The sequence below is a fragment of the Paroedura picta genome, chromosome 4 (genome assembly GCF_049243985.1).
Source record: "Paroedura picta isolate Pp20150507F chromosome 4, Ppicta_v3.0, whole genome shotgun sequence".
In the NCBI taxonomy this organism is placed as follows: Eukaryota; Metazoa; Chordata; class Lepidosauria; order Squamata; family Gekkonidae; genus Paroedura; species Paroedura picta.
The window spans coordinates 145,191,388-145,327,566 of NC_135372.1; the positions used below are offsets into that span (position 1 = coordinate 145,191,388).

The 136,179-nt window shown below is 56.2% G+C and overlaps 1 protein-coding gene across 1 annotated transcript; it reads right to left on the reverse strand.

Moving 5' to 3' along the window:
• Window positions 1–9,070: 9,070 nt before the first annotated feature.
• CTNNBL1 (catenin beta like 1) lies at window positions 9,071–98,640 on the reverse strand. The gene is made up of 16 exons (XM_077336105.1): window positions 98,518–98,640; window positions 78,832–79,017; window positions 77,510–77,616; window positions 72,458–72,599; window positions 67,964–68,059; window positions 63,862–63,955; window positions 61,121–61,212; window positions 60,046–60,118; window positions 59,698–59,756; window positions 58,897–59,045; window positions 45,280–45,461; window positions 22,901–22,998; window positions 19,461–19,541; window positions 14,508–14,645; window positions 13,743–13,815; window positions 9,071–9,301 (listed from the first exon to the last, which is right to left on the reverse strand). The coding sequence occupies exons 1-16, from the start codon at window positions 98,545–98,547 to the stop codon at window positions 9,213–9,215; spliced, it is 1,689 nt and encodes a 562-aa protein (XP_077192220.1). The 5' UTR covers window positions 98,548–98,640; the 3' UTR covers window positions 9,071–9,212.
• Window positions 98,641–136,179: the final 37,539 nt, after the last annotated feature.

A 136,179-nucleotide genomic window follows, 5' to 3' on the forward strand; every position in this document is an offset into this window, starting at 1 on the left:
GCTGTGCCAAGAATTTACTGCGAGCACAGAGAACGCGGCCCTGTTTACTCAGCGGACGACTCATGGCAGGCTGGAGATGGATTTCCAGAGCGGTGGGATTGGGTGGTTTCCCCAAGGGCGGGAGGGAGGGGGGGGGGAGAGGCTGCCTGACTTGATGTTCACCAAGGCTCGTGAGGGGGGGGGGGGCACTGGGAGAGCACTGCTCAGAAGAAGCTGAGCCAAGCACCCCCTGCAGGGCAGGCCAGCCTGATGGCCTTCATCCCTGGTGACCAGAGGCCCTCTAGCATCCTGCCCCAGTTTTAGGGTGGCCACCCTGTAGGAGGCCCCTGCAGGTCTCGCACTAGGACCGCTGGTCTGCAGGTTGCCAAGATCACTTTCGAGGGAGAAGATGCGAGCTTCGGAACGTGGACTCTGGCACCCAATACCCTGCTGAGGCCCCGCCCTTCTTCAACCCCGCCCTCTCAGGCTCCGCCCCTGACCTCTCCAGCTGGCCATCCTGCCCAGGTTCAGTCTGTGGCATCGCCAAGGATCGACAGGTCGGTGATGTGAAAGGCCAAATCCTGAGACTCTGGAGAGGGGCTGCCAGGCTACATAGACGGTGCTGATGGGCCCTGGGGCTGACTCGGGTGAAGGCAGCATAGTTGCTAGATGGGGAGGCGCTGTGGCATGCAGAAGGCCCCGGTTCAATCCCAGGGGGCATCTCCAGGGAAAAGGATCAGGTGGAAGGTGATGGGAAAGACCTCTGCCTGAGACCCCGGAGAGCCATGGAGAGGAGCCCAGCTCCATGGAAGAGTCTCTGCTTGGCGCACAGAAGGTCCCAGGTTCAATCCCCGGCATTTCCACTTAAAAATACTAGGCAGGAGGGGATGGGAAAGACCTCCTCCTGAGACCCTGGAGAGCAGCTCCCAGTCTGAGTGGACAATACTGACCCGGATGGGCTGAGGGAGGGTCCGATGCAGTCGAAGGCAGCTTCAGGTGTCTGGGGAGGGGGTGTGGCTCAAAGGAAGGGCCTCTGCTTGGTGTGCAGAAGGTCCCAGGTTCACTCCGCGGCATGAAGGGGCAGCAAATTCCACATTTTAATCACTCTTGCTATTCTTCAAGTCCCAAATTCGATTCTCGGGAGCGCCTCAGGTTGAAAGACCAGGGAGTGGGCGATGGGAAAGTCCGCCTGGGACCCTGGAGAGCGGCTGCCGGTCTGAGCAGACAAGACTGCAGCACACCTTCACGCAACATGTGGGTTTCGCCATTCCACACAGCAGAAACCAGCGGCAAAGTGCTTTGGAGGGGGATGGAAAGTGCGTTCTTCAGTGTGTGTGAAAGGGCAGGGGCTCGGAGGGCCCAAGAATCGCAGAAGGGGCTCCAGGGGCCAATTCCCATCGTCTCACGGGCAGGACCCTCCCGGCAGGCAAAGCCCAGGACAGTTCGGATTTTCCTCTCCAGTCCCACAACTTCTGGGGTGCGTCTTCTTTGAGTGGCTGCCTCCCCAGCACCCCCCCCCCTCAAATCCCCTGGGATTTCTCAAGATGGACTCATCAACCCTGCAAGGATCAGTTGTGTGACTTGGCACAGAGACACAAGGAGACGTGGCTGTGACAGCCCAGAGGCAGAATTACGGCCCTCCCCTCTGGGCAAGGCTTTCCCTGCTGCAGCAGCGTAAATCCTGAGAGTGTTCTCTGAGCGGGACAGCTGGATTTGTGTCCACAAGAGATTTGTGAGTCAGAGCTCCCTTCATAAAGTCACAGAATCCTAGAGTTGGAGGGACTGCCAAGGTCCTCTACTCCAACCCCCTGCACTAGGCAGGAACTTCACAACTACCTGCCCACCCGCCATGACCCCAACTTCATGCCCAAGTGATGCCCCCCCCAAACAAAAATCTCCTCTTGTGGAGGGAATTCCCCTCCCATCCCACAGGGGCAATTAGCAATTCCTTGGGTCTGCAAGGAAGGGCCACAAGAGACCAACACTGGCCCATCCCACCCACTCACCATCACTGGCAGTCTTCAAGCCAAGGTTGGAGACACACTTTTCTTGGATGCTTTAGGATGCTTTGGGCTGATCCTGCGTTGAGCAGGGGGTGGGACTAGATGGCCTGTATGGCCCCTTCCAACTCTAGGATTCTGTGATTCTAAGCTCATAAAATTAGCATTTGTCAGATGATCTATCCAGGCTCTGTTTAAAAATTTCCAAAGATGGAGAACCCACCACCTCCCGAGGAAGCCTGTTCCACTGAGAAACCGCTCTGACTGTCAGGAACTTCTTACGGATGTTTAGATGGAATTCCTTTTAAATTAATTTCAAACCACTGGTTCTGGTCCGTCCCTCTGGGGCAAGAGAGAAAAACTCTGCTCCATCTTCTCTATGAGAGCCCCTCATGTATTTGGAGATGGTTATCAGATCCCGTCTCAGTTGCCGCCTCTCCAGGCTAATATACCTGGTGGTTTGCAGTGAATAAAAAGGGAGAAAGAAAATAACCTATCCCAAGGATATTACTAAAATTGTTACAGAATAAATGAAGTAAAGGGTTCCTCATTCTTGTTTGTTTATTATCGTGTAGGATCCACCCAGAACGGTTTCTAGATATGTCCCGTTTTCAAATGGAAATTTTCCTCAATGGTGGTCCTTTGAATGTAAATATCATGAATATCCAAATTGTGAAATTCAGCCTCTATTGAATAATACAGCATATGTATCGGCCTTTGGCTCTTCAATATGGGGATTCGAGTAATACCACCCCCCACCCCGCCCAATCAGAATTCCCAAGGGGCCCACAAGCTCAAGAGGTCCAGGGGCCTCCTGGGCCTCCCCCCCACTCAAGGGCTGGTGTTGCAATGAATGGTTTGCAGTTGCCTGCCTCGTGGCCGAACACAGCCCGGGAAGAGGCCAGGGTCAGTGCCCCCCCAGTGCCTGCCCCCCCCCGGTTTCTGCCACATCAAGGCCTCCTGTGCAAAGTGACCCAGGCTTCAAGGCTGCATTGCCCACCTTGAAGAAGACTCTTCAGCTCCCAGGGGAGAACTGTGAGGAAGAACTGAAGAAGAGTTGGATCTTATATGCCACTTTTCTCTACCCAAAGGAGTCTCAAAGCGGCTTCCAATCACCTTCCCTTTCCTCTCCCCACAACAGACACCCTGTGAGAGAGGGGAGGCTGAGAGAGCCCTGAGATTACTGAAGAAGAAGAAGAGTTGGTTCTTATATGCCGCTTTTCTCTACCCAAAGGAGTCTCAAAGGGGCTTCCAATCACCTTCCCTTTCCTCTCCCCACAACAGACACCCTGTGAGAGAGGGGAGGCTGAGAGAGCCCTGAGATTACTGAAGAAGAAGAAGAGTTGGTTCTTATATGCCACTTTTCTCTACCCAAAGGAGTCTCAAAGCGGCTTCCAATCACCTTCCCTTTCCTCTCCCCACAACAGACACCCTGTGAGGGAGGGGAGGCTGAGAGAGCCCTGAGATTCCTGAAGAAGAAGAAGAGTTGGTTCTTAGATGCCGCTTTTCTCTACCCAAAGGAGTCTCAAAGGGGCTTCCAATCGCCTTCCCTTTCCTCTCCCCACAACAGACACCCTGTGAGGTAGGTGGGGCAGAGAAAGCCCTGATATTACTGCTTGGTCGGAACAGCTTTATCAGGGCTGTGACTAGCCCAAGGTCACCCAGCTGGTTGCAGGTGCAGAGGAAGCGGGGAATCAAACCCAGCTGATTTCTGCTTGGAGGGCCCTGGCAGTGGGGAGGGCTGAGGGCAGCTGCTCCCCTCCTCTCCCTCCCTCCCGTGCCTCATCCATCTCCTTCCCTCTGGAGAAGGACTAATTTACCTCTTTAGTCAAACCTTCTTGCAGTCGGAGACAAGGAAACCTGTCCCACAGCAAAGGCGTAACAAATTGGCACCTGCTCTTTCCCTGGCAGCAGTGCTGCCCCCCACTCAGGCCGGGCCGGGCAGGGCATGGGGTGGTGGTGGGGGGAGCCTCAGTTCTGCCCGGCCTGGCTGGCGGTCCTGCACTGCCCACCAGCGGCCTCCCAGCCCGGGAGGAGTCTCTTCTCAAGGACGGCGGAGGGGGGATCTTGAGCGCAGCCCCCCCCCCATTCATGGAACAGCACGGCCGGAGAAAAATGCCAAGGACAGACAGAACGATGGCTGCTGTCAAGCCGGCCAGATGGGCCTTAATGGCACGTCTATTTTTATTTATGGACAGAATTTACATCCCGCCTCTCTGCCCGGTGATGCCCACTGAGGGGGCCTAGAAAGCATTGCCCAAAAACGCTGGAAAGCCAATGAAATCCAAAATGAAAATCCATACAGAAAACACACACAACTGCAGCTAACACGTGTGCACACACACACGCACACAGAGGCATGTACGCACGCACAATCCTGCCATGCTTCTAGAAAGCACTATGAGCCCCTGGGGCAGGGATGCTCCGTCTTCTGGGTGCTTGGGGGCCACAGTGGGAGGGCTTCTGGAGTTCTGGCCCCACTGGTGGACCTCTTGATGGCCCCTGGGCTTGGACCGGAGGGGCCATTGGCCTGATCCAACAGGACTTTTCCTATTTTGGGGGCAGCGATGCTCTCTCTTCTTGGTGCATGGGGGGGCAACCAAGTGTGTGTGTGTGTGTGTGGGGGGGGGCTTCTGGAGTTCTGGCCCCATGGGTTGTCCTACTGTTGGCAGCTGGGGTTTGGCCCCTGTGTGTCTTGCAGTGCTGGCCCGATCCAAGGTGGCTCCTCTGACATTCTTACCTGAATAGATGAGTTCTCCGGAAAGGAAGCCGTCCCAGGCCAGGGCCTCTTGGGGGTCTCACTTCTTCCCTCCGTCATATCCCTGGCAGCCCTCAGAGATCAGTTGCCTTCTTCCAGGTGGGGTCTGGAGGTCTCCCAGAATTATAAGCCGCCTTCAAACTGCAGAGATCAGATTTCCAGGAGAAAAAACCGGGCAGCTTTCTTGGGGGAGGGAAGAACTCTTGGGCATTCTGTCCCACGGAGATCCCTCGCCTCCTCATCTCCCCAGGAGCCCACCACCCTGGCAGGAGGGTCCCAAGCACCCGCCGTGCCCCTGCAGGAGTGACACACGGCTCTCCAGTTCCCATCTCCACCCTGGAGGGAGTGCAGGTGTGCAGCCCCTGCTCTGGAATTAATTGCGCTAATCCTTTTAAGACCGGGTTTTGCATTCAGCCGGTAATGGGCTTAAGAGGAATTACACACAAGCTTCCTCGAAAGCATCCAAGGAATGGGAAGAGGCCCCAAACCTCTCCAGAAGAGGCAGCTGGTTTGGGAACCACCATTAAGGCGGCCAGCTCCGGCGTGGGAGATTCCAGGAGGTTGGGGGGGGGGGTGGAGCATGGGAAGGGGGGGGGGAGGTGGGTCTGGGCGTCCCAGCCCCGTCGCTGCTAGAAGCCAAGCGTGTGCACGTGTGTTTGCAGGCAAGCTGCTACTGTCTGAAGGTGACCCAATGAACAGACAACCTCCAGAAGGTCCTCTCAGAAGGTCCTCTCAGGGCTCCGCTCCGGCAAAGGGAGGCCCGTGTGGGGGAGGATGTAGCCCGGGCAGGAGGTCTTCTGGGCAGTGGGCCTTGCCACAAGCCCTGGTCCCGGCCAGCTGCCCCCTCCCCCCTCCAGGGGACAGGGGGTTCTCCGACGCCTGGGCCCTGCCTGCAGGGGCTCTTCCGGAGCGGAAGCACCTCTGGAGCTCAATTTATGGGCCTCGTTGCCGGAGTGCTGCCGCTTCCCCTCCTAATGGAATTTTACGGCAGGTGGGGGGGAGGATCCAGCGCTGCAGCCCAGGAAGGGTTCCTATTTATTCATTAGGGTAATGGATGGCCCTGAGCTCCTGGCCAACCTGCCGGCTTGAGAGCAGGCTGGCTTGAGAGAGAGGACGTCAGCGGAGGCAAGCCAGGCCAGAGGGCCCCTGCCCCTGAATCCTCGGCCTCCCTTTCCCGGGCCCCTGCAGACAGGCCGGGCTCGGCCAAAAGCAAAATTAGCTGTTTCAGACAGCCATTTAACGGTCCGAAGCGGATTCTTCTGAACCCAAAGTGGTCTGGATTTTTTGCTAGTGCACATGCCCAGCTGTGACTCCAAGGCGCTTTACGGAGGCACAGAAGCTGGGCCAGCCCCAGTTAATACCTGGACGGGAGTCCCAGGGTCGCTCTGCCCAGGGTCGCTTAGAATGTCCTCTTCACCTTGAACCCCAAGGGGTCCCCACAAGGTGGCTGTGGCTGGACAGCGCTCTCCAGCACCACCTGAGAGCTGATCGGTGCAGGAGCCCTGCTTCTTTGGAGAGGCACAGATGATGGCCACCCATTTAGTGCCAAGCTGGAAGAAGACATCAGAGGTAGTGTCAGGCAGGCCTGAGTCAGGGCCTTGGAGGGCGTGCTGCCCTGCCCCCTTCCAAAGGGAGTCTGCAGTGAAAAAACAAGCCCTGGATGCGGACAAGAGGACAGAGCGGCAAATTCCTCTGTGCAGCTTCAAGACAGCCCTCCTTGGGCAAGATAACAAGAACTCTGAGTTTAATGTCTCCAACATCTGGAGCCTCATTCATCATCCACGAGATACCAAGATTGCTTTGTACTCCGATAAGCTCTGGCATTTCAGATTTTTTATAATCCCCTCCAACATTTCTTTCATTTGGAAGAAAAGAAAGGGGAGAAAGACAACAGGCACCAGCCCTCAGCATTCACGCCCGGGCTTTCCCTGGAATGGCCGGCTAGCTCAGGAGGGGGCGGGAGACCCACCACCTCCCCAGGAGGCAAGACATAGAGAGCGCTTGAGATGCTGGGCGGGGAAATTCCCAGGAGGGGCAGGCGTCCGACTCCCCAGGGCAGCAGGACTCTGACCTCTGGCAGAGAAGGTCTGGCCAAGGTGGCTGGGGGCAGGGGGAAGGGAATTCCCTGCAAATGGACTTAAAAACATAAGAGCCTCTTGTGGCGCAGAGTGGTAAGGCAGCAGACATGCTGTCTGAAGCTGTCTGCCCATGAGGCTGGGAGTTCAATCCCAGCAGCCGGCTCAAGGCTGACTCAGCCTTCCATCCTTCCGAGGTCGGTAAAATGAGGACCCAGCTTGCTTGCTGGGGGGTAAAGGGTAATGACTGGGGAAGGCACTGGCAAACCACCCCGTATTGAGTCTGCCATGGAAACGCTGGAGGGCGTCACCCCAAGGGTCAGACATGACTCAGTGCTTGCACAGGGGCCACCTTGACCTTTGACCAGGGTCTCTGTGCCGAGGCAGGCAACAAACAGCTTGTCTTGAAAGCCTCTTGAAGAGTCACCAGTCAGCTGCAGCTTGAAGTCGCAACCTGAAAGCACGTGAAGGGGAGGGGTAATGCGGACCTCAAGCTGCGTCCGGCTGCTTCCTGAGCGGGGAACCCGTGCAGCTGCCTTTGACGAGGCTGACCGCCCATCCGTCTAAGTCAATCATGCAACCACGCAGGCAGGCAGCCGCTCTCGGGGTCTCCGGCCTTTCGGGTCGCCTCTTAGCAGATCCTTTCGGGGGAGGGGCTTCTGGGGGCCGGGCTGGGGCCCTTCTGGATGGCCTCGCTCCTCTCTTTCCTCCTCCCAATTGCATTGCGCTGCTGCGGAACCGGTTCCCACACTGCGTGGCTCACTCCTGAACTGGGCATATAAAATACTTCCCGGAGCGACCGGTTTGGGGGGTTGTCTGGGCTGCTGAAACGTGGCCTTTTGAGACTGGCCTGGGAGGGCCTGCTCCATCGGGCCAGCATGCAGCAGAAATCTCTCTCTGTTTCCTTGCCAGATATCCCTCCTTTAAAAACACCTCCTTGACAGCCTCGTGGTAGGTGGCCAGGGGAGCTTCGACTCTCCAAAGCTCTTCTTCCTCCTCTCCCCCAAAGCAAAGGTGTGTTGGGGCTCGAATCGAGTCCCCCTGAACAGAAGCCGTTCAGGGGTGGGCCTCTAAGAAGCAGAAGGGAGACCCGCGGTCCCCTCCCTGCGAAAGCCAGCAGACCCCTTTCTCTCCGCTCCCTCCTCGGCCCACCCGCACTGCCCTTCCTGGCTCCATGCTGGGAACCGCTGCCTTCTGCTCTGCTGGGCTCTGCTGGGCTCTGCTGGGGACCTTGCCCAGCCATGTGCTTCTTCTTGCGGAGATGAGGCAGGGAAGCTGCTGGCAGGCAGATCTCCCTCAAGGAGGCCTCCGCTGGCCTAGGGGAGCCCCTGCGCTGTGGCCCCGGCCATCATGAGCCAGCAGAAGGGAGCAGAGGGAAGCCGGGGCAGGGGAGCCTGACTCCCCCCCCCCCCCCCGCGGGACTCCTTGGGGCCACCAGCACAGGAACAGCCCTGCTGCCAGAGAGGAGGGCAGCGTGCCGTGGGAGGAGAGGCGGCATCAGCACTTTCACAGACGGTGCAAGCTCAGAGTCTCCCACCGCCTCAGGGAGCTTGGGCCCGAGAGAGGCAGGCTGGAGACGGCAGCAGCTGCCTGTCCGTCCCCCCCCTCCCCCCCCCGGCTTCACTTGGTTACCCCACCCCGCCCAAGCAGCTCCTCCACTTGCCTTGGCCTGAGGAACAGCCGGCCTCCCCAGGAGGAAAAGCAGAGGCCAAAGGACGTGTGTTTGTGTGGGGGAAGAGGAGGAGGAGGAGAGGAGAAATGGCCAGGGTCACTTGGGGGGCTTCCTCTCTGGACCCCTCGACGGCACGTCTGCAGCCGCCCTCGAGGGGACGGGGGAAAGGGCACCCGGGGATCCCACACTTGGCAGGGAAGCCCCCTCCCCGTTCTGGCTGGGCCAGGGGTCCCCTACAGGGCTCCCCTCAAAGGCCGTGGCGGGTGGGGCGGCCTGTTAAGGACCCCGCTGCAGCCCAAGCCCCCTCCCTGCGCCCCCAGGAGTCAGCCAGGGCAGCCATTGGGAGGACGGCCTCGTTGCCTGCGGGGGCACCCACCCCCGGGGTCAGCAGTCCAACGCTTCCCACGGGCTCCAGGATGCCGGAGACCCCACCCTGAATGGACCACAGGGCAAATCTCCCCCTCCCCCCTCCGCTTTTCAACCAGGGGCCCTCTTGGTTACCAGCCGAGACCCCCAGTAGGTCCTTCTGGCCCAGCAGGCAGGTCTGTCTTTGCACAGCAGGGAATCATCTGCAGACGCTCCTCTCTTGCTTTTGTTAAAAACCGAAGAACTTTAATATCTCAGGAGGCCCAGAGAGTCTCCGTTTCTGCAACAAGTCCCTTCACGGGTCAAGGGGGCCGGCCGTTGCGGCCACGTCCGGAGGCGAGGGTGCCGTCCCTGTGGGCGCCTCAGAAATTCTCCAGCAGCTCTGCGATGCGCTTCTGCTCGCCCTCCCGGAATTCGGGGTTCTTCCCGTCTCCGATGTTCTCGGCGTACTCTGCAGGAGGGAGAGAAGACCCTCAGCGAGGGACACAGCAAGCCCCCTCCGCTGGTGCGACCGTCAGGACAGCCTCATGGGACGCCTAGCAAGAGAGGCCCAGCCCCAGAGATCCCCTCCTTCCCGGACGGCAGGCCTCTCCGTTCCCTGCTTGGCTCCCCCTCAAGGAGTCTCCCGAGGGCCTCCCCTTCCTCTTGAGAGCCACACGGACGTCAGGGGTCAGAGAGGTGGCCTCTAATCTGGACAGCCCGGCCTGATTCTCCACTCCTCTTTCGCAGAGGGGCAACCTCGGGCAAATCGCAGTTCTCTCAGAGCTCTCTCACCCTCACAGGGTGTCTGTTGGGGGGAGAGGATGGGAAGGAGATTGGAAGCTGCTTTGGGCAGGGAAAAGTGGGGTACAATCCCCCCCACACACACACATACCTCTTCTTCCCCCCAACTGGCCCTTTGTGGGGCAGGTGGGGCCAAAAGAGTTCTGAGAGAACTGAAACTGGCCAAGGTCACCCTGCAGGCTTCGAGTCCAGGAGGAATGGGGAGTCACACCCAGTTTGCTAGATCAGTGGCTGCCCCTCTTCACCCCCACCACATCCGGGCAGCAACCTGATTGAGGGTCCAACTCTTGGGGAGACCCACTCCATTTGGGCTGCCCACCTCCATGGGAACCACCTGTGTTTTGCAAGTAGCAGAACCATAGAACCCTAGAGTTGGAAGGGACCTCCAGGGCCATCTAGTCCAACCCCCCAACCATGCAGGAACTCACAACTACCTGCCCACCCACCGTGACCCCAATTTCATGCCCAAGTGGTCCCTCCCACAGAATCCAGCCTGGCCTGGAGGGAATCCACCTCCCATCCCACAGCGGCAATCAGCAGTTCTCTGGGCATGCAAGGAAGGGCCGCAAGAGGCAAACGCTGGCACAGCCCTTCCTGCCCACACACCATGGGCCCAGGCTCATAAGATCACCAAAGAGGCAGCAGGGCGGGAGGGGGGTCTGATTTTTAGTTCTTGCTCGAGGCAAAAACGTCTCTAATTGTCATTGCAAGCAGCCTAGAACCCGGGCAGCTGCCTTTCCACTTCATGGGGCCCTCGTAGTCAATGGGGAATGCAGCACCCCCCCCTCCCGAAACTAAAAGCAGACTCACCAGCACCAACCTGCTAGGCGCTGTGTCCCTGTGCCAACCCCCCAGGCCCCAGAGCACCCGAGGCAGCCCCCACGCCAGAGAAAGGGTCCAGGTGGCCCCGCTCCACTCCCATCAGGTGATTCAGGGGGGGGGGGATGCCTATACATCCACCAGGGTGGGACAATTGAGCAGGGGCTTCTCTGGGCACTGCCAGCCCAGGGCAGAGTGGCTGCTTCTGCCTCTCACCAGGCCCACAAGATGGCAGAAAAATCTGCTCCTCCCCCCGCTCCCCCCCCCCCCCGGCATCAGGGGAAAGAATCAGAAGCCAAGGCTCCCCCCCCCTCCAAAAACCCTGTCAAAACGTCATTTGCAGCAAGGAGGCCCTGCAGGAACCGTCAGGCGGGCAAACGGCTTCCTATGAGCAGCAGAGAGGTCGGCCTTCTGGGGGCAAGAATTCGGCTTCCGAAAGTCTTGCTGATGCAACCCCCCCCCCCCCCGCATCCCCTGGCAAGGTGGGAGCCAGGCTGATAGCAGCAGCAGAGCCCCCTCCTTTCCCCTGGCCTGGTCCTCTCTTCCTGCAGTCACCTGGCCGAGGCTGGACCCCCTTTGGGTACCTGGGGTCTCCTGCCAGAGGGAGCTGCAAAGACCCCAAGAGGCCCCCCCCCACATCCCTCAGCAATCTGTTCAAACCCGGGGCTCTGAGGCCGGATTCAGAATGCGTGTTCCCCTACCCCTTAACGGGATGGCACAGTACCACGAGCAGAGGGCAAGAGAACAGAGCACGCGAAATCCTGCAGATGGCCCGGGAAAGTGAGCCAAGCCACGGCAGGAACAACAGAAACAGGGCCCAGTAACTCTCACTTGGAAACCAGAGACAGTCACGTAACACCCCTGCAAGGCAGAAAAGGCTCTGCAGTGCTGGGAAGAGCCCTGTGTGGAGTGCAGAGGAACATACTCTACCCCCCCCACCCCCCCCCTGTAGCAAGGTCTCCACTCGCCACTGGCAGATCCAGGTAGGGAAATCCCCAGGGATTCGGGGGGGGGGGGGAGGGAGCCTGGGGAGGGCAGGGCTCCCCCTGGTGCACAAGGCCCCCGAGTCCCCCCTCCCAAGCCGCCTCCTCCTCCTCCTCCAGGGGAACTGGTCTCTGTCGTCTGGACGGGGCTGCAATTCCAGGAAATCCCCAGGTCCCACCTGGAGGCTGGCATCCCTCCTCTGCTCCACCCCGCATCCGCTTCCCCTCCCCCAGCCCTCCGGAAGCTCCGGCTTCGTCAGCAGGCTGCAGAAGAGCTACTCTAATGAGGCTCCCCCTCCTCCCCCGTCCCCAAAACAAGCCAGCGGCCGGCCCTGTCTTCTCCCCAGCATCAGAAGCAATCCACGGCCTCCCCAGGGACCCATCAGCTGTCAGCCGACCCGAGAAACTGGGGAAATATGTAGGCCATAAAATCAAGCTAAGAAACAGGCTTCCAATTAGCATGCAAAAAAGCAATGGGGGGGGGGGAGAGCACAAGAGCCCCACAAAGCAAGAGAAGGGAGGCTCCACATTGGCTGCCATGGGGAGGGGGAGGCGGCTCATGCCGGGGGAGGGCCCATCCCGACATTCTCTCTGGGACCCCCGCCTCACAGGATAGAGCTGGAAGGGACCGCCACGGTCATCTAGTCCAACCCCCTGCAATATGCAGGAAACTCACAACTACCTGCCCCCACCCACAGTGACCCCAATTCTCCCCCCCAAAAAAACCAGTACTGGCCAGACTGCCCCCCCCCCCCCAGCAACAGGACATCTGAACTGCAATCCCACTGGGCACGTGAGGAGACCCTTGTGCTCAGCCAGGAAAAGGAGGCTGAGGGGCAGAAGCCCTTCAACACCCCCTCCCCCGCCCGCCTCTGGCCATGGGGTGCTTCCCCTCCTCCCCCTACAACTTACCCCCTGGGGCTGAGAGAGCTGTGCAAGAGACTGCTCAGGGAGAACAGCTCTGGAGAGCTGTGACTGGCCCAAGGTCACCCAGCTGGCAGCTTATGGGAGAGAAGAGGGGAATCAAACTCCGCTTGCCAGATTAGAAGCCGCCGCTCTTAACCAGGACACCTTGCTGGGGCCGTTCCCCAGCCCCTTCCTGAGGCCTGCTCTGGCGAAGCCATCCAAGGAGTCCATCCCTGCAGATCTGATGGTGAAGGGGCAGCAGGGGGCCAGAGGCTGTGCCCTGCAGGGCTCCTGGCCTTCCGGAGGCTGCACTTCCTGGGGCCCTGAGGCTGCTGGACGGGGAAATGGCATGGGTGGGGCTGGAGAAGGAAGGGCACTATGGCCCCCTGAACAGCCAGGCAGGGAGACAGAAAGCCCCCTTGGACTGAACCTCTCTTGGCCCTCGAGATCAGGAATCCCCAACCAGACTGGCAGACGCTCTCCAGGGTCTTTCCCCTCCCCTCCTGCCTGGTCCTTCCAACTGGAGATTCTGCTGGGGATTGAACCGGGACCTCCTGCAGGCCAAGCAGACACTCTGTCACTGAGCCATGGCCCAGCCCCTGGTGCCAGCTGCAGAATCAGAATCCGTTGGAAGGGGCCTCCAGGGTCATCTAGTCCAACCCACCTAACAATGCAGGACACTCTCTACTACCTGCTCACTCAAGTGGCCCCAGTTTCATGCACGTGACCCCCCCCCCCCCAAAAAAAAAAACCCATCTCCAGAATCCAGGCTGGCCTGGAGGGAATTCAGGAAAAAATATCAGGAAAATTTTCACAGTCAGAGTAGTTCAGCAGTGGAATAGGCTGCCTAAGGAGGTGGTGAGCTCCCCCTCACTGGCAGTCTTCAAGCAAAGGTTGGATACACACTTTTCTTGGATGCTTTAGGATGCTTGAGGCTGATCCTGCGTTGAGCAGGGGGTTGGACTAGATGGCCTGTATGGGCCCTTCCAACTCTATGATTCTATGAATTCACCTCCCATCCCACAGTGGCCATCAGCAATTCCCTGGGCATGCAAGGAAGGGCCACAAGAGACAAACCCTGGCACATCCCTTCCTGCCCACCCACTCACACTCTGCCTAAGTCAGGGGTAGTCAAACTGCGGCCCTCCAGATGTCCATGGACTACAATTCCCAGGAGCCCCTGCCAGCAAATAGTCAAGGGCCGCAGTTTGACTACCCCTGGCCTAAGTCCATAAAACCAGCATTTCTGCCAGATGGCTCTGCAGCCTCTGCTTAAGAACTTCCAAGGAAGGAGAACCCCCCACCTCCCGAGGAAGCCTGTTGCGCTGAGGATCCGCTCTCTCTGTCGGGACCGTCTTCTGGGGGCTGAGCCCAGACGGAGCCGCTGCCCAGAGCACTCACCTTTGATGATGTGGCGCACAATCTTGATGGAACTTCCCCGCATGCTCAGGATCTGGTGGACCCTCTGGCGGATCTGGCAGGGAACAAGACAAGCCACCGTGAGGCCCCGGGAAGAGTCCCCCCCCCTTCCACTGGTTCATGGACTGTAAATAAATTGGTACTGATCCCCCCCTCCCTTCTCTAACCTTCTAACCCTGATGGGACCCCTCTGATCCCCTAGGGCGGGGGGCAGCAGAGGCAGTGGCTTCTGCCACTGGGGAGGCCCAACTCTACTGAAGGCCCCTTGCCCATTCTCCACTCTGCAGGCCAAGGAGCGGCTCCTGAGGAGCTTTAGAGGCAAGACCCCTGACCTGGACCAGCCAACCAGCAGGGCAGGAGGAAGCAGGAAGGGGAGGGCAATGTGCTCCTGACACCTCCCTTGTCCAGTGGTCCCCACCCCCTCACTTCCCTTACCAGGGAGGGTCTATCTAGTCAGGCATCCCCTCTCACACAGGCCCAGCCAGCTGCTCCGCATAAAAGCCAAGGCCTTCCCCTGAGAAGACCCTCAGAAGCGCCCTGCTGGGTCAGGCCAGGGAGGGTCCATCTACCATCCTGTCTCACAGAGTGGCCAACCAGTTCTTCCCTTTACTCCTCACGGCCAGGAGCCATTGATTGACCACTCCTCCCTGAATCCACGTAGCCTCCCGTTAAAGCCGTGCAAAAGCCCCTCAGCAGGCTCCTGCCCAGACTGCCTGGCAGGGCTGGCGGCGTCTGTCGTGGCCTCACCTGGCCAATGTTGCTACTGCCGATCTCTGCCATGATGTAGCAGATCAGCTGGAGGACGAAGAGCCCGGCGTCCAGGCGGCGCAGGTAGAACTCGTCTTCCTGGTCATCGTCGATGATCTCTCCACGGCGCACCATGTCCTGAGGGGGGGGGGGGGGCAGAGGGGGTGGCTGAGAGACGGCTGCGCAGGTAGGGACCGCCGGGGCCCTTGGCATCCCTGCCTGACCTCACTGTGGATATCTACAGCTGCTCCTGCACCAAGCCAGGCCCCTCCTGACCTTGCAGACCCAGGGCCAACTTGGCAGCAATCAAGGTATTTTCTTTTCAAAACGAGGAAGAGACGGAAGTGGCCAAATCAGTTTTCTCAGCAGTGCCTCTTTCTGCACGGTCAAGTCACGGCGGACTCCTTGTGGTTTTCCAGGCGAGAGGCATGGGGAGGTGGCTGGCCTCGGCCTCCCTGAGCACCACGGCCCAGGCAGGGCGGTTTCCTCCAGACCTGCCTGGATTCCCAGGTCTGGAGAGATCGGCCTAGCCTGGCCCATCCGGCTCACCTGCTCCATTTTGTTTTAGGTACATTTTTCTACCCCGCCTCTCACCTGATTCCGTGTCCCCAAAAGGGAGAGCATGCCCCCCCCCAACGGGCCGGACCCTTTCTCCCTCCCCCTGGAGCCCTCCTCTGCGTGGGCCCTGCCCGTTGTGACCTTTCTGCAGTCCTCACACTGGAATTCCTGTGTTTGCCCCCCCCCCCACGCAGTGCCCTGCCTGCCGCTTGCATGATTTATTGCACGGCAGCCTGGCAGGTGGGCACCCTCCTCCAAAGCAATATTTCCTCATTAGCGGTGTTGCCAGCGAGAGCAACGCACACCTGCCATGCTCAGCAGAAAGAGGGCACCGGCGGAGGGGGGAGGACCTTGAGGCAAGGTCGCCGTGCCCAGCCCAGGAGGGCCTTTCCAATGCCCAGTGCCAATTGGAGAGACGCTCCGGAGAAGGGAAGAAGGCCCCACATATCCCCAGCGTTGGCCTGTGCGCCCCCCTGCTCTGAGACTCTTCCGGCTGAGGCCCCAGTCTGCGGGAGGACAGAGGTCAATGCTGGAAGGGGTCTGTCCCCGGCCCACAACTGCCCACGTGAGGAGCCTCAAAAGCCAGCCGGCCAGATCCTCTCCCCCCGGGCAGAAGGTGGCTGCTACGTCTCGGAGTCCCTCCGCTCACAGGATGCAGCACTACAGCAGCAGGAAGCACCCAGCCCTTCCCTAGCTCTGCCGGCTCCTGTCCTCAGTCCCTGACTCCTCCGTAGCATCTCCGCCCTGGTCCCTGCCTTCAAATCCGCTCGGCTGGCCTGCTTGCCTGCCCTGGCCCTCCAGACCTTGGCCCCAGGGAAGCCGCCAGGACCCGTCTCCAGAGAGGCAAAAGGAGGCCTTCTCCACTGAGCTGAGTGAGGGAACTGTGGGGCTGACCAAGCACAGAGTGCGTGGAAAGGGGCTCAGAAGACCCCAAAGGAGTCCCAAAGCAGCTTCCAATCAGTGTCCCTTCCTCTCCCCACAGCAGGTCCCCTGTGCGGCAGATGAGGCTGAGAGAGCTCTGGGAGAACTGGGACTGGCCCCGGGTCCCCCAGCTGGCTGCAGGCGGAAGGAGGAGGAGAGGGGAATGGAAGCCAGCAGGCCAGGTTAGAGGCTGCCCCTCTTTGCCACGCTTTTCCTCGCTTTTGACAAATTCAGGTCGGAGCCCATCAGAGACTCATCCCACTGGCAATTAAAGGGGAAGTCCTTATTCAGAGGCCAGAAACCAAGTTAGCGACACCGGGGAAGAGAAGGAGCCCCCGTGCCCTGCTGCTGGCCCTCCAGAGGCACTGGCCGGCCACCCCGTGAGACGGAGACTCCTGGGCCCGATCCAGCCGGGCTGTTCTGACCCTCTGGTTTCTGGACCTTGCTTCCCACTCGGGTGGGCACCCAGGCCCCTCCCCTGACGAGCCTCGTCTTCATCAAAGATCCTGCAGTCGGTCACTAGCCCGGCTGGGGCAGCCGCTTCCTGGAGAAGGCCCCAGGGTCCTCCAAGGGCCCCTCTGCCGGAGGGCGGGAGCCCCACAGACACGCGACCTGGCAGGGCTGGGCTCACCTCCCACGGGGTCTGCCCAGTTGCCTTGACAGCTCTTGACTCTTTCCCCCTCCACCTGGAGCCCCCCTCTGCCATGGGTGACCTTGGCAGGGCTAAGCGGCCCGACCAGCTCTGGCCGACATCTGAAGAGCCGGACAGACGACCCCTGCAGCGCCGGAGAAGGGGCCGCTCAGGGAGGGGACTCCACGGCCGCACCAGAGGCAGACGGGGAGTGCCGAGTGGGAGCTCTCCTCTGCAGCGCTGACAGCGGGACAAGAGCGGCACGTGCCAGGAAATTAAAGACGGGGGTGCGGGAAGCCGGCCTGTGCCGTGCGTGCCTGGGCTCCTTAGCCACCTCCGCCCCCCTCCCGCTCCCAAATATTCCGGCTCAAATGCCAAGCGGCCTCCTGGCTCCCCCACCCCCTGCAGCAAACACTTAGCGTGCCCCTCCTTATCTGCGACAGCAAGAAGATGGGCTGGTGTGAAGCTCAGGCCAGCTCCCCTCTCCCCCCAACAAGGCCGGAGTGACCGGGGACAAAGAGCAAGAAGACAATGACAATGAAGAGCTGGTTTTTGTGCCCGCTTTGCACTGCCCGAGGGAGCCTCAAAGCGGCTGACCACTGCCTTCCCAAGCAGGAAAAGAGGGGGGGGGGGGCTTCCTGGCTCCGGAAGCAGCATGGCGTAAGATCCCCAACAATATAACCTCCTCCTCCGCTGGGTTTTCTTTAACATCCCTCAGCTGCCCTCATTGACTTCTCCTTCACTTTATCCTCACAACAATCCCACAAGGTAGGTTACGCTGACAGAGTGTGACTGGCCTCAGGTCACCCAGCGAGCTTTCATGGCTGTATGGGGATTCGAACCTGGGTCTTCTGGATCCTAGTCCGACGCTCTGATCACTCCTCCACACTGGCTCCGGAGACTGAAGGCACCGGGGTCACCCTGAAGGATCTCCTCAGAGAATCATAGAATAATAGCGTGGGGACCCCCTGGGTCATCTAGTCCAACCCCCTGCACTTTGCAGGACACTCACAGCCCTCTCGCTCATCCACTGTCACCTGACACCCCTTTAACCTTGGTAGAGTCAGCCTCTCCGTCAGATGGCTCTCCAGCCTCTGCTTAAAAACCTCCAAAGATGGAGAACCCACCACCTCCCGAGGAAGCCTGTTCCACTGAGGAACCGCTCTGACTGTCAGGAACTTCTTCCGGAGGTTGAGACTGGATTTCTTTTGCATTAATTTCAGCCCTGCTCTTCTTAGTGGTCCCTGCAGCCCCACGGATGCAGGGGCTGAGGAAGTTCGGCCTGCCTGAGCAGCAACGTTTTCCGCAGAGAAAAGCACGGCATGCCGCCCCTGCGCACTGACCCCCGCCGTTCCCCGCCACCCTCCCTGCAATCCCACGCAATGGAAACCATTTCTGGCCACACTCAGTGGCCACTTAAGCTATCAAAGCCGACGGCCGCTGTTTCCCTTTCCGAGGGCCCCGTTCTCCCTCGCAAGGAAGGAAAGGCTTCACTGTGGCACAATTAGCATCTCATTTGTAAGTCGTTATGGCACAAAGTATCCGGTGAGAACGTTTTATTGAATAAACCTGCTGAGCATAATTTTCGCACAGAACTCAGAAGGAAATGCATTAAGCCGCCTCCAGCCCCCGCCTCCCGTTTGTCAGGGATGACTGCTGGGGCCACTAATTACATCCCATTCCAGAGGGAGTTAAGCGCCCAAGGGGTCTGCCCCCCCCAGGAAGGAGGGAAAGAGCTGCGAAGGAGGGGGGGCGTTCCCTCGCAAGCCAACACTTTGGAACTTTCTGTGCGAAGTTGAGAGCAGAACTCAAGTGATGCTGCGTCCCCTTCTGCTTCCTGGAAACTCTGGCCACAGGGGAGACAGCAGGGGCCTCGCAAGCCCAGCTTCGTGGCCCTCCGTGGGGCTCTGGCCGTGGCCTCCATCTGAATCTGAAGGTCCCCAGCCTCGGTACAGGAATGGGGCTCCAAGCCATCTAGTCCAGCCGCTGTCTGTCCAGCCGCTGCTTGAAGACGGCCAGTGAGGGGGAGCTCCCCACCTCCTTAGGCAGCCCCTTCCACTGCTGAACTAGACTCCTAGAATCCTAGAGTGGGAAGGGTCCATAGAGGCCATCCAGTCCCACCCCCTGCTCAGTGCAGGATCAGCCTCCAGCATCCAGGAGAAGGATCTGTCCAGCCACTGCTTGAAGACGGCCAGTGTGGGGGAGCTCCCCACCTCCTTAGGCAGCCCCTTCCACTGCTGAACTAGACTCCTAGAATGGGAAGAGTCCATAGAGGCCATCCAGTCCCACCCCCTGCTCAGTGCAGGATCAGCCTCAAGCATCCAGGAGAAGGATCTGTCCAGCCGCTGCTTGAAGACGGCCAGTGAGGGGGAGCTCCCCACCTCCTTAGGCAGCCCATTCTACTGCTGAACTAGACTCCAAGAATCCTAGAGTGGGAAGGGGCCATGCAGGCCATCTAGTCCCACCCCCTGCTCAGTGCAGGATCAGCCTCCAGCATCCAGGAGAAGGATCTGTCCAGCCACTGCTTGAAGACGGCCAATGAGGGGGAGCTCCCCACCTCCTCAGGCAGCCCCTTCCACGGTTGAACTAGACTCACAGAATTCCAGAGTGGGAAGGGGCTATGCGGGGGGGGGGGGCATCCAACTCCAGGATTTGATGATTCCCTGCAGAGGGAGGCATCGGCACCAATCAGAAAGATACCGAGGTGGCCATGGACTAGTATTCCCTTGAAGGCAGGGGCTCAGGGGAACTGAGGACCTCCATGGACCTCTGGAGAGCCACCATTTGGCCACTCTTGCGAGAAGACCTTTGGGGTTGTGAGGAAAGGGAACCTTGTCACCTACGTGCTTCTCGCCTTCTATCTTCTTATCAGCAACCTGCATGGCATCCAGGTACTTGAAATAGAGTTCCATAAGCCTATCCACCTGCAGGGGAAAAGAAGAAGAGAGTGATGGGAGGAACACACAGCTGCCCTTTAGAGGCCCACCAGGTTGTGGGACGTTCTGTTTGCCATGAGCCTTCCTTCAAGGTCCGTGCGGTCTCCTCAGACTGCCAGCCACTCTGCTGCAGAGGTCTTTCAGGACACCGACTACCTGGTTCTTTGAACTGGAGATGCTGCTGGGGATTGAACCAGGGACCTCCTGGCTGAGAAGCTGAGGCTCTGCCCCTGAGCCACAGCCCTTCCCTAAAGACAACCTCGGCCCAGCAGTCCTGTCTGCTCAGAATGGCTCTCCAGGCAGAGGTCTTTCCCATCGCCCAAGTGGAAATGCCGGGGATTGAACCTGTGCCAAGCAGAAGCTCTTCCATGGAGTCATCCCCCCTCCATGACTCTCTGGGGTCTCAGACAGAGGTCTTTCCCATCACCAGCTCTGTGCTGTTTTCCAGTAGAGGTACTGGAGATTGTACCTGAGACCTTCTGCAGCATTCCAGGGTGATGTTATGGCGCCTGAAATCACACCACTTTCCGATACACACGACAGATCAACTCCCAGGCGGCTGGGCGGCCCCTGTGATAGATGGGAGGCTGGACTGGAGGGACCCTCCCTGGCCTGACCCAGCAGGGCTCTTCTGAGGGTCTTCTCAGGGGAAGCCCTCGGCCTCTCTGCCCTGTGGCTGGCCCTGCAGAGGAACTGGCTGGCCCCTGGGTGAGACGGGAGGCTGGACTGGAGGGACCCTCCCTGGCCTGACCCAGCAGGGCTCTTCTGAGGGTCTTCTCAGGGGAAGGCCTCGGCCTCTCTGCCCTGTGGCTGGCCCTGCAGAGGAACTGGCTGGCCCCTGGGTGAGACGGGAGGCTGGACTGGAGGGACCCTCCCTGGCCTGACCCAGCAGGGCTCTCCTGAGGGTCTTCTCAGGGGAAGGCCTCGGCCTCTCTGCCCTGTGGCTGGCCCTGCAGAGGAACTGGCTGGCCCCTGGGTGAGACGGGAGGCTGGACTGGAGGGACCCTCCCTGGCCTGACCCAGCAGGGCTCTTCTGAGGGTCTTCTCAGGGGAAGGCCTCGGCCTCTCTGCCCTGTGGCTGGCCCTGCAGAGGAACTGGCTGGCCCCTGGGTGAGACGGGAGGCTGGACTGGAGGGACCCTCCCTGGCCTGACCCAGCAGGGCTCTTCTGAGGGTCTTCTCAGGGGAAGGCCTCGGCCTCTCTGCCCTGTGGCTGGCCCTGCAGAGGAACTGGCTGGCCCCTGGGTGAGACGGGAGGCTGGACTGGAGGGACCCTCCCTGGCCTGACCCAGCAGGGCTCTTCTGAGGGTCTTCTCAGGGGAAGGCCTCGGCTTCTCTGCCCTGTGGCTGGCCCTGCAGAGGAACTGGCTGGCCCCTGGGTGATACGGGAGGCTGGACTGGAGGGACCCTCCCTGGCCTGACCCAGCAGGGCTCTTCCGAGGGTCTTCTCAGGGGAAGGCCTCGGCCTCTCTGCCCTGTGGCTGGCCCTGCAGAGGAACTGGCTGTCCCCTGTGAGAGACGGGAGGCTGGACTGCAGGGACCCTCCCTGGCCTGACCCAGCAGGGCTCCGCTGAGGGTCTTCTCAGGGGAAGGCCTCGGCCTCTCTGCCCTGTGGCTGGCCCTGCAGAGGAACTGGCTGGCCCCTGTGAGAGATGGGAGGCTGGACTGGAGGGACCCTCCCTGGCCTGACCCAGCAGGGCTCTTCTGAGGGTCTTCTCAGGGGAAGGCCTCGGCCTCTCTGCCCTGTGGCTGGCCCTGCAGAGGAACTGGCTGGCCCCTGGGTGAGACGGGAGGCTGGACTGGAGGGACCCTCCCTGGCCTGACCCAGCAGGGCTCTTCTGAGGGTCTTCTCAGGGGAAGGCCTCGGCCTCTCTGCGCTGTGGCTGGCCCTGCAGAGGGACTGGCTGGCCCCTGGGTGAGGCAGGAGGCTGGACTGGAGGGACCCTCCCTGGTCTGACCCAGCAGGGCTCTCCTGAGTCCAGAAGAACAGTCCTGCCGAATCAGCCAAGGATCGCTGCTTCTGCTGCTGGCCACGACTGGACGGAAGCAGCTTCTGAGCCGCTTGGATGCCCGGCAGAAATACCGAAGGCTCAAAAGGGGCTCTCCCTCCTGCCTCCGAAGGTGGGGGATCCCCTCAGCCACTAAGGCATCGCTCTCCAGCTATGAATTTTAGGGAGGAGAAATGCAGAGGCCGTCTGAGCGGCTCTTCTTTGTGGAGTGAAACCAAGAGAATCCCCTCCCTCGGGACTCCCTTCCCCGTCCCCCTGGAAACGCTGCCTGGCAGACGCCGCATGGGGCTGCCCTCTAGCCGCTCGCTCCGCATTCTGGGGGCTCTTTTAATTGATTTTCAGACAGATGCTTGTATGGAGCCGACATGTTCAGAGGCGCAGGAAACGAAAAACAAAAGCCGCTCCTAATTTCATTCCGGAATCTCAGACCGAAACGCTGGCCAGAGACACAGAGTCCAAACCCCCAGAGCTGACCTCTGTGCCAAGAAGCAGCCCCCACAGGGGACCCCCCGGCAGCAGACTGTCCACAGGTCGGCCACCTTGTGGTTTCTTGCATGCCGCCCCTGCCCCACACCTCCCCCCGGACGGTTTCCCCAGTCTCAGAAGCACTCAGAGATCCAGGCGCCTCTGCCAGCTGCACGATGCTCACAGATGGGCTGCCCTGGGGCCTGGCCAGGTTGGCGGGCAGATGCCACGCTGGGCGCACAGGAAGCAGCTTGCAGGAAGGCAGCGGGTGAGCCCCCCGGGCCACTCTGAGCCTTGCTGACCTGGGGCTGCTGCTTACCCTGCACCTTAAAGCAGGGCCCAGGAGTACGAGAAGACACCTGGAGGCCGAAGCACCTGAGCGGCCCCGCTCCACCTCTGGCTTTGAAGAAATGCATCAGGTGGAAGATGGGGGGGGGGGGCACCAGGAAGTGAGGCAGAGAAGGCGGCAGGTGGGGCCCCAGGTTCCTTTGTGGACCGAAGGGGAGGGGGGCCCCCTGAGTTTCCCACCTGAGGCCAGGCTCTGCTAGAATCAATGCTGCATCTTCTTAAAATACGCCTCCTGCTTTCCTTCCTAGCTGGGGACTCAACGTGGCTTTTCAAGTCATTTCCCCCCTTCCACTTCACCTTCACAACCACCTTGTGAGGTAGGTCAAGCAGAGAGACCGTGGAGGGCCTGGAATCACCCGGTGGGCTTCCATATTGAAGCAAGGGGCCTGAAACCCGTCACCCCATGCCAACGTCCCAAACTCTAACCGCCACCCCAGGAAACAAGTGACCCGGTCCACACACTCCCGTCCCCCCAGGCCCGCCTCACAGGACAGGCCCTGATCCGGGTGCCTGAGCCCGTTCTCACCTTCTCACTGTCGTTCTCCGTGAACTTGTTCAGCAGACGGGTCCGTTGCTGTCCCCGCAGGTTCCGCAGGAGGGAAGCCAGGATGGAGCAGACGTGTTCTGCAGGCAGACAGACAGGCAGACAGGCAGACAGACCCGGGTCAGGGAATTGGTGCGTTTTGTCTTTTGCGGGATCAAGACAGCAGGCATCTTTCAAGGGGGAGATCTGAGGTTTGCTATTTTATTTTGGCTCTTAACTGAAGATGCTTTCCACTGAATCACGAGGACAGACGGGGCAAATAAATGGATAATTTTTTTTAAATCCCCCTTTGGCCAGCTGTGGACGGATTCCTTCCTGCGCCCCAATCTGAGGCTGAGAGTCAGCCACGGGGGCACAAATGCAGAACTGGCTGGATCCTCCCTCCTCCTCCTTCAAATTCAGCCTGAAGTGGATAGCTACCAGGCCTTGAAACTGAGTTTCCCTAAGCGCACGATGGCTTAAATGCGGCAGAACAAGGAAAACAGCTTGTCACTCTGGCCAGCTGAATCAAAAGATGCAAGCCCAAGTTTTGAAGCAGAAATCTTAGATCCAGTAGGAAGAAGAAAAATACTACATCTCCCTCACACCTTCATCGTTTATGGAGCTAATAAAGCAAAAAATAAATCAAAATAATCACAGCAGCTCTTCCAGTCTCCCCCCCCCCCCCGGCATGTCCCCTCTGCTCTCCCAGCAGCTGGTTCTGCATCCGTTGCAAGCGCTCTTGCAGCACCCCTCCCGCACTGGGACGAGGGTCCAGGGGCTCCCCCGACCTTGCCTCGTGACGGCTGACCCTCCCCCCCCCCCATGCCTGGACTGGGGCAGGGCTGCTCTCCTGTAGGCCAAGACAACGACCCTCCAGAACGATGCCCTTCCCCCAGGCGGGCCCAGCCCTGCCCTGACTCTCACGCCGGCTGGCAGACATGTGTGTTCAGAAGCAACGCGAGCATCCTTGCACTGCCTCCGCCCTCGTGTCGCTGCTGATGAAGGCTGAAGAGACGGGGGTTGTGGGGTGGGGGCACCCATAGGCCCCTGCCGCCTTGGCCTGAGAGAGGGCGCGTCAGCTCCAGGGAGACAGATGCTGTGTCCAGAAGAGAGGGATCCCTTTCCGCTCTGCTGCCAAGACAGATCAGCCGGCGCCTCCTCGTCTCTGCCTAAGCCCGAGCAACCTGCCTGCGTCTACCTGCCTGCGACTGGGGGGGGGGGGCGGCTGGCCCCCTTTCCCCCCTCCCCCCAAGGGGCTGGAGAGGCTCCCCAAGAGGCCCTGGACCGTCCCCGCGTGAGGGACCAGCCTGGCTCCGGTCACGGGGCCTCCGGGGCCGCAACCGGCCAGGGCACCGCAAACAAAGGACTGGCGTCTGCTCCAAGCCCCGGTTTCATTAGCCGCTAATAAATGTGGCTTCCTCAGCAACAGATTTCAGCCCGGGGAGGTGTCGATTTTTCACGCACCAAGGAGACGGTGGGAAGCGCTGGGTGGGGAGAGGAGAGGAGATAACAGGTTTATCAGGTGGCCGGCCCTGCTCGGCTGCTCCGTCATTCCGACGGGCGAGATGCGGGGTGAGGGATGGCCGGGGAGACGCCGGCACACAACCTGTGTCAACACGGCAGTCGGCAGCAGCGCGCACTCCATCACACCCGCAGCCTCAGCCTCCACGAGAGGAGTGCGGAACGCTCAGGGCCCGGCAAGACGGTCGGCAAATAGCAGGCGTCCCAGGGGCGCTCTCCGCCGGCTGCGGAGACAGAGATGGATCGCGGCACCGCGGAGGAGGCCCGAGTTTCTGCGCTGGGAAAGCGGGAGAAAAACAACATCCTGCTCACCCCAAGGCCCCCGCGAGCGCCTCCCTCCAAGGCAAAGGCAGCTTCTGCTGGGAGAGAAACCGGCACGGCCGCTGGAAAGTTCTCTGGCAGGGTTGCTAACCTCCAGGTGGCGTCTGGAGACCTCCTGCTACGACAGCTGATAGTCAGGCAGAAGAAACCAGTTTCCCTGGAGAAAACGGCTGCTTTGGAAGGCAGACTATGGCCCAGAGGAGTCCCGCCCCTTCCCGCCCCGCCCTCCAAAATCGCCAGATATTTCCTAACCCTGAGGTGGTCAGCCTATTCCACAAACATTTAGCTAGGTGAAGAGAACAGAGCGAGTCAAAGACTCCTAGAGTGGGAAGGGGCCATGAAGGCCATCCAGTCCCACCCCCTGCTCAGTGCAGGATCAGCCTCCAGCATCCAGGAGAAGGATCTGTCCAGCCGCTGCTTGAAGACGGCCAGTGAGGGGGAGCTCCCCACCTCCTCAGGCAGCCCCTTTCACTGCTGAACTAGACTCCTAGAATCCTAGAGTGGGAAGGGGCCATGCAGGCCATCTAGTCCCACCCCCTGCTCAGTGCAGGATCAGCCTCAAGCATCCAGGAGAAGGATCTGTCCAGCCGCTGCTTGAAGACGGCCAGTGAGGGGGAGCTCCCCACCTCCTTAGGCAGCCCCTTCCCCTGCTGAACTAGACTCCTAGAATCCCAGAGTGGGAAGGGGCCATGCAGGCCATCTAGTCCCACCCCCTGCTCAGTGCAGGATCAGCCTCAAGCATCCAGGAGAAGGATCTGTCCAGCCGCTGCTTGAAGACGGCCAGTGAGGGGGAGCTCCCCACCTCCTTAGGCAGCCCCTTCCCCTGCTGAACTAGACTCCTAGAATCCTAGAGAGGGAAGGGGCCATGCAGGCCATGCAGTCCCACCCCCTGCTCAGTGCAGGATCAGCCTCCAGCAACCAGGAGAAGGGTCTGTCCAGCCACTGCTTGAAGACCCCCAGTGAGGGGGAGCTCCCCACCTCCTTAGGCAGCCCCTTCCACTGCTGAACTAGACTCCTAGACTCCTAGAGTGGGAAGGGGCCAAAAAGGCCATCTAGTCCCACCCCCTGCTCAGTGCAGGATCAGCCTCAAGCATCCAGCAGAAGGATTTGTCCAGCCGCTGCTTGAAGACCCCCAGTGAGGGGGAGCTCCCCACCTCCTTAGGCAGCCCCTTCCACTGCTGAACTAGACTCCTGGAATCCTAGAGTGGGAAGGGGCCATGCAGGCCATCTAGTCCCACCCCCTGCTCAGTGCAGGATCAGCCTCAAGCACCCAGGAGAAGGATCTGTCCAGCTGCTGCTAGAAGATGGCCACTGAGGGGGAGCTCCCCACCTCCTGAGGCAGCCCATTCCCCTGCTGAACTGGACTCCTAGAATCCTAGAGTGGGAAGGGGCCATGCAGGCCATCTAGTCCCACCCCCTGCTCAGTGCAGGATCAGCCTCAAGCATCCAGGAGAAGGGTCTGTCCAGCCACTGCTTGAAGACGGCCAGTGAGGGGGAGCTCCCCACCTCCTGAGGCAGCCCCTTCCACTGCTGAACTAGACTCCTAGAATCCTAGAGTGGGAAGGGGCCATGCAGGCCATCTAGTCCCACCCCCTGCTCAGTGCAGGATCAGCCTCAAGCACCCAGGAGAAGGATCTGTCCAGCCGCTGCTTGAAGACCACCAGTGAGGGGGAGCTCCCCACCTCCTTAGGCAGCCCATTCCACAGCTGAACTAGACTCCTAGAATCCTAGAGTGGGAAGGGGCCATGCAGGCCATCTAGTCCCACCCCCTGCTCAGTGCAGGATCAGCCTCAAGCACCCAGGAGAAGGATCTGTCCAGCTGCTGCTAGAAGATGGCCACTGAGGGGGAGCTCCCCACCTCCTGAGGCAGCCCCTTCCACGGCTGAACTAGACTCCTAGACTCCTAGAGTGGGAAGGGGCCATAGAGGCCATCTAGTCCCACCCCCTGCTCAGTGCAGGGTCAGCCTCCAGCATCCAGAAGAAGGATCTGTCCAGCCGCTGCTTGGAGACGGCCAGTGAGAGGGAGCTCACCACCTCCTTAGGCAGCCCCTTCCACTGCTGAACTAGACTCCTAGAATCCTAGAGTGGGAAGGGGCCATGCAGGCCACCTAGTCCCACCCCCTGCTCAGTGCAGGATCAGCCTCAAGCATCAGGTGAAGGATCTGTCCAGCCGCTGCCTGAAGACGGCCAGTGAGGGGGAGCTCCCCACCTCCTTAGGCAGCCCCTTCCACTGCTGAACTACTGTGACTATAAAATCCCCCCTCCCGATATATAGGTGATAATATTTTACATGTGGTTTGATCCCATTACTGTGGTCCCTATCCTCTGCTGCTCACAAGAACTGCTCTGCAGCTTCCCCCAAGGAAGAAGTCAGAGGGGGAGAACTGAGCCTGTGGCATCAGACTTGTGAGTCCCCAGGGGGTACCGAGACCTTCGAGTGGGACCCTCCCGGGGCCCCTGGTTCAACACCTGGCTGGACGAAGCATGGGATGGGCCAGCCGGGGAGCTCGTCAGGAAGACCCCGGGAGACAGCATTTCCAGAAATTTTGAAACCACAGAGAAAAATGTCCCTCTTTCCCTCAGGCCAGAAACGGGAATTTGGGAAAAACCCAAAGTACATGCAAATGTTATTTTTCATGAGGCCCTAAACGTATCCTGCTGCTGTGACAACATCAAAGGCATTGCTTTCAACTTAATCTGCTCATCAAGTGGTACTAATTGGCATATTTGTGGCCTCGGAAAGTATAAGCAAAACTTTCGATGTACCCAAACATTGGGGAGAGCTGCCAAGTGCCACAGCGCACGGAGGCTGGGAGGAGGAGAAACACAAGTAATGAAATTAGAAAGCAACCCTCACAGTACATGGAAACGCCACCAATGGGATGTGCACATGAGCATTGCTCAGGCAGAACAAACCCCAGAGAAACACAGGCAGCACCACCCTCTGTGGCAACGTCTGGTCATCAAGCCCACCACGACACGCTAATGGTGGACAAAGTGTAGACCAGGGGTAGTCAACCTGTGGCCCTCCAGATGTCCATGGACTACAGTTCCCAGGAGCCCCTGCCAGCATTCGCTGGCAGGGGCTCATGGGAAGTGTAGTCCATGGACATCTGGAGGGCCACAGGTTGACTACCCCTGGTGTAAATCCGCCCTTCCGAGAAGGGGCAGCAAAACGCATAGGAAGCGTCACCCTCCTCGAGTGCCGTGTGCAAAGCGTTTCAAGCGATGAATCTGGAGCAAGGAATTCTTTGCAAAAGCCGTTCACCGATTCCAAAGGAGCAGGATTGCCCCCCATTTTTCTACCGGAAACACTGAAAAACCATGCTCCGTTTAAACAAGAAACACCACTCCCCAAGGATTCCCCCCCTCCAGCTCTGCAGAGTGGTGGTCAGTCTTGGACCGTCCGTGGCACATCTTGCTAGCTGCCGGCTCACTCCTGGCTCTGCTCCCATGCACTGCCAAGGAGCAGGCACGGTTCTGGGGAACAGGCTCCCCAAAGAGCAGCATGAGGAAACACATCTAGGCCCTCGCTGGGCGCAGCTGACAGGGGGTGGGCTTGAGAACGACAGGAGAGGCTGGGGGGGGGGGAGACCATCACGCACCCTCTCCGCCATCCGCCGTGCCGAGAATCTCAGTGCCGTCTCCGCAGCCCGGCGTGGCGTTTCAGACTCTCAAGTGGAAGGAATTCCTCCCCGACATGCTGCTGTCAGGAATCCCTTTCAACGGAGGAGAAGAAGAAGAAGAAGAAGAAGAAGAAGAAGAAGAAGAAGAAGAAGAAGAAGAAGAAGAAGAGTTGGTTCTTATATGCCGCTTTTCCCTACCCGAAGGAGGCTCAAAGCGGCTTACAGTTGCCTTCCCATTCCTCTCCCCGGGGATCTATGGCGGGACCTTCAACAAGCAGAGCGGCCACATGACCAACACTGGTACCGACCCCGGGCAACAAGCCTCACAGCCGAGGAGAGATTCGAACCTTAGCCCGTGGGTGCTGACGAATGGCAGCTGGACCCCTCCCAGTGGGGTTGAGCAGTGGGGCGACCGCTGGAGGTGCAGACTCCGGGGCCCAGTGCCCTGGGCAATTCCTGACACCTCTCCCGGGCGTTGGCTCTGCGGTGGAGCGTCTGCTCAGCGTGCAGAAGGTCCCCGGTTCCATCCCGGCATCTCCAGCCAGAAGGACCAGGCTGCAGGTGACGAGAAAGACCCTTCTCTGCCTGAGAACCTGCAGAGCTGCTTCCCGTCTGGTCCGATTCTGTATCTGGCAGCTGCGTGTGTCCGTGTGTGTCCATGACCGGTCTCGTCCCCAGCCCCGGATCAAGGATTCAGCGGAGACCACTTTTTATCTGAAGCTCCCCCCCCCCAATCGCTAGACAAACGGACAGAGGAGCCTTGAGATGCAGGCAGTCTTTAAAACCCCCTAATTAGATTGATCTTGACTTTGGAAGGGGCGTGCTGGAATACAGATTAAGCCGTCCTCGGTCTGCAGCAGCGGCAGCTGCGCCAGCAGGAGGTCCTGTCAAGCCCGCCATCTCCCCCCCCCTCACCGCCTTTGTTGTTATTTTCTCTGCACATGGGATGGACATCTGCCTGGCAGGGGAGGAAGGGGAGACGCTGGCGCTGGGAATGCGCAGGGCAGGATGGCGGCTCAAGGACAAGCACCACCGTGCGCCCGACAGCCAGCCCGAGAGTGGGCAAAGCCCTGCTGTGCCTCGCTAGGGCAGGGGAGGTGGGGCAGCCCCGGGCAAAGGGAAGGGGAGAGAAAGAAAGGGAAGATCTTGGCAGAGGCCCCTTTGCTCTCCAGCGCAGGGCTCCCTGCCCTCCCTGCCAATCCACAGGCCACCTCCTCCGCTTGCCACCTGTCAGAGGGGAGGGGGGCAGGGCAGCTCCAGAAAGCAGGCTCTGGGGGCAGCTCATGATGCCGGACAGCAGCCCCTCCTGGCTCCCCCACAACTGTGCCCCTGAGCCCCCCCCCCACCGCACAGGCCATCTCCTCCTCCTGGGCCACCGCTGTGGGAGCTTGCAAGCCTGCGACCCTCGCCCAGGGACTGCAGCATGACCGAAGGGGCCGCTGGTGGGGGGCAGACCCCTTCCGTCCTGAAAACACGACAGCAAACAGCAGGAGCCCCACCTTTGCAACCGAGCGTGCCAATTCAAAAATATGTGCATTTGGACAGCCGTGCCTTCCTTTGGAGAGAGGAAGAGGGCAACAGAACATCTCGCTGGCTGGCTTTTCCCCTGGGCTGTGACTCCCAATGGATAGGGGGTGGGGGGGGGGGCTGGGGGCTTCCTCAATCTCAATCTCGCCCATCCAGAGGCTCTAGGGGAAGGACGGGGACCGCCTGCGATCAAGGCTGCTCCTGCTCGCCACAAGGTCTCCCTCGCTGAACAGGTCGTGTGTAAACGCTTCTGCTTTGATCCGGCTCTGCGCCAGATCCCGACTTGTTTCCTTGCCGCCCACCATCCCCACTGGCCCTGCACGGACCCAGCACCTGGATTCCCAGCGGCAGAGGCAGGGGTGAAACCAACAGGGAGGGGAAGAGATGTGAGCCCAGCAGCTCCCCGGGGACCCAGGAGGTTTGCCTCACGTGGCACAGCTCCCCTCGGAAGATGTAAAAATTGACCCTCATTGATCAGCCAAGTCAAGTTTTAGCTGATGGATCTCGCAGCCTTATCTGGAGAAGAAACCGGGTAGACCTCCCAGCGAACAGGAGCTCTGCAAGGGTGGGCCAGCTCTCTGGGAGGGCTCCTGGGGGGACGGGGGGAGCCACGGCCCTCTAGGGCGACTGGCCAGAAGAAGGGCTCCTAAGAAGAACAAGAACTTAAAAAAAACAAACTAGAAATGCCCCAGAGTGGCTTACAAACCCTTTCCCTTCCCCTCCCCTGAGGAAGGGGGGCTGAGAAACATGGGGGGGGGGGGTTGTGCTCTATGAGAACAGCCCTGAGAAAGCCCTGACTGGCCCAAGGCCACCCAGCTGGCTGCATGTGGAGGAGGAGGACTGGGGACTTGAACCCGGTGCTCCAGATTAGAGGCCCTTGCTCTTTAACCACCAGACCCCGCTGGACCCCAGGAATGGCCCCTTGAATTGTGCCGCGAGACCACGAAGGGCGGGGCTGGGCCTGATCGTATTTGGACAGTGCTGGTCTACAGAGGTGGCTGAGGGCCCAGCGTTTCTACGCAGAAGGCGGAGAACAGGCAGACGGGAGAGTCAGATCCGCTGCACGCCAAGCGATTGTATGGAGCGGACCCCCTCCCCAAATGCAGGCAAGTCTCGCCCACCGATGAGGCCGCCTCGCTCTGAGAGATCTCCCAGTGGTCCCTTCCTCAGGGCCTTCCGCGGGGCACGCTGAGCAGACGTCCCACCACTGAGCCACGGGCCCTCCTGCAGTGGGGTGTGCCCCAGACCTTCCTCAAGAGGGATCATTTACGGAGATATCAAAGTGACGGCAAGGCTCCCAGACAGTCAGGGGCAAGTCCTGGAGGGCCCGGGACAGCCATCCTGCGATAGGCTGCTTTGTAGGGCCCTCCCTGGGGCCGCATCCTCTGCTCCAGGTGGCATGGCACCCAGCAAGAAGCATGGCTGTTCCAGAGGCCTCCCTGCCCAATTGGACGTGGGCAGAACGGAAGAGGGCAGCAGAGACGGCCCAGGGCCCTGGGAGGAAAGGCTGGAGCACTTGGGACTGAACTTCCCAAGGCTCTCAAGGGCACCTGACTCTTGTGGGTCTTCCAGGCTGTGTGGCCAATGTGGCCCGGTCGTTTCAGTCCCTGGGCGTCCCCACTAACTGTGACGCAACAAGATGGGACTCAATACCAGCATTGTCTACTCCAGGGGTAGTCAAACTGCGGCCCTCCAGATGTCCATGGACTACAATTCCCACGAGCCCCTGCCAGCGAATGCTGGCAGGGGCTTGTGGGAATTGTAGTCCATGGACATCTGGAGGGCCGCAGTTTGACTACCCCTGGCTGGGCTCAGGCAGGGGTCTCTCCCACCCCCTGCTGCCTGGTCCTTGTAACTGGAGATGCCGGGGATTGAACCGGGGACCTTCCGCAGGCCAAGCAGAGGCTCTGCCCCTGAGCCACAAACCCCTCCACAGTTCACACAATGCTGACCCCAGGCCCAAGCATGTGGGACAGCCAAGATGTTCTTCCCAGACGGTGGGCTCCACATTCAGGACAGGCAGCCTGGCCCTCCCTTCTCCCCAGGCAGCCCCCAGCAGTTCCAGGGAGCTCACATTCTGCCCCCTCCTTGTGTGTGTCTCATTTTCCCTTTTTATCACCCGAGCCCCAAGTATTAGGCAATTAACAAATTAATTTTCTGCAAGCTACTTGACACCTTGATTCATTAAGCGCGTGATGCTGCCAGCAAAGATGCAGGTGGGGCGTCAGCCGAGCTTGTTATGGGGGCAGCGAAAGAGCAAGGGGCTCTCCGGGCAGAGCAGGGACTCACTTTGGGGGCCGGCAGCCCCACAACCACCCCGTGCAGCACTCCTGCCAACCCCCGATGCACGGAGAGGAGGAGGGGCTGCCGGCCCTGCAGAGCCTACGGGGCCTGGCAGAGGAGCCAGGCGTGTCCTACACAGATTCCAGGCAGTGCCCGAGGACTGTCCCGTGGCTGGAATTCCCTGCAATTTGGCTGAACACAATGAAATGCTCCTCCCTGGCTTCTGATGGCTGCCGCCCATGACCTTGGCCAAGGGCAAAGGCCGCCCCCATGTCCCTCCCCGTGACTGGGCTGGACGGGCCAAACGCCCCCAGGAGGGGCACTGAGTCCAAGAGAAGCCCACAGGCCTCCTCCATCAGCCCCCCCCCCCCCCGCCCACCTGCCCGCCCAGCTTCTGCTTCTACAGGGATCCTAATCCCTCATCAAGAAGATTACAACCAGCCAACTAATCCGAAAACAAACAGCCCCAGCGCTGGGCAGAATTAGGCTTCTGGCTCCGTGCTAATTCCGATCATTAACTCGCCACCACCTGCAGCAATCCGTAATTCCCCCCGACACCACGGCCCGCGAGGGGTGGGCGAGGCGCTGCTTCTAGCCACAGACGGAGAGCCCGCCTGCCGGATGCGCTTGGGAGGTCTCTGCCAGGGCACGGGCCTGCACTGCAAGGTCACCGAGAGACACACCGGGGCTGCTGGCAAATGCCCTGGGCGAGGGGAGGGGAAAGAGGGCAACCACGTGGGCCACGGTCACAGACGTGGGGCCAAAAACCTTTAGACCAAAAACAGATGGGGTAAGAGGTGAACAGTTTCAGATCACTCCGGCCCCAGATCCACGGCAGAATGTGCCTCAACTCCCTGTCCCCTCCCAGCCCCCATACAGCTACTGTCGAACCCCCCAAGGGCTGGGAGGGGAGACCGTGGCTCAGTGGAAGGACATCTGCCTGGCATGCAGCAGGTCCCAGGTTCAATCCCCGGCCCCTCCAGTTAACAGGGGCCAGCCAGTTCCTCTGCAGGGCCAGCCACAGGGCAGGGAGGCTGAGGCCTTCCCCTGACGTTGCCTCCTGGCCCCGGGATTTGGAGGCTGGCTGCCCATGAATATGGACTCTCCAGCTAGGCCACTGATCGACCCATCTCCTCCCTAGATCTGACACCCCTTGGCCAGCTGTGGGGCTCTGAGTTTGCTCAGCTGAAGGAAGTCACCTTAGGCTACCTGCACACTTTTTCCAGGAAGGGCCTCCAGGGAGGCAAAGGCTGCCGTGGCTTCCAAGGTCAAGAGATGCGGCCATCGCAACCTGCAGCCTCTGCCTCTTGGCAGCCCTCCACGGCCTCCGGGGTCCCAGGGACAGCCATCGGCCTCCTTTCTGCACCAGAGGCTGTGGTGGTGCTGATGAGGTTTTGTTGCAAACTTCAAAGGCTGCCAAGTTCTCTGCGATTGCGTCTCCCTCCTATCTTGGCTCCGCAGGCCGGAGATTAGGGTGGCCTCCCGCTCAGGCGGCTAATCTGGCCCATCAAAAGGAGTTTTGTTTGTACACGCCAGATCAGAAGGGGCACAAACAACGGGCAGGCACTCTGAGCGGCACCGCCGTTATCGCAGGAGCAGATTACAGCCATAATTAAAAACGCAGAGCGGGAACAGGAGGCTTCACGGTCGATCTGCTGCTGCGGGGGGGGGGGGGAGGAATGGAGGGGGAAGAGAGCCCTTCTCTGGCACTTCCTGCTCCCAGGGGCAGTGCCCAGGCCGGTGGCCGCGGAAAGAGAAGGGCCCAAGGCAGCAGGGGCCCAGAGGCGCTCTGGGTGGCCTTGGCCAAGTGCAGCTGGAGCCAGTGACCGGCCACGGCTCAGTGACAGAGCACCTGCTGCCTACGCAGATGGTCCCGGGTTCAATCCCCGACATCCCCAGGAAAAAATCTGCCGGAAGGTCATGAGAAAGACTTTTTCTCAGCCTGAGAACCTGGAGAGAGGCTGCCCGCCTGAGCAGACAATACTGAGCTGGGATGGAACCAGGGAGCAGCTCTGTGGGAGGCAAGGTCACCTCTTCACAGGGCCGAGGGGAGTTCCAGACACTTTCTCCACCAAACCCTCCCAGAACCAGCCGGCTCTGCACTCACCATCGTGCTTCCTCCAGCCTCTCCCCGGCTACCCAACTGTCAGGGACGGTGCTGACCTTCCACCCAAGACACGTCTCTCCTCGGGACGGTGTCCCTTCTGCGGGGTGTCGTGGTTAAAGAGCAGCGGACTCCGGTCTGGAGCACCATGTCTGATTCCTTGCTCCTTCTCCACATGTGGCCAGCTGGTTGACTTTGGCCTACTCCTAGTCCACTTAAGAGCTGTTGTTCTTACACAGCAGTTCTCTTAGAGCCCTTTCAGCCCCACCTACCTGACCGGGTGTCTGTTACAGGAGAGGAAGCGAAAGGTGCTGGTAAGCTGCTCTGAGACTCCTTTGAGAAATGAAAAACGAGGCATAAAGACCAACTCTTCTTTTTCTGCGTCCCATACAGAACCACATCACATTCAGGCCGCAGCAGGCTCGACTTCCTGCCAGGGAGGGGGACGAGCACACACTCCCATGCCCAGTCCGAGGTCGCAAAACGCGTGGCTCAGAAGGAGCGGGACTCCTGAACTCTCCCGCAATCCCATTCACGGAGGCTCCAGGACGGGCCCCTCCCGGGATCAGGCCAAGGGCAAACTGCGCAGCTGGGTGTTGGGGACGGACGGACGGACCACAGCTGGGAATGACAGAAGCCACTCTGCGAAGGCCTCCCCCTGCCCCTCCCCCTGCACATTGTCTCAAGGTAAACACGCTTTCGGCTTGTTCTATAAAATTTAATTGTGACCGTGAAATTCTGTAATAAATGAAAGCTGCCCAAGCCACATAGATTGGGTAATAAAGGCACACAGCTGGGGGAAGGAGCTTTAAATAAGAGGATAAACATTGTTTTACGCCTAATCTCCTGCACGAGATGCAAGGGGACCAGGGGAGGAGGCAGCCCGCCCCCCACCCCCCGCCCAGGAGAAGTCACGGGAGTCCCTTCCGAGCAACCCCCTGCCCCCCAAGACCTCCCGCTGCCTCAGAGCAACCAGGTCTCTGCCCCGAAGCTCAGGGGACGGACTGAGGACACCACAGCACACCTTCCCACCTGAGAAAGGCCAAGAAGGCTTAGGGGGCTATCAAAAGGAGAGGGCCCTGCTGCTGGGGAGATGGGAGTGGGATTAGCTACCAGAGGATGTGGTGATGGCCACAGGCATAGATGGCTTAAAAGGGGATCAGAGAGATGGGGACGGGGATCTAACTTCACAGTCAGACACGTGGGAAAACCCAGATAGCAAGAGAGGAACCCTTCAGGGGATGAAGAAGAAGACTTTTTCACTTCCCAAATGAGTTCTGAAGCGGCTTACAAACGTCTGTCCCTTCCTCTCCCCACCACAGACACCCTGTGAGGTAGGTGAGGCTGAGAGAGCTCTGAGAGAACTGTACCTGACCCCAGGTCACCCAGCTGGCTGCCTGAGGAGGGGGGGGGAATCGAACCCAGACTAGAGTCCACTGCTCTTACCCGCAGCATCACACTGGCCTATCCTGTGACCTCCAGCGCCCCTCCAGTGCCTTGGAGGCAGCCCCTCTGGCCAGCTTGCCCATCCAAAATGCATCCACCCCCCAGACTGGCCTAATCCTGCTCCCCAGTGAAGGGGCCATCACAGCAGACAGAAGGCTGCCTGGTCACAGCATCAGCAGCACAAGGACGTTGAAGAAGAAGACGAAGAAGAAGAGTTGGTTCTTATATGCTGCTTTTCTCTACCCGAAGGAGTCTCAGAGTGGCTTACAATCCCCTTCCCTTTCCTCTCCCCACAACAGACACCCTGTGGGGTGGGTGAGGCTGAGAGAGCCCTGATATCACTGAAGAAGAAGAAGAGTTGGTTCTTATATGTCACTTTTCTCTACCCGAAGGAGGCTCAAAGCGGCTTACAGTTGCCTTCCCTTTCCTCTCCCCACAACAGACACCCTGTGGGGTGGGTGAGGCTGAGAGAGCCCTGATATTCTTGCTCGGTCAGAACAGCTTTATCAGTGCTGTGATTAGCCCAAGGTCACCCAGCTGGCTGCATGTGGGGGAGCGCAGAATTGAACCCGGCATGCCAGATTAGAAGTTCGCACTCCTAACCACTACACCAAACTGGCTCTCCCCTTTTATTATTATTATATTCGATTTATTTCCCACCACTCCCTACAGGCTTGTGGCGGGTAACAATATTCTTAAAATCCCCCATTAAAAGACTATAAAAATACCCAACACGGTGGAAAATACCACTCTCCCCTACCTGAACAAGGGCATTGGAGGATGGAGGGTGATGATGACTACTTCAAACTCCCCAGGGGGGCACTGTTCTTCCTCGCCAATCCCAGCCTCAACCATAGACCTGGCGGAAAAGCTCCGTTTTACAGGCCCTGCGGAAGACAGCAAGGTCCCACAGGGCCTGCAGCTCACCCGGGAGCTCATTCCACCAGGTAGGGGCCAGGACAGAGAAAGGTTGAGGCTAGGTGCGCTTCTCTGGGGCAGGGAACGATCAGTAGGTTTTCTCCCGCAGAGCATAGAGCCCTGCGGGGCACATAGGGTCCCTCTGCAGGGCTTTACCACCCAGCAGAGTCACAGTCTGGCGAATGCTGCTCGGTCTCCACTCGGCCAGGAACGAAGCCCACGGACATGGCACGAGAGCAGATCTGTGCCCGTGCCCCTCTGCCTCTTTGCCACTGCAGATCTGGTTCCCCAAGCGGGCAGCTCTTCCCTCCCTGGTCTACGGGGCCACTGTTCCCACTATGGCCTAAAGAGAGTTAAGATGGTTCCACCAAACCCGGCTTAGAATCAAGGATTTGTTTATTTATTAGATTTTTATACTGCCCTCCCGTAGGGCTCAGGGCAGGTCAATGATCCCAAGGTGATGAGACTGGCCAGGGCCAGGGCCTTTCTGGACTTGGCCCCATCCTGGGGCAACGCTCTGCCAAGAGGGCTCAGGGCCCTGTGGGAGCTTGACCAGTTCCACACGGCCTGCAAGAAGAGCTGCTCCAGCAGGGCTACAGTCGGGCCCAGAAGGACCATCAAGAAATGCTGGCCCCGTTGCTGACCCCCCCCCCCCCCCCGCCAGCCAGTTGGGGGCAACTGAAATAGAAAATGTTCTATTGGGTATCTTTATATACGATTTTCTGTTTTGACCAATTGTTTATCTCACGCTGTCACCCGCCCTGAGCTCGGAAGACCAAGATGTGAGGTCCGGCCAGGGCACCAGCAGTTCAAAAGATCAGGGGCGGCTGGCAGCGGGAAGGCTCCTCTCCGCCTGAGATCCAGGAGAGCTGCTGCCAGCTGGAGCGAGCGACAGAGAGATTTCCCACCCAGTTTGCAGCCCTAAACGGCAAGCACCGCAGCAGGAGGCGGGGAGAATATAACCGATCGACTGTTTTGCACGGCTGTTTTTGCAGCCACCCAAACTGGCAGGCCCCAAGGAGAAGGCCAAGCGAGGCAGGCGAGGCGGGAATCCGAGAAAGGCCCCCGTCCGCGGGGCGAAGGGCGGAGGTTGGCGGGGAAGTTCCGGAGCAGCCTTTGCTCAACGGGAAGAGCCAAAAGCCGTCGAGACGCACATTTTAATCCTTGCTTAACACCAAGTGCCTGTTAGCGAACAGCTTAATGCTGTGCTTCCATTGAAACGGCATCGACTATTCCAGGCTTTACAGCCAGGCAAAACCTCCGCTCTGCCGCCTCCCGGGTGCTGCCCACGGCCACAATTCCAGGGGGTCAGGGAAGGGGAGAGGGGGGCAGAAGACCCCCCCCCCATTCTCCCCTGCCAGGTCAGGCCAAGCCGCTCCGCCCCACACAGAATCCCTACTTCTGGCACGGGAGCTCATGGGGTGATCCAAGGCCAGTCACAAACGCTCAGCACGGCCTACCTCACAGGGCTCTTGTAGGAAAACGGGAGAACGGCATTCTAAAATCCACTCTGAGTCCAAACTAGGGAGGAAAATGGGTTGTAAATAAAGCATTAGTACTTCAAAGGCATATTTGCAAGAGATGACAATGGAGGAGGAGGCTGGAGGGGCCACTGGCCTGACCCCACAGGGCTTCTCTGATGTTCTTCGGGGACCAGTTCAGTAGACACCCCTAAGGCAGCTTTCTCTGGGTGTGTCCGTGTGTGTGTGTGAGAGGCCCAGAAGAACTCAAGGTGCAGAAGTGCAGAGACACACGGCAACAACCCAACACTCTCCTTCCCTCTGCCAGTACAACAGGCTGGACAGACTCAAGAGCTCTCGGAAACGTCTCCCTTAATTGCAATTGCTGGAAAGTCAATGGCTCACCTGACCACTGATGCGAGACAAAGAAAACTAGAAGAAGAAAGACAAACAACACCCCCCCTCCCTGCTAATGCTGGGCCAAGTCTCCATCCCAGCCCCCCCTCTGGCCTGTCTCCCCCCCCATTTCTGGGAATGACCCAATGAGAGACAGGCAAGTCCAGGGCTGGGGGCAGCAACCGTCTCGTCCGCAGTGTCCAGCTGGTTCCCAGATCAGGAATGGCTGCCACAGCGCAAAGTGGGGAGGGCTGGAGGAGGATGCAAGAGCTCCATCCACTGCAAGGCATTCCTGCCCTCTGTTCGCTGTCCTGCAGCAGCAGCAGCAGAGGAAGGTCCTGAACGGGGTCTGCCTGGGGCACCCTGGAGCCAGGAGGGCAGGCGTGGGATGCTCCGTCATGGCCCTCGAAGGCTGGACTGCCTGGCCTTCAGGGAAGGCGACTTTTCCAGGCAGCGGCTCTGAGCCCCGCTGAGCAGGAGGTGGTGGCACTGCCAGAGGGAAGGGGAAAAGGGGAGCCCAGCGGCCACCGGGCGCCAAGCGAGGTTTGCTGGCTAGCCTCACTCCTGCACCACCCGGCCTCTCTGCTGAGCTGCATCAGGGCGATCCACGTGCCCCTGAGTCTTTGGCTGCACACCCCTTGCCAGGCAGCCTGAGCTCAGCCTGGGCCATGAAAGGCAGGACCTCAGGGGTCTCCGGCACGGTGCCCGGGGTGGCCCTGGGACCCACCCACAGATGGGATTTGGCCAGAAGGGCTTCTGACTGGCTTTGCATATTTATTTATGTGATAATTTTTCAAACTGTTGCCAGGCAGCAGCTGCTCCCAGAGCACAAGGGCCTCCTTCTGCACGGCTGAAGGTCAAGCTGTGGGTAGGCAAGGAAATACTTCCAAACAATACAGTCGTTTTTAAAAGCAAACTTCTGGTGTAGTGGTTAGAACAGGGGTAGTCAACCTGTGGTCCTCCAGATGTCCATGGACTATAATTCCCATGAGCCCCTGCCAGCGTTTGCATGAACATCTGGAGGACCACAGGTTGACTACCCCTGGGTTAGAAGACTTCTAATCTGGTGAGCCAGGTTTGATTCTGAACTCTCCCACTTGCAGCCAGCTGGGTGACCTTGGGCTCCCCACAGCACTGTGAAAGCTGTTCTGACCGAGCAGGAATATCAGAGCTCTCTCAGCCTCACCCACCTCACAGGGTGTCTGTTGTGGAGAGAGGAAAGGGAAGGCGAATGGAAGCCATTTTGAGCGGGTAGAGAAAAGCGGCATCTAAGAACCAACTTTTCTTCATTGTTGTCTTCGTCGTCTTATTCAACACAGCTTCTGCCAGAAATCTGAAGTGACTAGAAGAAGACTCGGTCTTTATACCCCAGTTTTCACTATCCCAGGGTGCCTCACAGTGGCTTCCAATCGCCTTCCCTTCCTCTCCCCACAACAGGCTCCCTGTGAGGTAGGTGGGGTTGGGAGAGCTCTGAGAGAACTGCTCTGTGACAACAGCCCTAAGAGAACTATGATGGGCCCAAGGTCACCCAGCTGGCTGCATGTGGTGGAGGAGGGGGAATCAAACCCAGCTCTCCAGACTAGAAGCTGCATCTCTTGCCTGCAACACCCAGTGCGCTCTACTTCTGCGTGGCCTCCCTCTCTGGCATGGTGCGGCTTACACTCTGCCATCTTGTGGCTGCACCCCCACTCTGTGTCGGAATTCCAAAGGTGCCTGCAGGGTCACAGACTCCTAGAATCATAGATTTGGAAGGTTCCTCCTGGGTCATCTAGTCCAACCCCCTGCACTATGCAGGACACTCACAACCCTCTCGCTCATCCACTGTCACCTGCCACCCCCTTGAGCCTTCACAGAATCCCCCTCTCTGTCACATGGCTCTCCAGCCTCCAAAGTCAAAAAGTCAGAAGCAAACAATAGGGGGTCGATTTGCTACAGCCCAGAGCCTCTTGTGGCGCAGAGTGGTAAGGCAGCCGCCTGAAAGCTTTGCCCATGAGGCTGGGAGTTCAATCCCAGCAGCCGGCTCAAGGTTGACTCAGCCTTCCATCCTTCCGAGGTCGGTAAAATGAGTACCCAGCTTGCTGGGGGGTAAACGGTCATGACTGGGGAAGGCACTGGCAAACCACCCCGTATTGAGTCTGCCATGAAAACGCTAGAGGGCGTCACCCCAAGGGTCAGACATGACTCGGTGCTTGCACAGGGGATACCTTTACCTTTACCTTTACCTTGCTACAGCCCACCTCTGGACTGAGCACAACCAGCAGCCGGCACTGCGCTGTCCGTCCCCCAAGGCTGGATGCCTTTTTGAAGCCCCCATTCTGAGAGGCACATTCCCCCGTGCAGAGGCAGCTGGGACATCTCCCATCCCAGAAAGGCATCCCGGGTCCAGCTGGGTCTCGCATTCAAACACGACACGGAGCCACAGTTAAGGAACGTGGAGCACCAACCCGGCTCCCGGCCAGGAGCTCCCTGGTGGGTTTCAGTTCCTGCCAAGAATCGAGGCTCAGCATCAGCAGCGTAAAAATGCAGATGTTCAGTTAAGGGGCATTGCATTTCCTCCCTGCAAAAAGGATTTCAAGCCAGGGCTTAATTGGGTTTAGGATATCTGTGAGCCAAGGGGGAAACCGACCTCAGCTAACCCCCATGCCATCCAGCACAAGGGCACCCAAAATCCGTCTCCTACCCTACTCCTTGGAGGCTGGAGAAAGTGAGACAGGCATCCTCAGGAACAAACCAGGTTTTTCTTAGTTGCAGTTCTAGGAGACATCCGAACACGACCGCAGCCAGATTCAAATTAATTAACGTGCCTAAGCGTTTTAAAAAACGGCTACAGCTGCCGTGCACCTTCTTTCCTGGGAGCATTTGGTATTTCAAAGAACAGAAGTTTGATATTTGAAGCTGGAAGGCATCCATCTCTTTCTCACCGAAAGCAGAGAGAGCTCCCGGGAGGTGCCCAAAGCCAAATCTGAGCCCTGCGCGGGGGGCTGGGAGTTTAAAACGCAAACATGAGGGCCTGAATTTTAAATCGTGAAATCTGAATAGCCAGAGGCAGATTTCCAAACAGAAATTCCCAGTGTGCTTTGCCTGAATTCCACAACAACCAATTAGCCCTTGACGGGAACACCCCATCATAGTTTCATCTGAGCGGATGCAGCCCCAAACCCTCCTGGAGAATCGACTGTCGTGCCAGAGACAAAGAACAGCTCTGTCTGTCCGAGGGAAGAGCCACCGGCCCACCCAAAACCAAAACCAGCCTGTGCGTGAGGGACAGCCGTGGAGAGAAAGGCCTCCCAAAATGGCCTGCAATAAACAGCAGCTCCATACATCACAGAATCACAGAATCACATAGTTGGAAGGGACCTCCTGGGCCATCTAGTCCACCCCCCTGCACTATGCAGGACACTCACATCCCTCTCGCTCCTCCACTGTCACCTGCCACCCCCTTGAACCTTCACAGAATCAGCCTCTCCGTCAGATGGCTCTCTAGCCTCTGCTTAAAAATCTCCAAAGAGGGAGAAGCTAGTCGCAGACACAGGCCGACGCAGCACAGAGAAAATCCCTTTGGAAACCAAACCCAAGTGGACTTTGAGGCCAGGGGACCAAGTGAATCCTGTCAAAGTCAAAAAGCCCCCCCCCATTCTTTGTACCTCCTAAGGGGCCACGAGAGAGCAGGTTGCCTCTGCCAGGCGGTGTGAAGAGTGCTCCTTCCCTCCCCACCCTTCCATTCTGGAGGCAGAGTTCATGCTGGGGGCTGGGGGGACCCAGTGGCTGCCTTGCCAACCTGCTCCCCCCCCCCCCAATAGAAGGTTCCTGAATGCTACTGGCTCAGGGCGGGCAAGTGGGCTGGGAGGGGGACACCCCTGCACGGGGCCCATCCCTTCCCTGGGTCTTGGCTCCCCACGGCAGGGCCTGCCAGCCACGGGGCTTGCCCACAAGCAGAGAAGCAGCCCCCACTTCGTGGCACGGGCCAGGAGAAGGCGGTGCTCAGCCCGCCTCTCTTGTGTTCACGGAGCGCGACGGAGGCGCAGGACAAGGAGACAGGCCAGAGAAGCCGGCAGTCCGGGCTGTGAGCCGAGGAACAGCCCAGGGGGAGGTCCCGTGGGACCCTCCTACTCCAAGTGCAACAGGCAGACAAATGAAACAAGTATGCTGGAGAGACGCTTCGGGGGCAGGCGTCTGCAGGGGTCCCGATTCTACGGGCTCAGGCTGGATGAATGCCTGAAAGGCTCACAGCTCATGAGCATCCCTGCCCTCCCCATGCAGAGCCCGGTCCCAGTTGGCATCCCTTCTTCGCCCAACGTCTTTAACAAGAAATGAAATGCTGCCTGCCTCTGGAGCAGAGAACGCTTCCTCAAGGGGGGAGTGGCCATGTGGCCTCCCCCCAAGAGCACACAGCTCAAGACAGAAGGGAGCTGCGTTACTGACGGCCAGATTGGTTTTGCGGACAGTCCTGGAATGGTTTCCCTAATGAGTTTAATGAATATATATATTAAGGCAGCTTAAGGTGGCTTTGGGCTGCAGCTCGCAGCCGGATCAAGTGGGGCAGGCGGGGGCTGGCCGGCTCATTAGCAGGGCCGAGACAGAGCTCCTTAGCAGGCAGCAGGGTGGGAGGCCCTCGTTAGCCTCCTTTGCCTGGGGCCTCTCCCCTTACCTGCTGCTGGCTCCAGGTACTGAGGCATCTGAGAGCAAAGAGGCTAGAGTCCAGGGCTGGAGGGCGGGAGCCACAGGGGCAGGGCCAATCAGGGCAAAGTGGGTTGTACCCTGATTGGCCCTACTCCAACTTGGACAGCCGGACACGTCCCACCCCCTAGGCTGTTTCAGAAATATATAGAGTAACAACAATGGATAAGGATATGGTTGTGTTGATCCCCTCCCCTCTCCCAAAATGGCCACTGATGGGCCTGGAGGGGGTGGGGAGGGGAGGGGCCCTGGGTGGGCGTGGCCACAGCTTTGCTTCCCAACCATATTCAGCACGATTGCACCACTTCTGGGGTTTCTTGAAGCCTGAAGAATGTTTCAGCGGTTTCTCAATGGTGAAAAAGTGGAGGTGGGCTGGGGTGGAGATTCAGTCTTGAACCAGGGAAGCCAACACCCAGTCCCTGCAGGCCCATGAAGCTCGGCCCAGCCCTTTTCCCATTGCCTCATCTGCGTGTTTTGGGTGAAGGCTGTCTGCAGAAATGCCTCCTGTGCATGCCTCAAACATGCTTCTGCAGCAAAGGCAGAATACAAAGGGGAACATTAACATGATCTCATCAAGAGCAGCCTCAGCCTCCAATGGGAGGGAAGATCTCCCAGCATCCCGGAAGCTGAGTAGGGGGGACCACCGAGGAGGCCCTGCAGAGGAATGCTGGGACAGCCACCTCCACTTCTCACTGGTCCTGAAAGCCCTTTGCTGGGGGCAATGCAAATCAGCTGTGACTTCACGGCCCTTTAACCACACAAGCATTATGCCAGGGGTGGCCAAACTGTGGCTCTTCAGAGGTCTATGGAGCAGGGGCAATCGTAGTCCATGGACCTCTGGAGAGCCCCTGCATGGTTATACTATTTGACACCACTTTTGAAAATGTTAGTTCTCTGGGCACCTGCCCTTGTCCATGCAGTGGCTGGAACACCAGCTATGCCGTTAAAAAAAGAGCCCCAAACTGCAAATTTAAAGTGTTGTGTTTGATGAATTTTTAAGGACTATGTGTTACTAGTAATAAAGCCCGTTGCGTGCTGCAATGCAACGGGTGCTGGCTCAAGGTTTGGTGTGGGCTTTGTGCCTCACTGGGAACCCCAAGAGGAGGTCTCTGTGCACACAGTGGTCCTGATCCAAATCAGGTTCAAGCACGCCTGGGAACCGGGGTGCGGAATCCTGAGCATGAGTAGCCACTGGCCCTAAAGGGAGGAGGGGAGAGATTCCACCAATAGGAGCCTTTGGGACCTTCGGCACGTTGTCAGAAGTACGTAACACCTTTTATTATGTTAGATATCGTAAGGGTTGTGCGCTTCGGAATTTGAAGCGGCCCCTCGCCCCCAAAGCCAGATTCCAGGCTGGGCCACCTGCAAGACCAACAAGAGTTCGGTGTGTCTGTTTGTGTGAGATTTTGAATGATAGTCCTTACTTCATCAGATAGACGTGTCCGACTTGTATCCGATGAAGGGAGAACTGAGTCTCAAAACTTTTTATCCCTAGAATCTTGTTTGTCATTGCAGGAAACTAAGATCACTTTTTTTTTCATCCAGTTCAATACACAATCCAGCGTTTGCCCAGAAACAGAACTGCAGAGGCCAAACCATCGGATCACCCTGACTAGTCTGCCGATCTCTGCCAAGCGCAGAGCCGTGTGGGGAGAGGCTGGGCGGAGGGGAAGCCGAGGGGAGGAGGAACGGTAGCCACAAGAAATGCGTGCCTGCTGGTGCCTGATGTTCACGTCACAGTCCGCTGCTCGGAGCCAGGGAAAAAAATGCTGCTTTGGAGGTGACATTTGCAGTTGGCTCATTACTCTTTTCAAAAGAGTTTGGCATCAAAGAGACAACTTCAAACGGCAGGCCCGCACTCGCACAGGCAAGAGCTAATTAAGCACCATGTCGGTAGTTCGGCTGGCTGGGAGTGGCTGGGAAGGAGCAGCAGAAGCATCCTTAGGCACCTGCCTGCTACCAGAGCAAGCCTACGGATGCATCCTGAGCCACGGGGAGGGGAGGGGAGGGGGGGGGACGGGTGCATGATGCTCAGAGAAGCCAGGATTTTTATCTTTCTATCTCCCCTTGCCCGGGAGGCAGGCCTGGTTTCCGCCCTACCTTCGTGCTCCTTCTCCGAGGCGCCGACCTTCTTGATTTTCTTGGGGGACTTCATGAAGAGAGGGAAGATGGTCCTCAAGCCAAGGATGTCCACAAACTTGTGGCAGTTGTCTGCTCCCTCTGGCCCGATCATGGCATGATCCAGGACTTTCAAGGCGCTGCTCCTGGAGATTTTCTTCTCCCTGCAAAGGAGGAGGAGTCTGTTACTGGGGGCGGGGGACAGGTGAAGGAGCTGCAGGAGCAAGGGGACAAGGAGGCCAGCTCAGGCACAGCCTGGCCAGGAGACTGAAGACTCAGCCCCTCCCCGGCCAGCCCATTCCACTGCTGAAGTACTCTTAGTGTGGGGAGAAAATCCCTAATGCCCAGCTGGCACCTGCCCACCTGCAATTTACACCCTCTTGCAAGTCTTCCCCTCTCCTGCCAACAAGAACCGCTTCCTGCCCTCCCCTGCATGAGGGTCTTTCAGGTGCTCCAAGGGGGCAATCACATCCACCCCTCGGCCTCCTCTTCTCCGTTCTTCTCCTGGGCTGCAGTGACTGTTACACACTCACGGGCCAAGAAAACATGATTCACGTGGGCCTAAAGTACCACCCATGACAATTTATGAGAAACCGGTGTCCACAGCATGAGCCGTTTCAGTTTGCCATGCCACATGCAAACATAGCTTGCTGATGGCGGGGGCAGTGGGGGGGTCAGTCCCCAGTCATTAAAACCCCTTTCTGTTCTGTCATGCAAACCTATATGCTCTCTTGGGTGGGTCCCATTGTGTGGGTTTTTAGACCATTATTCCATGGATCATTAGATATTCATCCTCTGTATTTAATCTGGACTGCATTCCGTATAAATACAACGCTGGAATGTAACAGGATCTGCTCCTGAGCGGGAGGAGGGAATGGGGGAAAGTACAGGAGGGGAACGTGAAACGTTTTGCTCTTGTAGAATGACTCCAATGTTTCCTAAAACAAGGTTTTCCCTTTTTGATTTTCCCAGTGGAAAAATAGGGAAATTTTGGAGAATACTGGGGAGGGGAGGGGAGGGGGAGAACTGTATTTCCTTTCTCCTTAGGAATGAGTGAAATGAAAAACAAGGTTTTACTCTAATAGTGTATTATGGGTGGGGAGGGGGGACTGTCAGGCAATTTACCGCTTTAGATAATGACAATTTCTACAGTAGACATGCAACTCTGCCAAGAATTGTTTTCTTTTTCTGGCAATTATTATGCTGCAATGTGTTTAATGATAGCACGTTATTAAATAGTTCGGTGATTTTAAAGTAATAAAGTTTAATTTAATCTCCAATTACGCTGGTAATCCTACCTATTGTTACTCTGTGAGATGCTTCTGTCCAAATAATACAGTTTTTTCTACTTTAATACAAAATGTATTTTCTACCTTCAAGTTTTAATTTCCACCCCCCCTCCCCCAATTCAAATATAAGTAATTGTGTTATGGTAGCGCAGTCTAAAGAAATTTGGAACTCTTTCTCAAACAGTGAGTATAAACAGGGAGTATATAAGCAGTATATTTGCCATTATTCTTGACATGAAAACAAAGACATTTGTGATTTTAAATTACAAACATAGGCCAAATGGTGAAATGTTACATGCAAATGTTAAGTTATAAGTGACACCTTTAATCACAGAGTTGGAGGGGGCCAGTCCAACCCCCTGCTCCATGCAGGTTTAGGGTTGATAGGAAAATATATCTTAATCTGTGTGCCACCGCTCTCCGAATGGCCTTGGGGTGACTTACATCAACAAATAAGAGACCACAGAGCTCTTCAAAAGATGCATTCGGAGAGGCGACCTCAGGTATGCAGCTCCCTGACTGGAGAAGGCCTTAAAGGTTAAAGCCAACTTGGTGCAGTGGTCAGGAGCGCCAACTTCTGAACCGGCGATCCAGGTTTGATTCCCTGCTCTGCTCCACATGCAGCCAGCTGGGTGACCTTGGGCTCGCCATGGCACTGAGAAAACTGTTCTGACCAAGCAGGAATCTCAGGGCTCTCTCAGCCTCACCCACCTCACAGGGTGTCTGTTGTGGGGAGAGGAAAGGGAAGGCGACTGGAAGCCGCTTTGAGACTTAGGATGCTCTGGGCTGATCCTGCGTTGAGCAGGGGGTTGGACTAGATGGCCTGTATGGCCCCTTCCAACTCTAGGATTCTAGGATTCCTTTGGGTAGAGAAAAGGGGCATATAAGAACCAACTCTTCTTTTTCTAAAACCAGCACCTTAAACCTGATCTGGAACTCAATCGGTAACCAGTGTAGCTCCAGGGGAGAATGCCGCATATATTCAACATTTCCCTCCAAAATGTCTGCCCCCCCCCCAAAAAAAGGGGAGCAGTTTCTTCCCACGTCTTCAAGATTTCCAGAAATTTTACCTTCCTACTCCTGTTCTGGTGCATAAACTAAGAAGGAGATGGACCTCCAGGGGACCCATCCAGGCAGAAGCAGGCTCCTCCACTCCTGCGTGCTGTTTGAGAATGAGAGGTTCTGCCTTCCAGCTGCAGCCTGCCTGAAGCCGTTGCCTGGAGGACAGGGTTTGGAGCAGAACCAGCACCGTGCGTGAACAGCCAGTGGTCCGAAGAGCAAATGTGATTCTGCAAGGAAGGCCGGGGGTGGGGGGAGTGACTGGCGCAAAGCTCTTGTGCAAAGGAGCATCAGGTTCGTAGGCAATCCCTGGAAAGGGGTCATCATTCTAGTGCAAAAAGTCTGGCTCCTGCTGCCCACCTGCAATTCCTGCCCATCATCTCAAGTCACAAAGAACCAGCTGCTTCTTCCGAACACGTTCTGCCACCCAGACCTTCAGCTGTGGCCACTGATTTCTGCAGGGCGCCAGGGGAGTTCCCCCAATCTGGCCGAGTTCTGTTCCTCCTGGCTCAGGGACTGGGAGGTTTAGTGCCCCTGAATGTGTTGGCTTCCCTCGTGGCCGCAGCAGTTCCCCCCACTGCTTGTAGCCATTGATGGACTGATCCACCATGAATCTATCCAGAGCTCTTTCAAAGCTGTTTATTTATTCTTGTGGCCGTCAATACAGTTCTCAAAGGGACTGGAGGAGGAGGAGGAGGAGGAGGAAAAACCTCTCCTTTTAAGCAGAGGCTAAACAGCCACCTCACTGAAGTGCTGATTCTGTTCACCTGGGCAGAGTGTGCGTGGCTGGGCGGGCAGAAGGGATTGTGTCCATGCTTGGCTCTTGTGGCTCTTTCTTGCCTGCCCAGGGAAATGGGTTCGGGAGGCAAATTTCCTCCAGGCCAGACTGGCCAGGGATTCGGGGGGGGGGGCATCATCTGGGCATGGAATGGTGGCCTCACTGGGTGGGCAGGTAGTTGTGAATTTCCAAAATTCTGCAGGGGCTTGGACTGGATGAGCCTGGAGGTCCCGTCCAGCTCTATGGTTCTAAGAACTACCCAAAGGACTCTCAACGTACTTTACAATCCCACTTCCCTTCCTCTGTCCACAACCGATACCCTGTGAGGCGGGTGGGGCTGAGAGAGCTCTGAGAGAACTGGCCCAAGGTCACCCAGCAGGCTTCACGTGGCCCAGTTCTCCCGATAAGAGTTTGCCATGACACCACGCTGGCTCAACCCATGAAGGACTGCCGTTGTTCCTTTCCGGTGGCTTTCCTCTCGCCTGTGGTCACCGTGCCAGAATCCGAGGCCAGCTTTGCCTGCCGAGGCAGAACAGGCGCTAGGCAAGCAAATCCGGCAGGATTTTCTGCTGTTTCTTGGCTGCTGCCCACGGCAGGTGCCAGAAGGCGCACACCAGCCGCCCTCGCAGAAAGCTCCTCCAAAACACAGCCGTGGACATGCCTGTTGTCGGTGCCAGCCAGAGGGAGGCGAGGCGCAGGCGTCTGATAGCGGACACGACTCCATTCAGCAGAGCGTGACTCCCAATTTGTTCGAGGGGCGTCTCGTTTGGAGAGACAAAATCCTGAGAACCCGGAGCTGAAAGAACAGCCTCGGTGATGCCTGAATGGGAACACAAGCAGATGAGGGGGAAGAAGAGCGGAGGCAGGGAGAGAGAGGGAGCCAATCTCGGATGCCTCTTCAGAGCCGGCCTCAGCGCCTTCCAGCACGACGCAAAAAAGGAAGGCAAGGCACGCCCTCCGTCCGCACTCAGCCACAAGCCAGCAGTGCCAGAACAGGGATCCCCCTGGCCTCTGGAGAGGAACCCTGGGCCCCCGGAGCCAGAGATTAAGCAGCCGATTCGGCCAAAGAGGACTCAGCTGTGTCCCACGAGAGATGTGAAGCAGCTTCCACAAACAGGAGTCCTGATTCAAATTCTAGCCCGCCCTGAATGTGCTGCTTTTGGGGACCGACACTGGTGGCCAGTGACAAGAAGGGTGGGAAAACAGGAGGCGTTGGGTTGCCAGGCCGTTGGGAGGGCAGCCACGGGGCTGGAGGAGTTGCCTGCTTCTTTGGCAGGACCTCCAAGACCTCATCAACCTTTCTACAAGGAACTGCACCACCTGTAATGTTATCCGTACAACAACGGAAGTGAAGTCCAATGGCCTGACCCACCTTACGTTGCAGGACAAATCTTGGCCACCACGGGGGAGGAAGGGAGGATAAATTGGGCTACTACGGATTCTCCAGTTTTTTTCAGTCACTGGACTTTGCCCAGGCTAACTCTGTCCTCAAGCAAAGAATAGGAGGCGTAGAAAGGCAAATCGATGTAAGCAGAGATTCAAGTGGGTCACCGTGTTGGTCTGGAGCAGCACACGAAAAATGGAGCCCAAAAGCACCTTTCAGACCAACCAAGATTTGTTCAAGGTGGGAGCTTTCGAGTGCATGCACAGAGTGCACCTTTAAGACCAACCAAGATTTATTCAAGGTGGGAGCATCTGAGTGCATGCACAGAGTACACCTTAAAGACGAACCAAGATTTGTTCAAGGTGGGAGCTTTTGAGTACATGCACAGAGTACACCTTAAAGACCAAGATTTTTTCAAGGTGGGAGCTTTCGAGTACATGCACAGATTGCATGCACTCGAAAGGTCCCGCCTTGAATAAATCTTGGTTATTCTTAAAGGTGCCTGATTGGACTCTATTTTTGTTGCAATATAAGCAGAGTTAGGAACTCTCTCTTTGGTCTAAATACCCTTAATAGAAGAATACCAGAATCATAGATTTTTAGGGAATTTTAACTGCAAGAGAATTTTACTCTCTGAAGGTGCAATGCGCTACCCTCTGCTGTCCTTGAGGCCAAAGGTCTGCTCAGGAGGCCTGTCTATGCGGAGTGGGAAGGCCGGACTCCCCAGAACAGGTTTCCTTTGACCGTAGGCTCTACCAGTGGATCAGAAGAGTTATTATTCATCTCCTCCTCGCTTCCCGTCCTGGTTGAAGCACTAGGACCCTTCTGCCCATCACGTTAGCTGACAAAACCGAGAAGCTGCCATGGACGGCTGCCAAGCACGGAGGACTGGCCTGTCGAATTAGAAAAGACCGCAGGGAACACAGTTCGGGTCGCGCCTAATTTAATTAAGCATTTCGCAACACACTGTATTTTCTATTCGTTTTAATGCCAAAGTAACCTTACTGTCGTTAGGCAGCTTTTATCGTAGGTCTGAATGTTTAAATATTGTGGCTGCTTTGATCTGGTCAAGGACCGTAATAAACTGACGGGGATGGCTGGTTTGCTACAACCAAACCGAAGCAGGGTTGGCACTGCTCTGTGAGAACAGTTCTAACAGGACTGTGACTAGCCCAAGGTCACCCTGCTGGCTGCACAGGGAGGAGTAGTGGGGGATCAAACCCAGCTCACTGGATTAGAAGTGTCCGCTCTTAAGCATGACACATTTGCTCCCCCTCTGCCCCCAAAGTCGTTGGTCTTTTGGGGCTCCTGGACTCTCGCTATTTCCTGCTGCTGCTGCAGACCGACTCATATGGGCCCCATCTTGATCTCCCTCCCCTATCCTATGGCAGCTCTCGCTTACAGCTGCAACGGTAGGATCAGGTTAAACGCCTGATGAGATCATGAGTTTAAAGCGTCTGCTCTCCAAGGCGGGAGAAGATAACCTGCACGGTGTTATCTGTTCATTCAGCACAGCAGAGAGTTGGGGGGGAAAGTCCAACGAGAAGAACACATATTTTAACATTTGTTAAAAGCCAACACTCCTCCCCCCACCCCCTTTCCACTCTCCTTCAACTTGGTGAGTCAAAATAATAAAAGCCTCAAAATGAAGTTCGGGTTTTGGCTGCAGAGCCCAAGGAGGAGGGGGGGGGAGTAATTGCATATTGATCAGCGTTTAGGCAGGATGCAGAGAGCTGCTCCTTGGCATATTCATGGGGCTTAAGTTCAGGCTCTTAGGGATCAATAGCTGTTTGACTGGGCTGCCTCGCCTTGATTTTACTTGAAATATTTATTCTACTGGAGGCCAAGCAGTTCATCTTAGTCTCATCCTGGGCTTATTGAGGTGTCTTTTTAGCAAAGAACTAATTCAGATACTAACAGACTGGGAACTTCACCATGCAAAGAGGGGGCTGAGCCACAAGAAGGCCAGGAGGAAGAGTCCTACATAACCCAAGGGCCGACTCGTCAACAGATGCAGGCAGAGGGCACGTGCCTAGAGGTGCCCACCCAAGCTTTTTGATGGGAGTCCTCCAGAACTGCACATGGGACTCCAGGAGGGGTCTGGCCCATATGGTGTACAGCACAGGGACTATGGCTCCTTGTGATTTTGATGTGATGCCTCTGTGGATCCGGCCCAAGACTGCCTTTGCCCTCTTTACCACTGCATCACCCTGTCTGCTCCTACTGAACTCACAGTCCACAGGTACCCCAAGATCTCGTTCACACCCACTGCTGCCCATAAGTGTATCTCCCACGCAGTACGGATGCTCCTCATTTTTGTGACCCGGATGCAGAACTCTGCCCTTCTCCTTAGTCAACTGCATCTTGTTGTCATTGGCCCATTTCTCCAGCAGGTTCAGATCTCGTTGAACTCCATCTTCTGGGATGTTCATTTCTTATCCCAATTTGGTGTTATCCATAAATTAAATGAGCCCCACTACCCGCTCTGTCCATGTCAACCTGCCACCTTCCATCACTAGAGGTGCCCTTCTTCTCCTGGGAATACCCAGAGGCAAAATAGGTATTGAGCCTTTCTGCTTTCTCTCTGTCGTCTGCCAGAATCTGCCTCTTGCCTCATTTATCTTACATTTGCTCCTCGTGTATCTGAAGAAGCTTCTCTTATTATAGTGGGCTTCCCTGCCTAATCTCCGTTCGCTCCCAGGCTTGGCCTCTCTGATGGCTGACCTAGTGCCTTGTAACCTGCAGACACCCTTCTTCCATTTCTTCCTGAACATTTCCTTTTTCTTCCTTAGCGCCTTCTGCACGGGCACCAGGAGCTCACTGGGAGGCCAGGGCAGTCGCCACAGGATACGTCTCCCATGCACAGAACGAGATGCAACCTGCTAGCAATCTGACAGATTGTGTCTGGGACGGCTTGCAACTTCTGAAGCATCTTCCAAGGTAGCCATGGGTGGGCACATTATAGGAGTCCAGTCTTGAGGTTACCAGTCTTGTGACAAGGACAGGAAGGGTGCCCGTTGGTGGGCCAGGCGCGGATGGTGCCACCCAGGGTCTATGGAGAGCAGGGAGGGGGTGAGTGGACCCCCACCCCTGAATTTGTTGGAAGCAGCTCTCTGTGTGATGCCTCCTGACCTGAGGCTCAAACAGGAACACTGGCCTCTCACCTTCTGACCTCACTGACCCGTCCCCAGAGGGTCATTTCCTTCCTCCTCTTCCATCCCTCAAGCAGGCAACATGATCCAGCAATTTAGATTAGAGAAGGAACCTTCTCTTTACCACCAAATATCCTTGTGTGAAAGCTGGACCCTAAGGAAGGCCGAGCGTCAAAGAATTGAGGCTTCTGAACTCTGGAGCTGGAGAAGACTCTTGCGAGTCCCTTGGACTGCAAGGCGAACCAACCGGTCAGTCCTAGAGGAGATCAGCCCTGCCTGCTCCTTAGAAGGCCAGATCCTGAAGATGAAACTCAAATACTTTGGCCACCTCATGAGAAGGAAGGACTCCCTGGAGAAGAGCCTAATGCTGGGAGCGATCGAGGGCAAAAGAAGAAGGGGACGACAGAGAATGAGGTGGCTGGATGGAGTCCCTGAAGCAGTGGGTGCAAACTTAAATGGACTCCGGGGAATGGTAGAGGACAGGAAGGCCCGGAGGATCATTGTCCGTGGGGTCGCGATGGGTCGGACACGACTTCGCACCTAACAACAATGTAGAATTAAGTTCACTAATAAATAGCTACTATCTTACTTAAGTACCAGCTTGGTGAACATGCTTTGCTTGGTTTGCTGTCTTCCTCGCCACATGTCCTCTGCGCACGCTGTGCTTACTTGCCCTGCTAAGGCACTCGGCTAGCTTTCAGGACATGAAAACTTTACCACAAGTTTGCCAATACTGAGTAACCTTCAGAATTAACGTGTGTGCAGATTAGATACAGGGTGAAGACTGACCCCTTGACCAGCTACTCCGAGAGGCGGAAATGGCCCCAACCGGGCCTTTAGGAGTGGCAAATGAGAGACTGGGGGGGGGGGGAGACAGGATGAGACAATGAAGAGGAGCAAGCCTCCAGGCCCCACAAGGCTTTGGAGACCAGCCCCACTGCGGTGGTCTGTCCTTAAAAAGTCACCGGACTCCAAGGGTCAGCTGCCTGACGCCAGCAGCCTGGTCCCCAGACAAACCAACGTCTGAGAAATGACCGGGCAAGCTGGGCCTCAACTGGCAGGGGCTCGGGACAGAGGGGGAGGGAGAACCGAGAGAGGCTCCCCCCATCGCCAAGGGCCCCCACGGACGCAGCACACGGCGGTTCGAACGAAGGAGGAGCCAGGAGCTCAGAGAGCCTGTGGGGAAATGACTCCACTGTGGGCTGCGGGCAGAGAAACACCAAAGGGGGTCGGGGTATTTCAGTAGGTACATATTAAGATTGGGTTTCCAAGGAGCCGATGAGAAAGGAAAACAAGAGAAATCACAAAAGAGACTTAGTCCCCACACCCCGGTTTTCTTTGGGGGAGGGAGAGAAAGAGAGAGAGAGAGGGGAAGGAAGGAAGGAAGGAAGGAAGGAAGGAAGGAAGGAAGGAAGGAAGGAAGGAAGGAAGGAAGGAAGGAAGGAAGGAAGGAAGGAAGGAAGGAAGGAAGGAAGGAAGGAAGGAAGGAAGGAAGGAAGGAAGGAAGGAAGGAAGGAACCACGCCTTTTGCTGCAGGCAATTCTGCCACCTGCTCTCTGCCCAGATTTCTGTCTCGCAGCCGGTCTTCCTGGCCGTGCCCCTCTCCTCCTGGCCATTCTCAGTCTGCAAGTGTACGCAGGTCAGGGAAAGCCCCTTCAAATAGAATTGCTCACAGCGTAGGAATCCACACACCATTTCCCCCCTGTCACACAGCCCCCCCCCCCTTAACTGCAGAGACGAGCTCTGTCCCCCGCCGGCCCTCCCCCACTAGTGCGTCCCACCCAGGAGGGGCTTGTCAAGGCAGCCCCCCCCTCCCTCCCTCCCCATCTCACAGGGGCCTTATTTCTTCCTGCCTCAGGCAGCTCCTGATCGGAGCAGGAATTGAATTGTGCTCGGAGAGAGACGTTAATTGGATGTGACATTTCTAAACCTCTGTTGGAGGCCACCAACTTGCAACGGAGTCTGCTCACATGCCCACGGTCCGTTCGGAATCGAAATGTGCCTCCGTCTGCAAGCAAAGCTGCCCCCTCTTCCGACTTCCGGCCCCGGCCCCGAGGAACTTGCCTGTCCTCCTCCTCCTCTTCCTCCTCCAGGCCTCAGGAGCGGACTCTTGAGCCGCCATTTTGATTCCTCTGCTAGCTTCCAGAAGGAGACCCTGGACTGAGCCCTGCTCCGATCCAGAGAGGGCAAAGAGGGAAGAGAAGCACAGCCAAAGGGCTCTGTTGGGTCAGAGGAGCGCCTCCTCAGGTCCAGCATCCTGCCTCCCACGGCAGCTGACCAGCAGCCCCTAGGAAACCCAGCATCAGCATCCCCCAATCTCTGGCCATCGAGACCAAACTGCTGAATATCCACCATGGCTAGCAGCCACTGACCGCCCCGTCCTCCAGGAATGGGCCCACTTCCAGGTTGGTGGCCATCCCTCCATCCTGAGGGAAGTCCCGGGTTCAGTTTCCGGTTGGACAGCCAGGGAAACGGACCAGTTCAAATGCAAGACCTTTCTCAGCCTGAGACCCGGGAGACAGAGCAAACTACAGAGCACTTGGCGGATTCAGCACTAACAGGGATGCCAACCTCCTGGTGGGGAACAAATAGATAAGATGGCCAAACGGTGCAGATGAAAAAACAGTCAAAAAAACAATAGGATGCAAAAAGCAAAAATAATCTTAATAATATATTCCTATATGGTACAAAACTGCTTCCTTAAACTGAAAAAGAGTTTAGATAAAAGGAAACAGTTTTGTACCTTATAGGAACATGTTGTTAAAATTATTTTTGCCTCCAGCAGTCTCTGGACTATTTCTTCTAGCCCCCAGTGTGGCCCTTCCTCTGCCAAGGGGGCCCCCATCGTGGGACGGAAGCAGAAAGGCTCTCTCTCCTCCGCATCGCCCGCCATTTGCTGCCGCTCCAGTTATACCTCTAAAACCGGCGCATCACTCCTAGTAAGAGACAGAGAGAACATGAGACTGGAAGCCAGGAAGGGCGGCTGAGCGGAGGGGAGGAAATACCTGCAGAGACAACATCTGCGGGGCCAAGAGCTTTCGGCCGAATTCTGCTATCAGTCCAAAGGGAGCACAACAGCAGAGGAGACACAAACGCAGATGCATGCAGAAGTGGCCCTCTCGTGGGAGATGCACTCTGCAGGAGAGCGGGACGCCCTCTCGACGGCTTGCCCGCAGGGAAAGGGACTGGAGCTCGCAGACCAGGCTAGGAGGAATGGGGGCCGCTCCAGTTTAGAGGCCACAAGGGTCATGGAAGACCTTTCCCTGCCCAAGACCCTGGGTCAGAAGGGACCTCCGAGTCAGAAGGGAGGCATGTGTGGAGAACTGGGAAAAGGCGGCAGGGAAGAGCTTCAGAGGGGGGAGCACCAGGGGAAGAATATTCAGGTCTGAGGAGAAGCAGGCCCAGCGGCTGACCCAAAGGAACTAGGAAGGCTCTTTAGGGCTCCCCAAAGCCAAAAGGCCTCTTCAGGCCCCTTCATCCAGCATGGGCCATGGCCTCCGGCCCAGCAGCAGCCTGAGCAAGAGTGGCACAGCCATGGCTGGCCGGCCACACCGCAGACAACTGGCCTCTGTCTCCTCTGCTGCCCCAGGAGGGTTATGGGATGGAGCTGCTGCTGCTGCTGCCGCCACTGGGGAGGTGCTGGGCCCTCGAAACGAAGCCCCGGAGTCTAGGGTCAGGCCTCACTCACAGAAGAGGAGGGGAGACGAATGGAGCAGAGCAACTGGTTCTCTTTCCTTCCCTCTCGGGGTCCACAATTGGGACTGCATCTGTCCAATAATCTTTACTCTCGACATTTTCATTCCCTTTACTATGTTCCTCTACCCAGAGGTGAACCCAAATGACAGGAGGCCTCATAAACTTAGCTTGTTGCCTCTTCCAGGCCCTGGTATCTGGCCAATGTCTAACCCGCAGCCCACTCCCCGCTTAGACCTGTGGTTTTGCAACTCCCATTTATTGTGTGTTGGGACACAAAAGCTTACGCCTTGAATAAACCTTTGTCGGTCGTCAAGGTGCCCCTGGGCTCGGACCTGGTTCTGAAGGGGAACCAGGGTGCCCCCCGCCTCGAGCCCTTGGAGAGCCTGTCCTGAGCTCCACGGAGCAGCCCCTTTGCAAGCCAGCCCATCGACACTCAGGCAGGGCGGACGGGTCCAGCAGCAGCCCCCTGCCCCTCCCTGCCCTTCTGCACCGCTTCCCGGGGACGGCATCAGCACTGCAAGAGCCCGTCTGGCGCCTCTGCACACGCTTCGTCCTTCACAGCTCCTTTGACGGGCAGAGGGATGTTGCCTCCTCGTCATTAGGCGCCATCTGGGACGAGGGCGAGGGAAGGTAAACAAGCGCAGCCCGAAGAGGGAGAAAAAGCCATGAGGAAAACATTAAAAAGCAGGGGCCCGCCCCATCTGGCTCCAGGACTCCAGGTAATTAGTTCTGCAAGACTAGCTGAGCAGCTTAGCATTCGGAGGAGAAAAGGAGGGGGGGGGGGCTCCCCTTCTGCCGGCGCCTGCAGAGCTCTGGAAGTGGCTGCCACTAGCCGGAGGCCACAGAGATCCCCCTCTTGGTTTCTGAGCATTGGCCCCGCTCCCTTCTGCCACGAATCACTTCAGCCGGTCTTGGGGGCAGGGATGCCACATCTCCCCCCGCCCACGCTCTCCGAAGAAAGTGGTTCTGGGGAAAGGGGAGGGCAGCTCAATCCCACAGGTGCAGCGCAGGAAGGGTGGGCAGAGGGCAGAGGGGCTAGAAGAGGCAGGGAGCCCAGAGGCTGGCAGAGCGGCCCAGAGGACCCCTCCCCGGCAGAGGCGGAGGGAGCTGCCTGCCACTCGGGACCACCTCGAAAGCTTCCCGTAGAGCTTGAATGGGTCTCTCGATCAGATGGCCACTCGGACTCTAAATTAAGAACGAAACGCCTCTGCACTCCAAGGGCCTCCCAGGAACCGAGAACTCTTCAAGGAGGGGTTACGTCAGCTCCCTTCGGAAGGGAACTGAAAACAAATCAGCCGGTCTCATCAGGCCCTTGTAGAAATCTGTGGTGGGGCTTCATTCTGGTCACTGGACCTACCCAAATAATTTTTGAAAAATCTCCCCCCCAAAATCACACATGAACATTAATGACAGCTCGCTGGTTGGAACCACTCTGCTGTGGTTCGGCCTCCCTTGGAGTCCCGTGTTCAGTTTTGGGCACCCCAGTTGAAGAGGGATGTAGACAAACTGGAACGTGTCCAGAGGAGGGCAAGAAAGAGGGTGAGGGGTTTGGAGACCAAGATGTATGAAGAAAGGTTGGGGGAGCTTGGTCTGTTTGGCCTGGAGAGGAGGCGACTGAGAGGGGATCTGATAACCATCTTCAAGTATTTAAAAGGCTGCCATATGGAGGATGGAGCAGAATTGTTCTCTCTTGCCCCAGAGGGACAGACCAGAACCAATGGGATGAAATTAATTCAAAAGAAATTCTGTCTCAACCTCCAGAAGAAGTTCCTGACAGTCAGAGCGGTTCCTCAGTGGAACAGGCTTCCTCGGGAGGTGGTGGGTTCTCCGTCTTTGGAGATTTTTAAACAGAGGCTGGAGAGCCATCTGATGGAGAGGCCGATTCTGGGAAGGTTCAAGGGGGTGGCAGGTGACAGTGGAGGAGCGATAGGGTTGTGAGTGCACAGTTCAGGGGGTTGGACTAGATGACCCAGGAGGTCCCTTCCAACTCTATGATTCTAGGATTCTATGATTCAGTGGAATTGTTTTTTATCCTGATGCGCCCCTCCCTGTGGGATGCGAGTTTATGAACAGACACAGCCCCTCGGATACTGCTGGGCAGAGAGAGCTGAAGGAATGCGGCTTCCCTGAGGCGAATCCCAGGCAAGAGAGAGACCCCCTGCCTGCCCCCCCCCCACCCGCCAGCAGCCGGAGCCCGAGGGGCCAGTGTGGCTTGCCCGTGCAGAGTATCAAGGCCTTCACCTGAGCATGAGGTTCATCAGCTGCAGCCCCTCCCCCTTCAGGAAGCGGTCCCGGTTGGAGCTCAGCATCAGAGAGGAGCAGAGGGAGTCAAAGAGGTTCTCCATCATCTCCTGCTCCTCGGCCGTGCCTGGGTTGTGGCGCTTGAACACCTGTGCGAGGAGAATGAGCCGGGAGAATGAGCGCGGGGCCTGCCCTCACGTTGCCCCCAACCTTTGCCCTCCCCAGCGCCCCCCCCCCTCAGTAACAGCCTTGCTCCAGTCTTGTGGCTTCCCTGCTGGAGTCAGTCCGTCTCGCGTTGGGTCTTCCATCTCTTTCTCTGCCGCCTTCCACTGTTCCCAGCCTGGCTGCCCTTCCCAGGGACTCCTGACTTCTCATCGCGGCCTCAGCCTGGTCAATCTAGCTCTAGGGAGACGTCAGGCTTGTTCGGATCGAGAGTCCACTGATCTGGCGTTTGGGCAGACCACGGTGCCTGCGAATCCCTTCCCCAACACTACATTCTGAGTGAGGAGAGTCTACACCCGGCTGCACAGGACAGGGGCTTGCTCCGGACACGTGGATTTACGTGCAGGGCCAGGTCCTTGCCCAAAGGCCCTCGGAGAGTCACTGGAGACCCGCTCCCAGGATCCTAAACATTCCTAGAATGCCACATCCCCACTGGTCCCGTCTTCACCCCCACCCCCTCTGCTGATTTGGCACCCACGTCCCTTGCTAAAGCTCAGCTCCATGCCCCGCCCCCCCCCCCCAGCCCGGGCCTGGCTCTGGCGCTCTCCGTGGCGGCCGAGAGGGCAGCGAATTACTCACCGACAACTGCTGAAGCAGCACATCGATTCCGTCCAGCTCCCCCAGCAATTCCCGATTGTCTGCAGGAGGGGAGGGGAGGAGGGGGGGGGGAGAATGAAGGCAACTGTCAGAGTTTACAGCCATCCAACAGGGGTCTATCAGCACGCAAGATCAATACAGCTTGACAGAGGACGGAGGCCGCAGCACGCGAGAGGCAGGCAGAGCTCGCAGGCAGAAGCCGGGGGAAGCCAAAGGCAGCAGACAGGCAGGCAGGCAGGTAGGAAAAAAGGGAGCATGAAGGAGTGCAGAGGCGGCCCCCGAGGACAGCCAAGCAGGCAGGGCCGGGGGGAAGAGGGGGGGGCAGCTCACCATCCTTGTTCTGGAGGAGGATAGCCAGCACTTCGCTGCAGTAGAGCTTGTTGGCGTCAAACGGCATCTTGGCCTGGGGGGGAGGAAACACAAAAGGGTATCAAGGGCTCAGGAGAGCCTGGGCAGCCCCAAGCGTATGAGGGACACCAAAGGGATGAGAACCTGAGAAGAGCCCTGCTGGGTCAGGCCAGGGAGGGTCCCTCTAGTCCAGGGGTAGTCAAACTGCGGCCCTCCAGATGTCTGTCGACTACAATTCCCAGGAGCCCCTGCCAGCGAATGCTGGCAGGGGCTCCTGGGAATTGTAGACCACCGGACATCTGGAGGGCCGCAGTTTGACTACCCCTGCTCTAGTCCAACCCATCTCATACCATGTCCCACAGTTCCTCTGGAGGGCCAACAGCAGGGCACAGGGGGCTGAGGGCTTCAACTGATATTGGGTCCTGGCTCTGTGCTCCAGAACGTGGAGGTTCCCCTCAGGCCCCGTGGGGCTTGTAGCCACCGATGGACTTATCCTCCCCGAACCTCTCTGCCAGATCCCCACTGAGCTGTCGTGGGCCTCAGATACACACTGCCTCCGATACTCAAAAGCTCATCCCTTGAATAAAACTTTGCTGGCCTTAAAGGTGCCCCAGGGCTCTAAACTGGTTCTGCTGCTTCTGACCAACACGGCGACCCACTGGAATCCCTTTTCAAGCTGTTTATTCCTCTGGCCACCACTCTATCCTCTGGCAGCACCCCTCCCTGTGTAAAGTGGCATTGCCTTTTGTCCATTTTTATGGTTTGTTTTTTTTTTGTGTGTGTTTAAAAGTCCACTGTTCAATATGTGGCCCCCCTGCAAGAAGAGATTTCAGGTCGCCTACGGAGAAGACCCAAGGGTGGGCAGTTCCCAATCTTGGACATCTGCAGGTTAGAGGCCTTTTGTTCCCCCTCCTTCTGTTTCTGCTGTATTTCTGCACTTCATTTTTCTAACTTAAGCTCTTTTAAGTCCCCCAGGGGGGCAAAGGGCCCATCCATCTGTTCCTCCCCCCCCCCAGGGCCAGTTCCCTTCCGGTGGCCCCCAGACCCAAGCTCTTACCTTCAGCCTCTTGAGAAGCCACTGCATGAGCCCCTGCTGAGCCGCATCAGAGCACATCTCTGGCCGGAACTCTGCCATGTTCTCAATGATCGCTATGGGGAGAAAGCATGAAGGGGGACCCACCCGTCAGCTCAGGAACTCCCTGGTCTGCAGCAGGTGCCCCCGTCGGGAGGAGAGAGCTGGAAGTGTGCCTGGGGACCTAAAGCATCCCCAGCGAGCCCTTGTCCACAGATGCAGGAGGGTCTGAAGCAACGGGGCCAAGTTTGAATCCAGGGGCCCCTTGAAGACCAACAAAGGTTCATTCTCAGGATCAGTTTTCGTATGCAGGCCCACTTCTTATACCCAGAATTAAACTTTCTCTTAAGGAGCCCCTGGAGCCAAACTGAGTTCCAGCATCTGTCCAGCCACTACCTGATGACTGCCAATGTAGGGGAGAGCTCACCCCCTCCCCAGGCAGCCCTCTCCACTGCTCAACCACCCGGAGTGTAAAAAAAGACAACCATGTTGGAGTATGCAGTGTCCGGTGTACAAAGCTAAGAAGACGAAGAAGACCCTGACGGGGCAGCAAGACGACTGTTAGATAGATCAGGACCTTTTTGTCTTTTAACTGTTTCTTCACTGGCAGTCTTCAAGCAAAGGTTGGATACACACTTTTCTTGGATGCTTTAGGATGCTTAGGGCTGATCCTGCGTTGAGCAGGGGGTTGGACTAGATGGCCTCTATGGGCCCTATGGCCCCTTCCAACTCTATGATTCTATGATTCTTTTGTGTGTCCCTAGATTGCTACTTTTAGGGCAATTTCCTCTTTCTTCACGCAAGATTCTCAGTCTCTTCTTATCTCTTGAGCCAGCTAGATGTAGGAGCTCTATCCTCCGCCTCATCTTTCCTACCCGGAATGTCCTTCCGTAAATAAAACTTTCTTCTCTAAGCTAAAACAGAGTCTGCATATCAATGAATTTACTCTGCTATGCCTAACAAACCAAACCTCTAATATCCCGCGGGCACCACCCTCCCACCCCCAATTTAATCCCCTTGCCAGTCCTCCCCTCGGCTGCCACCAGGGACAGCTGCCTGCTGTGCTCAGTGAGGGCCTCCTTCGAAGGCTTCCAGGGAGCAATCCCCCCCCCCCCCGCCCGCCTCCTCTTCTCCAGACTGAACAGTCCCCCGTCCCTTTCCCGGCAGGGCTTGGCCTCTAGGCCCCCCATCGTCCTCGCTGCTCTCTTCGGCACCCCCACCCTGGCTCACGCTGCCTGGGCTTCTCGTGCTAGCCAGGAGGGCTTGGGCACCCAGAGCATTTTAAGCAGCAGGGAACAGGCGGGGACCCGAGAGGACCAGAAGCGCCCCAGTGGGGAGATGTGAGCAACCTTCTTGCAGCAGGCCAGATGTTCCCCCTCCCTGGATAACAGAAAGATTCTGCAGGAGGGCCCTGAACCTGGCACTGCCATGGCCCTCCTGACCGCTGGAGCAGTTCCTTGGGGAAAGAGGCTTCCTCGGGAGGTGGTGGGCTCTCCGTCTTTGGAGGTTTTAAAGCAGAGTGTCCGAACCACGTATCTATTCCCTTTTGCCCTGGCAGCGTTCCTTTCTCTTCGGGCCTGCTTAGATCTGTCATGGCCGGGAGGGGTTGGCATCTGCTGCCTGTGCCGTTCCACCAGGTGGGGCACGTGGCCGGTCTGCTTGGTGGCTGGGCTGGGCTGATCTCCGTGTCCTTGGAGTCCAGGCAGGGATGCCGTGTCTGGCGGCTAGAAGCCAAGGGAGGGGGTGTCATCACCTGAATTTGGGACAGGGGGGTGCTGAGGAGGGGGCTTGGAGATACAGGGGCGCTTGTGCAGCCACGCTTTAGTCTTAGGAATAGACTGGAGATGTCCTGCATCGCTCGTTCTGGAATAAAGAGATTTTCCTCGACAAACTCTGCTTATTGGGAATATTGACCGGCACCTCACACAGAGGCCAGAGGGCAGCTTGACAGCAATGCTGACTCTGTGAGGTTAGGCAGAGGGGGAGAGGGAGGGCTGGAAGGGGTGAGCAGGGGCCTTTCCAGCAGGCCAAAGGTGACGCTGATCGCTCCTTTGGAATCAGGGAGGAATTTTCCTGCTGGTCAGATTAGCCCTGGGGTCCTGGAGGTGATTTGCCTTCCTCTGAGCATACAACGGGGGTTCCTAATGGAATGGGACGCAGTTGGTGAACATAGAATCACAGAATCATAGAATCATAGAGTGGGAAGGGGCCATACAGGCCATCTAGTCCAACCCCCTGCTCAACGCAGGATCAGCCCTAAGCGTCCTAAAGCATCCAAGAAAAGTGTGTATCCAGCCTTTGCTTGAAGACTGCCAGTGAGGGGGAGCTCACCACTTCCTTAGGCAGCCTATTCCACTGCTGAACTACTCTGACTGTGAACATTTTTTTCCTGATATCTAGCCTATATCGTTGTACTTGAAGTTTAAACCCATTACTGCACGTCCTCTCCTCTGCAGCCAACGGAAAAGGCATCCTGCCCTCCTCCAAGTGACAACCTTTCAAATACTTAAAGAGGGCTATCATGTCCCCTCTCAACCTCCTTTTCTCCAGGCTGAACATTCCCAAGTCCATCAACCTATCTTCACAGGGCTTGGTCCCTATGCTGAATTGGGCAGGGGGCTGGACTAGGTGGCGCTTGAGGTACCTTCCAGCTCTTCCAGAGATGCGGCACTCCCCCAACACCACCCCAGGGCCAAGAACTGGGGCAGCCCCCCGGTCCCTCTTACCCAGCGTGTTATGGACGCCGTCGGCTTCCTCCTTGACGCTTTCATCCAGGCGCTCCAGGTTCTGGACCAGGAGAGCCACCACCTGCCCCTCCACCTGAAGGGGGAACAAAAAGGGCGAGAGGGGAAGTGCTGGGGGGGGGGGAGAGGTGGGGGGACGAAACCAGCGGCTGGGACTGTGTGGGGGAGCTGAGGCAGGGCGGACCCCAAAGCGGCTCCAGAGGGAAGTGTTGTGATTCGGGAACAGCCTTGCCCACCGAGCTCTCTCCCAACCACCCCCTCCCCCACCGCCTCTTAATTAATTGGGCAATTTTGCTGTGTCAAAAAGAGCCGAAAAGCCTCGGCGGAAGAGAAGCCTTGTGGCAAGCCTGCTATTCCCCGAGTCGAGCCGTGATTGACTTCTGAGCCCCCCGAAGGCCGAAGCGAGGCCGGCCGGCCGGGCCTGGGCAGCCTGTCACTTCTGAGAGCCGCTTGCCGCGCTCCAATTGCCGGTTGCCATTTCAGCGGAATTTCCCTGCCTGAGCGGCCTGGGAGACGCTGGAGCCGGATCCGAGGGCCGAGCAATTACTCGTAATGAAAGCCTTGGGGAGGAGCGGGAGGGGGAGGGAAAACACGCGGGCACCAAACAATCACGCCGGCTTTCATTCTACGGCCGGCCGCAGTTAGTGTGGCTGAAGGCAATTTCGTCTGATTAAAACTCCCTCTCTTTTCCAGGGGGGTTTGGACAGAGACGGCCTCCTCCCGAGCGGAGGACTCAGCCACCGAGCACGCCCGCTGCTGCGCCTTGATGGATTCCGCTAATTGGGATTTTCCAGGGCAGCGTCTGATGGGCTTCCAAAAGCCGCAGGCAGACGGCGACTCCCCTTCCATGTCTGACGACCACACTGGTGCTGCATGGCAGACTGGGAAGGTCCGAGGGGCAAGGCCTTCTGCACCCCGGAGCCCGTGGGGCTGATGGGCAGAACTGTCCTTGTGACGATGACGGGGGACAGAACCGGGGATCTTCGGTACTGAAGGGAGGTGGCTCTACTGGTGGCCCACAGCCCACTTTCCCAGCATTGCCCCTGTTGGTGCTCATGCAAGGGAAGCTCCATGGCGGAGAAGGCAAATCCCTGGGCTCCAGGCCCTTCCCAGGGGGCAACAGTAGCCTCCTCCTCCAAGACAAGGGAAGGGCGAAGCAAGGGGCACCCTCTTCGTGGGGGACACAGAGTGGCCACAGCTGGGGCCAAACCAGTCACCATCCTACACAACTTCAGGAAGCTGCCTTCTCCTGAATTGGGCCATCACAGTACTGAGTACTGTGCGCAGTTCTGGAGGCCTCACTTCAAGAAGGACGTAGATAAAATTGAAGGGGTACAGAGGAGAGCGACGAAGATGATCTGGGGCCAAGGGACTAAGCCCTATGAAGATAGGTTGAGGGACTTGGGAATGTTCTGCCTGGAGAAAAGGAGGTTGAGAGGGGACATGATAGCCCTCTTTAAGTATTTGAAAGGTTGTCACTTGGAGGAGGGCAGGATGCTGTTTCTGCTGGCTGCAGAGGAGAGGACACGCAGTAATGGGTTTAAACTTCAAGTACAACGATATAGGCTAGATATCAGGAAAATATTTTCACAGTCAGAGTAGTTCAGCCGTGGAATAGGCTGCCTAAGGAGGTGGTGAGCTCCCCCTCATTGGCAGTCTTCAAGCAAAGGTTGGATACACACTTTTCTTGGATGCTTTAGGATGCTTTGGGCTGATCCTGCGTTGAGCGGGGGGTTGGACTAGATGGCCCGTATGGCCCCTTCCAACTCTATGATTCTATGATCTCAGCCTGGGGGCTGCTGCTCACCCCCTCCTTAGGCAGCCTATTCCACGGCTGAACTACTCTGACTGTGAAATTGTTTTCCTGATATCTGGAAAATATTTTCCTGAGATGTGCTCAGGCCGTTTGGGAGAAAAAGCCGGAGAGCAGACCGAGCGGTTTCTTCTGTCGCCCTTGGGCCAGCCGCTGACCCGGAGACTCCGCAGCCCCAACCGAGCCCCTCTCTGGCTCCCCACTCCGAGGGAGGCCACACGACTGTGGCAGAACCCCGCAAAGGCCAGATCTAGAGAGAAGGGTGGAAGAGAAGCCACGAAAAGAGATGTGAGGCCGGAAAGAACCTTCTGCACCAAGCTCAGGGACCGTCCCAGGGAAACAGTGGCTTTAAATCCCAGCCACTGCAGGTCAGACGAGCTGACCCCGGATGTCCACATGCCTCTCCCCCTGCAAGCCTCCCCACTCTCTCACGCCTGAGCCTGAGATTTCGGCGAGGTGGGAGTTGTCTCAGGAGACTGCCTAACTGACCTCCCCGCTGGAGAGAAATTACACCCCTCCGGTAGAAAAGGAGCCATTCGGAACTGCCCACGAGACTCGTTTTGCTCCAGGTGGGCAATCCTCACCACCAGTTCTAGCTCCCTCCAGGGCGGGGATTGAGGAACGGCCGGCACACCAAGGGGGGCTCCCTCCCGCTTTCCTCCTTCTCGGCAGAGGAGATCCAGGCGGCTTCTTCTCCGGCCCCAGCCCCCCCCCCCCCCCGCTCCGTCCACTGGAGCCAAGCCTTGTAACGGGGAGCCGGTAATTAAAGGAACTCCGAGGCCGGCCAGAGCAACTCATCCGGGTCAGCGGCAATTAACCTCTGGACGGGAACCTCCGGCCACTGAGCGGGAAAGACTGCAGGGGAGAAGATTAAGCCTGGCCTGCTTCCCCCCCCCACCCCCCAGGAAAAAGAGCCCCAGTGCTCCACGAAGGCAACTGTTCCCCATGAAAGGGTTTGCTAAGAGGACCGGAAACGTCTGGCCACCCGCCAGAGGGTCACAGCGAGCACCCTGCTCCGCTCCCGTGCCTGCCCTGCGGCTTTCTGCCCCCAAGCCCAAGGGAGGCAAAAATCCTCGGGAGGAAAAGGGATACGTTCAAACCCCCCCTCTGCCACAGAAGCCAGCGGGGTGAACCTGGCCCAGAGGCACACTCACAGACACAGCTACCTCACAGGGCTGTTGTGAGACAGGATCCAAATGAAGACATACATGAATAAACAGAATGGCTCCCTTCTTCCCGATTCTGAGAAGTCACCACGCTCAACAAGGAAAGCAAGCATGCTCCGGGGGACCGACCGAGGGCACCCCCTCTCCAAAAAGGGGGATTATTATCACACGTGGTGGGGGTGTAAAAAAGCAAGAAAATATTGGAGTGGGATACTTGAGGAATTAAAAAATGAATTGTAATTTGGAGGAAAAAACGGGATTGTATCTATTGAGTTTTGTAGAGACAGGAGGTCCCTCCCCCTCTATGCAGTGGCAGCAGCAAGACTGGTGAAGGCTGCTGAATGGAGAAGGTCAGAAGACACTTCCACAGAAGACGGGCTAAAGAAGACGCTGCGTCTTGCAGACTCAGCTAGACTAACGGCGCTACTGAAGGACAAACATTTGGAGAAATACTATGAACAGCGGACACCTTTCTGGAACTGCATGAAGAAAATCTTTTTGGACTCTGCAAAATTTTACCAAACATAAAAGAAAGTGAAGCAGCAGATAATTCTAATTAATTTTTCTTAGCGCAGGAGGAGGGTTTATATGTCCAGGAGGGGGAGCTGGGTGGGAAGTCAAATTTTAGGCTGTGATTTTGATGTTTGTGTTATTTCTGTATGTGTTTTCGGTTGTTTTTTTGTTCAGTGTTGATGTTGTTATTTGCAGATGTTCATATGCATAATAAAATGTCATTTTTAAAAAATTCCTCATATCTAGCCGATATTGTTCTCCACGGAGTTGAAGCCCATTCCTGCCGGTCGTCTCCTCTGCTGCCGGCGGGAGCCTGCCCCTGCCCTCCTCCAGGCTCTTCCAAATACTTACACAGCACCTTCCCTTGGCTCCCCACTCCAGCTTTCCATGCAGACGCTGAGCAGCGAGGGGCACGGGGCTGAGATCTCCCTGGCAGGAGCTTCATGGCCTGCCTTGGAGTCGTCTTAACAGGTGCCAGAGAAATAATCAAAAACTGACAGGCTGCCAAGGAGGGGCCGAAAGGCCCAGGAGAAGCAGCGCCTTGGTGAGAGGGGGCTGAGCCCTCGTTGGCCGAGCGGTCAGTGCTACTCACCAGGGCATCGATGAGGACCTCTGCGCCTTCCTCGCTCTCGTGGAGGGTGTCGATGTCCGTCAGCTCCTGCAGGAGATCCACCACCGCTATAGACACATGTGGAGGTGCTAAGGAGAACGCAAGAAGAGCCCTGCTGGGGGTGGCCAGCGGTCCATCCCCTCCAGCACCCTGTCTCGCACGGGGGCCACCCCGTTCCCCTGGAGATCTAACGACAGGGCCCAGCGGCCACGGCCTTCTCCCGATGTTCAGAGCACGACTGCCCCTGAATGCAACAGCACCTCCAGGACCAACAAATATTTATTCAGGGCGTGCGCTTTCGAGCTCACGCTCTGAATAAATTTGTGTTGGTCTTCAAGGTGCTCGTATTGTGTTGTGCTGCTTAGGACCAACTTGAATCGGCCTCTGTAAGTGGAGGTTCCCCTAAGGCAGGGGTAGTCAAACTGCGGCCCTCCAGATGTCCGTGGACTACAATTCCCATGAGCCCCTGCCAGCAAACGCTGGCAGGGGCTCATGGGAATTGTAGTCCACGGACATCTGGAGGGCCGCAGTTTGACTACCCCTGCCCTAAGGCACAATGGCTGAGGCCACGGACAGGCCGCTGCTACTGGGATCTACCTCCCTGTGGCCAGGACTCCATGTTCCAGGAGCAAATCCCGGGTTTTAACCCCTCCTTGTGCAGAGAAGCATTTCTTCTTGTCTGCTCTAAATCAACTGCCCACCAGCTTCACGGGACGCTTCTGAGGGCTGATATTTAGGGGAGGGGGGGGGGTTCTGTTTGTGCAGTCTTGAGACCCTGAAAGGTGGTCTCAAGACTGCACAAAAGGTGGACAGAGGGTCTCATTCAAGGAAGTTTCACGTATTCATGCTGGACTGTTGGGGGGGCAGGCTGTGGCTCAGCGGAAGAGCCTCTGACATCACAGAATCCTGGAGCCAGAAAGGGCCACAGAGGCCATCTAGTCCAACCCCCACTCAATGCTCTAACATCTTCAGCTAGGGGTGGGGGAAGCATCAGGCAGTCCGTGATGGGAAAGGCCTCTCTCTGTCCAAGACCCTGAGTAGACAAGATCTGACTTTGAAGGACCAGGGGTCGGACTCCTTATAAGGGACGGGTGTTCAAGGGGGGGGGGGGAATTGCACAGAAGAGAAATGTGGCCACAGAGCCAGCCCCCCAGACACGAAGGGGACCCATTTTTCAAAGCAGCTGCTGAAAGGCTCTCTCCAGCTCCGAGTTCTTTGTTCTCTATCTTCCCTGGAAAGAACTGCCAACCCTCCGGGCAGGGCCAGGGGAAACGGCACGTCCAAACCCCCATCTGCGACTGCCCTGCTGCCATTGCTGCTAACTGGGCAGTGGACAAGCCCCTGAACGAACACCACAGAGGTCCACGGAGCAGCCGCGGCACACAATGTGCAGGAGGGCCCAGCTCCCACGCCTCGCCTCGCCCCCCCTCAGCTGCTGCGGAGTCCAGTGGCCGGCCAGCCTCTCGCTCATCAGGCCGCCTCGAGTATTCTTGGAGTTGTGCTGATCGATGGTGACCTACTCCCTGCACGGCACAAATAGCAGCCTGGATTTCAGGATGTCCTACATAGCCGCCTCCTGGAGAAGCTCTCGAAACTGAGTCAGCAGGAGGGACCAACTTCAGACCTGGAAGCAGGAGCCCTTTCCTCTCCGCCCCTCCACCTCCTCCTCCAAAACGTTGAGGTAAAGTTCATCTCCAAGCTCTTTTCTCTGGGCCCCCCGAGGAAGGCCCCTGGGCTCTTCCCAGACAGCTCCGGAGACTGCCTTTCGGCCTACAGCCCCACCCCTGCTCAGAACTCCCTGGTGAGGAAGGGACCCCAGCTGTTGGGGAGGGAGGGGGGCTTCTTTAGCCACCCCCCTGAGGCCCCATGCAATGCCCAGCAGCCACTTGGGGAGACTGGAAAAGGGGCAGGCTTGCCTGTTTGATACCCGGACCCCGTCTCGGGATGGGCTACTGTTCAGAATATACCCCCCTACCCCTTCTTCTGCCCAGTCCCCCTCTCCCTGCCCCTGAGCCATGCAAAGGCCCCCTTAGAGGCTGGGGCATTGCTCTGGTGCCTCCTGCAGCACAAGGAACAGGACAAGGCGTGCTCTGCTAAGACTCCATTACTCTTCGGGGAGCCTGGAGGTGTGAGCCCCGCAAATCCCTCAGCCAGGGCTGTAAGGAGGCCTCTCCCACCCCTGGCCGGAGAATCTGGCGCAGCGAGTCCCTTAGCAACTCGGAGGACAGAATTGGGGGCGTTCCAGGCAAATTATTAGCATCTGCTTGGCCTGAACGATCTGCTCTCAGCTGCCCGAGTGTCCCCAGGCCGCTCTAGCCATGCCAGTGGCCCAGCCAGCGAGCGTGGGGGAGAGATAATCCGCTCTGCCCGGCCAGGGTGGGAATGCAGTGCCAGGCGTGGGGGGGGGGGGGGGGGGAAGGGAGCACCTGGGGGGCTGGGAACAGGGCTGGAGGGCCGGGCACAAGCCTGAAAGAGGGAAGCCTGACCTGGTCTGGCAGTTCTGTCCAAGACCTGGAGCCAATCAGTAAAGACTTCTTCGCGGCTACGGGAGCCGGATTACTGGCGGATGCAGCGGGAACCTCGAGCTGAGCCAGGGCTTGGATGGGAAGCCCCCCCGGGAAGTCCAGGGTCACGACCCAGAGTCAGGCCAGGCCAAGCAGACTCCGGTCTTCTCTTGGATGGGAGACCCCCCGAGGAAGCCCAGGGCGGCTCTGCCGTGGCCAACCACCTCTGAACGCCTCATGCCTGGAAAGCCCCGTGAAAACAGCACTTTCCCTCACCTCTGAACAGGCAGTCCGAGGGGGGACCCCTCCTGTGGGCGGGAAGCTCTGCTGGCCACCTTTGGAGGCCAGTTGCTGGACTGGACAGACCTCGAGGGCCCACCCAGCAGAGCGGACGCTGCAGCCCTTGGTTGCTCTTGAGATCAGGCTACGCAGCGGCCACCCACCCACCTGAGGCAGCCCCGCTGGTCGACTTAGGCATGGACCAAGCCTGCAGGACGGGGGTGCAAAGGCTGGCCAGGCCCCAGGGAGCAGCCTTCCCCAAATCTGAACTCTGCCCACATTCCGTGCTATTAGTGGAAGAAGCTCGTATTTTGGGGGAGGGAGCGAAAGCGCGCTTCGTCTTCTGGGTGGGCAGAAGGGATCCTTGTCTTGGGGCTGCTCCAGCTGACAGGGTCAGAGGGAGGTTCCGTGCCAAGACTCACCCGCGGGGGTTGAAGTGACCACTGTCAAGTGCCACCCTCAGGGGGCAGAGTGGGAACAAGGAGCACAAGGAGGGGCCCTCCGGACCGCCCCATCCGGCTCATCCATGGGACGTGAGGGCCTTTTCAGGGGCAGCCCCATGACTACGCCTCACCCTTGGCCCCTTCCCTTTCCATCTGAGAAAAGCAGTCCTGAGCTGGGATCAACGTTTGCTTTTATGTTTTTGATGTTCTCTATCACGAGTGTTTTATCTATGCTTCAAGCTCTGAAGGGCAGCTGATAAATGTTTAGATTAAATCAAACCGCATCCTGTCCTTTGCGTGCAGCGGGGGGGGGGGGGGGTGGAGCCACAGAGGAGCTATGCTGCTGCCGGGCAGGTAATTCAGGTTGGCAAAGGGAGCAGAGGGGGGGGGGCAGGACCAGCCTCTGGCCTTCAGCCGGGACGGACAGACGGCTGGACACACACGGCCAGATGGCCATGAGCAAGGTGCCAACTGCCAAGGTCACTCAACAGCTGTCTGGGACTTCCCCCCTCCCTGGTCGCCTGGGAGCCACAGAGGCTGCCTGCCAGCCACGGCAAAGAGCTGGGGAGAAGGGAACGGCTCCCCCTGCAGCCCTTGGCTGGGCTAGCCGAAGTCACCATCAGGGCACTCTCCGGTTCGGCCGAACGGCCCTCTGGCTTTGGAATTAACTCCCTGGGACAGGATTCTGTTGATGCCTCATTCCAGGAAAACCCTAAACTGCTGAAGCTGCTCCAGCACAACCACAGCAATTCCACACAAAGTTTCTGCCCCACCACCCTCTCGCTCACCCACTGTCACCTGCCACCCCCCTTGAGCCTTCCCAGAACCAGCCTGGGCCCCCGTCATGGCCCTGGCCTGCATTTCTAGGGCCTTCAAAGGGGAGGGCAGGGGAGGGAGTCACCAGCCGCTCACGGCTACCTCCAGGGCTGCCTTTCTCCACCCGTCAGCCGTTCCTGAACGCGCTTGCCATGGCTGCCTCTCAGCCTCAAGGGCAGCGACGGATTCAGCAGCCGATGGGGCCGAGGAAGGTGGCCCAGCCTGCCCCCCGTGACCCTTTTGCTCCAGGCCCCGTCCTAGGCACTCTGAGAGGCGGGTCGGGCGAGGTGCTGGAAGGCCCAGAGGACACCCGGGCAGCTCTGAAGGGGGAGGGGGGAAGACAGAGCAAAGCTGGGCTCGCCCTCAGCCCCTCTGCCTGGGGCCACCCGGGAGCGGAAGAAGGGACCTGCCGGGCTCTCTGCCGCGGAAAGGATATCGGTGTTGTCGTGGCCGAGGAGGCCGAGGAGGGAGTGGATGGCGTTCAGTTCGACCAGCAGGTGGTACAGGTCCGGCATGGTGGCGATCACGTGCATCTCCTGAATTATGTCGTTCAGGTCCAGCTCCGACTCCATGAACCTGCGGGCGCAAGAGAGGCGCATCAGCGCTCAGAGGGGGGGAGGGGGGGCTGCTCTGGCGCTGGCCAAGCGCTTTTAGGAACCAGGAGGAACAGGGAGGCCCCGCCATTCGCTCTTCTCACAGACATCCGCTTACAGAATTAGCATCCGGCCTTTCTGTCCTCACAAGGGACCCACGACAAATATTATATTTCAAAACCATCCCAATCCACCCCTTCCCTGGACACACCTCCAGAGAAACTGAATGAGGTGGCTCATCCGGGGTGAGAGAAGGCGACAGGCCTAGCCAAGGTCACCCAACAGGTTTCCATGGAGAAGAGGCGATTTGAGCCTGGCGCACCCCAGAGTAAGAAATTACACTCCACCACCCCACGCCCGGGACCCTGGGCAAGCAGCCCCTCAAGTCACTCCACAACCAGGAGCCCTGTTTCTGGCCGAGTTCTCAATGCACTCTACCCCAGCTGGAGAGAGTCCGCCCGCTCCGTCACATCTCCCTGCAAAGCACAGAATCATAGAATCTAATCTGGAGAACTGGGTTCAATCCCTCCCTCCTCTTCCTCATGCAGCCAACTGGGGGACCTTGGGCCAGTTCTCTCAGAGCTCTCTCAGCCCCACCTGCCTCACAGGGTTTTCTGTTGTGGGGAGAGGAAGGGAAGGCAACTGGAAGCCGCTTTGAGACTCCTTCAAACAGTAAAGAGTGGGGTAGAAGAAGAAGAGTTGGTTCTTATATGCCACTTTTCTCCGCCCGAAGGAGGCTCAAAGCGGCTTTCAATCGCCTTCCCTTTCCTCTCCCCACAACAGACACCCTGTGAGGTGGGTGAGGCTGAGAGAGCCCTGATATTCTTGCTCGGTCAGAACAGTTTTCTCAGTGCCGTGGCGAGCCCAAGGTCACCCAGCTGGCTGCATGTGGGGGAGTGCAGAATCGAACCCGGCATGCCAGATTAGAAGTCCCCACTCCTAACAAGAACACCAAAGTGGCTCTCAAAGCCCAGCTCTCCGTCTTGCTCCACTGCAGGCAGGACCCCCCATGCTTCCCATCCTTCTGAGCCCAGCTTGCAGCCCTTCTCATCTCCGTGCCCGTGCGGATACAGCTCCCCGGGCCACTCCAAGCCACCGGGCGCCTGGCTTTGTTGTACTGCGGCGGATTCCTCTGGGGCTTCATTTCTTCCGAGAAGCCTCTCCGGGCTGTTCTCGGCTGTTACCTGCCCGCTGGAATGGATCGACGCTGGAAAAGGTCCTTTCTGCTAACTGGCCTTTCCTTCACACTTAAGCAAACTCTGGAGGGACCGGGGGGGGGGGGGTTGAGGCACTAGAATTCTGCATCCCGCTGGGTGGGAAGGCTGCAGCAGCACATAAGGGGCCGTGTCGCATCCCACCTCGGTCGGCCTAGAGAGGCCAAGGAAGCCGGGGGGGGGGGGGCTTGGAGAGAGACCGTGCAGGAGCGAGGCCCAGCGAGCCTGAAGACTGCTAGGACAGCTAGCACGGCCAGTGAGCAAAGAGGGACCGCGCACCAGGGACACGCTGTCAAGGCAAGAGCCCGGAATGGTCTTTGGAGGGGAAGAACAGCGGGAGCAGGAGCAGCTCTTGCCCTTCAGGAAGCTGCCACTCAAAGAGATCTCCAGCAGAGCGGCAAAGCTGCCCCCCCCAGCCCAGCCCAGCCCAGCCCAGCCCAGCCCAGCCCAGCCCAGCCCAGCCCAGCCCAGCCCCTCCACCTCCCCAGGACGCAGCATGCAACCGCCCTCCCCAGTGAGCTGTCAGATGCGGCTCCGTTTGGCTCGCTTGGCGGCACTGAGCATGCCGTAAAAACGGCGAAAAACTGACGTGGCTGAGCAGAGAGGCCTGCACCTGGCAGGTGGCAAAGATCAGGGCAGGAGGGGCCGAGGGGGCTCGACATGGGCCAGGGCAGCCCACAGCCGACTGCAGACTCACGCAAGACCTGGAGGAAGCCCCATGACCATGAAAGCCAAGCATCCCCCACTCCAACCATGCACGGACTCCGGGGGCCAGTTTATTTCCTTTATTTCTCCCCTGTCTTGCACTCCCGGCAACATGGCTTTGGGCAAGCTCCTCCCCTGTCCCTTATCAACCTGTGTTGGCCTACCTAGCAGAGTCGTCGTGACCAGAAGAATCTGAACACCCTAAAGGTTGGAAGTGTTTCTCAACGAAGAAAATAAAAGCGGGCACGGAGGATACAGAAGAGAAACACCTGCCGAAAGCAAAACTGAAGTGGCCAAGGTGGCCTCGGTCCCAGCCGAGGGGCAGGGGAGACGACCACCTTGCAGGACTCAGAAGAAAAAAGGAAATCACGAGGCACAATGATATGTTTATAAGTGAAAAGGTTAAAGTCTGAATGGTCAAACATAAAGAGTCAACCAAAACGAGATACTCGGTTAAGTGACCCGCTTTCTGTTCTGTCTTCGTCAGTGGTTGCTCTTCCAATATACTGTCACAGTAGTAGTTGTAGTATCCCATTGGCAAAAGGCTCATAATCATCTGGGGCAAATCCCATAGAGAAGATTACTGTATCATTGTGCCTCGTGATTTCCTTTTTTCTTCTGAGACCACCTTGCAGGAGGCAGCAGAGATGGGGAGGGGCAGCCTTTGGCAGTCGGAGGGCTGCGCTCCCAGATGGGCTCTAGAGCTGCTCACCTGGGAGCCAAATGCAGCACGGGGGGGGGGGGGGGGGGAGAGATTCTGGAGTGAGAAATGCAGACACGACTGGTGAAGCCTTGGGGCGTTGCTGTCTAGAACAATCCCAGCCCCAGCCATTATGCACCGGGGCCCAATCCGGCTTTAGAGCCCTCCCTTGGCCTCACACAGAGGGGGCCATGGTCGGGTCCTGCCCCCCCCCCCAAGAACCAGACCAGGCCTACGGGATGCCCAGTGGCCTCCCTCCCTCCCTCCCTCCCTCCAGATGCCTCCTGGGGGCGTAGCCTTGCCTCCTGGGCCCTTTCTTCCCCACCGCTCACGGGCCGTGCGGTGGCTGGCACAGGGCCAGGCGGAGGGGCTGCCTCAGCCTTACAGCGTCGGGGGCTACTGATCTGCTGAGCGGTTTGCAGCCCTTTAAAAGGATCGGCCTCGAGCATCCATGGAATGCCGGGCTCCCCCCGCAGCCGGCCTGCTTCCCGTGCCGCACGCTCTCCTCCTTTGAAGCTTTCCTTGGCAGACCCTCCTGCTCCCTTCAAACGTGGCTGCCGATTTATCCCTGGCAGATAAAGATGCCGATGAGACGCGAGCCCCTTTCATGTCCCGGCCTTTCTGATACGGGCTGCGGCAGGCGGGCACCTCGCTGCATACAGATGTGCGCTGAGTGCCAGCTCGACCGATTGTGCGCCTCGGAACGGAGCCGGACCCGTCTGACTGCCTGGAGTCCCGTCTCCTGGAGCTGCTCTTCAGTTCCGTCCGACTCTGATTGGAAGCGGCACTCAGATGTCTCTGGGACGGCGAGAGCCCGGCCGCCGCATGGCTTTGACAGCCCCGGGACACAAAGGGGGATTGGAGAGCTTTTGGAACTGAGACTGCCTCTGCTCTACTTAGCCCTTCTCTCCGGCTACCATTTTGGGCAAAGAAGGAGCAGCCAAGGACGAGGATGCTTCCGGCTGAGACTTCCGGAGGATTCGGTCAGGTAGATCAAGCCCAGCGGCAAGAAGTTTTGGGCTATGGAAATCTGTAAACAGAAATCTCTAGCAGAGCTGAATTGAGCATGAGCTGTTCAACCCAGTACGTTCTGCAGCGTAGAAACCGACCACTCTGGTCCAGACAGACATCCAGCGAGAAAGCCCTATTGGCCACGGTCCCTGCCCTTTTCCCAGCACGACTTTCGGCTTCACCGCATGACCGTCCAGCCCTACTGACCTGTGCAAACAAAGACCTCCTGAAGGATTCTCCGTGGCACAGTTGGGAGGAGGAGGAAGGAGAAAATATCCTGACCCAAACAAAAGTCAAGAATCTAGAAAGGTCAGCCCAAAGGAATGAACTGAAGCCGATACAGAGTGGAAGTCAATTTAAAAAATACAGAACCCGTATTTATTAATCAACCCAATGCTCTTAGCATAGCCTCAGTCAAATCAATGCACACCTGCATACTCAGGCCTCCAGTGGCCAGAGACATGGTCAATGGTCAGGCCTCAAAGAAAACCAGCCTGTGTGGAGTATACAATTATCACAATAAGACTTGGTTTGTAGCCCCTTGGCTCCTTTACTTCAAAAGAGGCCTTCAGGGCTCTGTGGACCTGCAGCCTGTTCTGTGGGCCAGAAGGCAGCTGGGCTGTTTGAGGCCTCTAATGTGTCCGAAACAGGCCCTGGCCAAGGGAAGTACTTTCGGGGGCCAGTCAGGAGCAAACCTTCCTCCAGAGGAAGCTGCAGGTTTTAAACTTGATTCACAAATACTTTGGTATTATATATTTTTAAAATTGTGTTCCACCCTGTACAGACTTAAGTTAATTTCTCTTGCACGGACCTTTTTAGATTCCTGATGACAGTTTGTGGAAAGTCAGGATTCTGATTCTGTGAAGGCTCAAGGAGGTGGCAGGTGACAGTGGTTGAGCGATAGGGTTGTGGATGTCCTGCACAGCGCAGGGGTAGGACTAGATGACCCAGGAGGTCCCTTCCAACTCTATGATTCTAATTCTAGGACATCAGAAGTCTCTGTGCGTGCCAGTGGGAATGAGGACGTTATGGCGTCAGACTAGGCTCTTGGGAGACCCTGGTTCAACTCCCCACACACGTCGTGAAGACCTGCTGGGTGACTTTGGGTTAATCGCTTTCTCTCAGCCAAGCCTACCTCCTGGGGCTGTTGTGAAGATAAAACCGAGTTGAGGAAAATGGCGTGAGCCACTTGGGTAAAAGGTAGAATTGTGGGCCAAAGGTAGGATACAAATAAACCAACTAAGTAAATCCTCCGAGTCTTACTTTTCAGGATTGTCGGGGAACTTGATCCGAAGCTCCTGGTTCTTGTAGGATCTCTTCTCGAAAGTGAGAATCATCTTCTTGACTGAACTTTCATCCAGAGGCTCCTCCTGGCCAAAGACAAACGCAGGGGGACTTCAGGGCTGTGGTGCGGTGGGAGGGCCTCTGCTTGGCGCGCAGAAGGTCCCAGGTTCAATCCCCAGCTTGGCCAGTTCAAGGGATCAGGTAGGAGGGGATGGGAAAGACCCCTGGGTCTGAATAGACCACCTGGCCTGGATGGAATGAGCTCCCAGAGGGCGCGTGGACCCAGCTCTGCCTCCCAGCCCTATTCTGCACGACTGCACCACTTCTGGGGTTTCTTGAAAGCTGAAGAAAGGGGTTTCTCAAGGGTCAGAAAGCTGAGGAAGGCTGCCCTAGAGGATAAAGCCCCCCAAGCAGCAGGGGCAGCTAGAGAGGCAGAGCCCTGGCTGCCTCCCCACCCATTCTCAGGGAGGGCATGCACCTGCTCCATTTGGGCCCAGTGACCTCATCAGCCGGCCAGACCTGACTGGCTGTGCACCGTCACAGAGCTACTACAGGATCCCTGATTGGCTGGCACCACACAATGAAGAAGGACGGAGCCCTGGTAAAGACGCCCAGGGAGCAATTGGGTGGCTTCTCAAAGGGACCTCTGCATTACTCGGAACCCTGCTTTCCACCATGAAAACATTCAAGGTGAAATGCTGATTTTATGAACTGAGGCAGAGTGTGTGGGCAGGAAGGGATGTGCCAGGGTTTGTCTCTTGGGGCCCTTCCTTGCATCCCCAGGGAATTGCTTGATTGCCACTGTGGGATGGGAGGTGAATTCCCTCCAGGCCAGGCTGGATTCTGGAGGGTTTTGGTGGAGAGATCACTCGAGCATGAAATTGGGGCCACTGTGGGTGGGCAGGTAGTTGTGGGCAGGGGGTTTGACTAGATGACCCTGGAGGTCCCTTCCAATATCTGGCGCAGCTCACAAGCACTCCCCTCAGCAGGGCGGGCCTGCCCCATAAAGAAGCGTCTCCCACAGACAGAAGGGAAGCTGAACGTCCTAAGTGAAAATGGGATCCGAGACAAGGCCTTGGCCACATATTCCTCTGGACCTTCAGCTCTCCCTCCATTCCCACAAGGGCCTCTAAAACTCTGTAGGTGCAGAAGGAAGGGGGGGAGGCCACCCCTTGGACCTCCTTTCCCTTTGCCCACAGACGCCTGCCTGAGGACAGAGCAAAACCTGCTGGCTGCTGCATTTCCCTTGCTGGAGGGGGAGCCCTCAGACAGAGCCCTTCCTCCCCCCAGCAGAAGCTCACCTCCTCCTCTTCCTCCTCCCCCCTTTCGATTATCTGCAGCAGCTTCTTCTTCTCATCCTCGGTCTCCTCCGTTGCCGGAGCCTCCTCTTCCCGGTGCCGGCCTCGCTCCCGGCCGCTGCCAGGCTTGTGGCGCACTTTGAGGTCGTCCTCCTCATCCTCACGGGTCCTTTTTGTTCCTCTGTTGGGCTGCGGAGAGAAACCAAGCGGGTGAGCCAGGGGAAGGGGCCGCCCCTGCCTCTGGGGGGAAAAACACACTTCCTGCACGCCGTGGCACACAACCTCTGCCAGGAGAGAGGGTGAAGCAGCAGGCGACGGTTAGGGAGTCCCAGGTTCAGATCCCACTCTTGCTTGATGGCGAGGGAGCCGCCTTTAGGACGTGCCTTGGAGGAATGCAATCAATCAGTCAAATTTTTCAAAGCTGCAGCCCAATCCTGTCCCATTGCCCAAAACAGAGAGACAGAGAGAGACAGAGAGAGACAGAGAGAGAGAGAGAGAGAGAGAGAGAGAGAGAGAGAGAGATATGTCCCTGGGGGGGGGGGTACATGCCCCTGCCCGCCGGAAGCACCACACAATGTGCTTTGCACCTTTCCTTTCCAAATCCTGACATCTCGGCAGAGAAGTTCAAAAATAATGTCTTAAAAGGAAACCAAAACAATAAAGCAAATCCAGCCACGAACAAAGAACACCAAACAAACCCTTAGTAATGTTGCATTAGTTTAGAATTACAAACTCATTTAGTTTAGAATTACAAAATTCAGCCATCTTTGAGGGTGCAAATGCACTTTTCGCAGAGGCTACCGGGAGGCTACCGGATGGTCAACAAAAGGGGAGCCGCCATGGCCTTTCTGTCCCCAGAAGACACTGGAGCGATAAATGCCCCTTGCCCCAAAAGTATTCCAAAGGACTGAGGGCCTTAGAACTTGATCCACGCAGGAATGCCCAGGGCATCTCAACTACACCTGCAGGAGCCCATGCGCCCAGAGTCCTGGAATCCTCTGACATATGCTCAGTTTTCTGTTTTTCTGCTTGGGAGATGCAGATGGAAATAAAATGAAAAGGCATGAATCAAATACTGTCACAAGTCTGAGCAAAGGACATTTTTGGACTGGTGCTTAACGGACAGAAGAGACCCTGCTGCCAAAAGAAAATCGGATCAGACTTGGGAGGGATCAACATAGTTTATCTGGATTTCAGTGAAGCTTTTGATAAGGTTCCACATGATATTCTTATTGACAAGCTGGTAAAATGCGGTATGGATCCTAATTCTGTCAGGTGGATGAATAACTGGTTGACAAATGGTACCCAGAGGGTGCTTGTTAATGGTTCAGCGTCTTCTTGGAAAAGAGTGACAATTGGAGTACCCCAAGGATCTGTCCTGGGGCCTGTGTTGTTCAGCATATTTATAAATGATTTGGATGAGGGATTAGCGGGGATACTTATTAAATTTGCAGATGATACTAAACTGGGAGGGGTAGCAAACACCACTGAAGACAGCAACAGAATACAGGATGATCTCGACAGGCTCAAGAAGTAGGCTAAACTGATTAAAATGAAGATCAATAGGGACAAATGTAAAGTTCTGCGTTTAGGTAGGAAAACCCAAATACACCAATAAAGGATGGTGGAGATTCCTCAAGTCACGATTGGCCAGACTGGACCTTACAGGGCCCCCAGGAAGGAGATCCCAACTTGGGTGTAGTTGGAAGACATATAAGAATGCATATCAGTACCTGAGAATAGAAACTGTTTTGTCTGGAGTGATAGAGTGGGATACCCATAGAGGCCATCTAGTCAAGCTCCTTTTCAATGCAGGATCAGCCTCAAGCATCCAGGAAAAGGATCTGTCCAGCCGCTGCTTGAAGACTGCCAGTGAGGGGGAGCTCCCCACCTCCTCAGGCAGCCCCTTCCACTGCTGAACTAGACTCCTAGAATCCTAGAGTGGGAAGGGGCCATGCAGGCCATCTAGTCCCACCCCCTGCTCAGTGCAGGATCAGACCTAAGCATCCTAAAGCATCCAAGAAAAGTGTGCATCCAACCTTTGCTTGAAGACTGCCAGTGAGGGGGAGCTCACCACCTCCTTAGGCAGCCCATTCCACTGCTGAACTACTCTGACTGTGAAAATTTGTTTCCTGATATGTAGCCTATATCGTTGTACTTGAAGTTTAAACCCATTACTGCGTGTCCTCTCCTCTGCAGCCAGCAGAAACAGCATCCTGCCCTCCTCCAAGTGACAACCTTTCAAATACTTAAAGAGGGCTATCATGTCCCCTCTCAACCTCCTTTTCTCCAGGCTGAACATTCCCAAGTCCCTCAACCTATCTTCATAGGGCTTGGTCCCTTGGCCCCAGATCATCCTCGTCGCTCTCCTCTGTACCCTTTCAATTTTATCGACGTCCTTCTTGAAGTGAGGCCTCCAGAACTGCACACAGTACTCCAGGTGTGGTCTGACCAGTGCCGTATACAATGGGACTATGACATCTTGTGATTTTGATGTGATGCCTCTGTTGATACAGCCCAAAATGGCATTTGCCTTTATTACCGCTGCATCACACTGCCTGCTCATGCTTAGTTTACAATCCACAAGTACCCCAAGGTCTCGTTCACACACAGTGCTACCTAGAAGCGTATCCCCCATCCAGTAGGCATGCTTTTCATTTTTCTGACCCAGATGCAGAACTTTACACTTATCTTTATTAAACTGCATCATGTTCTCATTTGCCCATTTTTCCATTGTGTTCAGATCTCGTTGAACTCTGTCTCTATCTTCCGGGGTATTTGCCAGTCCTCCCAATTTGGGGTCGTCTGCAGCCCACCTAGGCTGCAAGGACCAAGAAAGAGATTGGTGTCCTCAGGCTGCAGGTACGTGACTCTTGCAGCCACGCGGGCAAAGACCTGGCCCTGTTCCGGGAGGGCCGATGCTCCGGGACGCCTCAGTGGCTCTGGATTAGACAGAGGGTTGTGCTGGTTTGAATGAGTTATTACATTTCTCCTGCCTTCCTTCCAGGCCCTTGGGGCAGGATATACCACCCTTCTCTGACCTTTCGAACAGCCCTGTGAGGTAGGTCAGGCCCAGGGTGCCTGAAGGACCATCTCCACTCACGCCAACCTGCCAAAACGCTGGGGAGGAGACCCTGCAGGAGTTCCGTCTCGGCCCCCCAAGTCCCACCCCAGCTGTGGAACTCCCTCCTTCAGGAGGAGACACAGACTCCAGCTCTCCCTGCCGTCTGGCACACATTAAAGATCTTTTGAAAAAAATTCTGGAAGGCCCCTGAATTAGTTTGACAGGCGCTGCTCTCTGGTGATGCTTTGGTGCTGTTTTTAGCTCTTTTATGACATTCTAAATGACTGTAATTTTTGGTTTATGAGCTACCAGCTGCCTCAGGCACCTCGGCAGGAGGCAGGAAGTCAGAAGACAAATGCCCCAAAGAGAGGGACCCCATGTCCCCAGGCAGCCAGACCCCCCCCCCCACACACACACACACCAGCCTCACTCACAGGTCAAGCAAGAGGAGAGGCCAAGAAACAGCCCTACAGTAGCAGAGATGTGGGGCACCAGCCTCTGGAACTGACTGACCAGAGGAGAAAGGATTGACCACTGCTTGCTTGGTGCCTCTGCAGAAAGAGAGCTTATGGCAGGGGGTCCCAGCATGGCACACAGGGGCACCACAGCCCACGGAGGGTGGGGACATCTGGGGCTTCTTCACAGCAAGGCTGTGATTTTTTGTTTAAGTTGCTTGGGTAGCAGCAGCCACCACAGCACAAGGATCTTCACTGTGTGACTGAAGGTCAACTGTGGCAGCCATTTTGTGGCTGGCCCCACCTCCTGCAGCAGCCATTTTGTGGCTGTTAACCATGCTGTGTCAGAATTCCACCGGCCCCCACGGACTCAGAAAGGGTTGGGGACCCTTGACTGACAGAGGCCCAGCTGAGTCAGCAGAGCTGCTCTGTCCGTCTCTCACCCAACGGAGGCTACTTGGTGAACCTTATTTGGTTTGAGAGCCCAACTGCACCCAGCAGAAACCTTCTTGAAATGGCAAGAGGAAATTATGCACTGGACTCATTGACTGGGGCAATGCACCATCTCAGCCAGGGTTTCTGGATGGTCCCAAAAGGGTTTCCGGAATGAGTGGGAGTTCATTCCTTTTTAGCATGTTTTTAAATTTTTAATTTTATTATATTTGTTCAACACAAATATGGACATGTTGACCTGCCACTCACCCTCCAAATGGCCAGTGATGGGCCTCGGGGGTGGGGCGGTTGGGGGGGGGGTGTCCCCAGCTCTGCTTCCCAACTTTGCCACTTAGGGGGTCCTCAGAGCCTAAAGAACGTGTCATGGGTTTCTGAACTGTAAGAAAGTCGAGAAAGGCAGGTTTGGCTGCCAGTCCTCATTTTCCGCCCCTTTTCTTCCTTTTAATTAAAGCACCATGAGATTGCCTCCGTGACGGAGGGTGGGAGGAAGGCTCCGTCGGGCTGGATGCAAAGTAATGGGGCATCAAAGAGGCCATCATACCAGCACGGCACCCAAATTAAAACTCCACAGCAAAAACCAGCTCTGATTCCTGCCGGCCCCCGATCCATGTCCTTAAGGGGGAGACCTTCTCTAATAGACAATAACAGAGTCATTACGGTATATTAGAGTGCAGTTGTGAACGCTGAGTCCTTGTTTTCCCCCAAAACTGAAGCGTCACTGAACTCCCTGAAATAAACCACAAAGTTAGGAACTGAAAGGGAGGGGGAGCTTTTCAAGAACGTCACAATCCTAGAAGAGCTGGATTCAAACCCAGGAGCACCCTCGAGGGGCGCAAGATTTGGGAGTACAAGCTTTTGAGACTCAACACTCCCTTTCCCTGGGATCCTACGTTCAGGATTCCTGAAATCAATCGAGCAGCTACATTCAAACCCAGGAGCATTTTAGAGGCCCTAGCTGCTTCTTAAGTTCACTGATTTCAGGAATCCTAAATGGCTGCTTGCAGGAGGACATTTTGGAGAATGTTCATCCCTCGGGTCAGCCTAAGGTGGAGGCAAGCTGATGGCACTTCACAGAGTCTTTTCTCACTTTTCTGACCCTTGCGAAACCCTGGAAACCTTCTTGCAGCTTTGAAAAACCCCAGAAGTGGCACAACGGGGCCGAATACGGTGGAGAAGCATAGCTGAGTGCACACCTACCTGGGGACCCTCCCCTTCCCACCCCCCCCCAGGCCCATCCTTGGCCACTTAGGGGGGGTCAACATGACCATATGTGGTCATATCACCTGATCAATGTTCAACAAAATTTTCAAAAATATTAAAAATTAGTAAACTCCCACGCGTCCAGAAACCTCAGGCTTTCACGCAGCCTTGGTGGAGAAGGCCTGCTTCATATACACACCAAGAGGCTACCTGGCCAAGGGAAGTTTGACACCCCAAAGCCCATATCCAGAAAATCAATTTGGTCTCTACGGTGTTCCAGACGTCCGGTCCAGCTCTCTTAAGGGAGGGCACCGTGCCCGCTGGCACTAAGGGAGCCACGGGGAGGTCTCTGTTGAACTTGCCTCCCGTTGGCTACAGGAAGCCATGCCGGTTCTCTCCCCCAGGACATTCCTATCCACTCCCTGGCTGGCACCGATTGTCCAGAGAAACCCGAAGCAACCCAGGGCCTCCTTGGCCGATGGCCGGGGATGGGATTATTTGGCAGGGCCAAGCAGGGGAAGGGAAGCCACACTCTGGCACCATCCTGGCCAGCCAGCCAAGGCTCCCCCCTGCCCTACAAAGCGCCCCTCCCAGCAACGGGAAAAAGCAAGAACAGGCCAAGAAAATGAGTCCTTCAGAGCTCAGTTCACGGCCAACCTTCATCAGCTATTCAGTGAAATTGGAGCCAGGAAGGCGGAGGGGGGGGGGGGCTGGCGATGAATTAACGTATCCCGTTTAATAATAGAAAGCTGTCTGCCGTGCCTGGTGCAGAGGCAGCGTAACCTTGCTTCTACGGAGCTCGGAAACCATTTGTTAGAAGAAATCTGAAAGGCATCTTCCTAAGTGAGCGGGGCTTCCTTTGTGCACCGATCCGCAGCCGCCTGAGCTAGCCGGAAAGAGCCGTCAAGGAGAGCTCCCCATTAGCTGTCAATTTAGAAAGACTTCGAGAGGCAGGCCCCAAATCTCCAGCGATATCTTCCCCACCACCTCTTAATCTTTCCTGTAACACCTGTGTTAAGCCGCCCGGCTTCTCTCTCCCGCGTCTCAAAAGGAAGACGCCGTGACAAGCAGGGCAGCAGCCGAGCACTCGGGGAAATAAAGGAGGCGGAAATTAAGGCGCCCCGCGGAAGCAAAAGGCGCCGTGCGCACACACGTCCGTCCCCAGGGGCACGATGCCCTCGATGCCTGGCGGCGTGGGGGTGCATCTGGGACATGGCGTCCATGCAGAACTTGAAGGAAACGACCTCTTGATGAATTTGGAGGGGGAACAGTGAAACGAGATAGAAGAAAGGCCCTTTCGAGGGAATGATCATCTCGTACTTGCAGGCAAACTGGCACTGGATTGTGTTGGTGATTTGACTCCATGACAGGTAGCCCAGCGGTCAGCGTTCCTTTCTCGTCTGCACTGCCCCCAGCCCTGACCCGCCAGGAGAACATCACCGGGTGCTTTTGGAGAGCCAGTTTGGTGTATTGGTTAGGAGTACGGACTTCTAATCTGGCATGCCGGGTTCGATTCTGCACTCCCCCACATGCAACCAGCTGGGTGACCTTGGGCTCGCCACGGCACTGATAAAACTGTTCTGACCGGGCAGTGATATCAGGGCTCTCTCAGCCTCACCCACCCCACAGGGTGTCTGTTGTGGGGAGAGGAAAGGGAAGGCGACTGTAAGCCCCTTTGAGCCTCCTTCGGGTAGGGGAAAGCGGCACATAAGAACCAACTCTTCTTCTTCTTCTGGAAGCGTAAGAACTGCCCCCCGAGCCTGTCACTGGAGAGGGGTGGCCTATAAACGATATCATCAAATTATAAATGAGGAGGAGGGAGGGGGTCTCTTGCCGAGTAGCCTTTCTCACTGGTCAATGGAGATCTGATCTGAGCTAGACACGCTATAACCATACGTTCACTCTGTTTTCACAAAACAGACCGGATCAAGGACCTGCTAGATCAGGGGTAGTCAACCTGTGGTCCTCCAGATGTTCATGGACTACAATTCTAATGAGCCCCTGCCAGCGAATGCTGGCAGGGGCTCATGGGAATTGTAGTCCATGAACATCTGGAGGACCACGGGTTGACTACCCCTGTGCTAGATCACCTCCACGCAAAAGGAGGGTGGGATGGCTGGTAGAGGGCGTGGGCAGCAGAGCCAAGCTGGGCCAAGGGGGCTTGCCTGGCCAGGGTGTCTTTCCAGTCCTTCCGGGTCAGGGGGTGGGAAGTGCTGCTGAGTCGTAATTCGGGGCAGCCTCGTACAGTCCCTGGGGCAGTTTGCCATTGCTTGCCTCCTCCTCTTCCTGCTGGGCTCCCACCCACATTCTGTCCAGTGCGGTCCCTGCTCAGCCTCCAAGACGGGATGCGATGGGGCCGGCCTGGCCCGTCCAGCTGGGCCTCAGTTCAGCGTCTCTCAGAGAGAAGCGCAAAGCTTATTCATCATTTCCGTCAGGAGCGGTTTGGCGGTGGGGCATAAAAAGACACACGCTTGAATTTCTTGTCATTTCTTGTTTATGTGCGGACGTTATAGCATGCAATGAATTCATTCTGAAGCCCACTGCCGACTGAACGGAGCTCTTCTACCAATAACGGAAAGATCAGAAGGAGGGGAGAAGTGAGGCTAGCATGAGCGGGGTGAGCTATTTTGTCGTAGCAATGACAACCAGGGTTATCCCTGCGTTTATTTATATACAGCACTTTTGCCACAGATTCAATAAAATTACAAGAAACTGGGAGGTTAGGGTTTGGCTTTATGGTAGCAATAGGATTTGATTTAGGATGCTTAGGGCTGATCCTGCGTTGAGCAGGGGGTTGGACTAGATGGCCTGTGTGGCCCCTTCCCACTCTATGATTCTATGATTCTATGAATAACTGCAAAATAGAGTAATTAATATTCAGAACTCTCAAGACTGTAAAAAGGAGTCTGGCTCCTAATTGGGGCGGGGGGGGGGGCTGGTCTGCAGACCCAAATACAATTTGTGAAGGTCTAGACTTAGAAGGCTCCAGCACCCACCCAAAGGGAGACCGCAGCCAAGAAGACGGGAGACTGTGGAGGACGGATGGGAAGGAGCTAGATCTCTAAGTTTAAGGATGTGTAGATGACGGCCAAGATCAATTCACACCATAGTATTTTTGGTAAATTTATAATTTGATTGTTTTTATACCACCCCTCTCTAGAAGCAGGAGCAAAATGGTTTACAATATGATCTCCATTTTTTAGAAAGTTACTCCCTTGCTGGATCATAATTTATGCTGTGGACATAATTTATCTCAGTATCAGTAAAGCTTTTGATAAGGTTCCACATGATATTCTTGTTGACAAGTTGGAAAAATGCGGAATGGATCCTTATTCTGTCAGGTGGATCAATAACTGGTTGACAGCTGGTACCCAGAGGGTACTTGTTAACGGTTCAGCATCTTCTTGGAGAAGAGTGACAAGTGGAGTACCCCAAGGACCTGTCCTGGGGCCTGGGTTGTGCAACATATTTATATATGATTTGGATGAAGGGATAGAGAGGAGTTTATGAAATATCCAGATGATACTAAGCTGGGAGGGGTAGCAAAACAGAAGACTAAATCAGGATACAGGATGATCTTGACAGGCTGGAAAACTGGGCTAAAACAAATTTCGATAGCAATAAAGGTTGCTATTGTCCCTGCATTTAGGTGGGGGGGGGGAAATGTAAATGGGATTCTGGGCTGCATCAAAAGAAGCATCGTGTCCAGATCACACAAAGGTATGGCACCACTTTACTCTGCCCTGGTTGGACTTCACTTGGAGTAACGTGTTCAAGTTTGGGCCCCACAATTGAAACAGGATATAGACAAACTGGGGCATGTCCAGAGGAAGGCAATGGAAACAGTGAGGGGTCTGGAGACCAAGATATATTGGACCAAGACCAAGCCTAGAGAGGAGACGACTGAGAGGAGATACATTCAAGTGGGTACCCATGTTGGTCTGAAGCAGCAGAACAAACCTAGAGTCCAAGGGCACCTTTAAGACCAACAAAGTTTTATCCAAGGAGTTGTTTCCTGTAGCCCCAGAGGGAGAGACCAGAACCAATGGGATGAAATTAATTCAAAAGCAGCAGCAGCAGCACAAAGTGGCTTCAGGCCATCCGGATGCCTGCTTTCCCCTCTCTTCTCCAGGGGGAGTTGGCAGAGGAGCCCTGGCAGTGCCCCCTTAATTGCCTGCTGTAATCAGAGACCAGGCAGGCAGGGTCTGGGCACAGCTGTTCGGGGCAGAACAGCAGCAGCAGTTCATCCGCAGCCCCGGCCACCTGCAGCCGCTCTGCTCTGCCATCTCGGGGCTCACAGATTCCAGAGTGCTTTTGTAAAGCGCCAGGTGGAGCATCCGGAGCCATCGTGCTCCCAGTGCCCACGCGAACTTGCCTCTCCTGCCGACCAACAGTCGGTGCCCAATTAAAGGACAACGTGCCCAGCGCTGCCTCCGCCAACCCTGGCATGGAGACAGCAGTGCTTTTTGAATAACCTGGGCACAGACTGAATGGTTCGGGGAGGGACAATCAGAATGAGGAAAGAACTTCTCGGGCCAGCTCACCAAGGGATGCCAGGTTCCAAGGAGCTCAGCGGTCGGCAGGGGGAGAGAGCCAGCCACGTAGAGGAGGGAGCAGAGTTGTCCTCTCTTGCCCAGGAGGGAGGGACCAGAACCAAGGGGATGGAATTAATGCAAAAGAATTTTTGGCTAAACATCCGGAAGAAGTTCCTGACCATTAAAGCACTTCCTCGGTGGAAGAGGCTTCCTCAGGAGGTGGTGGGTTCTCCTTCCTTGGAAGTTTTTAAGCAGAGGCTGGAGAGCCATCTGACAGAAATGCTGATTCTGTGAATTGAGGCAGATGGTGAGGGGGTGGGCAGGAAGGGATGTGCTAGCGTTTGTCTCTTTGGCCCTTCCTTGCATACCCAGGGAATTGCTGATGGCCACTGTGGGATGGCAGGGAAATTCCCTCCAGGCCAGGCAGGATGCTGGAGATTTTTGGTGGTGGTGGTGGTGGGGAAATCACTTGGGCATGAAATTGGGGTCACTGTGGATAGGCAGGTAGTTGTGAGTGTCCTGCATTCCTGTACAGAGGAACTGGCTGGCCCCTGGGTGAGACGGGAGGCTGGACTGGAGGGACCCTCCCTGGCCTGACCCAGCAGGGCTCTTCTGAGGGTCTTCTCAGGGGAAGGCCTCGGCCTCTCTGCCCTGTGGCTGGCCCTGCAGAGGAACTGGCTGGCCCCTGTAGGAGACGGGAGGCTGGACTGGAGGGACCCTCCCTGGCCTGACCCAGCAGGGCTCTTCTGAGGGTCTTCTCAGGGGAAGGCCTCGGCCTCTCTGCCCTGTGGCTGGCCCTGCAGAGGAACTGGCTGGCCCCTGTAGGAGACGGGAGGCTGGACTGGAGGGACCCTCCCTGGCCTGACCCAGCAGGGCTCTTCTGAGGGTCTTCTCAGGGGAAGGCCTCGGCCTCTCTGCCCTGTGGCTGGCCCTGCAGAGGAACTGGCTGGCCCCTGGGTGAGACGGGAGGCTGGACTGGAGGGACCCTCCCTGGTCTGACCCAGCAGGGCTTTTCTGAGGGTCTTCTCAGGGGAAGGCCTCGGCCTCTCTGCCCTGTGGCTGCCCTGCAGATGAACTGGCTGGCCCCTGGGTGAGACGGGAGGCTGGACTGGAGGGACCCTCCCTGGCCTGACCCAGCAGGGCTCTTCTGAGGGTCTTCTCAGGGGAAGGCCTCGGCCTCTCTGCCCTGTGGCTGGCCCTGCAGAGGAACTGCCTGGCCCCTGGGTGAGACGGGAGGCTGGACTGGAGGGACCCTCCCTGGCCTGACCCAGCAGGGCTCTTCTGAGGGTCTTCTCAGGGGAAGGCCTCGGCCTCTCTGCCCTGTGGCTGGCCCTGCAGAGGAACTGCCTGGCCCCTGGGTGAGACGGGAGGCTGGACTGGAGGGACCCTCCCTGGCCTGACCCAGCAGGGCTCTTCTGAGGGTCTTCTCAGGGGAAGGCCTCGGCCTCTCTGCCCTGTGGCTGGCCCTGCAGAGGAACTGCCTGGCCCCTGGGTGAGACGGGAGGCTGGACTGGAGGGACCCTCCCTGGCCTGACCCAGCAGGGCTCTTCTGAGGGTCTTCTCAGGGGAAGGCCTCGGCCTCTCTGCCCTGTGGCTGGCCCTGCAGAGGAACTGGCTGGCCCCTGTAGGAGACGGGAGGCTGGACTGGAGGGACCCTCCCTGGTCTGACCCAGCAGGGCTTTTCTGAGGGTCTTCTCAGGGGAAGGCCTCGGCCTCTCTGCCCTGTGGCTGCCCTGCAGATGAACTGGCTGGCCCCTGGGTGAGACGGGAGGCTGGACTGGAGGGACTCTCCCTGGCCTGACCCCTCTCTGCCCTGTGGCTGGCCCTGCAGAGGAACTGGCTGGCCCCTGGGTGAGACGGGAGGCTGGACTGGAGGGACTCTCCCTGGCCTGACCCAGCAGGGCTTTTCTGAGGGTCTTCTCAGGGGAAGGCCTCGGCCTCTCTGCCCTGTGGCTGCCCTGCAGATGAACTGGCTGGCCCCTGGGTGAGACGGGAGGCTGGACTGGAGGGACCCTCCCTGGCCTGACCCAGCAGGGCTCTTCTGAGGGTCTTCTCAGGGGAAGGCCTCGGCCTCTCTGCCCTGCAGAGGAACTGGCTGGCCCCTGGGTGAGACGGGAGGCTGGACTGGAGGGACCCTCCCTGGTCTGACCCAGCAGTGCTCTTCTGAGGGTCTTCTCAGGGGAAGGCCTCGGCCTCTCTGCCCTGTGGCTGGCCCTGCAGAGGAACTGGCATGCCCCTGGGAGAGACGGGAGGCTGGACTGGAGGGACCCTCCCTGATCTGACCCAGCAGGGCTCTTCTGAGGGTCTTCTCAGGGGAAGGCCTCGGCCTCTCTGCCCTGTGGCTGGCCCTGCAGAGGAACTGGCTGGCCCCTGGGTGAGACGGGAGGCTGGACTGGAGGGACCCTCCCTGGCCTGACACAGCAGGGCTCTTCTGAGGGTCTTCTCAGGGGAAGGCCTCGGCCTCTCTGCCCTGTGGCTGGCCCTGCAGAGGAACTGGCTGGCCCCTGGGTGAGACGGGAGGCCGGACTGGAGGGACCCTCCCTTGCCTGACACAGCAGGGCTCTTCTGAGGGTCTTCTCAGGGGAAGGCCTCGGCCTCTCTGCCCTGTGGCTGGCCCTGCAGAGGAACTGGCTGGCCCCTGGGTGAGACGGGAGGCTGGACTGGAGGGACCCTCCCTGGCCTGACCCAGCAGGGCTCTTCTGAGGGTCTTCTCAGGGGAAGGCCTCGGCCTCTCTGCCCTGTGGCTGGCCCTGCAGAGGAACTGGCTGGCCCCTGTAGGAGACGGGAGGCTGGACTGGAGGGACCCTCCCTGGTCTGACCCAGCAGGGCTTTTCTGAGGGTCTTCTCAGGGGAAGGCCTCGGCCTCTCTGCCCTGTGGCTGCCCTGCAGATGAACTGGCTGGCCCCTGGGTGAGACGGGAGGCTGGACTGGAGGGACTCTCCCTGGCCTGACCCAGCAGGGCTTTTCTGAGGGTCTTCTCAGGGGAAGGCCTCGGCCTCTCTGCCCTGTGGCTGCCCTGCAGATGAACTGGCTGGCCCCTGGGTGAGACGGGAGGCTGGACTGGAGGGACCCTCCCTGGCCTGACCCAGCAGGGCTCTTCTGAGGGTCTTCTCAGGGGAAGGCCTCGGCCTCTCTGCCCTGCAGAGGAACTGGCTGGCCCCTGGGTGAGACGGGAGGCTGGACTGGAGGGACCCTCCCTGGTCTGACCCAGCAGTGCTCTTCTGAGGGTCTTCTCAGGGGAAGGCCTCGGCCTCTCTGCCCTGTGGCTGGCCCTGCAGAGGAACTGGCATGCCCCTGGGAGAGACGGGAGGCTGGACTGGAGGGACCCTCCCTGATCTGACCCAGCAGGGCTCTTCTGAGGGTCTTCTCAGGGGAAGGCCTCGGCCTCTCTGCCCTGTGGCTGGCCCTGCAGAGGAACTGGCTGGCCCCTGGGTGAGACGGGAGGCTGGACTGGAGGGACCCTCCCTGGCCTGACACAGCAGGGCTCTTCTGAGGGTCTTCTCAGGGGAAGGCCTCGGCCTCTCTGCCCTGTGGCTGGCCCTGCAGAGGAACTGGCTGGCCCCTGGGTGAGACGGGAGGCTGGACTGGAGGGACCCTCCCTGGCCTGACCCAGCAGGGCTCTTCTGAGGGTCTTCTCAGGGGAAGGCCTCGGCCTCTCTGCCCTGTGGCTGGCCCTGCAGAGGAACTGGCTGGCCCCTGTAGGAGACGGGAGGCTGGACTGGAGGGACCCTCCCTGGTCTGACCCAGCAGGGCTTTTCTGAGGGTCTTCTCAGGGGAAGGCCTCGGCCTCTCTGCCCTGTGGCTGCCCTGCAGATGAACTGGCTGGCCCCTGGGTGAGACGGGAGGCTGGACTGGAGGGACTCTCCCTGGCCTGACCCCTCTCTGCCCTGTGGCTGGCCCTGCAGAGGAACTGGCTGGCCCCTGGGTGAGACGGGAGGCTGGACTGGAGGGACCCTCCCTGGTCTGACCCAGCAGTGCTCTCCTGAGGGTCTTCTCAGGGGAAGGCCTCGGCCTCTCTGCCCTGTGGCTGGCCCTGCAGAGGAACTGGCAGGCCCCTGGGAGAGACGGGAGGCTGGACAGGAGGGACCCTCCGTGGTCTGACCCAGCAGGGCTCTTCAGAGGGTCTCCTCAGGGGAAGGCCTCGGCCTCTCTGCCCTGTGGCTGGCCCTGCAGAGGAACTGGCTGGCCCCTGGGTGAGACGGGAGGCTGGACTGGAGGGACCCTCCCCGTTCTGACCCAGGAGGGCTCTTGTGAGGGTCTTCTCAGTGGAGAAGAAGCCCAATCCTCCATGAGCTAAGCCATATACTGGAGCAGCACCAGAGTCCAAACAGCACAAGCCCCAAAGCTGCCCTGCCCCCATTTTCTGGGAAGAGAAACATCAAGGCATCAACGTTCCAGGCTCTGATGTGCAGCTCTTGAACCACGAGAGACGCAGGAGGTGGGCAGGAAGAAGCCCCCGGCCCTTTTGCCTCCCCTCCCAGCCACAGAGATTCTCTCTGCATCCTCTTCTCCCGCTGGAGGAGTACAGCAGAAGGGGCACGGAAGAGAGCCCCCGCCCACCTGCAAGGGACCCTGCGCAGGAGGCTGGGATCGGCAGGAATGGCCAGACCCCTCCTCCCCAGCCTCAGGGGCAGAGTGATGCCTCATGTTGAGAAATGGGGGGGGGGGGGGTTGGAGAGCTCGCAGCGCTCTGAAATACGCCTGAAGAGCCGCAGGCCCCGTCTTCCTTCCGCCCGGAGGAGCCTTCATCTCCAAAACCAGGAGGGGGAAAAATATATGAGCAAAATCAATCTTCTTTTTGCAGACGGGCTGCCGGAGCGAGCGACCGGCGTGAAATACGGCACGGCGTTACCTTTTCTGCTGCCTTGCACGCGACATGCAAATTGCGTCAAAAATACTTAGAATTAAAGAAGAGGGTAATAAATAACCGCTGGGCCCAAGAAAAATGAAGAAATAAAGACAGGAGAAAAATGAATGTTTTCACTCGGGATTAGACACAAGATGAAGAGGTGGCAGAAAGGGCGGACTGCACAAGAGCCGTGGAGGGGGGGGGGTCGATTGGGGGGGGAGGCTCCAAGAGGCTAATGCTGGACGGGGAGGGCTTCGGAGAGCAGGGGAGGGAGCCCCTTAGGCAGCTGTCGGGAGGAGCGACAGGAAGGGTGGCAACCACAGGTATCATTGAGAAAGCCTCGGTTCCTGGAAGGCGACCCTGACAAGATTAGCCAGACAAGAAGCCGCATCGAAGAGTCGCCAATTGCCCTGTGCAGATTTACTCTCAGCAGAAAAGCCTGAAAACTGGGTGGGAGACGGAAGGGAAGGCAGCGAGATCCAAGTGCCGGGGCACCCTGGAGACCAGGCCTGTGTCCAGGGTATGAGCTTTCAAAGTGGCCGGGGGGTGAGACCCAGGTTCAAGTCCCCACTTGGGCTGTGGAATGTTACTGGGTGACCTGGGGCCCCTCAGGGCCTCTCAGCCTGGTCCGACTGAGGAGAGAACCATGTCCGGTGCTTAGAGGGGTAAAGGTGGGGAACAATTGGACAGGACTGCTTGGTCGGAGCAGCACTATCGGGGTTGTGACTAACCCAAGGTCACCCAGCCGGCTGCATGAGGAGGAGCGGGAAATCAAGCCTGGCTCGCCAGATTAAAAGCCATCGCTCCTAACATGACATAATGTGGGATTCTTCTTCATGTGAACTTAGGGGGGACTGAATTGGAGGCCAGCGGCTCCTTTGAGACCAAGAAGAGTTTTCAGAGCAGAATCTGTTAAGAGTTCCGGCTCTGGGGTCAGTCCAAGGAGCCTGGGCTTCAAAAGACTCCAAACCTACCCCAAGAAAGGCTGATTGTCTTTGTAAGGAGGTGAAGCATCTCTCTTCTGGGCAGCCACAGCTGTTGACTGGCAGGTCGCCTCAGGGGGTCAAACACGGGCTCATGATGCACACAGTGGCTCCCGCACTTGAGGTTTTCCCGTTTTGCAAAGGGAAATCCAGCTGCAAAAGCACATCGAGAATGCACTACCCAATGGTTGTGGAATGAACTATTTGGGTGACTTTTACGCCCTCCCCCCCAATTATGCCTGTGAACTTCCAGACCTCTGCAAGTGACTCCAGACCCTAATTGCAAGAGAGTAAGGCAGACGCTGACCTTCTACTGGATGATCAGTCCCAGATTACACCTGGGGTGGGAGGGGTTCTAGGAGAAAGGAGACAAAGGCAGGAGAAACAATGGGGGGGGAAATCAATTAGCCTGCAGGACGTGAGGGAGACCCTATCTGGGTCAGCGAGCTTCCAATTATCTAAAAATAAGCCATTATTAACTTAAAATAAGTGGTTTAACACATTACCATCTTCAAAAATAGTTAGAATATCACGTTAAACATTTCAAAAAGCATACCTTCCAAGGTTTTATGAACGCTATTCTGTTCTAAATCAATACGTTTTTATGGTTATAGCAACCAATTAGTATGTCCTTTTAAAGGAAACATCAAAATGATGAATAGGGGGGGTTGATTTACGTCAGGCATTTCTCAGTCATTTAAACGGGAGCTTTAAAATGGCTGTTCTTTCTGCACAGTTGCCCTGAGCCAGCGACCCCCGACATGGGGCCAGAGGTGCCCCCAAGGCGCTTCTAGACACCACAAAGCCCGTGTGGTGTGCAGAGCATAAGAGGGCTGACCGAGCATTCGGAAGTCCCCACCTGTCCCAGGGACACTTGCTGGTTGATCTTGGCCCAGATGCACTCACTCAGAAAAATGGAGTATCAGCCAGTTAAATTCATGAGCTTCCTTCTGAAATCCTGGAGACAAGACCATACAGTCCTAGAACTGGAGGGGCCCTTAGAAGACAGCTGGTCCAAGGAACACCCCCCTTAAGGTATGAAATCTAACACCCCCGCCCCACCCTGGACACATCTAATCCAGAGAACCTAACTTTCACCAGGGAAAAAACAAAGAGCTCCCTACAAATTGACCAGAAGCACACCTCCTTCCCCTGGAGGGTGCATCGCAAACACAGTGCCTCCATGCTAACCACAGACAGGAGCACTCTTTGGTCACTGGCCTGGAAATGCTCTCTCTCTTCATGGGCAGCTGGGAAGAAACAGCATCTTTCTCCCCAACCAAAGGACCAGTCCTGGCTTGCTTCGCCCTCCTTTGTTGACGCTGCTGCCCATTCAGATGCAGCCGTCTCCATCACAAAATGGGTTTGGCTGGGAATCTCAGCAGAGCCAGCTTGGTGTAGTGGTTAGGAGCACTGAGTTCTAATCTGGCATGCCACTTTTGATTCCCCACTCCTCCCCCACATGCAGCCAGCTGGGTGACCTTGGGCTCCCCAAACATTGGTAAAGCTGTTCTGACCAAGGAGTGATATCAGGGCTTTCTCAGCCTTCTTCTTCATCTTGTTGTTGCACTAGGTGGCCATTTCATGACTGCACCTACTAGCGCAGGGGTAATCAAACTGTGGCCCTCTAGATGTCCGTGGACTACAATTCCCATGAGCCCCTGCCAGCATTCGCTGGCAGGGGCTCATGGGAGTTGTAGTACATGAACATCTGGAGGGCTGCAGTTTGACTAGCGTCTCTCAAAATTTCAACCACACATCTGCCAGCTCAAAAATGCCATGGACCCCCACATGGCTCATTCAACTAGGCGTCGAAGAAAATCCGTAATCAACACGTCCGTCACCTTACAATAAGGGGACCAGAATTTAACATTGGTAAAGCGGGACACCATTGACCGGGGGGGTTCTTGATTAAATATCTGGTCTATATGGAGCAGCAAAAATGTCCATAGAACGCATAGAACGCAAAAATAGTATATATTTTTTTTTAATGTCAACATAAGTACAATTTGCCAGGTGCCCCCAGATGTCTCTCCAAGAGTGGGACAATCTGGTCACCTTACCTTACAAGGACATCTGCGGAAGCTCATGTGCTTTCTGAATTTTGCAACACATGCCTCAAATGGTCCTTACAAAAGCCCAGTTCTACAACCACCTCCCACTGAGGAGCACCACACCTGCTCCCGTGACCGTCTGCACCCTCCCAGTAACGACCACTGCACCATCTCCAAGCAGGAGAACACGCATATCAGCATTGGAACAAGGAAAAGCACAGTTTTTACGGTATGGCAACAACCACAATACCCAGACTCACAGGGGAGAGGTCCGTGAACGGCTGCTAGCCATGATGACTAAAGGGAAACTCCACCAACAGCCAATCTCTGGAACCCAGTGGGGGGGGGGGGGGCTCATCCTGTTGTTGGCAGTGCTGGTTTAATACTCAAAGGAGTCCCAAAACGGCTTCCCAACATCTTCCTCTCCCTACAACAAATGCTCTGAGAGATTGATAAAGCTGAGAAAGCTCTAAAAGAACTGTTCTGTGAGAAGAGTCCTAAGAGAACTGTGACTGGCCCAAGGTCACCCAGTTGGGTACATGAGGAGGAGGAGGAGGAGAAGGAGGAGTGGAGAATCTTAAACCACCACACCACACTGGCTCTTGTGGGTTCTGGCTCAAAAATGCTTCGGTCACCAAAGGCATGTCAGTCTTTAAGAGTTGCTCGGCTTGGGCAAGCATCCCATAAGAGATGGAATCTCAGGTCACACCAAGTGAATCAAGATTTCCAAAGCTTGTGGCCTGCCAAGGCAAGACCGGTCCACTTTCAAATGGTTTTCACCTGTACTGATGACTTTTATGATATAGATTAAGTAAGATCGGGTCCCTCTCCCATTGGCCTGCACCGGGGGATGTCACAGACTGTTGATTGGCCACCACCAATATCATTTTTTTTGCAAGTCACAGTCCTCTTAAAGGCTGTTCTTCCAGAGCTCTCTCTTCACCTAAAGATGATTGTAAGCCGCTTCGAAACTCCTTCAGGTAGCGAAAAGCGAGGCATAAAAAACAACTCTTCTTCTTCTAAGCTGACAGGCCAGGTTTGATTCCCCACTCCTCCGCATGATGCCAGCTGGGTGACCTTGGCTAGCCACACAGTCCGCTTAGAGCTGTTATGAGGGCAGTTCTCTCCGAGCTCTCTCAGCCCCACCTACTTCCCTCCTGCTGCAGGGAAAGGAAGGGGAGGCGACGGGAGACTCCTTCGGGCACTGGAAAACAGAGCATAAAAAACCCAGCCCTCTTCCTTCTACATCTTGCAGAAAGCTCTTTTTAAAAATCATTTCACCATTACCCTTATTTCCCACCCAGCCTCCTGGGCCCAGCATGGATGGGAACATCGTGAAACCAAAGATATTAAGATAACTGTGCAGCCCTCCCTTGCTGGAAGGATCAGGCCAGCCCTGCAGGGGTGGCCGGGTGGTGGTTCTCCAGAGGGCAGGGACTACAATGACCATGAGACCCTGGCGGGCCTCATGCTCATTGTAGTCCCTGCCCTCTGGAGAGCCAACCCCCAGCCACCCAGCAGGCAGGGGCTCATGGCCATTGTAGTCCCTGCCCTCTGGAGAACCAACCCCCAGCCACCCAGCAGGCAGGGGCCCATGGTCATTGTAGTCCCTGAAATCTGGAGAGCCAACCCCCAGCGACCCAGCAGGCAGGGGCTCATGGCCATTGTAGTCCCTGCCCTCTGGAGAACCAACCGCCAGCCAACCAGCAGGCAGGGGCTCATGGCCATTGTAGTCCCTGCCCTCTGGAGAACCAACCGCCAGCCAACCAGCAGGCAGGGGCTCATGGCCATTGTAGTCCCTGCCCTCTGGAGAACCAACCGCCAGCCAACCAGCAGGCAGGGGCTCATGGCCATTGTAGTCCCTGCCCTCTGGAGAACCAACCCCCAGCGACCCAGCAGGCAGGGGCTCATGGCCATTGTAGTCCCTGCCCTCTGGAGAACCAACCCCCAGCGACCCAGCAGGCAGGGGCTCATGGCCATTGTAGTTCCTGCAATCTGGAGTGCCACCGGCCGGCTCCCCCTGCGAGGTAGGCCCGTGGCAGGCGCCCCACTCCCCGTCCCGCCGCGCAGAGACCCCGAGGCGTCCGCGACCCCACCTGGTAGCTGAGCAGCTCCCCCACGTCCATGGCGGGCTCCTTTCCCCGCTGCCGCAAAAGGCCGTCGAGCACGCCGGCCGTAAAGCGACCCGCCGGCCGAACTCCGCCGCGTAGACGCGCAAAGGGAACGCTGGGCCGGGAGGGAGGGAGGGAGGCGGCGCCGTAAATGCCCTCGCCGAGCGCACACCAAAAGGCAGGCGGGGAAGGAGAGAGAGGAGGGAGGTTGGCGCGCTCGCCGCGGGGCCTGGCATGGGGGGGGCATCCCGTGTTGCCCCCCGGCGGGCTCCTGAGCACAAGCCCCGTTGCCAAGCCCCAGGGGGCGGCTGGAGAGGGGTATGGGGAGGCTCAGAGGAAAGGGCAGCTTGGGAGGAGGGGGGCTCCATGGCCCCGCCCACTGCTGGCTCCCTCCCCCTCCCTCCCCAAAGCCGCCCCCAGCCCAGCGCTGGCAAAGCAGAAGGGAGACCAGCCCCCTCCCCCCACACACACTGCCGCCCTTGAGCCAGGGACCCCCGGGCCGATCCCTTCGGCCACGAAGTAGGGACACCCCTGCCCTCCCGTGCCTTGCCCAAAATTTGGTGGGCCCTGCCAAGTGCAGGGGGGGGAGGCTCAGCATGCTCCAGGCCCTGACACTGCCCCCCCCCACAAACGCCCCAGGGAACAGCGATTGGGTGATGGGATGTGAGCGTCCTGCATAGTGCAGGGGGTTGGACTAGATGACCCAGGAGGTCCCTTCCAACTCTATGGTTCTAACAGGCCACCCCAAAAGGCTGCACATCCTACCTCCCCTGCCACAGCCCGGCTCCTCTGGCGGGCAGCCTGGGTTGGGATTGGCTCCCAGTTCTTTTTGAGAACCCCCCACCCCACCCCCAGGGACTTGCTTGCCATAAGAAGGGAGACTCGGCCTGGAGAAGTAGAGGGGGCAGCAGGCCCAGCAGCCAGGGCCTGAGTTCCGCACTGCACTGGGGTGGGAAAACAGGAATCTGGCTGGCTTTGAGAACAGCATGGTGTCCTGGTTAAGAGAGGTGGCCTCTAACCTGGCAAACTGGGTTTGATCCCCTGCTCCTCCGCATGCAGCCACCTGGGCGACCTTGGGCTAATCACTGTACTGATAGAGCAATTCTCACACAGCACTTTCTTTCAGAGCTCTCTCAGCCCCACCTCCCTCACAGGATGCCTGTTGTGGGGAGAGGAAAGGAAGGCAAGTAGAAATTACTTTGAGACTCCTTCAGGTAGTGAAAAGTGGGCATGAAAACCCATTCTTTGTTGTAATGCACCAGATCCTTCATAGTGCAGGGGGCTGGACCCTGGAGGTCCCTTCCAACTCTGTAATTCTGTGATTCTCGAAGCCAGATGGAGACCCCTGGGCATCGTGGCTTGTGATTATTAAGTATGGTCGCCAACTGCCAGAGAATTCCTGGGATTACAATGGATCAGGCAACAAAATCAATCCAGCTGCTTCGGAAGGGGGCCTTTCTGGCATTATCCCCAAAGCCCATCCTCCTCAGGCTCCCCCTCCCCCAAATCTCTATGCAGTTCCCAGCCCAGGACTGGCCACCGTGGTGTTAAGGGCCATCTAGTCACATCCAGCTGAGGTCAGCATTACACAAACCCACGACCTCCAGGAGCTCCACTGTGAACTCCCTGGCTGGGGTCTTGCAAACTCCTTCATCCATCTCCAGGTGGGCCTTCCTCTTTTCCAGGGACTCTTGTCTTCCCACAATGTGACCAAAGAACCATCTATCTGGCCATTTTAGTTCTAGGGAGAACTCAGGCTCGATTTGATCTAAAACTCACGTATTGGTCTTTTGGGCAGTCCATGATCACTGTAAAACTCTCCTCCAACACAACGTGTGTCAAGTGAATCAGCTCTCTTCATTGTCCAGTTCTCACGCCGATACGTAGTAAAGGAAGAAGAATTGGTTCTTGTATGCTGCTTTTCTCTACCCAAAGGAGTCTCCAAGTGGCTTCCAATTACCTTCCCTTATCTCTCCCCACAACAGACACCCTGTGAGGTGGGTGAGGCTGAGAGAGCCCTGAGATTACTGAAGAAGAAGAGTTGGTTCTTCTATGCCACTTTTCTCTCCTGAAGGAGTCTCAAAGCGGCTTACAATCACCTTCCCTTTCTTCTCCCCTCAACAGACACCCTGTGAGGTGGGTGAGGCTGAGAGAGCCTTGAGATTACTGAAGGAGAAGAAGAGTTGGTTCTTATATGCCCCTTTTATTTACCCAAAGGAGTCTCAAAGCGACTTCCAATCGCCTTTCCTCTCCCCACAACAGACACCCTGTGGGGTGGGTGAGGCTGAGAGAGCCCTACAATTCCTGCTTAGTCAGAACAGCTTTATCAGTGCCGTGGAGAGCCCAAGGTCACCCAGCTGGCTGCACGTGGGGAGCACAGAATCGAACCCAGCTCACTGGATTAGAAGTCCACACCACTACACCAGTCTGGCTTGGGGAACACTATGGTATGAATTATCTTGATCCTGGCCGCCAGCACCCCATTCATACGCTTAGAGATCTTCTCTGGCTTCTTCCAGCCGCCCTGCCCAGCCTCTGGTTTCCTGGCTGCCGTCTCCCTTCCGGTGGGTGCTGGAGCCAAGGCATAGAAAATCCTTAAGAGGGGACATCTTTTCTTAGGCCTGCCAATGTAGGCCTTTGCAGACAAAAAGCGCTTGGCTATTTTTAATTTTTACAAATCCCCTGTAAGTCTCTTGTGCTTTCTGCTTCTATAGAAAATATTCCATAGAAGTGGTGGCCTAAATTTCATGTCTTTGACCAAGGGGGAGCAAAGCCCCGAGGATAAACGCTCTTCATTTGCAGCCAGATCCAAAGTCGCAAATGAGCAAAATGTGTTAGCGAGCTCTAATAGTCAAGAAAGCGAAAAGCTAATTGTCTGGAATCCTATAAAAAGCCCTCTCGCCAGTACTTTTTCCAAAAAAGAAATCACCTCATGTATCATTAATAGCAGATTTTGCGCAGTTATCTCTGTGGGAGTTCACTTGAAAAATAGTCCTGAAATTAAAAACATATATAATTTTTTGACAGGCGCCCCCCAGCCAGTAACTTGGTTGTTCCGGTGGCACTGAGAAAGTCACAGCCCTGACAAAATTAACTCAACAAATCTCCGCTCCAGAGAAGAGATAAACGGGCCCGTAACACATGCATCACCCGACACCCTTTTATTGAGCTTCCCGATAAAACCGCCAGCTGTGATCCGCGCACGCTTCCAGCGCTTCGGCAACAATCGACGCATTCTGGAGGACGTTGCCGAGTTCTTGGGAAGCCTGACGCCCTGACCGCAATAACCAGGACATAAGACGGGGGGGGAAATTAACAAGCAAACAAACCGGAGAGCGGCTGACTACAAGGAGGGGAAGGGCTGACCCTCAGCCTGCAAACAAGCGTGACGCAGCCCGCTGAGACATTCACGGACGCTGCTGGGCAAATGCTTCGTTCCTTGCGTGTTGGGCTCTTGCCTGTTGCTTGCCTGAAATGAGGGTCCTTATTGCCAGTGTGGAAAGCTCAGAGCCCCCCCCACACACACACACACACACACACACACGCACTTGCTGTGGTCCCACTGGGAGGAACTGCTGGGTACGCCGTGTCAGAAGAGGAGGAGATGGTGCAGTCTCTGAGCTTCCAAACCAAGGGTAGTCAAACTGCGGTCCTCCAGATGTTAGTGGACTACAATTCCCATGAGCCCCTGCCAGCAAATGCTGGCAGGGGCTCATGGGAATTGTAGTCCATGGGCATCTGGAGGTCCGCAGTTTGACTACCCCTGTTTCAGACCTTCAGAGGGCGTGATGATCAGTTTAGACTGGTCCAGTCAGGTCCCTGACCTTCCGGTGTACTCTCTGATCTTGTATGGAGGTCCCTTTGAAGTCAGACTGATGCTCTCAGGGAGCTTGTGGTCTTTTACCCCCCCCCCCCCTTTTGCAACCCTTTGTCTCACTCCCAAGAACACTCTCCATCTTTGAGGGCAAGATGCACAAGTCACTCTGCACCTCTTCCCATGCAGGCTAGCTCAGATAGGTTCGGACTCTAGCTTTGCTCTGCCCTGTCTGGAAATGCCAAGGCTGACCATAACAACCCACAGGAAACACATCCGGAAGGTTACCATCTGACCCAACAGAGCCAAGTCCCAGAGCATGCGGCACGGAATCCGAGCTGGCTTCTTAGAGGAGGAATCAGCAGGAGCAGGTTTCAGTGGAGGCTTCCTCGGATACTAATACATGGCTCCCCCCCCCCCACACACCTATAGAAAAGGAGGGTTAAGGGTCCACCTAGCCCACCCTTTCTCCAAAGCCTTTTCTGATGTCCCTTTGTGGGTCCAAGAAAGCGGCTTCTTGGTGTGGGCGGAAGGTGGTGGGCGAAGGGAAGCCTCAGCCCCCCTACCAGCTTTGCAGGGGCTGTGAATATAGCGGCTGCCTGTATTTTGTGGCTCTGGCAACTGTCAGGAGAATTCCCCGGAGGCGTCTCTCGAGCCGATCCAAACCTTGGCACCGTTTCTGGCCTCAGAAGACTCCAGTCCAACTTTATTGCTGCCTGGGAAACTAAATTTTCTCTCTCCTCTTGCAGGGGAGGATTCAATAACAGAGTGGTGTTATCCAATAAAGGGAGATGGAGCACGGGGACAAAATATTGAATTAAAGGCAAATACGGAAAGCAAACGAAATAGAGAAGAAAGAGACAACACAGAGGCGGGGGTGAAGGAAGGGGCCACAGCCCGGCTCCTGTGGAATGCTGAGCTGAGCTAGCAAGGAATGGGAGGGGCGCTACCCAACCACACCTCTGCACAGTGTGGTCATCCATACAGAATGGCATTTGGAGTGTGCAGAAGGCCGGAATTTACCGTTTCTTCTTTAGTTGGAGGGTCCACCTCTAAATACAACAATGCCTGACACTGAGTCAAACTGCTGTTTCATCAAGGTCAGTCTTGTCTCCTCCGACTGGCAGCAGCTCATAGAATCATGGAGTTCTAGACGGCTGCCCATGCTACAGAAATGCTAGCTCTATTCTTCTCTTGATGTCCGGGGACTCTGGACATCTCCTGCGAGGGAAGGCTGGACTCTGCCTCTACAGGGATTAGATGGGGCAGGGTGGGGGGGCATGACAGAGGGGGGCACTGCCACTTTAGGGGGAAGCAGCGGCACTGGCCTCCCCATCCCTCCCAGCTCATTTCTCAGCGGCAAGGCTGCACCGCTGAGCAAATGACAGGAGCCTTCCTGAGGCCGGGCTTGTGGCTCCTGACCATCCATCTCCTGCCTGGCAAGATTCGACTCCCACAAATAAAGTCAGGACAAGAGTCCCTCCCAGCCGGTTCTCCCGGCTGTCGTCTCCGTGTCTCCATCATCGCTGCGTGATGAGCCGACAGCCGAGCTGTTTGTCACGGCCTCTGACAGGGGGGGAGGGGGGGGGGAGTTGGTGCATCAGGAGGCAAGGGGGGGGGGAGCTCAGCACCAGTTCCATGCAAGATGTGGCCAGAATGTGCCCAGAAGAGGTCAGCCCAGCCTGCTCCGCCCAGACCCCAGCAGGTCTGCTTCCCTCCTGCCTCGCTGCTCGGAAGAGAGCCAGCTGGGGGTCGTGGTTAAGAGCGGCAGCCAGGTTGATTGCCCGCTCCTCCTCTGCATACAGCCAGCTGGGAGACCTTGTGTGGGAAAACAATCAGCAAGGTATTTCGGGGTAGGCCTACCTTGTAGGGCTGGTTGTTGCAAATTGGGAGGTTCTGGTCATGTGCTCAGCAGAGATACCCGGTGGCAGGAGATCAGGAATCCCCGGTGTTACCAAGGAACATGCCAGGGTATGCTTCTGTGACCTGCTACCAGAGTCCCCTCTGCTGGAACAGGAGAAGAAGGAGAGGGAGAGCTTTGTTCCCAGTCACCCCTTGGGCCAGTCATAGTCCTGTTAGAGCTGTTCTCACAGAGCAGTTGCGTCAGAGCTTTGCCAGTCCCAAATACCTCATGGGGGGGGGGGGAGAGGAAGGGAAAGAAATGGAAAGCCTCTTGGAGACTCCTTTGGGCAGTGAAAAGCCAGAGATCAAATAATAATCTTCCTCTTCACATCAGAAGAGCCCTGCTGGGTCAGGCCAGGGAGGGTCCCTCCAGTCCAGCCTCCCGTCTCACCCAGGGGCCAGCCAGTTCCTCTGCAGGGCCAGCCACAGGGCAGAGAGGCCGAGGCCTTCCCCTGAGAAGCCCCTCAGAAGAGCCCTGCTGGGTCAGGCCAGGGAGGGTCCCTCCAGTCCAGCCTCCCGTCTCACCCAGGGGCCAGCCAGTTCCTCTGCAGGGCCAGCCACAGGGCAGAGAGGCCGAGGCCTTCCCCTGAGAAGACCCTCAGAAGAGCCCTGCTGGGTCAGGCCAGGGAGGGTCCCTCCAGTCCAGCCTCCCGTCTCACCCAGGGGCCAGCCAGTTCCTCTGCAGGGCCAGCCACAGGGCAGAGAGGCCGAGGCCTTCCCCTGAGAAGACCCTCAGAAGAGCCCTGCTGGGTCAGGCCAGGGAGGGTCCCTCCAGTCCAGCCTCCCGTCTCAGGGCCCAGCCAGTTCCTCTGCAGGGCCAGCCACAGGGCAGAGAGGCGGAGGCCTTCCCCTGAGAAGACCCTCAGAAGAGCCCTGCTGGGTCAGGCCAGGGAGGGTCCCTCCAGCCCAGCCTCCCGTCTCCCCCAGGGGCCAGCCAGTTCCTCTGCAGGGCCAGCCACAGGGCAGAGAGGCCGAGCCCTTCCCCTGAGAAGACCCTCAGAAGAGCCCTGCTGGGTCAGGCCAGGGAGGGTCCATCCAGTCCAGCCAGGGCCAGCCAGTCAGACCCTCATCTCTCGAGCACAGTATTTCCTGCTCTGACTGGCAGCCACTTCACAGGTCCTGCGGTTGAGGTCTTTCACCTCCCCTGCCACCTCTGATCCTTTTACCTGCTGATGTGGGGGGGGGGGGTTTGAATCTGGGTCCTTCTGCATACTGAGCAGAGGCCTAAAAAGCTTTCCTTTTGGTTCTGATCCCGTTCTGGTAGAATTTTTAGTGAAATATGAGAACTCGGAACCAACAACCGTCGTAGCAAAGTTCTGTGCCGCTGCCTGTAAAATCTGCTGTCTGAGAGTTGGGTGTTATATTTGAATTGTTTTAGTTTATGGATGGGGATTCCTTCCTTTCCCACTTTTGTTTTTATTTTGCTTATATTTATCTGTTGTTTGTTTTTACTGTTCTGGTCTAAGACTGTTTAAAATAAACTACAAACCCCCGACTGAGCAGAGGCTCTTTCCACTCAGCCGCAGACCCCCTGCCACGTTCTTGAAACTGCCGTGTGCCTTCGGATGATGTTTGCAGCCCAGCACGCCCGGTCAGTCTGGAGAACAGTTGTCCAGCCGTGCTGAGCTCTCAAGAGTTAAAGCTCCCCTGGTCAGACAGGGACAGAACAGAAATGATCAATGGCTCTCTTGATCCTAGTCAGGGCTGGAAGAGGCACCATCTGTAGTGTGCATGATTCAAGGGGATATAAAGAATATCCTGCAGAGGGCATCAGACGAGATGTGTATTTGGCATAATCAAATCTGGAACTTCCTGGGATTTTTCCTTTGGTACTCCAGTTGGCTCAATTGGAGACTGTCTGTTCCTTTGAGGGTCATAAAATCATAGAATCATAGAATAATAGAGTTGGAAGGGTCCCCCTGGGTCATCTAGTCCAACCCCCTGCACCATGCAGGACACTCACAACCCTCTCGCTCATCCACTGTCACCTGCCACCCCCTTGAGCCTTCACAGAATCAGCCTCTCCGTCAGATGGCTCTCCAGCCTCTGTTTAAAAATCTCCAAGGATGGAGAACCCACCACCTCCCGAGGAAGCCTGTTCCACTGAGAAACCGCTCTAACTGTCAGGAACTTCTTCCGGAGTTTAAGACAGAATTTCTTTTGAATTAATTTCATCCCATTGGTTCTGGTCGGACCCTCTGGGGCAAGAGAGAACAACTCTTCTCCATCCTCCATATGGCAGCCTTTTAAATACTTGAAGATGGTTATCGGATCCCCTCTTAGTCGTCTCCTCTCCAGGCCAAACAGACCAAGCTCCCCCAACCTTTCTTCTTGGTCTTGGTCTCCAAACCCCTCACCACCTTTGTTGCCCTCCTCTGGTCTCTTCCTCCCTGCTTGCCTCCAGAACAGACTGCTGGACAACTGAGAATCTTTCTCTTCTCTTTTTCTGTACAAAATTGTTTCTCTTTGCAATAAAACTGCTTTATCCTCTTAAGCAGCTTGCTGCTGCACTCCACTTTGCATATTTAAAAGACAAAGAGTCAGTTTTTATACCCCACCTTTCCTTACCGGAAGGCATCTCAAAGCACCTTCCCCTTCCCACCACAGACACCCTGTGGGGTGGGTGAGGCTGAGAGAGCTCTGAGAGAAACTGCTCTGTGAGACCAGCTCTAACAGGACTGCGACTGGCCCAAGGTCACCCAGCTGGCTACATGTGGAGGAATGGGAAATCACACCCGGCTCGCCAGAGGAGAGGCCACTGCTCTTAACCAAGCTGGCTCTCTTTAAACTGTCCACCATGAGAGGGCGGGAGGGAAAAATGTTTGCATGCTGGGAGCCGGCCCGATGGCCCTTCGGGAGACGCCTCCTCAGAGCCCGTCAGGAAGAAGGCGCCGGAGTTGCCCCACGGGCTCCATCCCGGCCCTTCCTGGAGCGGAGAGCCCGGGCGGAGGCAAGGCAGAGAGCCCCCCTTGCGTGGCGTTCCTCGGGCCCTTCTCAGTCCAGATGAGGCAAGATCTAATCCTGAATAAATCATGGTGCTGAGGAAGCCGGGTCCCCCGGTGATTAACTAAACACACGGAGGCTCCGCGAAATTGAATTAGTGGTGCGCACTCAGCCGTCCTTGCCCTCCCCACGTCATGAATATTAATGAGGGGTTATTAAGAAATGTAAATGATGCCTCAGGGGGCTGGCAAGGGAGGGGGGGGCCTCTCGGGGAGCTGCAGCTTGAGATGACAAACCATTAGGAAAACAGACCAACTGAGGCCACTTCCTAATTATGCCAGATCTGCCGCTCCCCGGGCGCGGGGGGGGGGGGTTGTTTCCGGACGCTTTTGTTTTTATTAAAACGAGAAAAAGCAAAGCACTTACAACTGGGCGGTGAAATGAGCAGTTGCGGATATGCAACAAGAAAGAAAGGCTTTGATCAACTGCACCCTGTGTGCACATGCGCGTGTGCCTGAGCGTGGCTGGGTGTGCATGCTCTCACAACCCTGTGCGTTTGACAGAACGTCAAGAAAGGCCATCTCCCTGCACACGCAGGCACCCGAAGGTGTGTGTGTGTTGCGGGGGGGGGGGATCAACCTGGCAACCTTTGCTGATGACAACGCAGGCTCCTACAGTACTTGGCGTGGTCAGGCTTCACTGCGGCTCTGCTTGCACAAGCCCCATTGCAGCCCTGGGTATGCTCAGGCCCCGTGCTGAGAAGGACAAAAGAAACGACGCCCGACAGACATTCTCTTGCACACAACCTGGGGACGGAATGGATTTGTCAAAGGGCGCTGAACTCCGCTGTTCTCCTTTCAAAAATAAAAATAGGGAAGGTAGCATTGACTCTGAAAAGGGCACCGCCACCCCCTGCGCAGGAGGCCCAAAATAGGCATGCTGTGCCCTAGAATCATCTAACATCTTCTCAGCGGCTCCTCCCCTGACAGAGGAACGCGTCCCATGGATAGTTCCAGGAAGGTAGCCAAGTTGGGCCTCTGCAGAAGCACAAGATTCAAGTCTGGGAGTGCCTGAGAGGCTCCTCTTGAGAGTCTGAGCTTCCTTCCGCCATCAGTCTGAACCCAAGATGGAAGTGGACCAAGGAGGGCTCCAGCTCCCCCCAGCTCATGCCTTGGAGAACTCCTTGGTCTTGAAGCTTCCGCCAGGCTCAACGTGGGACGGATGAAAAGTCTGCAGTCCCTTTTGGCTCCCCCAGAGCGGCCAAAGCACAAGGCTGTAGGACTTCCTCATGAGCGAACCAGAGATGCGTGGCCTTAGAGGGCACTCTGTCCAGAGGGAGGAACCTTCCTGATCAGAAAGCCAGGCCAACGTGCATACCTGGAGCCCCGATCCCAGGGGTGGTCAGCAGCTTTTACACGCATGACTTGGGAGGTGGAGTAAAGCTGGAAAAAGCAAACAGCCGGTGGAGACAGACACACCCGTCCAGAGTCAAATGGGGATCGGTTCTGCCCCCCCTCCCCTGGCTGCTGCATTTTTCTCCTGCTCCTGATGTGACTCTTGCTCCTCCTCTGGTTGCTCAGGGGGGGTCTGGCTCAGGGGTGGAACACACACTTTGGCCACAGAGGCTCCCAGGCCCAACCCACGGTGTCTCCATTTAAAGGACCCGGCAGCAGGTGTTGTGAAAGAGAGCCACCCCCCCACCCCCCTCCCACTTCCTTCTCCTGCCTGCTCACAAGCCCTCCTGCTCTAGGATTGGGAGGGGAAATTCCCGAAGATTTTGGGGGTGGAATCCTAGGATCACAGAGTTGGGAGGAACCTTCAGGGTTATCTAGGCAGAATGCAGGACACTCACAACTACCTGCCCCCCCCCCCACAGTGAACATATTCCCATGCCCCGATCATGCCCCTCGCCCAAAACCAGAACTGTCCGGCCTGTAGAAAATTCACCTCCCAACCCCAAAATAGGCTGCCTAAGGAGGTGGTGAGCTCCCCCTCACTCGCCGTCTTCAAGCAGCGGCTGGACAGATCCTTCTCCTGGATGCTGGAGGCTGATCCTGCACTGAGCAGGGGGTGGGACTAGATGGCCTTCATGGCCCCTTCCCACTCTGGGATTCTAGGAGTCTAGTTCAGCAGTGGAAGGGGCTGCCTCAGGAGGTGGGGAGCTCCCCCTCACTGGCCGTCTTCAAGCAGCGGCTGGACAGATCCTTCTCCTGGATGCTTGAGGCTGATCCTGCACTGAGCAGGGGGAGGGACTAGATGGCCTGCATGGCCCCTTCCCACTCTAGGATTCTAGGAGTCTAGTTCAGCAGTGGAATGGGCTGCCTCAGGAGGTGGGGAGCTCCCCCTCACTGGCCGTCTTCAAGCAGCGGCTGGACAGATCCTTCTCCTGGATGCTTGAGGCTGATCCTGCACTGAGCAGGGGGTGGGACTAGATGGCCTGCATGGCCCCTTCCCACTCTAGGAGTCTAGGAGTCTAGTTCAGCAGGGGAATGGGCTGCCTAAGGAGGTGGGGAGCTCCCCCTCACTGGCAGTCTTCAAGCAAAGGTTGGAGACACACTTTTTTTGGATGCTTTAGGATGCTTAGGGCTAATCCTGCGTTGAGCAGGGGGTTGGACTAGATGGCCTGCATGGCCCCTTCCAACTCTATGATTCTCAGAGTCTAGTTCAGCAGTGGAAGGGGCTGCCTAAGGAGGTGGGGAGCTCCCCCTCACTGGCAGTCTTCAAGCAAAGGTTGGAGACACACTTTTCTTGGATGCTTTAGGATGCTTAGGGCTAATCCTGCGTTGAGCAGGGGGTTGGACTAGATGGCCTGTATGGCCCCTTCCAACTCTATGATTCTGTGATTCTAAAATGGCGATCAGCATTTCCCTGGGCATGCAAGGAAAGGCCACAAGAGCCAAGCTTGGACACAGCCCCTTCTGCCCACCCACTCACCATCTGCCTCAGTTCCTAAAATCAGCCTCTCTGCCAGATGGCTCTCCAGCCTTTGTGTAAAAACCTCCAAAGAAGGAGAACCCACCACCTCCCGAGGAAGCCTGTTCCACCGAGGAACCACTCAAGGGCTTCAGCAGGGGACGATGTCATCAAGTACGCCCCTCAAAGCCGCCCTTTTCTCCAGGGGGAATTGATTTTGGAACCCTGGAGGTCAACATTAGGAGCGAGAGATTTCCAGGCCCCACCTGGAGGCTGGCAACCAGACTGTCCGTGCTCACAGCTGCCTGCAGCCCTCCCATCAGAGGTCCCCCTCCAGGGATGCTGGTGCTGACCAGGCCCAGAGGAGACCGGAGGCTCGTCCTCCGTGAGCCAGGCAGGGGCGTGCTCCCCCACTTGGCTCAGGGGGAAGAGGGCTTCTCCGGAAGCCGGCCTTGTTTGCGTGCTGCGGGTTTGTTTTGCCAGCCCGGCGGGTTGCTCTATCCCGGAGCCGCCTCCCGGTTTAGCATGGCAGGCCAGGCGAGAGCAAATGTGATAAGAACTCATGCATTTTAACAGGCTCTGGCAAGCGTTGGGCTCCCTCCTGGAATAAAAGCTGACAGGTGCCGTTGAGTTAATCAGGGTGGATAATAGAAGGAAAGAAAGAAATCTCCCACCAAATTGGTGGAGGCAAAGAAAGAGAGAAAAATCATGAGGCTGAGCTCAAATGTATCCTGTCCAACTGGGGGCGGGGGGGGGGGGGCTTAAAGGAGCAGCTGTCCTCCTGGTGGGGGGGGGGAGAAGCAGCTTTGGAAGGACCCTGTGGCCCTATGCCTCATTGAAGTCCCTCCCCTCCCCAGACCCCACCCTTCTCAGGGTACCCCCCACCACCAGGGCAGTAGCCCATTCTCATGCTCCTCCTTCCATTGTATCTCCTGAGTGGCCCCTGCCTGTGACCTCCACCTCTCCACGCCCTCCGCTGCCAGCCTCTAGCCCACCTTTGTATTTTCTCTCTTGCTGGCCACTCCTTTCAAATTACCTGGGCAATTTCCGCACATCCATAAAAATAGCGTTACGCCAGCTAAATGGCGTTGCGCTAAATCATAATGCGCTCCCCAGCCCCTCCACACCTTTTTGCTCCCTCACCTTTGTCTGTCTTCTTGTCTTTCTCTTACCCTCCACATCTGCTGCTGGGAATGGTGGAAGAGAGCAACACGACTTATACATGTCACACTTCTGCCTGTCAATCAATCCAGGCAACCAATCCACTTCCTCCATGTTTTAATGATTTTTTTCTTAAATGCATACTTGAAACACATTGGCATAGAATCCTAGATGCACAGTGCTTTTTGAACACCACCCCTTATGGGATCACGAGTCCTTTGATACTTTCTTCTCCTTCCTCCAGAACCGGACGCAGAGGGTTGCGATGGGGGAGAGTATGTCGAGCCCTTGTGAGCTCCCTTGTGGGGTTCCGCAGGGGGCGATACTCTCTCCCACACTTTTTAACATCTATATGCGCCCTCTAGCCCAGCTGGTCCGGGGCTATGGGCTGGGTTGCCACCAATATGCGGATGACACCCAGCTCTACTTCCTAATGGACGGCCGTCCGGACTCCACCCCGGATACATTTGCCAGCTGTTTGGAAGCGGTAGCTGGATGGCTCAGGCAGAGTCGCCTGAAACTCAATCCCTCCAAGACGGAGGTCCTGTGGCTGGGCAGAAGAGGGCAGGACCAGGAAGCGCGCCTCCCATGCCTGAACGGGGTGCAATTAACACCTGCACCAGTTGCCAGGAATTTGGGAGTGACATTTGATGCCTCCCTCTCTATGGAGGCTCAGGTCACCAATGTAGCTCGGACGGCATTTTTCCATCTTCGCCAAGCCCGGCTACTAGCGCCCTACCTGTCCTCGGAACACCTGGCCACAGTGATCCATGCAATGGTCACTTCCAGATTAGACTTCTGTAACTCGCTCTACGCGGGCCTTCCCTTGTCTTTGACTCGGAAGTTACAGCTGGTCCAAAATGCGGCTGCCAGGGTCCTCACTAGAACACCTTTGAGGGCCCACATTCAGCCGGTGCTTCGTCATCTGCACTGGTTACCAGTCTGTTTCCGAATCAGATTCAAGGTATTGGTATTGACCTTTAAGGCTATACGCGGCCTGGGTCCCGTCTACCTGCGGGACCGCTTGGTTGCTTATGCCCCCCGCAGGGCACTCCGCTCTGCAGGTATGAATTTACTGGTTGTCCCGGGCCCACGGGATGTTCGCCTGGCCTCGACCCGGGCCAGGGCCTTTTCAGTCCTGGCCCCGACCTGGTGGAACGAGCTCCCAGAAGAGCTAAGGGCCCTGCAGGATCTACCAGCTTTCCGCAGGGCCTGTAAGACGGAGCTCTTCTGCCAGGCATATGGTTGAGGCCAGGGCAGCTCTCCCACTAATCCATCAGAGGATCCCCTCCAATATTGAGATCTCTAACACCGAGATAATGGTTAGATGTATTGTACTGGTGCCACCCTCTTCTGAACATTATTCTCTCCACCAGGCTGAACTAAGATCAGAATTGTGACCACCGCCGCTATATGTTATGTGATATGTTATATGTAACTTTTAATTGGGGTTTTTATGGGGATTTTATTGTGTTTTAACTATTTATGTTGTAAACCGCCCTGAGACCTATTGGGAGAAGGGCGGTCTAAAAATTAAATAATAATAATAATAATAATAATAATAATAATAATAATAATAATAATAATAATAATAATAATAAATTAATATTGTTCCTGATTCCTGCAGTCTACACCGAATTCTATTTGCATTTTGATTTTGGGCACTTTAAATTTTCCCTCTGCAACATGATTGATTTGTCTACCTTTCCCCCACAATATCCCTGAGTGAATATAAGCCTCGATATTTCAAAAACCACCACGAGTAAATGTGCAGATTTTTGCTTTTTGCAAATTAACTCCATTGTCTGATTGGCCAGAGAGTCATTTCAAAGACTTCCTGGTTCCTCGTTGCAAGGCTTCCCTTAAAGGGACTGCGCTCCAGAAGCCCTAACTTCTCTCAGCAGAGAGAAGTTGCTTCTTGGAGGCTCCTGCTGTGTTTGGCTCCCCCCACCCCGCTCTGAGCTTCCCCAGTCTAGTGCAGAACACTTTCTGTTTCAATTTTTTTTTGGGGGGGGGTTATAGAAGAAGACCTAAGTTCAAATCGATCTGAATTCAGCAGGATCCACAACGGAAAACACAAGTAAGTGCAGAATCAGCCCAGGTTTCCTTTCTGCTCAGGCAGGGGGTTCTCTTCTGCCTTCTGCCCCTGCAGCCTCCTGTGTGCTAAGCCCACTCCCCAAGTACTTGCTAGAGGACCCGGCCATCAGAAAAGCTCCAAAGAGGATGTGTTTGAATGCAGTCAAGGTCCATTACAGCCGCCAGTGGAAACCTGCCGGCATTATTGCGGTTTTATCACAGAGAAATCAGGGAGCCGCGGAGAATGGAGTCCGTGAGCATCCAGGTCCCCCCACACCGGCAGATTCATAGCTCCAGCCTCGTGCCTCTAATTGCGCCCTGAAGTGTGGAAATTACTGGAGAGCACAATGCAGATTGCTGGTCCCCTTTCCAGAGTTCACCACTGGAACGGCAGCCGCGGGGGGGGGGGGGCATGCTCAGATATGCCAGTGCTGCACTCCCCCTCCCCATTATTGTAATTGCTAATAGTGCTGAGAAGCGATCCCCTTCCTTGGTCCTCATTACAGGGAAGTTGAAAAGCACCCCGTTGTTGCAAATGAGCCCCATTATGCACAAAGAAGGAGCAGGAGGAGGGGCGGAGGCAGACAGCTATTCTTTTGTCCAGCAAAGTGATGTCAGAAAACCTGCTTTCAAAAAAAAATAATAATAATTCACCTCCAGGAAAGTACAGAAAAAAGAGTAGCTGTAACAGGGCAGGGGGCAGATGTTGCTGGCAGGCTGAAATGCAAGCCTGCGGACAGATGCAAGCCGCAGATAGCACAGTGCAGCTGGGGACTCTGTGAAGGGAGACAGGCCCGTAGCTTCAGAGCATCAGAGCCAGGGGGCCCGAGCAGAGCACCTCTGGCGCTGTTCTTGATGCGGCCCCAGCAACGGCGGGACACCCCCCCCAAGGGAGAGTTTGGAACTCTGGAAGCAACTGAAAACTCACTTGGCTGAAAACATTGACCAGTATTATCCAGAACTCTAAACTTCCTGAGCATAAAAAAGAAAACAACCTAATTTAAAAAAAAATTGACTTCACTCAAGGGCTGACACCCTCTTTGAGGCTAGATATTAGGAAAAAGTTTTTCTCAGTCAGAGTCGTTCAGCAGTGGAATGGGCTGCCTAAGGAGGTGGTGAGCTCCCTCTCACTGGCAGTCTTCAAGCAAAGGTTGGATACAGACTTTTCTTGGATGCTTTAGGATGCTTAGGGCCAATCCTGCGTTGAGCAGGGGGTTTGACTAGATGGCCTGTATGGCCCCTTCCAACTCTATGCTTCTATGATTCTATGACTGTCATTCCGGCTCCAGAGCACCCAGGTCTCTCCCAGGGATCCTGTCACCTGTGCCAGCTCCTCACTACAGTTCAGAGGGCTCCCTCCTGCCTCAGCTGACAGCTGCCCACAGCCCCCCCCTCCATGCTGCCTTCAGCTTTGCCCTTCAGTGGCTATTGGGGGGGGCTCTGGCATTCCCCCCAAGGGTTTTCTTGAGGGGGGAGTTTGTTCCTTGGGGGGGTGGCCTTGTCACTTGGCAGGCTACGGTGGAGGCCACCAAATGCAGCACAAGCAACCTCCCCCCCCCCCATTGTGCTTTGTGCCTGTGTGTGTGAATGTAGTAAAGTGGATTGCAAAGAGTTAACTGAAACCTGATTAGGAGTGGAGGGAAATCCCCCCCCCCCCAATTTGTTCTTTTCCCCTTCACTTTCAGTTCCTGGAGTTGGGTTGCAATAAAATGATCCCAGGAGATTAGAAAAGCTCCACAGCTGTCCCAGGTGTCCACCTGGTGATGGCACTCCTTTCCCTTACTCCCAAGGTGTACCAATTTCTCTTACTGACACCAGTATTATCTCCCACTAGGCAGATTTGTCTAAGAAGAAGAAGAAGAGTTGGTTCTTATATGCTGCTTTTCCCTACCCGAAGGAGTCTCAAAGGGGCTTCCATTCGCCTTCCCTTTCCTCTCCCCACAACAGACACCCTGTGAGGGAGGGAGGCTGAGAGAGCCCTGAGATTACTGAAGAAGAAGAAGAGTTGGTTCTTATATGCCGCTTTTCTCTACCTGAAGGAGTCTCAAAGTGGCTTCCATTCGCCTTCCCTTTCCTCTCCCCACAACAGACACCCTGTGGGGTGAGTGAGGCTGAAAGCCCTGATATCACTGCCTGGTCAGAACAGCTTTATCAGTGCCGTGGCGAGCCCAAGGTCACCCAGGTGGCTTCCAATCTCCTTCCCTTTCCTCTCCTCAAAACAGATACCCTGTGAGGGAGGGGAGGCTGAGAGAGCCCTGAGATTACTGAAGAAGAAGGAGAAGAGTTGGTTCTTTTATCCCGCTTTTCCCTACCCGAAGGAGGCTCAAAGCGGCTTACAGTCACCTTCCCTTTCCTCTCCCCACAACAGACACCCTGTGGGATGGGTGAGGCTGAGAGAACTTTTGTATCTGCATTGCTGCATCTTCCACTTCACTCTTATTAATTAACATGGGGATGACCTATTGTATTTCTGAGGTATCACTCTCAAGGGATGATGAACTTACCTACTGGCCCTCCCCTTGACCACTTCCCACAGGCCCTCCCCCTGAGCCCCCCTCCTATGGCACCCAGTACAACTCCACCCAAACCATCAGCTATCAGTATGTGTTAATTTAATGTTCTCCATATTTTTCTACTGTTCTGTGTTGCTTGTTGTTATCACTTTATTATTGTTAAAATCTAAGTTATCTCAAAGTCAAACTTTATTGCACTAGGACATAGGCCATCGCAAGATCAAAAATAAAATTGTTAAAAAGTTATCTGTATTGTTTCTGTTTTACGTGAACCCCCCTGAACCTTTGGGGAGGGCTGAATGAATAAACGAATGAATGAATAAAAGAATGGCTAAAGAATCTACTTGCTGGTACTTCTCCCTCCACATTGGGCTGGCTGGAGTTCCTAGGTAAGGGTTTAGTCCTTCATGGCTTGTGCCCATTGAAGGAAAAAGAACAAGAGGCAGGGAGCTTCCTTCTCATGTCCAGAGAATTTACAATCTCCTCTCTGGAATCCGTCCTGATCTTGCTACCCCAATGGAAGAAAAAATACTCTAGCTTTGGATCTCACCAGTTCCTGTTCTGCGAGCAGGGCATTCTGGCCAAGACGTAAACTTCTTCCATTTTTCTGCCAGACTGATTTGCACTGGTGTACTCTGGAATTGAGCCTCTTGTGGCGGAGGGTGGTAAGGCAGCAGAAATGCTGTCTGAAGCTGTCTGCCCATGAGGCTGGGAGTTCGATCACAGCAGCTGGCTCAAGGTTGACTCAGCCTTCCATCCTTCCGAGGTCGGTAAAATGAGTACCCAGCTTGCTTGCTGGGGGGTAAACGGTCATGACTGGGGAAGGCACTGGCAAACCCCCCCGTATTGAGTCTGCCATGAAAACGCTGGAGGGCGTCACCCCAAGGGTCAGACATGACTCAGTGCTTGCACAGGGGATACCTTTACCTTTACCTTTACTCTGGAATTGGGATATGATGACTCTTTCCCTGGGACTTTCCTTTTTTCCAGGCCTGAGTTTACAGCTAGCTTCCAACTCCTAGATGGAGTATGATCCCAGTGGCTGAATTAATGGGGTGAGTTCTAAGAAGAAAAAGAGTTGGCTTTTATACCAGTTTTTTATTACCCAAAGGAGTCTCAAGGCAGCTTACTATCCCTTCCCTTTCTCTCCCCACAACACACACCCTGTGAGGTAGGTGGGACTGAGAGAGCTCTGAGAGAACTGTGACTGGCCCTAGGTCACCTAGCTGGCTGCATGTAAAGGAGCGGGGAATACCAGTTCTCCATATTAGAATCCATTGTCACTCCACATTAGCTCTTGCTGGGGGATGGCTTTTCACCACACGAGCAGGAATGTTACAACAAGTTTTTAAAAACTGGATAGCAATTAAAGACCCCACATCCTCAAAGAAAAGGCGGAGAAGAAAAGGCCTTCATTTGCGTTACCCTTTAGCAGCCTTATAAATGCTTTCATCATGGTCTGCATATTTTGTTAGGAACTCCAAAACTGTTGCCTTAATTAAAAACAGTGACTATGCAAAGGTTTTAGTTGCTCAGAATAAATGTGGATAAAGCGATGTAGCAGTGGCCACAGGAATAAACAGCTGTAGAAGTCTAAACAGCACTAGAGCCAGGAAGCCACTTCAGGGGGAGGTCTTGGCCTCTGTGCCCTGTTGTTGGCCCTCCAGAGGAACTGGCTGGCTGATGGACATGGACCAGCTCCCAGCGTTCGTGATGAATTTATGAACTGAAGTTCATGGCAGGTCGATTGGTATGTCCTTTCCATGAACTTTCAAACAGTTCATGGAGGTTGATGGTGGTTAATGAACAGATTCATTTCCAAACAGACGGTCTCCACATAAACAGAATGTTTATCAGACTTCTAGACAAAAGGTGGTGGTGATGGAATTCTCCAGTCTGGGAAGTACTTTTGTCATTTTCAAACCAGCCTTGTCAGTTTCGGGAGGTTTTTCCTTCCCCTTGCCAGCCTTTCTTCATGTTCCTTCCCCATTTTATTACGTGGAGCTTACAAAATTTCCCCTCCCTGCTTGGATTTGTCATGAATCTGTGGTCTTATAAATTTGCAGTGCCAGTGGCACTGGGTTCTGCTGGGCATTCTGCACATTGTAACTTGTTGTGCTGGTCCTGCAGAATCCCATCCCTGCTTGGATTTCTTGTTCAATAAAATCAGAGTCCAGTAGCACCTTTAAGACCAACAAATATTTATTAAAGGCGTGAGCTTTCGAGTGCGTGAGCTTTCGAGTGCAAGCACTCTTCCTCAGACTTTTCCTCAGTCTGAGTAAGAGTGCTTGCACTTGAAAGCTCACGCCTTGAATAAATATTTGTTGGTCTTAAAGGTGTCCCTAGACTCTGATTTCATTGTGCTACTTCAGACCAACACGGCGACCCATTTGGATTTCTTGTGACACTGTGCTTTGAGATCAGTTCTTTTAAGCTTGTAGTACCACAGTGGCACTGGGGGCCATTCCGCACTGATTCTTTGTCGCAGGAGTGTGGCAAATTGAAATCGCTACTAATTTGCAGTTATGCACAACGTTGTTGACAATCTGCCACACTCCTGAAACTGATCCGCAAAAAGCGCTTCGTTGTAGCGCTTTCAGGGAAATCCCAAAAAGTGGATTCACCCTCTGGAAAGCGCTACACGCTTGCAACCAATCTGCAACACTAGCGAGAAAGTTCTGTGAATTACCATTGTTGCGGTTTCTGCAAAGTCCCTCCCCCTGGCTCTCTCCTCCGATCTTCCAGTGAAGCGATCGCCATTTTTTTTTCTCGGAGCGAGCAGAGACCAACGCACCGGCGAGCCTTCGTTTACCCAGCGAGGCTTCCCCGCCTGCAATCCCTTCCCAGAGCTGTTTTAAGTCACCAAGCACCAAGCATCACACAGCCCCGTTTGCTGGTTTATTTTTCCTTTATTTTTCCCTTTATTTTCAGCCGAAAATTGTGCCCGTGTGTGTGGGGGGTTTCACTCAGGGGGAGAGTGGCAACGATGAAACGGCAGCTCAAACACCACCTGCTAGCTAGATGGGTCTCTCTGTTGCAACGAATCAACGCAGATTCATTGCAACGTTTGTGTGTGTGTGTTTTTTTTAACCTGCCTTAAAGGGAAAGGGGCTTTTCGGGAGCATGATAACAGCCGCCCATTAGCTGCTCGTTTGATTGACGGCCAGGGGCGGGACAAAGCTCGGCAATATGGCTTCCTGGCTAGCGATTTTTGCCGAGACCAGAAACCTGTGGGAAACGATAGAAACACAACTGGATTCCACTACAAAGGCAGGTATGCATAACGACGAATTCCACTATTTAAAATGGCGTTTTATCATTCCAAAACCAATTTGCAACATAGATCCTGGTGCGGAATGGCCCTAGGGTTCTGCTGGGAATTCTGTACACACACACTCTTGACTTGTAATTCTGTGCTTCACTTCAGTCCTGTTGAGCTAGTATTGCCACAATGGCACTGGGTTCAGTTGGGCACTATTATATTACACTGGTTTTCCTGGGCTTACACCACCCCTTGCTTGGAGTGTGATTCCATGCTAGATATCAGCCCTTTTGAGCTAGCGTTGCTACAAGGGTATTAGATTCTGCTGGGCTCTCTTTGATTGCTCTGGTGCTGCTGGAAACTCTACATTGCACTGGTTCTGCTGGGTTTGCAATGTATACGTCATGTATTAATGTTTTCAAACTAGGAATGGAGTACAGGTGTGATTAATGCACAAGGCAGAAGATGGTAGAAGATGTGTGTTTTCTAGTGATCAAGTCATGGTCCACGGTCTGTCTGAATCTGTCCTTTCTTGCCTGTATAGCATCTCCATGACTATTATGAAGCTAATGTGAGAAAGACCCAGATTGAAGTACAATACCACCTTATAAACCTTTGGAAGGCAAAGAGACCTTCAGCCCTGGAAAGATTATACCTTCAAAATCTTGGAGTCTTAAGTGCTATTGGATTCAAATCCAGTTGTTCTACTGTCTGTCTTCTGAAACTGAAGTGTGGAAGGCACAGCCAGGACCTCCCAGGCCAACTCCCTTGGAGGGAGAATAGAATACAAATGAGAGAATAGATTCAAATTGCAAGGGGCACAGCTGTCTCTGTCACTCTTTCTTTCCAAGGAATCTATTCCGAGTAAACCCCATAGGACTGCTCTGAAGCTGCCTATACGAGACCGGGGTGTCTTTCAGGCACTCCTGTCTTACTGAGATCAAGGCAGCTTGACTGGGGGTTGCCATTGAGGTAGAATGTGAAGGACAGCTAGCAAACAAGAATCAAAGAGGGCAGTCTGCAGTGGGATTGCAAAGTACAGGTTAGCCTGAATGACAGGATGACAAGATAGCGCCCATCACATCTTCCTCTTTAGCAGCTGTAGCAGTTGATGCACAGAGACTGAACCCAAGTTGTTAACGAGACTGCGGCAGGGCCTGCCTGAAGGCCTTAGTCAACCCTGCCCATGCTCAGGTGTTCTCAACTCTTGGAGAGAGCCCCCCCCCTCTCTCTCAACTTGCCACCATCAGCTGACCTTTGTAAGGAATTCCACACTAAGAGGGTAAGGATTCCCAGCTTCCCTTCCAAGTTCTGAGGCCTTGCCTCTGTGTCTCCCTGCCCAGTAACAAGTCATCTGGAGGAATAGTTACTTGCCAACTGACTGTCTTTCACCTGGCATTCCTTTTAAAATAATATGCCCAATATGATGGCTGCCTATGTGGTATAGAGAACCACTACCAACACCAAAAGTTAAAAAATATTTATTAAAAAGAAAGTGTTCAAAAGTGTACTTTTAGCACAGCACCAGATTGAGCAAGGGATCCAAAAGAAATGGGTAAAATACAACCCCTCTGTCCCTCTCTCTAAACATGCCCTATTAGATGTTAAAGTATAGGAGAGGCTCCTTTAGCTTAGGAAGTTACAGATCTCCGTAGAATTTCCATTACTTGAAGTTTCCTTCAGCTCTTCAGGCAACCACATGGCCAATGGCTGACTTTTCTAGTTACGAGTTCTGTCTGCTCTCATGGACTAAAGACACCTCCTCCCTGCATCAAGAGAGCCCTGATATTCCTGCTTGATCAGAACAGCTTTCTCAGTGCTGTGGTGAGCCCAAGGTCACCCAGCTGGCTGCATGCGGAGGGGGAGCGGAGAATCAAACCCAGATTAGAATCATAGAATCATAGTTGGAAGGGGCCACACAGGCCATCTAGTCCAACCTCCTGCTCAACGCAGGATCAGCCCTAAGCATCCTGAAGCATCCAAGAAAAATGTGTATCCAGCCTTTGCTTGAAGACTGCCAGTGAGGGGGAGCTCACCACCTCCTTAGGCAGCCTATTCCACTGCTGAACTACTCTGACTGTGAAAAACTTTTTCCTGATATCTAGCCTATATCGTTGTACTTGAAGTTGTACTAATCTGACTGTGAAAAACTTTTTCCTGATATCTAGCCTATATCGTTGTACTTGAAGTTTAAACCCATTACTGCATGTCCTCTCCTCTGCAGCCAGCAGAAACAGCATCCTGCCCTCCTCCAAGTGACAGCCTTTCAAATACTTAAAGAGAGCTATCATGTCCCCTCTCAACCTCCTTCTCTCCAGGCTGAAGATTGCCAGATTAGAAGTCTGCCCTCCTAAGCACAATGCCAGGTGGCTGTGGATGAACCTGCAACTGAAGACTGGCCCTCCAGCATATTATTTTTCTTTGTTTTGGTTTATCTATATTGTGCTTGCTGTTGTTTTAAATTAATTTGGAAGCCATCAGGGCATAATTACTTAATCGGTAATAGTAAAAGTATGCATCTGTCCATCTGTGGCAGGCATAATCCATCAAAAGGATTGTGTGTGTAAAATGTTGTGAAATAATAATAATGATAATGATACTAATCCTAATAATTGCAGCTGACTTACAGTGATCAGGGATGGGCACGAACCAGCCAAAAACTACAGTTCATCAAGTATTTTGACCAGTTCATCGCCTGTGAACCAATATTTGTGAATTGACTTTCTCAAATATTGATGCAGTTTGTGGCAGTTATGTAGCACGCGATGTGGGGGGGGCTAAACCCCTGCTTTCTGCTCTTGATGAAAAACAGCTGGAGGGGAGCTTCCTACCTCTCAGTTGTTTGGTTAAGATGGCCAGGAGCCATTTAAACTAAGCTGTTGGGAGCAGAAAGTGGGGATTTAAATGGCTCCGAGCTTGAGGCTGGCTGCTCAAAAAAGCCACTTTAACAAGTTGAGCCACTTGGACTAGATGCTCATGAAAGCCCCTTTAAACAGCTGAATCATGGGAGCAGGCTGCCGTTATGGCTTGGCTGTTTCCATTCTAAACAGCTGAGCTGCGGAGACAGCTAGCTCCACAACAGAACAATTGAGCTGAAGTACCACGCTGTCCTCCTGGCTCAGCTGTTTGGGGCATTCTGATGGATCCAATTCAGTTTGTATTCCAGCTGACTAAGTTTGTGATTCAGTTTATGGTTTGCCCACAAACCCCAAACTGAACTTGTTTTGTTTTTTGTGGTTCCTGCCTATCCTAATGGCAACCTCAGCAGGTGTGTTTCCAAGGCCTTGTTTTTCTCCCCCTTCCAAATACCGACTCTGCTCAGCTTCCAGCTTATTGTTATTATTATTGTTTTATTGCCCGCCACTCCCAGACAGGCTGGCTCCTGGAGGGTTACATACAGACACTCAGAATAATAAAGCAATCCCCCATTAAAATCCTGTAAAATAACAGAAAATACAAAAACTGAATGGCGGAAATAATACTATGCTGTCTAGACAGCCCCCCCTAACAGCTGGTGCGGCTGGAGAGGGGTGTGACAACCAAGCACGCCAATGGACCGGCGTGGAAGCCTATCTTCCAGGGGAGGGAGCCCCATCTGATCTTCTCCTAGCACTAGCCCTGACCTCAACCACAGACCTGGCGGAAGAGCTCCACTTTGCAGGCCCTGCGGAAAGCTGAGAGCTCTCCCAGAAATGATGAGGTTACATTATGCCATCCGGCCTGGCCTCTGAAGCTAGATAAAAAGACCCCAAACTGCAATGCTAAAATCAGGCCAGCCTGTTATTCACCAGAGGTTGGGAGAAGCAATGCAAGTAAAACTGAAGGCAGGAAGAGCAGGGCCAGGGCTGGCAAGTCAACCGCCGAGGCAGTGGTAGGATGCTGGGCCAAAGGAGCGACTCCAACATGCCACAGAGCCAGGGGCTGCTTGAAGGCTCTACAGCCTTGGATCCTCCCTTTCTATGCCTTGACCAAGAAGCAGTCAGGGAGATGGGCAGAGGCTAAAGGGACATAATTTGTGGTCAAGGCCTTGAACAACTGTCCCCTTTGGTGAAAGAAGCATTTCTATTGGGAGGGTTGGTCTCCTGCATGCTTGTCATCCCTAAAGTGCAGCTGCAGAGGGGAATTTCTGGCACGTGGGGAACCAGGGCAGGGGGGGGGGGAGAGGCAAGGGCATTGCCCCAGCGGCCTCCTCCCCTTGTGACAGTGTGGAATTGCACAAGGGTGAGAAAGAAGCTGGAATGAAGATCTGTGGGGCTACCAAAGGCACTGCGGGACCCCTCTGGCCAAGCGGGGAAGAAAGCCAGTGATGCAATCAGGTTAATGAAATTTTATGAACCTGAGGCTGCCCCCAGTGAGTGCGTGAGGGAGGAAGGGAGTCCAGCTAATGGAAAGGAAGTGACCTGTGAAATCAGAGCTCTCAGTGCCTGCACCGAAGATGGAGGGAGACGGGGAAGAGGAAAGGCAGCTGCTGATGGGCCGCATTTAGACCCCCTCCTTCCTGGGAGAGGCACAGAGGTTAAGGATACACAAGGTGAGGAGTATGTAAGACCGGCAGCCCAGAAGGGGACCCAAAACCTGGTGCTGAGCAAAGTTGTGAGCCCAAGTCCTGTTAGCGAGGACTCCTCGGAGGAAGAGCCTTGCCAGGAGGTCCCAGTTTCACCTGGTCCTCAGCTGGATGAGAGCTTAGCTCAGCCAGTTGTTCAACAGGCAGAGAGCTCTGACCAGCAGAAGGGAATGGAGCCGAAGACAAACCAAGGCTTAGACTCCAAAAATGTTGTAGAAGTTCCTAATTCCTCTGCACAGCCTCCAGCTGCAGATTTCTGTCTTGTAAGCCCACCTGGCTCACCTGAGCCAAGTATGCAATGCCGTCTAAAAGGCACCATGCCAGGTTAGCAAGGTGGTGGCTAACTGCAGAAACCCGTGAGTCATCACAGATTGAGGACAGAGAGGTTGCAGACAACCTATATTAATTTGTGGCTAGGAGCCCTGGGTTGGGGTTGCAACTTTGCAGCTACTTGTGACCTGCTGCTTCTGCTGACCCCCTTTGACTGCCTGAACAAACTGTTGACTCATTGGACTGTCTCACCTTGCAATCTGTCTGTCTCCTTGGCATTCTGTTTTGGATACTGATTCTTTCTGCTTTCCTGTCAGCTCATCTGTACTTCCAACAGAGAGCTGGAAGCTGAGACCAGTGCAAGCAGTCACCTGTGGGATGCAGAACAAGGTCTGCTTGACCCCACCCTGAGTCCAGTGGGCAGGTCATCTCCAGGACTATGAGGGGCTCACTCAGAAAAAAAGGGGCCCTACTCAATGGAAACAGGTGGAGCTTGGGGATATGAAGGTTCACATGCCAGAATAGACTCCTGCAGTCTTCAGGTGTAGCCATGGGATCTTCAACAAAAGGGAGGAAGTGAAGGCAGCTGGCCAACTGGGAGGTCTTTGCCGATACAGCTGGTGCTATCGGCAGGTATGTGGGGTTGCTCAGTTTTCCCATCTCATGTGGTTCACCACCTCAGAGCCTCTATCATGAGGTAACCCTGTGGAGAACTGCATTTCATTGTGAGGTTTGGGCTTTGCAAGAAGCTTACGATTTTTCAAAAGGTTTTCTCCACCAGCAAGAGAGAGGCAGGACGGGGAAAAGCAATCGCTCCCAAGCACTGCTCATTGTGCCCATCGCTCCAGCAGGCACGAGCACTAAATCTCTGGAAGTGCCCGGGCTTGTCTGGCTGGAGACACCGAACAGGCCTGCTCACACCTGGACTGGAATCGGATGCCTAGGAGAGGGCTGGGCAGAGCGAGGGGAACAGATGGCGTCTGCCTGGGAATTCCAGGAAAGGGTTTTCTTGACTAACAGATGGGGAGGGAAGTAGAAGCGGTAAAATCCCTTGGCAGGGAGGAAGAGGAGCCCTCTTTGGCTGACCCCATCGGGAGGAAGGAGCTGTCCCACCTGAGGATGGCTGAAACAGAAACAGGCAGAAGACTGGCTGCCTGGACAAAACCTCCAAGGGCCTGGGAAGCTGTTTTAACACTGTAGCACCTGAGTTCCCAAACTGGCACATGGGTTTGTGGCTCGGTTTGTGATTCAGTCACGAATCACAAACTGAACTGAATACCAAAAATGAGACTTGAGTGCAGGGACTCTTCCTCGGCTCACGCCTTGAATAAATCTTTGTTGGTTTAAAAGTTCCTGACTGGACTCAGATTTTGTTTTGCTGCTTCAGACCAACACGGCTACGCACTTGAAGCCACAATAACGGGGTCCATGATCATGCCTATCTGCAACTTGCTCCTTATTAGAGATGCCGGGAATTTGAACCCAGAACCTTCTGGGCATCAAGTAGATACTCTCCATCTAAGCCCTGGTCCCTCCCTTCAGCTGGCTCTAGGAGGGAGCTGGGTAATAGAAAAGATCTTGGGGGGGGGGGGTGCAATGCGGAGGTAAGTACAGGGTGCCAGCAGGGTGCACCTCCCCTCCATGCACACTTTTGGGTCTAAAATATCCCCCCCCCCATTATAGACATGAGTGGGACAGGCCTGAGTTGCCTCCTGCCATCGTAGGAAGAGGGGGGCCAGGGAGTATCTTGCAACCTCTCGCTTTGGAGAACAGCCACTTTGGGGGGGGGCTGGGGGGCGTGGGGGGCGTCTTTTCCAACAGTTGCCCATCTTGACAGCTGCGGTTTTTGTTTTCCGGCTTCCTGAGCGGGTGCTTTTATTTATGGCTCCGCTTTCCTGATTTAAAACTCCACAAAGTGTGACAATCAAAATTAAAGATTTCTCCAGAAAGCCAGCCTGGGGGGAAATCACTGCCGAAGCCAGGGGAGATTTCCCAGCGGTGACTTTCAAATTAAACGGGAAAAAGAATTTCTTTAATTTGGTGCCACATCGTTGCGATGCAGCTCACTGGGCGCATCATCACAGGCCCAGCAAAGGGCCCTGGAATGCACCCGGCTGCCAACCTCCCCGTCTCTCCCGCTGGCCACTGACCGGCCACCGCCGGCATCTCGTGGTGCGGCCTGGTTGCTGGAGGGGGCTGGACAGACCCTTCTCCTAGATGCTGGAGGCTGATCCTGCACTGAGCAGGGGGTGGTCTAGATGGCCTGCATGGCCCCTTCCCACTCTAGGATTCTAGGAGTCTAGTTCAGCCATGGAAGGGGCTGCCTAAGGAGGTGGGGAGCTCCCCCTCACTGGCCGTCTTCAAGCAGCGTCTGGACAGATCCTTCTCCTGGATGCTTGAGGCTGATCCTGCACTGAGCAGGGGGTGAGACTAGATGGCCTCTATAGCTCCTTCCCACTCGAGGATTCTATGAGTCCAGTTCAGCACTGGAAGGGGCTGCCTGAGGAGGTGGGGAGCTCTCCCTCACTGGCCGTCTTCAAGCAGTGGCTGGACAGATCCTTCTCCTGGATGCTTGAGGCTGATCCTGCACTGAGCAGGAGGTGGGACTTGATGGCCTGCATGGCCCCTTCCCACTCTAGGATTCTAGGAGTCTAGTTCAGCAGTGGAAGGGGCTGCCTGAGGAGGTGGGGAGCTCCCCCTCACTGGCCATCTTCAAGCAGGGGCTGGACAGACCCTTCTCCTGGATGTTGGAGGCTGATCCTGCACTGAGCAGGGGGTGGGACTAGATGGCCTGCATGGCCCCTTCCCACTCTAGGATTCTAGGAGTCTAGTTCAGCAGGGGAATGGGCTGTCTAAGGAGGTGGGGAGCTCCCCCTCACTGGCCGTCTTCAAGCAGTGGCTGGACAGATCCTTCTCCTGGATGCTGGAGGCTGATCCTGCACTGAGCAGGGGGTGGACTAGATGGCCTGCATGGCCCCTTCCCACTCGAGGATTCTATGAGTCCAGTTCAGTCGTGGAATGGGCTGCTTAAGGAGGTGGGGTGCTCCTCCTCACTGGCTGTCTTCAAGCAGTGGTTGGACAGATCCTTTTCCTTGATGCTTGAGGCTGATCCTGCCCTGAGCAGGGGGTGGGACTAGATGGCCTCTGTGGCACCATCCCACTCTAGGATTCTAGGAGTCTAGTTCCCCCATGGAATGGGCTGCCTAAGGAGGTGGTAGCTTATCCCAAGTCCTGGAAAAAACAGAATGTTTCCATCTCAGGAAATATCTTGCCAACTGTGAATATAATGTCTCCTTTAATGGCACCCAGCTGACACACAGTCATATCTCGGCATTACCCTGGACAGGACCTCGCGCTATGAACACCATCGTGCAATGTGGCAGCGAAAATATGCATGCAAAACAACATCCTCCAAAAATTATGTGGCACAACTCAGGATACGTCTGCTGCAGCCCTTGGGTGCTCAGCTTTGGGGCTGGTGGTGGTGCTGGGGAAAGAGGCCCCTCGGTGTGGCTCCGCAGCCCCCACGCCCTCAAAACCGATGTCCGGTTCAATACAGCGAGAGCCAGCAGCAGAATCTACTGGCTGCCCACATTGTGCCACATGGCTGCCCTGCACCTCTGAGGGCAAGAGGCCCCTCTTCGTGGACAAAGAACGATCCCTGAATCCAGGCAGCTGCCCCTCCACTGGGCCTATCCGGATTGGCAAGGAGGTCGGCACAAGTCTGCAGTCTCCACGTTTCGATCTAGGGAATTAATGGTTGCGATTCGTTCCACCCGAGACCTGTAACCTGCTAAACAACACGAGGCTCTCAGGATTTGACTTGCCAAGTAAAGTGTGGAAAATTGCTAAGAGGATGCAAAAAGCCTTTGGCAGTTGTGTTGACCTGCTGTTTAAATGGGGCAAAATTCCACGTCACGAATGTGATTGTGGCCCAGTGCACCAAATTATTTTCCATTTACCACAGGAATGTGAGTGTTGTGCTTTCCAGGAAGATGTGACAGAGCTCTTTGGACTCTCCCCATTGTGAATAAATAGGAAAACCTCGACATCAATATTTAGGGGGATTGCCCAATCAGTCTGCATAATCATTGTATCTAATATTTTATATTGTTATATGCTTCCAGTGTGTAGCTGTGCCATACGATAAGTAACAATAAATAGTCTTTCCTTGAATGTCTTTGCAAAAGTTCCACATTCAGGTTCCTTTTGAATTTAATAAAGAATTGATTATCTGATTTGTATCTCACATTTTAAGAAAATGCTCCTGAAGAGACTTGCGCATTTCCAAAACTGAGAAGCCTGAAAAAGAGGTTTGACTTCTTGTGTTTCCAAATGCCGAACTAGAGTTTCAGGCATTCATGGCATGGAATCCCCTCCCCACCCTGTTCTTTCTGGGACATCTAACAATGTGGCCACAATAGTGGGTGGGCAGGGCAGGGATACAGACTCAGAGTTGCTAACTCCAGATGGGAAAATTCCTGGGAACTGGGAAGCTGGGTCTGGGGAGGGTGGGGTTTAGAGAGGGGAGAAGAAAAAGAGCTGGGCTTTCTAAATACCCTGAAGGAGCCCCAAAGTGGCCCATTAAGCTCTTTCCCTTCCTCTCCTCACAGCTCTGTGAGAACAGCTAGGAGAGAACGGTGACTATTCCAAGTTCAAATAGCTGGCTGCATGTTGAGGAGGGGTGGGCCCAGAGGGGTGGGCGTGTTTAAGACTCTCTTGCCAGGCCAGAGACCTCTGAGATGTGGAGGAGGGATGAATCCAGGGGCTCCTCTGATGTCAAGAACTCCACACACACAAAACCCTGTGGGTCATATCCTGACACTCCACAAGGGCAAATGGCCCCACAAGTGCAAGTCTGAGGCCTCCAGCATGCGGCTGCCAACCACTAGGCAGGACCTGGAGTTCGCCTGGATTTTGGAATGACCTCCAGCTGACAGAATTCAGTTCCCCTAGAGCAGGGGTAGTCAAACTGCGGCCCTCCAGATGTCCATGGACTACAATTCCCAGGAGCCCCTGCCAGCATTTGCTGGCAGGGGCTCCTGGGAATTGTAGTCCATGGACATCTGGAGGGCCGCAGTTTGACTACCCCTGCCCTAGTGGAAATGGCAGCTTCAGCGTGATACATGGCTCAGGTCCCTCTCCTCCCAAGGCTCCCCCCTCCCCAAAATCTCCAGGTATTTCCTAACCCAGGTCTGGCAGGGGCAGAATCTCCCCAGGCCCCCCTCCTTCTCCTGGGCCTGGGGGGTTCTGTTGCAGGGCTGTCTGCTCCTCCTGAGGTCCCTTTCCTTCCAAGCCTCGCCCGTCTCCAGGAAGTTCCAGGGCCAGAGATGGCAACGCCGCCCCGCTGCCTGCTCCTCGGCTCCGGCTTCCCCCGGAATTTGTCCGGAGCAGACACCCTCCCCCTTTCTCCTGCCCCATTTCCCTGCCTCCTTTTAAGATGAAGCAATGAAATTATTTTTCTACTTGAGCAGTTTTCAATTTAGATTAAGAAAAATCTGTGCTCCGTTAGCGGCGCTGCAGTAAATCACAGGCAAGCGGCACTCCGGCCCTGACAGCCCGATCGCTTATCGTAGGAAAACCTTTTCCTCAAGTTGACAGACTCCAAGTGTGACTTTGACCGAGGGCAAAGACAGGCGCTGCGGGGGAAGGGGGGCAGGCACTTGGGGGGGGGGTCCTGCCCCCCGGGGGCACTAAAATACTTAATATCAGTAGAGCCCTGGTGAGTCAGGCCAGGGAGGTCCCTCCAGTCCAGCCTCCCATCTCCCCCAGGGGCCAGCCAGTTCCTCTGCAGGGCCAGCCACAGGGCAGAGAGGCCGAGGCCTTCCCCTGAGAAGACCCTCAGAAGAGCCCTGCTGGGTCAGGCCAGGGAGGGTCCCTCCAGTCCAGCCTCCCGTCTCACCCAGGGGCCAGCCAGTTCCTCTGCAGGGCCAGCCACAGGGCAGAGTGGCCGAGGCCTTCCCCTGAGAAGACCCTCAGAAGAGCCCTGCTGGGTAGGCCAAGGAGGTCCCTCCAGTCCAGCCTCCCATCTCACCCAGGGGCCAGCCAGTTCCTCTGCAGGGCCAGCCACAGGCAGAGAGGCCGAGGCCTTCCCCTGAGAAGACCCTCAGAAGAGCCCTGCTGGGTCAGACCAGGGAGGGTCCCTCCAGTCCAGCCTCCCGTCTCACCCAGGGGCCAGCCAGTTCCTCTGCAGGGCCAGCCACAGGGCAGAGAGGCCGAGGCCTTCCCCTGAGAAGACCCTCAGAAGAGCCCTGCTGGGTCAGGCCAGGGAGGTCCCTCCAGTCCAGTCTCCCGTCTCACCCAGGGGCCAGCCAGTTCCTCTGCAGGGCCAGCCACAGGGCAGAGAGGCCGAGGCCTTCCCCTGAGAAGACCCTCAGAAGAGCCCTGCTGGGTAGGCCAGGGAGGGTCCCTCCAGTCCAGCCTCCTGTCTCACCCAGGGGCCAACCAGTTCCTCTGCAGGGCCAGCCACAGGGCAGAGAGGTCGAGGCCTTCCCCTGAGAAGACCCTCAGAAGAGCCCTGCTGGGTCAGGCCAGGGAGGGTCCCTCCAGTCCAGCCTCCCGTCTCACCCAGGGGCCAGCCAGTTCCTCTGCAGGGCCAGCCACAGGCAGAGAGGCCGAGGCCTTCCCCTGAGAAGACCCTCAGAAGAGCCCTGCTGGGTCAGACCAGGGAGGGTCCCTCCAGTCCAGCCTCCCGTCTCACCCAGGGGCCAGCCAGTTCCTCTGCAGGGCCAGCCACAGGCCAGAGAGGCCGAGACCTTCCCCTGAGAAGACCCTCAGAAGAGCCCTGCTGGGTCAGGCCAGGGAGGGTCCCTCCAGTCCAGCCTCCCGTCTCACCCAGGGGCCAGCCAGTTCCTCTGCAGGGCCAGCCACAGGGCAGAGAGGCCGAGACCTTCCCCTGAGAAGACCCTCAGAAGAGCCCTGCTGGGTCAGACCAGGGAGGGTCTCTCCAGTCCAGCCTCCCGTCTCACCCAGGGGCCAGCCAGTTCCTCTGCAGGGCCAGCCACAGGGCAGAGAGGCCGAGGCCTTCCACTGAGAAGACCCTCAGAAGAGCCCTGCTGGGTCAGGCCAGGGAGGGTCCCTCCAGTCCAGCCTCCCGTCTCACCCAGGGGCCAACCAGTTCCTCTGCAGGGCCAGCCACAGGGCAGAGAGGCCGAGGCCTTCCCCTGAGAAGACCCTCAAAAGAGCCCTGCTGGGTCAGACCAGGGAGGGTCCCTCCAGTCCAGCCTCCCGTCTCACCCAGGGGCCAGCCAGTTCCTCTGCAGGGCCAGCCACAGGGCAGAGAGGCCGAGGCCTTCCCCTGAGAAGACCCTCAGAAGAGCCCTGCTGGGTCAGGCCAGGGAGGGTCCCTCCAGTCCAGCCTCCCGTCTCACCCAGGGGCCAGCCAGTTCCTCTGCAGGGCCAGCCACAGGGCAGAGAGGCCGAGGCCTTCCCCTGAGAAGACCCTCAGAAGTGCCCTGCTGGGTCAGGCCAGGGAGGGTCCCTCCAGTCCAGCCTCCCGTCTCACCCAGGTGTCAGCCAGTTCCTCTGCAGTATTAGTGCCTCTGAGTGTTGAGTTTCCGCTCAGTCACCATGGCCAGTAGCCACTGACCTCTCCTGCATGAATCTGTCTCATCCCCTATTAAAGTTCTTTCTTCCTGTGGCCATCACTGCATCCTCTGGCAGCAAATCCCACATTTGAATCTATCTGTGTGTCGAGTATTATTCTCTTTGGTCCCTCCCGAATGTTCATTGGACATTCTCCGGTGCCAATCATGTGGGAGAGGGAGGGGAAATGTCTCCTCCAGCTAATCTGTTTTTGTTTATATTTGTTCCAATTTATTGAAAAAATGTATAACTGCAATAAATATTCAGTAGATATTATCTTCATCTGTGATATCTTTAACTGGTTGAATTTTTCTATTTTCCCTGAGGAGAGAAGGCAGACCTCAAGGGGTTGGGAGGCAGATTTCCTCAAGATCAGACTGGGTTTTTTGGGGGGCGGGGGCATCATCTGGACATGGAATTGGGGTCACTGTGGGTGGGCAGGTAGTTGTGAGTTTCGTCCATTCTGCAGCAAGTTGGATTAGATGACCCTGGAGGAAAAAATTTCCACAGTCAGAGTAGTTCAGCAGTGGAATGGGCTGCCTAAGGAGGTGGTGAGCTCCCCCTCACTGGCAGTCTTCAAGCAAAGGTTGGATACACACTTTTCTTGGATGCTTTAGGATGCTTGGGGCTGATCCTGCGTTGAGCAGGGGGTTGGACTAGATGGCCTGTGTGGCCCCTTCCCACTCTATGATTCTGTGATTCTGTCCCTTCCAAGTCCAAGATTCCATGATCCTCCAGGGGAACTGATCTCTGCCTCCTGGAGAGGAGCTGATATTCCAGGGGATCCTCACCCCTCCAGGCAACCCTTCCTGGAAACCCTGATTTAGGGCTGAGAACGCCTGCTTGGGATACTCGTACTGGAGAATGGTGGCCACTGATGGCGTCTCCTTGAAAACTACAGTTGCATGCCGAATCTCATTTCAGTATTGTTGCATTTAGTTCCCTGCTATGGCTTCTGAGATCTGGCAGGATCAGGCTGGCCTGGGGCACCCAGCTGAGGGCACCGTGTCCCTACCAAAAACGTAGCCCCCACCTCAAGCCGCCAGGCCATGAGAAACCCCCCCTCCCCCCTCCGGAGCAGCAGCAGGAGAAAAATGAGCGGGGGTCAGCCTGTTGGCACATGGTCACTGCAAGGGTTTGGGGTCACCCATGTGACTCCATGCTGCTCTAGGATTGGCTGGAAACCCTTACATTCCCATAGAGTGCCCAGTGATTCCTAGAACAGTGTGTGTCCCCGTGTCCCCCCCCCCCCCGACTTGCATGGCTAGCCAAGCCCTTCCTGGCGAACCCATCTGTATGCTCCCGACTCTGCCATCTGTGGCCTGCAGCCAGTCTTGTTCTAAATGCAGTCTTCTTTTTTTGGGGGGGTGGGGGGGCTCTTGCCTGAAGGATCTGAAATAGGAACTCTTGGGATTGCAGCATCACGAAGGAGCAGACTGCCCGAGCCAGACGGCAGTCCCCGAGGGCCGCAGCTTCTCTCTTGCAGTTCAGCAAAGAAGTCGTCGAGGGCTTGGTGGCGAGAAAGATCCGCCTGCCGCCTGCCACGAGGAAGCAGCACTCGCAAGACTGCAAAGGGGCTCGGGGGAGAGAACGGGCAGGCCCGGCCAGGCTGCAGGTGGCCCCGTGCGCACGCCCGTGGGGGCAGGGAAGAACGTGGGGAGTGGGTGGGAGCCGGGCTCCAGGGACCCCTCATGAGGCAAGCCGGCCCCCCATTGTGGGCACTGCAGCTGTAGATATGGCAAGCCGAAGTGGGAGGCGCTAGAAGAGATCCCGCCAGGCCAGGCCAGGCCCTCCGCTGAGGCTGAAGGGGGCAAAGCACAAAGCACAGGGGGGAGGACAGGTCCATGGAGGGCCAGGGCTCGCTCTCCAGCATCGGAGGCAGAAGGAGGCCTCCTGAGATCGCTTGCTCTCGCAGTCGTCCTGCTTCTGAGTGGGCTTCTGGGGGCAGCTGCAAGGCAGGGTTTCGTAGGCCCGACCCGGCTGGGCTCGGCTCCTTGTTCACACGCTCCTTGACCCCCCCCCCCAGGCGTGTAAAGGCCTGCTTTGGGGCAAGGTCAGTCTCCAGACCTCTGGATCTGAACCACATGTTTTACCCGGCCCTGAGTGGGGAGAGGGCGTGCCTTGGAAGCGGTGCACAATGCTGCATAATACATCTAAATTCTAGTAATAAATAAATAAATAACGCTGGATGCTGCCTCTGAAGGGCAGGTGCCGCTTTTAAGAGCCCGGCTCATCAGCTTCCAGGCTTCCTAGAGCTTTGCCAAAAGGCTGAGCCATTTCCCCCCATGCAGGAGGGTGATTTCGGGCGCTCCAACCATTGTCTGACCCTTATCTGCTGGAAACCAGATGCCGCCACCGGCTGGGTCAGCCATACGCTCGGATACGGCAAAGGCAATCGCTCTGGGGGCTTTCTTTGCAGAGCGCTCACCCCGGTTAATCCTCTTTGGGGCGTGGAGGTGGAGAGGGATTCCTTTCCTGACGCCACCGAGGCACGCAGGCTCTCGAGAGGGGCCCCAGGGGCTTTGGGCTGCCTGCAGGGCTGGGGGCAAGGGGGCACGGGGGACAAAGGGAGGCTTAAGCATGTGGGGCACGGGAGCTTAAGGAAACAAGGAGAGCCGGGAGGCTTGTGCAACCGAGAGCCGCGTGGAGAGAAGGAGCTGGAAAGAAAGGGCCTCTCTTGCCAAATCTAAAACCCTCAGTTCACCAGTTTGAAGTGGCAAACCGTGTCTGGCGGGATGGGCAGAGGTCTTTCCAAAACGGGAGGGGAGGGGAGGGGAGGGGAGGGGGGGGATGCTGCTGCTTCCGAGGCTGGAGAGTGACGGGCACAAACGGCCACGCCCATGGGGCTGCCTTCCACTCCATCAGATTCTGAGTTCACCCGGGTCAGTCTCGTCTGCTCAGGCAGGCAGCTGCTCTCCAGGGGAAGGTCTTTCCCGTCACCTGCAGCCTGGTCCTTCCTGCTGGCGATGCTGCTGGGGATGGAACCCTTGTCCTTCTGCAGGCCAAGCAGAGGCTTCTTGCGGCCCTCCCTCTGCCAGTGGGTGGGCATCCCTGGGGCAAAGGCTTGGCAGTGGAGCCTCCCAAGAGTGACCCAACAGAGCATGTCCCCGTCTCTCCCCTCTACTGCCCACGCCTGGCAGAGAAGAGGACAGTGAATGAAAGCAGCCCATCCAGCGCACCTTCCTCCGCCCGCCCCCTCTGCCTCCCTCCCATGCCCCAAGGAGGATTAACCGGGGCGAGCGTCTGCAAAGAGCCAGTTTGGTGTAGTGGTTAGGAGCGCGGACTTCTAATCTGGCGAGCCGGGTTCAATTCTGCTCTCCCCCACATGCAGCCAGCTGGGTGGCCTTGGGCTCGCCACGGCACTGATAAAACTGTTCTGACCGGGCAGTGATATCGGGGCTCTCTCAGCCTCACCCACCCCACAGGGTGTCTGTTGTGGGGAGAGGAAAGGGAAGGTCATGTAAGCCGCTTTGAGCCTCCTTCGGGTAGGGAAAAGCGGCATATAAGAACCAACTCTTCTTCTAGATGAAGAAAGAGGAAAGGGAAGGCAAACGTAAACCAACTCTTCTTCTTCTTCTTCTTCTTCTTCTTCTTCTTCTTCTTCTTCTTCTTCTTCTTCTTCTTCTTCTTCTTCTCCTCGTTCTTCTTCTTCTTTTCCTGCCTCTCGTCTTCCTTCAAGACTGCAGCCAATTGACTGGGCGTGGTGGGGGGAGAGCCTCACTGCAATTGTGACCCATAACATCGTGGTGTCCTTTCTGGCCACATAACCAGAGGTAATATCGCCTGCCCCTGGGATGCTATGAACTCCCCAACCCCCAGGGTGAAAGCTGTAGAGCTCCTGGGAGTCCTGGACCCTCCTGTGGAGCTGCTGCTCCCAGCCAAGCAGCCAGGGGTGAGGCGGCCTGGAGATGAGCTGTAATTCTGGGAGGTCCACAGGCCCTTCTGGTGGGGAAAGGGGTCCCAGCTAAATGCCAGGAGAAGAATGGCCCATGTTGCCTGCAGAGCCGCCAGCTCTGGGTCTGGGACATTTCTGGAGGTCAGAGAGAGGAGAGTTTCCTCCTGGGGAGCAGGTCTCTGTCCTCTGGGGACCAGTTCAGTGATCTGGGGCCAAGGGACCAAGCCCTACGAAGATAGGTTGAGGGACTTGGGAATGTTCAGCCTGGAGAAAAGGAGGTTGAGAGGGGACATGATAGCCCTCTTTAAGTATTTGAAAGGTTGTCACTTGGAGGAGGGCAGGAGGCTGTTTCTGCTGGCTGCAGAGGAGAGGACATGCAGTAATGGGTTTAAGTTTCAAGTACAACGATATAGGCTAGATATCAGGGGGGAAATTTCACAGTCAGAGTAGTTCAGCAGTGGAATAGGCTGCCTAAGGAGGTGGTGAGCTCCCCCTCACTGGCAGTCTTCAAGCAAAGGTTGGATACACACTTTTCTTGGATGCTTTAGGATGCTTAGGGCTGATCCTGCGTTGAGCAGGGGGTTGGACTAGATGGCCTGTATGGCCCCTTCCAACTCTATGATTCTGTGATTCAGTTGTAATCCTGGCAGATCTCCAGGTTTCCTCTGGAGGTTGGCCACCCTCACTGCATGGAACCCCACTAAGCTTTCCTTCTGGGCAGACACGCCGGGACCAGCGGTGGACACCCCC

Excerpts from the sequence above, each read along its gene's own strand:
- CTNNBL1 (XM_077336105.1), bottom strand. The coding sequence starts at position 98,547 with ATGGACGTGGGGGAGCTGCTCAGCTACCAG. Across the intron at positions 79,018-98,517 it reads GGGAGCTGCTCAGCTACCAG|CCCAACAGAGGAACAAAAAG; the intron begins GTGGGGTCGCGG and ends TTCTCTCCGCAG. Across the intron at positions 9,302-13,742 it reads TGTGCGCCACATCATCAAAG|AGTACGCCGAGAACATCGGA; the intron begins GTGAGTGCTCTG and ends TCCCTCCTGCAG.